Source organism: Pongo abelii, chromosome 6 (genome assembly GCF_028885655.2).
Source record: "Pongo abelii isolate AG06213 chromosome 6, NHGRI_mPonAbe1-v2.0_pri, whole genome shotgun sequence".
NCBI classification, from domain to species: domain Eukaryota; kingdom Metazoa; phylum Chordata; class Mammalia; order Primates; family Hominidae; genus Pongo; species Pongo abelii.
The window spans coordinates 13,385,859-13,507,754 of record NC_071991.2 but is presented as its reverse complement, the minus strand read 5'-3'; the positions used below and the strand labels follow the sequence as shown (position 1 = coordinate 13,507,754).

Here is a 121,896-nt window from a genome sequence, read left to right as displayed (position 1 = left end):
GGATGCAGAAATGTTTAGGACATGAGCTGGCTGGTGATGGATAGCATGGGGCAGGCTGGTGGTGGTGAGGGGGTCCAGGGTCCAGCTGCCACTAGGAGGGTGGGTAGGTTTGGGCACAACCCCTTGTCTTTCTGATCCTTGTTCAGGTGAGATCCCCCTGCACAAATTTCACTTTTTTTTTTTTTTTTTCCTGAGCCATTTCAGACTGCCTCCTGGGGATGAGGTCTGCATAATTTTATTTATTTATTTATTTATTTATTTATTTATTTAGACAGAGTCTTGCTCTGTTACCCAGGTTGGAGTGCAGTGGTGCGATCTCAGCTCACTGCAACCTCCATCTCCCGGGTTCAAGCGATTCAGCCTCCTGAGTAGCTGGGATTACTGGCATGCGCCACCACATCTGGTTAATTTTTGTATTTTTAGTAGAGACGGGTTTCACCATGTTGGCCAGGCTGGTCTTGAACTCCTGGCCTCAAGTGATCCACCTGCCTCGGCCTCCCAAAGTGCTGGGATTATAGGCGTGAGCCTCTGTCTACAGAATCTTGTAGCCTACAAAATCTTTTGGCCTCTGTCTGCAGAATCTTGTCTCTACCCCGTGCTAGCCTCTCCTCTGACCCACTGGGAGTGTTAAGTCCATTCTTCTGGACTTTTGCTCCAGCTGTGATGAACACTATGCTTCTACCCCAGTCCTGAGCCTGGACCCAGCTGTGCAAGCCTGGCCAGACCCCTTTCCCAGGGCTGGACACCAATTTCATGTCTTCAGGTCCTACTGTAATCTAAACAGGCTATCCAGAAGAGAATCCTGCACCAGTCCAAGTGTGAGCAGGCCTGGAGACTCTGCTGCTGAACTGCACCCCCTGATGGCCAGCCTGGATGTCACCTCTATTCTGCTTGAGCCAGGCTCCGCGGATTCCTAGACCACCTCCACTCCAGACCAGACAATGGGGAAGCTGCTGGTCCCACACCATTTCTGAGTTTTCTCCTCTTTCCTTCTGCTTAAAGTTCCCTCCAAGGATTTAAGTGGAGGTAGGGGAGTAGAGATGCCAGATATGGACAGGAAGGCTGCCAAGAAAGGGGTGTTAGTCGGGCACAATGGCTCAGGTCTGTAAGCCCAGAACTTTGGGAGGCTGAGGCTGGAAGATTGCTTGAACCTAGGAGGACTGCTTGAGACCAGCCTGGGCAACATGGCGAAACCCTATCTCCACAAAAAAACCCCCACAAAAATTAGCTGGACATGGTGGTGTGCACCTGTAGTCCCAGCAGAGGGACTCTTGAGGCAGAGGTTGTAGTAAGCCTAGATCACACCATTGCACTCCAGCCAGAGAGAGAGAGAGAGAGGAAGGAAGGAAAGGCCAGGCACGGTGGCTCATGCCTGTAATCCCAGCACTTTGGGAAGCTGAGGTGGGTGGATCACTTGAGGTCAGGAGTTCAAGACCAGCCTGGCCAACATGGGGAAACCCCCTCTCTACTAAAAATATAAAATTAGCCGGGTGTGGTGGCACATGCCTGTAATCCCAGCTACTCAGGAGGCTGAGGCAGGAGGATCGCTTGAACCTGGGAGGCAGAGGTTGCAGTGAGCTGAGATCGCACCACTGCACTCTAGCTTGGGCGACAAGAGCAAAGCTCCATCTAAAAAAACACCAAAAGAATGAAAAAAGAAATGAGTGTTATCAAGGAAGTTACCAGTTACCAGTGTGGGGCAACTGAGCTTAAACCTGGTGGGGACCTCTGGGAGGCAGTACAGAATGTGGAAACCCATGGTTGTCCCACCTGTGTGCGGTCATGTGGCTAAGCTGTTTATACACCCATTGTCATCAGTCACTGGCTAAGAGCAGCCCTGGGGGAGGGGCCTTCATGCATTTGCTTCTGATCTGCCCTGGCAGGCTCAGAGACTCAGGCAAGAGCTACAGATGCTCATGACTGAATGTCCCACCTGGGCCCGGAATGGCAGCATCAAGCACCCTCTCAGCCTAGCCCAGAAGTCAGAGTTCCTATTTCATCAGTTGCAAAGCAGAGACAATGCCATCTGCCCGATAGAGCAAAAGGCAGGTGGGAGCAGGGTCCTCTGAGAGCTGGGGAGGGGCTGGAGTGGCCCTCGGTGCTGTGCACATGTGCCCTAGATACATGGGAATTGGACCTGGATCCCCCCTTCCCCCAAGCTCTGGCCACCAGCTCCTGCTGATGTGATGTTCTTGTTCTAAAAACAGATATGTCACACCTCAAGCAGATTTGCAGTCCCTTGACAGCAGCCTCGTCTGGCACATAAAGGACCTCTGCCTCTCTGCATGGCTTCCCAGGGCCCCGGAGAACAGTGAGGGCCAGTCCAAGTGGGCTGCTCCAGAGGGCAGCACAGCCCCGGACTCCACTCCCCAGCCCCTGTGGCAAGGGGAATATTCCTGGAATGGGAGCCCAGTTGGTCTTAGAGCTCTGCTAACAGACGGTTGGTACCTCCGAAGGCTGAACTGGGGAACCATTTTATTTTGCTGCCCAGCCTCTTTTTTTTTTTTTTTTTTTTTCAGATGGAGTCTCACTCTGTTGCCCGGGCTGGAGTGCAGTGGCGCTATCTCAGCTCACTGCAACCTCTGCCTCCCAGGTTCAAGCGATTCTCCTGCCTCAGCCTCCCGAGTAGCTGGGATTACAAGTGCCCACCACCGCACCCAGCTAATTTTTGTATTTTTAGTAGAGACGGGGTTTCACCATGTTAGCCAGGATGGTCTCAATCTCTTGACCTTGTGATCCGCCCGTCTTGGCCTCCCAAAGCTCTGAGGTTACAGGCATGAGCCACTGCACTGGGCCACCACCCAGCCACTTGGTTCCTCTGGGTGACAGGATTCAATATGTCCCTGAGGCTAGGGAATTTCTGTCCATAGCAGGGTGGCCCCATCATCAGAGAGGAGCCTCCCACTTCAGGAATCCTGAGGCCTGTGGACCCTGGGTACCCTCTCCACTCTTCTCCCAGAAGGTATTTGCCCCAGGCACTTTGCAGACCAACCAGTAAGCATGGCAGAAGGCCCGGAATGGCTGGGGGCTGGTGGGAAGGATCAGGCCTGGCCCAGGCATTGCTGCTCTAGGGTCTCAAGGGTTCCCTGTCACTTTGGCCATTCTTCTGTTGCTAGTGTTCCTGGGCCCTTGGCAGCTGGGATCACTGAGGCCTCCCCACTAGGGGTGCTGGGACCAGTCCTAGCTAGGGCAGAGAGTGGGTCAGCCATCTCAGCTCCTTGAGTGGTTGGTGCTGGTACTGGTCTCATGGTTTTAGACCTGGTACCCAGTCGGTATGGGGAGCCCTGGGCACCTGTGGGCCTACTTATGGAAGGCATCCTCTTCCCTTATCAGGTACTGCCAACCCTGTGGTGCAGCTGCTGCCTCAGTTTCCCCTCGTCCTCCAGGTCCCCACTGTGGCAGTTGCTCTTCCCTGAGATCCAGCCAGTGGAGCTGAGTCCCTGGTGTCTTGCTAACTTCCTGCCAGCCCCTGAACCCAGAACTCTCTCTTTCCCTTGGCCACTGGCTAGGAGCCTCTACCACTGAAAAAACTCAGTTTCCTAGCCAGGTGCAGTGGCTCACGCCTGTAACCTCAGCACTTTGGGAGGCTGAGGCAGGAGGATTGCTTGAGAACAGGAGTTTGAGACCAGCCTGGGCAACATAGTGAGCCTCCACCTCTAAAAAAAAAAAAAAAAAAAGCCAGGCATGGTGGTGCATGCCTGTAGTCCCAGCTACTTGGGGGAATTACTTGAGCCTGGGAGGTTGAGGCTGCAGTGAGCTATGAGGGGTGCCACTGTACTCCAGCCTGGGAGACAGAGTATGACCCTGTCTCAGTAACCAAAACCAAAACCAACCAACCAAACAAAAAAGGAAAAAACCCTCATTTTCCTTCTCTGTTAATATGGGCGATAATGTCCACCCTACAGAGTTGTTGGAAGGCATACTGATAGCATTTTTACACATTTGACACTCCCTGGTAGACAACAGGTGCTCAGTAAAAAGTGACAATGGGCTGGGCATGGTGGCTAACACCTGTAATCCCAGCACTTTGGGAGGCTGAGGCGGGCAGATCACCTGAGGTCAGGAGTTCGAGACCAGCCTGGCCAACATGGTGAAACCGCATCTCTACTAAAAATACAAAAATTAGCTGGGTGTGATTGTAGGCACCTGTAGCTACTCAGGAAGCTGAGGCAGGAGAAGAACTTGAACCCAGGAGGTGGAGGTTGCAGTGAGCCATTGCACTCCAGCCTGGGCAACAACAGTGAAACTCTGTTTCAAAAAAAGAAAAAAAAAGTGACAATGATCATTCCTGGTGTTAATAACAGACTTCCTTTTTTTTTTTTTTTTTGAGACAGAATCTCCCTCTGTTGCCCAGGCTGGAGTGCAGAGACACGATCTTGGCTCACTGCAAGCTCCGCCTCCTGGGTTCACGCCATTCTCCTGCCTCAGCCTCCTGAATAGCTGGGACTACAGGCGCCTGCCACCACGTCCAGCTAATTTTTTGTATTTTTAGTAGAGACAGGGTTTCACTGTGTTAGCCAGGATGGTCTCGATCTCCTGACCTGTGATCTGCCCGCCTTGGCCTCCCAGAGTGCTGGGATTATAGGTGTGAGCCACCGCGCCCGGCCAATAACAGACTTATCTTTCTGCCTCTCATCTGACTCTGAGAGACTTTTGCTGCCATGATCTCTACATCTGAACTCCTCCCGAGAGCAGAGCTGCCCAGAAGGACCATCTGTGGTGATGGAAATGTTCTATGAATGCACCATCCAATATGCTGGCCACTTGAACACATGTGGTCCTGGCCCTTGTGGGCACTGGAATTGTGAGCAGCGTAACTGAATATCTTAGTCTATTTGGGCTTCTGTTACAGAAAACCATAGGCTGGGTGGCTTAACAACACACATTTCTCTCTCACAATTCCAAGATTGAGGAACCAGCAGATTGGTGTCTGGTGAGGGCCCACTTCCTGGTTTGTGGATGGCTGTCTTCTCCCTGTATCCTCACATGATGGGGAGTGATATAGTTTGGCTCTGTGTCCCTCGCTTAAATCTCATGTCGAGACCGGGCGCAGTGGCTCACACCTGTAATCCCAGCACTTTGGGAGGCCGAGGTGGGCGGATCACCTGAGGCCAGGACTTTGAGATTAGCCTGGACCACATGGTGAAACCCCGTCTCCACTAAAAATAAAAAATTAGCCGGGTGTGGTGGTGGGCGCCTGTAATCCCAGTTACTCGGGAGGCTGAGGCAGGAGAATCGCTTGAACCTGGGAGGCAGAAGTTGCAGTGAGCCCAGATGGCGCCACTGCACTCCAACCTGGGCGACAGAGAGAAACTGTGTCTCAAAAAAAAAAAAAGAAAAAAAAAGAGGTCTCATGTCAAATTGTAATCCCCAGTGTTGGAGGTGGGGCCTGGTAGGAGGTGATTAAACCACGGGGCGGATTTCTCATGAATGGGTTGGCACCATCCCCTCCGTGCTGTTTTCATGGTAGAAGGTTATCATGAGCTCTGCTTGTTTAAAAGTGAGTAGCACCTCCCCACCTCTCTCTCATCCTCCTGTTCTGGCCATGTGAGATGTGCGTGCTTCCCCTTCACCTTCCGCTATGATTGTAAGTTTCCTAAGACCTCCCCAGAAGCTGAGCAGATGTCAGAATCATGCGTCCTATACAGCCCGTGGAACGTAAGCCAATTAAAACTCTTTTCTTGGCTGGGTGTGGTGGCTCGCACCTGTAATTCCAGCACTTTGGGAGGCCAAGGTGGGTGGATCACCTGAGGTCATGAGTTCGAGACCAGCCTGGGCAACATGGTGAAACCTCGTCTCTACTAAAAACACAAAAATTTGCTGGGCGTGGTGGCAGATGCCTGTAATCCAGCTACTCAGGAGGCTGAGGCAGGAGAATGGCTTGAACTCAGGAGGTGGAGGTGGCAGTGAGCCAAGATCATGCCATTGCACTCCTGCCTGGGTGATGACAGCAAAACTCCATCTCCAAAAACAAAACAAAACAAAACACCCCTCTTTTCTTTATAAATTACCCAGTCTCAGGTTTTTCTTTATAGCAGTGCCAGAATGGACCAAGACAGGGAGAGAAGAAGCAAGCTCTGTGATGACTCTTCTCGAAAGGCTGCTAATCCCATCAAATGAATTCCACTCTTATAACCTCATCTAAACGTGATCACCTCCCAAACTTCTCGCCTCCAAATACCATCACACTGGGAGTTAGGAGTTTGACATATGAATTTTGGAGAGTCCACAAACATTCTGCCTGTAACACTAGAAATGAAATTTTGATTTCATTTTATCTATTTGTTTGAGACAGAGTCTTGCTCTGTCGCCCAGGCTGCAGTGCAGTGGCATGATCTCGGTTCACTGCAACCTTCACCTCCCAGGTTCAAATGATTCCCCTGCCTCAGCCTCCTGAATAATTGGGACTATAGGCACCCACCACCATGCCTGGCTAATGTTTTTTGTATTTTTAGTAGAGACAAGGTTTCACCATGTTGGCCAGCCTGGTCTCAAACTCCTGACCTCAAGTGATCCGCCCACCTCAGCCTCCCAAAGTGCTGGGATTACAGGGTGAGCCAGCGAACTTGGCCTTCCTTTAATCAATTTAAATGTAAAGAGCCACATGTAGCTAGGAACTACTGAATTGGACAGCACAGCCTTAAGAGGGTGGAAATCAGCTGAATCCAGTTGAAACAGGAGTTAAACCAGTTGGAGCCAGCCAACATTGGATGACCTTGGCTGAAACCACCTGAAACTGGTTGAAAGGAGCCACAAACTGTTCACAACCAGCTGAAGCTGAATTAACCTGGCTGAAAATGGATTAAGTCATTTGAAACCAGCTGAAACTGGATCAAACCAGCTGGCAGTGGTTGAAACCAAATGAAATCATTTAAGTAGGGTTTGTCATATTATTTTGTTTCTTGATGAACTAGTCCTGGGTGTTTTTTTTTTGAGAGAGAGTCTTGCTGTGTCACTCAGGCTGGAGTGCAGTGGTGCGATTTCAGCTCACTGCAACCTTCTCCTCCTGGGTTAAAGTGATCTTCCTGCCTCAGCCTCCTGAGTAGCTGGGATTACAGGAGCGTACCACCACTCCCGACTAATTTTTGTATTTTTAGTAGAGACGGGGTTTCACCATGCTGGCCAGGTTGGTCTTGAACTCCTGACCTCAGGTGATCCACCCGTCTTGGCCTCCCAAAGTGCTGGTATTATAGGCATGAGCCCTGGTGCCCAGCAGCATACACATTTAGTTTTATTCTAACAAGGTAGCTTGTACATTTTAAGATATAAAACTGAACATCTTTTTTCCTCTCCGGAGAAACATAAGGAAAACCAAGGAACTTTTTACAACAAACATTTTTAAACATTTACAAAAGTAGACAGAAGAGTACAGTGAACCCCCATGGACCCACTGCCCAGCTTAAATAGTAATCAGGATTTTGCCAATGTGCTCCAAACTATCCTCCCCTTCCCCTTTTTCTTGGCTGGGATGTTTTAAAGCAAATCCTAGATATGTCGTAAAAAGAAAATGTAAAAATAAAACAGAACAAAAATTACAATGCAGAATACCATTTCCAAATAAGATCTGGCCAGGCGTGGTGGCTCATGCCTGTAATCCCAGTACTTTGGGAGGCTGAGCAGGGACAGATCACATGAGGTCAGGAGTTCAAGACCAGCCTGGCCAACATGGTGAAACCCCGTCTCTATTAAAAATACAAATATTGGGCTGGGCGCAGTGGCTCATGCCTGTAATCCCAGCACTTTGGGAGGCCGAGGCAGGCGGATCACGAGGTCAGGAGAGTGAGACCATCCTGGCTAACACGGCGAAACCCCGTCTCTACTAAAAATACAAAAAATTAGCCGGGTGTGGTGGCGGGTGCCTGTAGTCCCAGCTATTCGGGAGGCTGAGGCAGGAGAAAGGCGTGAACCCGGGAGGCAGAGCTTGCAGTGAGCCGAGATCGCACCACTGCACTCCAGCCTGGGCGACAGAGCGAGACTCCATCTCAAACAAAACAAAACAAAACAAAAAACAAAAATTAGTAAGGCATAGTGGCATGCACCTGTATTCTCAGCTACTCAGGAGGCCAAGGCACGAGAATCACTTGAACCTGGGAGGTGGAGGTTATAGTGAGCCAAGATTGCACCAGTGCACTCCAGCCTGAGCAACACAGCGAGACTCTGTCTCAAAAAAAAAAAAAAGATCTGTTAGGCTGAGGTTGGGTGCAGTGGCTCATGCCTGTAATTGCAGCACTTTGGGAGGCTGAAGTGGGAGAAACGCTTGAGCCCAGAAGCTTGAGATCAGCCTAGGCAACGTAGCAAGATCCCCCAACTATACAAAAGTATAGAAGCCAGGAGTAGTGGTACATGCCTGTGGTCCCAGCTACTTGGAAGGCTGAAGCAGGAGGATCATGTGAGCCCAGGAGCTTGAAACCAGCCTGGGCAGTATCAGAGACCCCGTCTCTACAAAAAATTTCAAAAATTAGTCTGGCATGGTGATGTGCACCTATGGTCCCAGCTACTTGGGAGGCTGAGACTGGAGGATGACTTGAGCCCAGGAGTTTAAGGCTGCAGTGAGCTAGATGGCACCACTCAACTCCAGCCTGGCTGAACAACAGAGTGAGACTCTGCCTCTAAAAAATAAATAAATAAATAAATAACAAAAACTAGGTGTAGTGTGTAGTGGGTCACGCCTATAATTCCAGCACTTTGGGAGGCTGAGGTGGGAGGCCAGATTGAGCCCAGGAATTTAAGACAAGCCTGGGCAACATGGCAAAACCCCGTCTCTAAAAAAAAATATAAAATTTAGTCAGGCATGGTAGCGCACACCTATGGTCCCAGTTACTTGGGAGGCTGAGGCAGGAGGATCATCTGAGCCCAGGAGGTCCAGGCTGCAGTGAGCTGTGATTGTGCCACCACACTCCAGACTGGGTGAAAGAGCGAAATTCTGCCTCAAAACAAACAAACATACAACAACAACAACAGCCCTCAAATAAGATCCTTTATGTTCTTCAGTTTCTCCATCAAGCAGCAGGGCCCTGGGTAGCATTAGAAGTGGATTTTTTCTTTTTTTTTTTTTGAGATGGAGTCTTGCTCTGTCACCCAGGCTGCAGTGCAGTGGCGCGATCTTGGCTCATTGCAAGCTCCGCCTCCCGGGTTCACGCCATTCTCCTGCCTCAGCATCCCGAGTAGCTGGGACTACAAGCGCCCGCCACTACGCCCGGCTAATTTTTTGTATTATTTTAGTAGAGCTGGGGTTTCACTGTGTTAGCCAGGATGGTCTCAATCTCCTGATCTCGATCTTATGATCTGCCCACCCCAGCCTCCCAAAGTGCTGGGATTACAGGCGTGAGCCACCACACCTGGCCAGGAGTGGATTTTATTTCTAAAGCTACAGTTTAAACCACAAGAGCGTCTGCTAAATACCACCCAAGGAGAAGCTAAGTTGTCAAAATGCCCATTCAACCCTCCGAAACATCTCAAACCCAGCTTTTTCTGATTTTCTCTACTCCAACATCTTTTGTTTTTGTTTTCTGTCTTACACCGGGAGAAGAGAGAGATTCGTGTTGACAACTCCTTGTTGTCCAGACTCACACGGATACAGCTGCGGGGAAGGAAGGAAGGCTGCAATGCTGCTGTTTCCATGAACATGCCTGGCACCCTCCAGGTGTCAGCAGGGCCAGCAGAGTGGAGAACTGGTCCCCCTCCCCGCTCCTCTATAGAACACAGTAGTGTGTGGATTCTGTACAGGTTTTGTTGAGAAAGAAAGGAGTAAAAAGGGACTTGGGACAGAAAATGTTTCCTCCTTTTCAAATAAATGGTACATCAGGATGTAAAGAGAGTGGAAGAGGGAGTTCAGAGGCACCAGGTGACCAAACGTAAGAGAAAAGAACAGTCCGGGTGTGGTGGCTCACGCCTGTAATCCCAGCACTTTAGGAGGCCGAGGTGGGTGGTTCACCTGAGGTCAGGAGTTCAAGACCAGCTTGGTCAACATGGTGAAACCCCATCTCTATAAAAATACAGAAATTAGCCGTGCGTGGGCACCTGTAGTCCCAGCTACTTGGGAGGCTGAGGCAGGGGAATCGCTTGAACCTGAGAGGCGGAGGTTGCAGTGAGCCCAGTGCACTCCAGCCTAGGTGACACAGCGAGACTCCGTCTCAAAAAAAAAAAAAAAAAAAAAAAAAAAAAATCAGATGACCCGCTGTGGAGCTGACTCTATTCCCAAATCAGGATTTTCATCAAGGTAAAAATCTAGGCTGGGCTGGGTGGCTCCAGCCTGTAACCCCAGCACTTTGGGAGGCTGAGGTGGGCAGATTGTTTGAGCTTGGGAGTTCAAGACCATCCTGGACAACAGGGTGAAACATCGTCTCTACCAAAAATACAAAAAATTAGACAGGCGTGGTGGCGTGCGCCTATAGTCCCAGATACTTGGGAGGCTGAGATTGGAGAATTGCTTGAACCCGGGAGGCGGAGGTTGCAGTGAGCCGAGATTATGCCACTGTACTCTAGCCTAGGTGACAGAGTGAGACTCTGTTTCCAAAAAAAAAAAAAAAAAAAAATTGGGCTTAAATCGGGAGAGTGACACGATCTGATTTACACTTGCAAAAAGATCAGTGTCATGAATACTTAGTGTTGGCAGACATTTGAAACAAAGAATTCTCTCATATGTGCTGGTGGGAATGGAAGTTGTACAAACACCAAGGAAACCCCAGCACCGGCAATGGACTCACCCACATCCCATGTCCCAGCAGCTCCACTCTTGGGTGAATGTTCTGGAGAGGTGTGTGTGTGCAGGAACGTTCATCACAACAATGTTCACAGTGGTGCTGGAAGGACCCAAGTGTCCACCAGCAGGAGAAATGAACAAATGCACTGTGGCATATTCTTTTTTTTTTCTTTTTCTTTTTTTTGAGACAGAGTCTCACTCTGTCACCCAGGCTGGAGTGCAGTGGCACGATCTCGGCTCACTGCAACCTCCACCTCCTGGATTTAAGCAATTCTCCCACCTCAGCCTCCCAAGTAGCTGGGACTACAGGTGCATACCACCACACCCAGCTATTTTTTTTTTTTTTTTTTTGAGACGGAGTGTCACTCTTGTAGCCCAGGCTAGAGTGCAAATGGCATGATCTTGGCTCACTGCAAGCTCCGCCTCCTGGGTTCACGCCATTCTCCTGCCTCAGCTTCCTGAGTAGCTGGGAATACAGGTGCCCGCAACCATGCCTGGCTAATTTTTTGTATTTTTAGCAGAGACGGGGTTTCACCGTGTTAACCAGGATGGTATCAATCTCCTGATCTCGTGATCCACCCTCCTTGGCCTCCCAAAGTGCTGGGATTACAGGTATGAGCCACGGCCCCCGGCCCCGTCTAATTTTTTGTATTTTTAGTAGAGACGGGGTTTCACCATGTTGGCCAGGCTGGTCTCAAACTCCTGACCTCAGGTGGATCTGCCCACCTGGGCCTCCCAAAGTGTTGGGATGACAGGCGTGAGCCACTGCGCCCAGCCATTGTAGCATATTCTTACAATGGAACAAGAAAGAAGACGCTGCTGCTTCATTCAACATGTATGAATCTTATTTTCAACATGTATGAACATAATGATGAGACCAAGGAGTAACACATGAAAGCATGTACAAAATATGATTCAATGCATACAAAGTCTTTTACTTTTATATATATATATATAAAATATATATGATATATCATGGCTCACTGTAGCCTCCACCTTCCAGGCTCAATTATATATATATTATATAATATATAATATGTATGACATATATAATATATATTGTATTTTATATATATATATTTTTTTAAGACGGAGTCTCGATCTGTCGCCCAGGCTGGAGTACAGTGGTGCAATCTCGGCTCACTGCAAGCTCCGCCTCCCGGGTTCAAGCGATTCTCCAGCTTCAGCCTCCTGAGTAGCTCGGATTACAAGGCGCATGCCACCATGCCCTGCTAATTTTTGTATTTTTAGTAGAGATGGGGTTTCACCATGTTGGCCAGGCTGACTTTAATATTTTTAAATTCTTATTTCAATAGCTTGCAACATTTTTATTTCTGAGATTTTAGTGCGCCTGTCACCCGAGTAGTGTATATTGTACCTGATGTGTTGTTTTTCATCCCTAGCACCCCTCCCCCCACCCATGCATGTCAAATTTAAGAACAGGCAAAACAGGTCAGGTGCAGTGACTCATGCCTGTAGTCTCAGCACTTTGGGAGGCCAAGGTGGGTGGATCCCTTGAGCCCAGGAGTTTGACACCAGCCTGGGCAACATGGTGAAACCATGTCGCTATCAAAAAATACAAAAAATTAGCTGGGCGTGGTGGCATGCACCTGTAATCCCAGCTACTCGGGAGGCTGAGGCAGGAGAATCACTTGAGCCCAGGAGGTTGAGGCTATAGTGAGCTACGATTGTGCTGCTGCACTCCAGCCTGGGTGACAGAGTGAGACCCTGTGTCAAAAAAAAAAAAAAAAAAAAAAAGGCCGGGTGCAGTGGCTCACGTCTATAATCCCAGCACTTTGGGAGGCTGAGGCAGTTGGATCACCTGAGGTCAGGAGATTGAGACCATCCTGGCTAACATGGTGAAACCCTGTCTCTACTAAAAATACAAAAAATTAGCCAGACGCGGTGGTGGGCACCTGTAGTCCCAGCTACTCGGGAGGCTGAGGCAGGAGAATGGCGTGAACCCAGGAGATGGAGCTAGCAGTGAGCCGAGATCGTGCCACTGCACTCCGGCCTGGGCGACAGAGCGAGACTTTGTGTCAAAAAAAAAAAAAAAAAAAGACCAGGCAAAACAATAGTATTCAAGAATACATATTTAGATGGGATAAATGATGAAATTACTTTATTTTATTATTTCTTTCTTGAAGACACCACTGCCACCTAGGCTGGAGTGCAGTGGTGCGATCATGGCTCACTGCAGCCTCCACCTTCCAGGCTCAAGTGCTCCTCCTGCCTCAGCCTCCTGAGTAGCTGGGACTACGAGGCACAGACCACCACACCCAGCTAATCTTTTTTATTGTTTGTGGACATGGGATCTTGCCATATTGCCCAAGCTAACAGATAGTGACCTTATTTTAAAGGAGCAAGAAAAAAATGTCCATCAGCGCATGAACGGATAAAGAAAATGTGATATATACATACAACGAAGTATTTAATTCAGCCTTAAAAATAAGGAGATCCTGTCATTTGCAACACCATGATTGAACTTGGGGATGTTATGCTAAGTGAAAGGCCAAGGTGGGCGGATCATATGAGGCCTGGAGTTCGAGACCAGCGTGGCCAACATGGCGAAACCCTGTCTTTACTAAAAATACAAAAATTAGCTAGTTGTGGTGGGGCACACCTATAGTCCCAGCTACTTGGGAGGCTGAGGCAGGAGAACTGCTTGAACCTGGGAAGCAGAGGTTGCAGTGAGCTGAGATTGTGCCACTGCACTCCAGCCTGGGAAATAGAGTGAGACTCTGTCTCAAAAAAAAAAAAAGAGTCAAACTCACAGAAGCAGAGAATAGGCTGGTGGTTGCCAGGGGCTGGGAGGAGGGGAAATGGAGAATTGTTCTTCAATGGGTGCAAAGTTTCTGTTATATAAGGTGAATAAATTCTAGAGATCTGCTGTCCAAAATAGTACCTATAATTCACAAGCCACCAAGCCAGACCAGGTCTCAGTCTGCAGTGAGCCTATGCCCCAGGGTTGTGCCTTTCACAGATTTCTCTCAGTTCCATCCCCACTGCCCTTTAGGCTACATAGGAAGGCTGGGGGAGCTGGAATAGGTATTTCTCTTATCCAGTTGTGGAAGGAGGTGGGTGAGGTTGGATATTTTCTTTTCTACAGGGCAATTAGGCTCTGGAAAAATAGTTTCAATAGAGGGCAGGCCTTGCTAAGAAGAACAGAATGTTCTAGGCATTTAAAAAATATATTTCATTTATTATGTATTCATGTATTTTTGAGATGGAGTCTGGCTCTCTTGCCCAGGTTGGAGTGCAGTGGCAAGATCTCGGCTCACTGCAACCTCTGCTTCATGGGCTCAAACCACCCTCCCACTTCAGCCTCCTGAGTAGCTGGGACTACAGGTGCCTTCCACCATCCCTGGCTAATTTTTGTTTTTTTGCAGAGATGAGGTTTCACCATGTTGCCTAGGCTGGTCTCTAACGCCTGGTCTCAAGTGATCCTCCTGCCTTGGCCTCCCAAAGTGCTGGGATTACTGGTGTACCCACCACACCTGGCCTCTAGGCAGATTTTAATGTTTTTATTTTTTATTTAATTTTTTTTTTTTTTTTGGTATCTAAAATACCAAAATACCAAAATACCACTCTGTCACCCAGGCTGGAGTGCAGTGGCATGATCTTGGCTTACCGCAATCTCTGCCTCTTGGGTTCAAGCAATTCTCCTGCCTCAGCCTCCCAAGTAGCTAGGACTAGGTATGCACTGCTGTACCTAGATAATTTTTGCATTTTTAGGAGAGACAGAGTTTCACCATGTTGGCCAGCCTGGTCTCAAACTCTTGACCTCAAGTGATCTGCCTGCCTCGGCCTCCCGAAGTGCAGGATTTACAGGCATGAGCCATTGCGCCCAGCCTAGGATTTCTTTGTCTTCTTCCAGTAAGTGTTAGTTCAAGTTCTCCTCTCCCTACTATTGTTTCTTAGTGAGTCCCTCAGCAATCCTCCAAAAACCATATTATAGATCTAAAATTGCTTTTCAATTCTGGAATTCAAAAAGGTCTGGAGGCTGGGCGAGGTGGCTCACTCTGGTAATCCCAGCAATTTGGGAGGCTGAGGCAGGAGGAGGGCTGGAAGTCAGGTGTTCAAGACCAGCCTGGGCAACATAGCAAGATCCTTGTCTCTACATCTCTACAAACAATTAAAAAATTAGCTGGGTGTGGTGGCATTCACATGTAGTTTCAGCTACTCAGGAGGCTGAGGCAGGAGGATTGTTTGAGCCCAGGAGTTCGAGGATGCAGTGAGCTATGATTGCACCACTGCACTCTAGCCTGGGTGACAGAGTCAGACTCTGTCTCTTAAAAAAAGAGGAGGCACGGGTGGGCACGGTGCTCACGCCTGTAATCCCAGCTCTTTGGGAGGCTGAGGTGGGCGGATCACTTGAGCTCAGGAGTTTGAGACCAGCCTGGCCAACATGGTGAAACCCAGTCTCTACTAAAAATACAAAAATTAGTTGGGGGATGGTGGCGCAAGTCTATAATCCCAGCTACTCGGGAGGCTGAGGCAGGAGAATTGCTTGAACCTGGGAGGCGGAGGTTGCAGTGAACTGATATTGTGCCATTGCACTCTGCACTCCAGCCTGGGTGGCAGAGTGAGACTCCATCTCAAAAAAAAAGAAGGGGAGATTGAGACATTCAGATAGAGACACCAGGGGTGTGTGCACAGGGGAAAGACCATGTGAGAAGCCAGCAAGAAGGCGGCCATCTGCAAGCCAAGGAGAGAGGCTTCAGGAGAAACCACCCCTGCCAACATCTTGATCTTGGACTTCCAGCCTCCAGAGCTGTGAGAAAAGAAATTTCTGTTGTTTAAGCCACCTGGTCTGTGGTATTTTGTTATAGCAGCCTGAGCAAACTAATACAGCATCTCAAAGATGCTTGTAACCCAACTCCATTCCCACCCGAAGAAAGAAACTGTGGAGAACCTGCAAGTTCAAGGGTATAATTTTGAGGTCACTACAGTAAGTCTGTCCTTTTAAATAGACCAGACCTGTGAATGTAAATGCCAGATCCCAGCCCCTCCCAGGAAGGCTGAGCCTCAGACCCAAAGAAAAAGGGAAAAAGCCAAGGACCCTCCCTGGCTCCCTCGTCCCCTCCTTCCCCTCCATGGGGCTGGCTGAATGGGAATCTCATGATCTCCTCGGTCCTTGGCAGGCTTCAGCCCCGTGGGACTCTCCTTTGTGGTCAGAGTCATAAATTTGCCTTCTGTCGCGGCACAGCCAGCAGGCCTGCCCTGTCCTCTTTCTAATCAGGTCTGCAGACCCCAGAGCCTGCCACTCACCTGCTACTATCCTGGCAGCATGCAGCCGCCTTCCCAACAGAGGCACTGATGATGAGCACACGGGTCAAAGACCGTGACCCTGCCATAGCTTTCTCCAGACCACGGCAGCGTGGAGGCTGCTCCAGTGTCTGGGCCCGAAAGCTGGGTTTCCCTATTGACCCTTCTCCCAGCCTCTTTCCTCATTAAAACAGCCATCCTTCATGGCATCGTGCATCCAGACTCGCCTTGCATTGATCAGCTCTATTAACCTATTTTTCATTCCAAAGCCACACAGCCATTCCCACCGTTTCTGTCCTGTGTAAATCCTCAAAGCACACTGCACGCCCTTTGTCTTCCTGCTACTTTTTGTTTGTTTGGTTTTCTACTCTTTTTTCCTAACAGTTTTTCTCTCTCCAAGGCACATGATCCCACAACCCATGTGATTTAAAAATTCTCTCTGGGGCCGGACATGGTGGCTCACATCTGTAATCCTGGTACTTTGGGAGGGCGAGGCAGGCGGATTGCTTGAGATCAGGGGTTCAGACCAGCCTGGCCACACGGTGAAACCCCATCTCTACAAAATACAAAAATTAGCAGGGGGTGGTTGCGCAGGTCTGTAATCCCAGCTACTCAGGAGGCTGAGGCAGGAGAATCGCTTGAACCTGGGAGGTGGAGGGTGCAGTGAGCTGAGACTGTGCCACTGCAGTCCAGCCTGGGTGACAGAGCAAGACTCCATCTCAAAAAAAAAAAAAATTCTCTTTGGAAGAGTGAAATTCTGTCATTTGCAGGAACACGGGTGAGCTTGGAGACCATTATTTAAGTGAAATAAGTCAGGCACAGCAAGACAAATGGGCTGGGTGTGGTGGCTCATGCCTGTAATCCCAGCACTTTGTGGAGGTGGGGGGATTGCTTGAGCCCAGGAGTTCGACACCAGCTTTGGTAACAGAACGAAACCCCATGCCTACACAAAATACAAATAAGAAATTAGCTAGGCGTGATGGTGTGCACCTATAGTTCTAGTTACCAGGAAGGCTGAGGCAGGAGGATCGCTTGAGCCCAGAAGGTCAAGGCTGCAGTGAGCTATGACTGCATCACTGCACTCCAGCCTGGGTGACAGAATGAGACCCTGTCTCAATGAAAAAAAAAGAAGACAAATGCCGCATGATTGTGTTAACACGTGGTAGCTAAAAAAGTTAATCTCATAGAATTAGAGAGGAGAGGCCAGGTTCCGTGGCTCACGCGTGTAATCTCAGCACTTTGGGAGGCCAAGGCAGGCGGATCACCTGAGGTCAGGAGTTCTAGACCAGCCTGGCCAACAGGGTGAAACCCTGTCTCCACCAAAAATACAAAAATTAGCTGGGAGTGGAGGCACGTGCCTGTAATCTCATCTACTCGGGAGGCTGAGGCAGGAGAATTGCTTGAACCTGGGAGGCAGAGGTTGCAGTGAGCCAAGATTGCACCACTGCACTCCAGCCTGGGCGACAGAGGGAGACTCTTTCTCAAAAAACAAAACAATTTATTTTCTATATTCAAATAGGTAGAAGAGCAGATTTTGAATGTTCCCAACACAAAGAAATGATAACTGAGGAAATGAATCTGCTAATCACCCTGATGTGATCATTACACATTGTATACATATATTGAAATATCACCCTGTATCCCGTAAATTATTATATAAATGTATATTATACATAAATTAAAAATAATAAAAGCAAGAAATAGTTCTTTTTGGCATTTTAAACCGGAATTCCCCCTCTTTTGCTTGTGAATTTGAGAGGCAGTGTTCGAATCACAGCTTGGTTAGTGTGTGACCTCAAGGAATGTTCTGTTATCTGGGGCTGCTCAGACAAACCATCCCACAACTTAGTAGCATTAAATGGATTGCCCCAAACTTAGTGCCTGTTGTGATTTCTTTGCACCAGCAATTCTGGAAGTACTTGGCTGTGCAATTCTGGCTGGAGGCAGGTGGAGGGGTGGAGGGAGTAAGGAGGTAGGCGGGGGTGAGAATGGGGAAGTGAAGCATGGGGTAGTGGAAGGCTGGCTGGGGATGTGTCTTCATGTCGTTTCAGGGCACATCCTAGGGTTAGCTTGGGCTTCCTTGCAGCATGGTGGCCTCAGGGCAGTGAGTCCATTTACACAACAGCTCAGGGCCACCGCATACATGTTTTGGACTGTAAATTGGAGGCTGAAAAATGTCATAACATCACTTTTGCCCTACTCAATGACTATCCTGTTACTAAGGTTGGGCCAAAATTAAAGGCGGGGGTCACAGGCCCCCACCTCTTTTTTTATTTTCAGACAGGGTCTCCCTCCGTTGCCCAGGCTGGAGTGCAGGGGCGCAATCATAGCTCAGTGCAGACTTGATCTCCCAGGCTTAAGCAATGCTCCTGCTTCAGCCTCCCAAGTAGCTGGGACACGGGCATGCACCATCACACCTGGCTAATTAAAAACATTTTTTTTTTTTTGAGACGGAGTCTCGCTCTGTTGTCCAGGCTGGAGTGGAGTGGCGTGATCTCGGCTCACTGCAACCTCTGCCTCCTGGGTTCAAGCAATTCTCCTGCCTCAGCCTCCTGAGTAGTGGGATTACAGGTGCCCAACACCACACCTGGCTAATTTTTTTGTATTTTAGTAGAGACAGGATTTCACCATGTTGCCCAGGCTGGTCTCAAACTCCTCAGCTCAGGCAACCCACCTGCCTTGGCCTCCCAAAGTGCTAGGATTACAGGCATGAGCAACCATGCCCAGCCTAAAAACTTTTTTTTTAAGGGATGGTATCTTGCTAGGCTGCCCAGGCTGGTCTTGAACTCCTGGCCTCAAGCAATCCGCCCACCTTGGTCTCCCAAAGTTTTGGGATTACAGGCGTGAGCCAACATGCCTGGCTGACCCTCACCTATTTTTTTGTTGTTGTTTGTTTGAGACAGGGTCTATCTCCATCTCCTCGGCTGGGGTGCAGTGGCTTGATCATGGCTCACTCCAGCCTCAACCTCCTGGGCTCAAGCAATGCTACCATTTCAGCCTCCCGAGTGGCTGAGACTACAGGTGTGCACCACCACACCCTGCTAATTTTTGTATTTTTTGTAGAGATGAGGTCTTGCTATGTTGCCCAGGCTGGTTTCAAACTCCTGGCCTCAGTCAATCCTCCCACCTTGGCCTCCCAAAGTGCTGGGATTCCAGGCGTGAGCCCCCACCTCTGGCCAGCTCCCACCTGTTGATCAAAGGAGCATCAAAGAATTTGCAGCCTCCAGAAGGAGGTCATTTCCTGCCTCTGAGTCTCAGTTTCCACATCTATGAAATAAAGTTAATGATTCTTCACTCCAGGGTTGTCGTGAAGGCTAAATTAAGTTGTATTTGGAAAAATATCTGGGGCACAGTAGGTGTGTTTCTCACACCCAGAGTCAAGAGTGTTTAGCAGAGGGTTAGTAGTTGCCTCCAGGGCATGAAGGGCTCTTCCTGACCCTAAGTGTGAGGAATGCTTTGGGTTAAAAGATTGTACTTTTCTGAGTTCAGCTGAAAGGTGGAGGGCTCAGTGAGGTGGCTCACATCTGTAATTCCAATGCTTTGGGAGGCCGAGGTGGGAGCATCATTTGAGCCCAGGAGTTTGAGAGCAGCTTAAACAACATAGTAAGACCTTGTTTCTACACACACACACACACAAAATTAGCCAGGCGTGGTGGCATGCGCCTGTAGTTCCAGCTACTTGGGAGGCTGAGGTGGGTGGATTGCTTGAGGCAAGGAGTTTGAGACAAGCCTGGTCAATATAGTGACACCCCATCATCCCTCAAAATCATTTTTCTTTGTTTTAAGGCAGAGCCTCACTCTATTGCCCAGGCTGGAGTGCAGTGGTGTGATCTCATCTCCTTGCAACCTCTGCCTCCCGGGTTCAAGCGATTCTTGTGTCTTAGCCTCCTGAGCAGCTGGGATTACAGGTGTGCACCACCATGCCTGGCTAATTTTTGTATTTTTAGCGGAGATGGGGTTTTGCCATGTTGGTCAGGCTGGTCTTGAACTCCTGGCCTCAAGTGATCCATCGGCCTTGGCTTCCCAAAGTGCTGGGATTACAGGAGTGAGCCACTGTGCCCAGCCACAATAAATCATTTTTTAAAGGTTAAGTTTAACCTCATTTAAGTAATACATATAACTCTCATTGAATAATTGAAGCCAGTTTGTGAGGTAAAGTCTATTATTATGTGCATTTTAATTCTTAGCATTTAATTAAAGCCTCATAAGTACAAATAAAAACAGGACTTGCTATTGTTGCCACCTATTTTCTTTAAAGATGACAAGCAGCATCTTATTTGTGTTAACACAAGTCATCCACATAACAAATATAGTTAAGAAAAGTGGTCAGGTGTGCTGGCTCATGCCTCTAATCCTAGTACTTTTGGAGGCCGAGGCAGACAGATACCTGAAGTCAGGAGTTCGAGACCAGCCTGGGCGACATGGTGAAACCCCATCTCTACCAAAAATACAAAAATTAGCCCGGTGTGGTGGTGGGCGCCTGTAATCCCAGCTACTTGGGAGGTTGAGGCAGGAGAATTGCTTGAACCTGGAAGGCAAAGTTTGCAGTGAGCCAAGATCATGCCACTGCACTCCAGCCTGGGTGACAGAGCGAGACTCTGTCTCAAAAAAAAAAAAGAAAAGTAAGGCACTTAGAGGGTAAGTTGCTTCACTCGGTACTAAGTAGGGGAGTGTGGATTTGAGCCAAGCTGTGGGTTCAAACCACATCAACACCTGCTATGCCTGAGTGCGTCTCCACGCTGCTGGGAAGGTTGACTGAATCTGCCACTACCTCCCTGGGGTGCATGTGCTTACCAAACCATTGCATTATTTAAGAGGCGGTGCTGCAGGTTTTTAATTTTTTAATTTTTATTTTTTTGAGATAGAGTCTCACTCTGTCACCCAGGTTGGAGTGTAGTGGCACGATCTCGGCTCACTGCAATCTCTGCCTGCTAGGTTCAAGCGATTCTCTTGCCTCAGCCTCCTGAGTAGCTGGGATTACAGGTGTGTGCCACCACGCCCAACTAATTTTTGTATTTTTGGTAGAGACAGCAGTTTTACCATGTTGGCCAGGCTGGTCTCGAACTCCTGATCTCAAGTGATCCTCCTGCCTCAGACTCCCAAATTGCTGGGATTACAGGCGTGAGCCACCGTGCCCTGCCGGTTTTTAATTTTTTATCATTTACTCCTTTCTCTCCCCAACATCTCACTGGTCACCATGACTCATTTGAACTCAGAAGGCCAAGAGTTTCATTCCTCTCACTTTAGGGGACACAGTGCCCCTGGTCAGCAAGAAGTCGATACAGAAGCATGACCTCCATCCCTAATCCCTCAAGAATGAGGAGTGGAAGGTGTCGGCAGGAGGGTGGGGGCAAGGTTTGTAAATCTACAACTGCATCAGACCAAATCCAGTTCAACTTTTTTTTTTTTTTTTTTGATGGAGTTTCACTCATCACCCAGGCTGGAGTGCAATGGCACGATCACAGCTCGCTGCAACCTCTGCCTCCTAGGTTCAAGCGATTTTCCTGACTCAGCCTCCAGAGTAGCTGGGATTATAAGGGTGCGCCACCGCACCTGGATAATATTTATATTTCTAGTAGAGACAGGGTTTCACCATTTTGGCCAGGCTGGTCTTGAACTCCTGACCTCCACCTGCCTTGGCCTCCCAAAGTGCTGGGATTAGAGGCGTGAGTCACCGCACCCGGCTCAGTTCAACTTTTATGTAATGAGGTTGTCGGCTGTTTTTCAAGTGCCATGGACCCGCAGGTTGAAGGTCATGTACCCTGCGCATGCCCAGGTTAACCAAGCGCCACCACGGAGTGGAACCATAGAGCTCGGCCTGAAGAGCTGGGAATGATTTAAGAACTGGACACCCCATGGCAGGAGCCAGGATCCAATCAGATTGAGTTTTGGTATCACCCCATGGCAGGATCTAGTCAGATCACACCTCCCAGCATTACTTTATTGCAAGATCCAATCAAATCACACCTCATTAGCCTATGCTTATAAAACCTGACATAGCCCCCAGCTGTGTAAGGGAGATTTGAGTATTTCTTCCTGTGTTCTTGCTAGCTGACTTACAAAAAAGCTTGAAAAAAAAGGCCAGGTGTGGTGGCTCATGCCTGTAATCCCAGCACTTTGGGAGGCTGAGGTGGGCGGATCACTTGAGGTCAGGGATGCAAGACCAGCCTGGCCAATATGGTGAAACCCTATCTCTACTAAAAATACAAAAATTAGCTGGGCGTGGTGATACATACCTATAATCCCAGCTACTTGGGAGACTGAGGCAGGAGAATCACTTGAACCCAGGAGGCAGAGGTTGCAGTGAGCCAAGATCACACCACTGCACTCCAGCCTGGGCGACAGAGTGAGAAGACTCCGTCTAAAAAAAGAACAGTTAAAATTAGCACCAAATGCTTTACAATTAAAAAATGTTTTTAGCTGCATATGTTTAAGTAACTTTTTAGATTGTAAAAAATACACACACAAAATGGAAAGGCACAAAGAAGAGAGCAAAAAGTGCATGAGATCTCACATCCAAGGATAACCGCTGAGAACATGAAGGTACTGACTCTTCCAGCCTTTATACTATACACATTTAGGCCATTGTTTTGTTTTTATAAAACTGTAATCATATAATACAGATAGTTTTATAATCTGCTTTTTAAACACAACAATTACATAACATTTAGCTGTTTCATTTGCATTCAGATTCATAAGGGTTCCAGTACTTCATTTATCAGAAAACCAAGAGAAATAGTCTCATTAAAATATAAGTACCTAAGGCCAGGCATGGTGGCTCACGCCTGTAATCCCAGCACTTTGAGAGGCTGAGGTGGGCGGATCACCTGAGGTGGGCGGATCACCTGAGGTCAGGAATTCGAGACCAGACTGGCCAGCTTGGACAACATGGTGAAACCTCGTCTCTGCTAAAAATACAAAAACGAGCCAGGCGTGGTGGTGTGCGCCTGTAATCCCAGCTATTCAGAAGGCTGAGGCAGGTGAATCGCTTGAACTCGGGAGGTGGAGGTTGCAGTGAATCGAGATCGCGCCACTGCACTCCAGCCAGGGCACCAAAGTGAGACTCCATCTCAAAAAAAAGATAAAAATAAAAAATAAAAATAAAATATATATATGTATATATATTTTTCCAGACAGGGTCTTACTCTGTCCCCCAGTCTGAAATACAGTGGCGCCATCATAGCTCACTGCAGCCTCAAGTTCCTGGGCTCAAGTGATCCTCCCACTTCAGCTTCCCAAGTAGCTGGAACTACAGGTGCATGCCACCATGCCCAGTCAATTTTTTTTTTTAATTTTTCATAGATACAGAGTTTCACTATGTTGCCCAGTCCTAATAAACACTATGTGATGAAAAGAAAAAAGTAAATCACCCTAAAGTTAAGTCTTTAATGTTAAGTCTTTAATGAGAAATGCAAATAAAGCATTTCTCAATAGATTATGGGAAGAGAATCAGCTGAAGAATAAACATCTTTAGTAAATCTTTTGCTTATGTGCATTAACCAATACTCTTGAAAACCAGGATTAATTTACTGTACCTTCTTAATATTCCTTTGAAATTCCTTATGGCGCACAGGTAGCGTAGAAAATAACTGCTTCATGCTGACTGTGGTCCCTCTGGGGTGGGGGTAGGGGGTTTTCTGGATGATTTTCCCATTGTGATCAAACACCAGTCGAGTCCCAACCTTCGCCGATGCATGGCAGGTAGAAATGGTGACATCGCTGTGAGAGAACACCAGGCATGGCGTGTTCAGTGAGAGACCTGTGATGTTGGGCACTGACTATGCTTTTCTTCACTTGCTTTTCTCTCAAAACTTTCTTAAAAAGCTGATGATTCCTCTGAGATAACTAAGATCTAAACGGTTGAGGAGTCATCATAAAATCTAAGGTTTGGCATCTAAAAGACAGTGAGACAGAGGGCACTAAACATGCTTTGCTTTGGTTAAAGCTTTGATTTCATTTTTCAGGTTGAACTGCAAAACCATAAATGATCTCAAGATTCATTTATTCACAAATAGAGATTTGTTTTGTTATTACTCTTCAAATAAAATTTTTTTAAAGAATTTTTTAAAGAATTTAAAAAAAAATTTTTAAATATTTAAAGAATCCAAAAGATATAATTAAAATGTATATGTAGGGCAGGGTGTGGTGGCTCATGCCTGTAATTCCAGCACTTTGGGAGGCCGAGGAGGGCAGATCACTTGAGGCCTGGAGTTCCAGACCAGCCTGGGCAACATGGCAAAACCCCATCTCTACTAAAAATACAAAAATCAGCCAGGAGTGGCGGTGCACGCTTAGTCCCAGCTCTTCAGGAGGCTGAGGCACGAGAATCACTTGAACCTGGGAGGCAGAGATTGCAGTGAGCTGAGACTGTGCCACTGCACTCCAGCCTGGGTGACAGAGTGAGACTCTGTCTAAAAATACATATACATATACACATATATATGTATATATATGTTTACATATAATTATAAAAATTTAGTATCTGTGCTATAATTAAATAGTGCTTTGGTGAAATGTTTCCCTAAAATTTGATGATGAAAACCAATGGTAACTATCATTTATTATCTATATGTTATGTTAAAATTGAGAAGTTACTGTTTTAATAAGGGTAACCATTTTTTTTTAACAATACTATTTGCTTCATTTCATTCATTTATTTCTCACATTTCAGAAGTACTAGGACTTAGATTGGCAGTGAGACAAAACAGAATTCAGAAGCTAGAAGTTGAGATACTGAGATAGAAAATTGTAAATAATAACGATTCCAATTAATTTTCAGAGAGGTTTTTCTAAGGGGTCAAATGAATGGATAAAAATATTGTATCACCTCAGTGCACACAGTGAGCTCAGAGCCTCCCCCTGAAAGCCGAAAGTTTCAACCTCAGTTAGGTCAGCAAACTTTTGAATCTTAGATGTGTGATGTTTCAGAGCTGAAAGAGACTGTAAAGTAAAGACTAAGATACCTCAAGTGCTATAACAACGGATATACATGATATCTAGTAACTGGCTTAAAAAACTGTTTTTGCGTTTCCCAAGACAGTGTTACTCAAAATTCTGAGACATGTGGCCCAATTATTTTATAATAGGATTAGAAAAAGTCAACTTACTTAAGCCTTCAAAGTTTTCTTCTTCTACCCCAAATCCATTGTCTGAAACTTCAATGAGATCCACTCCATAGTCCTTAACTTTAGATCTAGAAAGTTTAAATATTTACATTATTTATTAAAAATGGACCCATGCTAGAATGGCGTGAACCCGGGGGGCGGAGCTTGCAGTGAGCCGAGATCCTGCCACTGCACTCCAGCCTGGGAGGCAGTGAGATTCCATCTCAAAAAAAAACAAAAAACAAAAACAAAACAAAACAAAAAATGGACCCATGCTATAAGTTTTTATATTGATATTATTTATAACATATGCAAATTGAAGAGTCATAACTATACCTTTAGTTAAACGTACTAGTGTCATTTTGTATATTTCATTTTTATAAAGTCCTTTCTGGCCATTTACTAGCCCAGATTAAATAGTTTAGCTTTTTCTTCCTTTCCTCTTTTTTTTTGTCCCTAGGCTAGTCAAGTGAAGCAGTTGGAGTGGAGAAGGAACAAAAAAATCTGTAACTGGTTGTGATCAATTAGTGGTTAACACCGTTGCACTTTGACCAGACTTTTCTTTTGAAAGAAATAATTTTAACACACCCAGTAAGGAGAAAGGGGGCCAGGCGCGGTGGTTCATGCCTGTAATCCCAGCACTTTGGGAGGCCAAAGTGAGCGGATCACCTGAGGTCAGGAGTTCCAGACCAGCCTGACCAACGTGGAGAAACCCTGTCTCCACCAAAAATACAAAATTAGCCAGGTGTGGTGGTGCATGTCTGTAATCCCAGCTACTGGTAAGGCTGAGGCAGAATTGCTTGAACCCGGGAGGCGGAGGTTGCGGTGAGCCGAGATCGTGCCATTGCACTATAGCCTGGGCAACAAGAGCGAAACTCCATCTCAAAAAAAAAAAAAAAAAAAAAGACAACTGGTTTTGGAATCAGACTTCCTGGATCCTATTTTATTAGCTTTATAATCTCAAAAAAAGGAAATTTCCTGTTCCTTAATTTCCTCATCTATAAAATGGAGATAATAAGTTCTATCTCATAAAGTTACTTGGCTGATTCATAATTTTTTAGGTTTTCTTATTTTATTTTGTTATTTTCTTTTTCTTTTCTTTTTTTTTTTTGAGATGGAGTTTTGCTCTAGTCACCCAGGCTGGAGTGCAGTGGCACCATCTGAGCTTGGCTCACTACAACCTCCACGTCCCAGGTTCAAGAAATTCTCCTCCCTCAGCCTCCTGCACCACCACATCTGGCTAATTTTTGTATTTTTAGTAGAGACAGGGTTTTACCATGTTGGTTAGGCTGGTCTTGAACTCCTGACCTCAAATGATCAGCCCCGCTCTGCCTCCCAAAGTGCTGGGATTATAGATGTGAGCCACTACTCCAGGCCTATTTTATTTTATTTTATTGAGACGGAGTCTTGCTCTTTCCCCAGGCTGGTGTGCAGTGGCACCATCTCGGCTCACGGCAACCTCCGCCTCCCGGGTTCAAGCAATTCTCATGCCTCAGCCTCCCAAGTAGCTGGGATTACAGGCTTCTGCCACCAGGTCCGGCTAATTTTTATATTTTTAGTAGAGACAGAGTTTCACCAGTTTGGACAGGCTGGTCTCAAACTGCTGACCTTAGGTGTCCACCTGCCTTGGCCTCCCAAAGTGCTGGGATTACAGGTGTGAGCCACCACACCTGGCCTACTTTATTTTTTTAATAGAGACGAGGTCTTACCATGTTGGCCAGGTTGGTCTTGAACTCTTGGCCTCAAGGAATCCCCCCACCTCGGCCTCTCAAAGGGCTAGGATTACAGGCGTGAAACACCACGCCCAGCTATTCTGCAAATTAAATGAGATATTTCTGTGCAATTCTTAGCATAACACCTGCCTCGCACACCATAAGAACACAATAAAAGCTGTTATTATTATTACTACCTAGCTAAGTACTAGGCACATAATAGGTGCTAACTTTAACTTAAAAATAATCATTTATTACTACATCAACACTTGATAGTCTTATTTCAATAACAAATGTTTCTTGACTACAACAACATACACTGATCATTTCTTGTGGCTTAAAACTCTCCCAGACTTACCAATATTAGTGGCACCAGCATCCAGACTGTTTTCTACTAACTCCTTCACCGCAGTGCTTAGACTCAGTACCACCGGCCCAGAGCAAATCTGATGGACTGACTTCCGATCAATAGGTTTGATGGCCTTAGCAGGTTCTGTACTAAAGAAATGTTACAAGAAACAAAGCAAGTATTCAGCTATATATTTTCATCCTGATTTTAACTGTGGGAAATGACTCAACACTGTAAATAGTTTATGGGTCTAATCTATTCATTTATTATATTAACAAATACATTTATTATATCCAGAAATAGAAACACTGTTTTACAATCCTTAAACATGTACCCAAAATACTTCTGGATAGATACTTCAAATTCAACAGATCCTTACTATCTAATTATACTAGGATCCACATGGAGAAAACACACATTTTGTCTCTCAAATTACCAAAATCTTTGGCAACAATGGTGTCTTCTTTCTTGAAAACTGAAAGCATGGCCTGGTGGGGTGGCTCATGCCTGTAATCCCAGCACTTTGGGAGGCAGAGGCAGGCGGATCACTTGAGGTCAGGAGTTGGAGACCATCCTGGCCAGCATGGTCAAACCCTGTCTCTACTAAAAATACAAAAAATTAGGCAGGCATCATGGTGGGCACCTATAAACCCAGCTACTCGGGAGGCTGAGGCAGGAGCATCACTTAAACCCGGAAGGCGGAGGTTGCAGTGAGCTCAGATTGCAGCATTGCACCCCAGCCTGGGCAACGAGCAAAAAAAAAAAAAAAAAAGTGAAAGCAACATAATTTCCCACATAATTAGAAAAACCAACAGTATACTGGAAAATACACAATGTTTAAGTCAAAATCATCTCAGAAATTGGGTACCAGTTACATAACTATTCCTTATACACAGTTGCCTTTGATACCCTACTCCAAATTGAAGCTGCCAGCTGCTGTCTTAGCAAAGACCCTCAAAGTTCTTGCTGTACTAGCTTTAAGAGTTTTATAACGGTTTTATCTCCCCTTATTCCCTGCTCCAAGCCATCCTCCACTCTATCACCAGAGCTATTTTTGAAATCACAAATCTGGTCAAATAATTTTTCTGCTTAAAAGTTTACTAGTGCCCCACTTCCTACTATATGAAATTTAAAATCTAGTCATCACTGGGCCCAAAACTACCTTCTTTTCAGAATCTCTCTAATCCTTTCCCTTCATCAAGTCCCCTACAGCATCATCATTATTATTTATTATTATTATTATTATTTGAGAGTACTCACCCTGTCGCCCAGGCTAGCGTGCAATGGCATGATCTCACCTCACTGCAGCCTCCGCCTGCCAGGTTCAAGCGATTCTCCTGTCTCAGCCTCCCAAGTAGCTGGGATTACAGGCACCCACCATCACACCCGGCTAATTTTTGTGTTTTTAGTAGAGATGGGGTTTCACCATGTTGGGCAGGCTTGTCTTGAACTCCTGACCTCAGGTGATCTGCCCACCTCGGCCTCCCAAAGCGCTAGGATTACAGGTGTGAGCCACCGCAACTGGCCGTCCCCTATATTGCAGCACAGTGAACAATTGTTTCCTGAACATCACAAGCTCTTTTAGACACTCACTGTATAAGCAGGTCTCTGTCTAAACCGCTCTCCTCTTCCTCCTCTGCCCAAGCAATGTCTGCTCATCCAAGGAATGTATCCCGTGTGTTCATTAACTTAACAATTTCCAGTAAACAGTTTAATTGATAACTTGTTAAGAGAAGGCAGGAAACCTCCATGAAAGAGAAATCATTGGGTATTTCCTACAGCATTTAACACATCGTAGGCCTTCAATAAACCCTTGTGAAATAAACAAACCTCTTTACTCTTCATTCTACCTTGCTAAGAATCTCACCGAAGTCTGTCTACCACGTGAAACTGCAGATGACCTCACAGAAAATTGAAAGAGGTATCTCTAAAAATAAGTTTATTTGGCAACACACTATAGACTACAGTCCACTTCTGATTTTTTTTTTTTTTTTTTGAGACGGAGTCTTGCTGTGTCACCCAGGCCGGACTGCAGTGGCACGATCTCAGCTCACTGCAGCCTCCGCCTCCTGGGTTCCAGCGATTCTCCTGCCTCAGCCTCCCAAGTAGCTGGGATTACAGGCGCCCGCCACCATGCCCAGTTAATTTTTGTATTTTTAGTAGAAACAGGATTTCACCCTGTTGGCCAGGCTAGGCATGAACTCCTGACCTCATGATCCACCCGCCTTGGCCTCCCAAAGTGCTGGGATTATAGGTGTGAGCCATCGCACCCGGCCCACTTCAGATATTTATTTTCAGAAGGGAGCGCATTTAGATACAGAACGAAAATATGTTTAAATGTCTCAATACATTTAAATGTAGTTACTTAAATATATCTAATATATTTAAATGCAGAGAGCAAATCTGCGTTTACAAATCTCACACGGAATGCAACTGTGCTAGCCAAGATTCGGTGTAGCTTACCAGCCAGAAATCACAACAGGTAGAAATGCATTGCATTTTGTAAAACTGCGCAGCTATGCAAATTAGGATGTGTCTGGACGCTCTACCTTCCCCAAAATAACCTCCATTTTTTAAAAAGGCCAGGCACAGTGCATCACGCCTGTAATTCCAGCACCTTGGGGGGCCGAGGCGGGCGGATTGCTTGAGCTCAGGAGTTCGAGATCAGCCTGGGCAACATAGCGAAATCCCCGTCTCTACAAAAATAAAAAATAAAAAATTAAATAATATAAAAATAAAAATAAAATGGGAGAGAGAACAAGTAGAAAGGAAACGCATTCAGTCTATGGGGATTTCACGCTCCGGCTTCAAGTCCACTGCCCTGTGATGGGATGTGGGCAGGACCTGTCTGGGACAGGCCGAACCCAACTCCTTACAGGGCCGAATCCTTTGCCCGCAGCCCAGGACCCCGAAGGAGCTTGCCTCGGCCTCAAGGCGCACCCAAGGGGCACTGGATCGCTGGGGCGCTGAGGACGCCGCTCCGAGACCTCCACGCGGCGGCCTCGCCACGCCCCTAGGCCATGTTCCCCCCATTTCCAGGGAGGTTGGAACACCGTGGTTCTCAAGGAGGGCGCGCGAGAGGGGACACCGCGAGTCCAGCTCACCTCGAGCTGTCAGCTGGCTCCACGGTCTCAACACCCGATCCGCCTCCGGGCCTGGGAAACTTCCCCTTCCCAGACTCCCACAGGCGCCCCGCCTCCTGGGCTCCCATTGGCTGCTTTAGACGTTGTGCTCCACCCTTTCCGGGCGGGGTGAAAAAAAAACTTCCCTTCTCTCCTTTTCGCCTATTGGCTCTGTCGAAGGTCGAGTCCGTGACGTCAAAGAGCATGGGCCAATCAGAGCACACCGGACCGCGTTTTCGCCGAACCACCGCAGCAGGGTTAGAAGGGAGATGGCCGCCCTCAGTCGTGGCCTTTGACGGTTTCCGAGCATTGGTGTCTGGCACGCGCTACCCCCTCTTGCTTTGGTTCCGCCATGCCGATGTACCAGGTAAAGCCTTATCACGGGCGCGTCGCACTTCTCCATGTGGAACTTCCCACCTGCATGTACCGGCTCCCCAACGTGCAAGGCATGAGCGGCGGCCCAGCGCCCTGCGTTGTCCACGTGCAGGTAGGAGCGCGGGGCCCACCCGCACAGTGCGCACGCGCTGCGGCCCGCTGCTGGCCGGAGTCCCCCCGGCCGGAACGAGTGTGTCCCACCCAGTTCGCGGTCCCACCCAGGCATCTGTGCCCGCCGGCCAGGGACTCACCCAAACCTTTATGTTTTAAAAGATTTACTCAGGCTGGCGCCATGGCTCACACCTGTAATCCCAGCACTTTGGGAGGCACAAGCAGGCGGGTCACCTGAGGTCAGGAGTTGGAGACCAGCCTGGCTAACATGTTGAAACCTCGTCTCTATTAAAAATACAAAAATTAGCCGGGCGTGTGACGGGCACTTGTAATCACAGCCACTCGGGAGGCTGAGGCAGGAGAATCGTTTGAACCCTGGAGGCGGAGTTTGCAGTGAGCTGAGATCGAGCCATTGCACTGGAGCCTGGGAAACAAGAGTGAAACTGTGTCTCAAAAAACCAAAAATATTTTTTATATATGTAATATACAAAATATATATATCATATATATGATACTATATTATATATCATATATATGATACTATATTATATATCATATATATGATACTATATTATATATCATATATACTATATTATATATCATATATATGATACTATATTACATATCACATATATGATACTATATTACATATCACATATATGATACTATATTACATATCACATATATGATACTATATTACATATCACATATATGATACTATATTACATATCACATATATGATACTATATTACATATCACATATATGATACTATATTACATATCACATATATGATACTATATTACATATCACATATATGATACTATATTACATATCACATATATGATACTATATTACATATCACATATATGATACTATATTACATATCATATATATGATACTATATTACATATCATATATATGATACTATATTACATATCATATATATGATACTATATTACATATCATATATATGATACTATATTACATATCATATATATGATACTATATTACATGTCATATATATGATACTATATTACATGTCATATATATGATACTATATTACATGTCATATATATGATACTATATTACATGTCATATATATGATACTATATTACATGTCATATATATGATACTATATTACATGTCATATATATGATACTATATTACATGTCATATATATGATCTATATTACATGTCATATATATGATACTATATTACATGTCATATATATGATACTATATTACATGTCATATATATGATACATATTACATGTCATATATATGATTTATATTACATATCATATATGATATTATATTACATATATATTATATCATATATAATATATGTTACATGATATATATTATATGTTACATGATATATAATATCAGATGTTACATGATATATATTATATAATATGTTACATGATATATATTATATAATATTATATGTTACATGATATATATTATATAATATCATATGTTATATATATATACACACATCTTTCCTGGTCGGGCGCGGTGGTTCACGTCTGGAATCTTAGCGCTTTGGGAGACCGAGGCGGGAGGATTGCTTGAATTGCTTGAGCCCTGAGAGTTTGAGACCAGCCTGAGCAACATAGTAAGACCCTTGTCTCTATTTTTTTTTTTTTTTTTTTTTTTGAGTTGGAGTCTAGCTCTGTCGCCCAGGCTGGAATGCAGTGGCCTGATCTCGGCTCACTGCAAGCTCCGCCTCCCGGGTTCATGCCATTCTCCTGCCTCAGCCTCCCGAGTAGCTGGGACTACAGGTGCCCGCCACCACGCCCTGCTAATTTTTTTTTTTGTATTTTTAGTAGAGACAGGGTTTCACCGTGTTAGCCATGTTGGGCTCGCTCTCCTGACCTTGTGAGCCGCCCGCCTCGGCCTCCCAAAGTGCTGGGATTACAGGCCTGAGCCAATGCGTCCGGTCGCCTTGTCTCTATTTTTTAAATATTTTAATTAAAATAAAAATCTATCCATATATATATATTTTTTTGCATATGGCTGCTTAAACGTGTTACTTCAGAGATTGTACCCTCTGAAAAGTGAATAGCACATAAATGCTCATTTTGAGGAATTACAAAGTGAACCCTAGGGTTACCACCTCCCAGGTTGACACACAATGTCACTGCTCCATTCTTTCCACTTAAACCTTCCCCCGCAACCCCCCCCAGGTCCTGATTTTTATGATAATTATGTCCTGTTTGTGTCTATTATTTTGTTAACACAGTATCCCTAAACAATACAGTGTGGGTTTTTGTTTGGTTTTTTTTTGTTTTTTTCAGACATAGTCTCACTCTGTCATCCAGGCTGGAGTGCAGTGGCGTGACCTCGGCTCCCTGCAACCTCTGCCTCCCGGGTTCAAGCAGTTCTCCCGCCTCAGCCTCCTGAGTAGCTGAGATTACAGGTGCCGTCCACTGCACCCGGCTTAATGTTTTTATTTTTAGTAGAGACGGGGTTTCACCATGTTGGCCAGGCTGGTCTCAAACTCCTGACCTCAAGCGATCTGCCGGCCTGGACCTCCCAAAGTGCTGGGATTACAAATATGAGCCACTGGTGCCCAGCCCTGGCTTCTTTTTTGTAGACATTATTTTAGAAGTCATTTTATTGTGAGTAACAACAGAGGTATTCATTTTCTCTGTAGTATGCTGTTCCATTGCATAACTCTCCCGCATATATTTATCCATCCTACTTGCTCAGGGACACTGGATTGTTTTCCATTTTAACCTGCTATGAACAATTCTGCAGTGAATATTCTTTTTTTTTTTTTTTGGAGACGGAGTCTCGCTCTGTTGCCCAGTTTGGAGTACAGTGGCGCGATCTCGGCTCACTGCAACCTCCACTTCCTGGGTTCACGCCATTCTCCTGCCTCAGCCTCCTGAGTAGCTGGGACTGCAGGTACCCGCCACCATGCCCGGCTAACTTTTTGTATTTGTGGTAGAGATGGGGTTTCACTGTGTCAGTCAGGATGGTCTCGATCCCCTAACCTCGTGATCCGCCCACCTCGGCCTCCCAAAGTGCTGGGATTACAGGCGTGAGCCACCGTGCCCGGTCTCTGCAGTGAATACTCTTATACAGAGGAGCAGGCATGGGGTATGTACTAACGAATGGGACTGCTGGCTCAGTGGCTCGCCTGGCTTTCCACTCTAGTAAATTGTTTTCCAAGGTTGTTAGACTGGTTGGTGCACTCTCTTCCCACTCCCCAGCGAGGTAGAATTCCTGATGTTTGCATCCTGCCTAAAGCTGGTGGGTGTAGCCTGGTATCCTAGGGTAGTGTTAGTTTGGATTTCTCCAGACTTCTCTAAGTTGAGGACCTTTTCGTATTCACTGGCCGCTGTGATTGCTCTTTTGTAATGTACCTGCTCAAGTCTTTCACTCTTTTCTCATTGCAGACGTACATCCTGGGTTTCCAGCAGGAGAAACAGGCTTGTCGATTCTGACACAAGATGGGTGAATCGGTAACTTTTCTGGTCTATTTTCCCACTGCTTGTTATCCTTCTGTTTTCTTTAATGGCTTTCTGCCTGGATCCAGAGGGATGGACTTTCTTTTGAAACCCAGTAACACCACTGTTATTTCAGTCCAGAGCTAAGACAGAAATAGCAGACATGGTTCAATGGTCCCTGCACCTAGAGAGTGCCGTGGAAACAGGGCCCAGTCACCCTCCAACTGCACAGTCCCATGAAACCAGAAAGACAACCCAGGTTGGAGGATGTCACCTTTCATTTAAGACCAAGTTTTGCAGGGTCTTTTTAATTCGTTTTTAAGTGTGCTGCCTAACTTCCTTTGGGCTTTTACTTGTGAACTTATAACTTAGAGGACACGTAATCTCACTCTTCTAGCAATTTCTCTGGGAGATGATAACAATGTGGACAGATGAATAATTAGCAATAAAACATCTTGGCCAGGCATGGTGGCTCCCGTCTGTAATCCCAGCACTTTGGGAGACCAAGGCAGGAGGACCACTTGAACCTAGGAGTTCAAAACCAATCTGGGCAACATGGTGAAACCCCATTTTTACAAAAAGTACAAAACTTAGCCAGGTGTTGTAGCATGTGCCTGTAGTCCCAGCTATTCAGGAGGCTGAGGTGGGAGCATCACTTGAGCCCCGAAGGTCAGGGCTGCATTGAGCTGTGATTGTGCCACTGCACTCCAGCATGGGCAACAGAGTGAAACCCTGTCTCAAAAAAAAAAAAAAAAAAGGCAATCAGGCATCTCCAGGGTAAATGAGAGCAACATGAAGAATAAGCTGCTTATAAATACATATAAATTAAAACAAATTGACAAAAACAATACACCACATCATAATCTAATCTCAGCAAGGAAAACAACAGGCCAACATTAGAAGGCACCAATGACATAAAACAGATCTTGAACATTTTGGTATTACTCAGATCATGAAGGACTAGCTCAAGTTGCACTCAGGCTTAAAAATCACAAGCCACATTACACATACAGTACTTCAGACATTCTTTATTCCTGACTGAGTTGTTTTTGTTTTTGAGACGGAGTCTCGCTCTGTCGACCAGGCTGGAGTGCAGTGTCATGATCTCGGCTCACTGCAGCCGCCTTCTCCCGGGTTCAAGCAATTCTCCTGCCTCAGCCTCCCCAGTAGCTGGGATTACAGGTGCCCACCACCACGGCCAGCCAATTTTTTGTATTTAATAGAGACGGGGTTTCACCATGTTGGCCAGGCTGGTCTCGAACTCCTGACCTCAAGTCATCTGCCCGCCTTGGCCTCCCAAAGTGCTGAGATTACAGGCGTGACCCACTGCGCCTGGCCCTTACTGAGCTTTGAATCCAGTAGGTGCATTTTTGGCCCTATTGGAGCGGACAACCTGCTGCCATTTGTGGAAAATAGCAAGCTTGTACACAAACACTGTACAAATACAGGCTGGTTAAGAGAGGTTGGAAATATGACTCAGGACTAATCATTAAGTAACAGAATATTACACAGGTTGTAGCCTTCCCTGTCACATACCTTGCTTTCAAATTTATTTTCAGTCAGCACCTAATTTTTTTTTTTTTTTTTTTTTTTTTTTTTGAGATGGAGTCACCCTGTCGTTCAGGCTAGAGTACAGTGGTGCGATCTCGGCTCACTGCACCCTCCGCCTCCTGGGTCCAAGTGATTCTCCTGCCTCAGCCTCCTAAGTAGCTGGGATTACAGGTGCCCACCACCAAGCCCAGCTAATTTTTGTGTTTCAATAGAGATGGAGCTTCATCGTGTTGTCGTCTCGAACTCCTGACCTCAAGTGGTCCACCCGCCTTGCCCTTCCAAAGTGTTGGGATTACAGGTGTGAGCCACCGTGCCCAGCCAGCACCCAATAATTTAATTGGTATACTGAACCCTGTTCCACCCGGAAGTCAGTGGACTTCACATTTCTCTGCTATTTGATTTCAAATAAGAGCAACAGACTAGGAGAGGTGAGAAAGTGCTGATTAAGCCTGGGGGTAAACAGGAGTTAAGCAAACAAGAGAAGAGGGAAGAGTGATTCGGATAGAGGGAACAGCACATGTGAAGATCCTGTGTTTGGAGCCAGCGTGGTGTTTTAGGAACTCCTAGGACAGTGTAGCTAGAGTACAGAGCAAAGGAGGAAATTGGGTGAGGTAATGTACCTGGGGGCCAAATGATACAAGATGTCTGTGAAGCCATGTTAAATGTTTGACGTTTTATCCTAAGCACCTAGGAGGTTAGCAAGGGGGAGACAGTGACAATATCTGATTTTATTTTTTTGAGATGGAGTCTCGCTCTTGTCGCCCAGGCTGGAGTGCAGTGGCATGATCTCTGCTCACTGCAACCTCCGCCTCCCAAGTTCAAGCGATTCTCCTGGCTCAGCCTCCCGAGTAGCTGGGATTATAGGCACTCACACCACACGTGGATAATTTTTGTACTTTTAGTAGAGATGGGGTTTCACCATGTTGGCCAGGCTGGTCTCAAACTCCTGACCTCAAGTGATTCACCTCCCTGGGCCTCCCAAAGTGCTGGGATTACAGGCGTGAGCCACTGCGCCCGGCCTTGTTTTAAGCATTTGGGGCTCAATTGCAGGGACCTATTGGACTATGGGGAAAATGAGATGGTTCTACTCCTATATTTTAAAGTCGTCTTTTTCCTTTCGGTTTCTTTAGTTTGTAGTTAAGGCTTTGCAGACTTGCATCCCATAATGTCTTCTTTTATTTTTTTTTTAATTTTTATTTTTTTGAGACAGAGTCTTACTCTGTCACCCAGGCTGGAGTACAGTGGTGCGATCATAGCTCACTGCAGCCTTGAACTCCTGGACTCAAGCAGTCCTTCCACCTCAGCCTCCTGAATAGCTGAATACAGGCCTGCGCTACCACACCTGGCTAATTATTATTTTTTTTTGTAGAAATGGGGTCTTGCTGTATAGCCCAGGCTGGTCTTGAACTCCTGGGCTCAAGCCATCCTCCTGCCCTGGCCTCCCAAAATGCTGGGATTATAGGCATGAGCCACGGTGCCCAGCCTTTGTCTTAGTTTTTGGTCCCCCTCACCTGATCCCAGAGTTCTGGAACCATCCCCTTGGAAAGAAAGGGACTGGTCAGGGCTGGGGATGGAGAAGTGCTGTGGTAGGAGCCCTTTCTTCTCTTTCTTTCCCCAGCTCGATCACCATACCTACCCTGCAGTCCTCGTCTTCCTGGCCCCATAGCTCCTCCTCTCCAAGCATGTCTTCCCCACTGCAGAGAGCTGCGGGAGATACCAAGAGGGCCTTGTCTGCATCTTCTAGTTCCTCTGCCGGTCTACCCTTCGATGACAGGGACTCAAACCATACCTCAGAGGGGTAAGTAGATGTTGCATTGTACGGCCACTTCCTGTGTCCCTGGCAGCCTTCCCCCTCTCGTTTTCCCACATTGATGATAATATGCGTGGGACTGTGTGAAAACACCAGAAGTGCTGTACTCGTTCAGCACAGTGACACCCTCCCTCCAGCTCCAGGTGTTTTTTTTTTGGCGGTCCTAGATGTTGTAGACATCAAAATAGTAGTACATCCTGTTTTTTGGTTGTTTGTTTGTTTTTTTGAGATGGAGTCTCACCCTGTCGCCCAGGCTGGAGTGCAGTGGCGTGATCTTGGCTCACTGCAACCTCCGCCTTCCGGGTTCAAGCACATCCTGTTTTGAATCCATCATCCATCGTGTCTAAACCTCTCTTAAACACATTTCTGTGTTCAGCATGTACAACCCCTGGTGGGGGCTGGGAGGTGGCAGACGGGGGAGTAAAGAGTTCTTTATTTGTTGCCTGGTAAATTGTATATACTTTTTAGCTGGTATCCCCTAGTTTTCCTACTTGGGGATTTTGTAAACAGGTCTGTGTATCCTTATTTATTACCACATATGAGTTTATTGTGTGTAGGTTATAATAATATATCTTGGTTTTTTATCTTTCCAGAAGGAAAAAAGCTAATGTCATACAGATCTGCTTTGTCCCCTGGCTGTTTTAATTGGCTTTCTCTGAATCATTTCTGTTTCTGTCAGTGCTGCTGTGGGGGACCTGATTATATCAATGTTATAAACTTGAATTGATAAGACATGTGGTTGATGTTTCACGGGGGTGAAATTTAACTCTAGGTCCATATTTCTCTCCCGTTTATGGATGAGTGATGGATGACTTCCTGAGCCATGATTATTTTTCTCTACAAAGAGCAGTGATCTCTCTACCCGCTAAGTGAGTAGCATTTGATTCTCTTCTTCAGAGAGAATACTGGGAAGGGTTGTCCTTCCCCTGCCTCATTTCCTCATTCTTCGTCTCCATTGCTTTCATGTGAAAGTTTTCCTTTAAGACCTTGTCCCAGCCGCTTGTGGTGGCTCACGCCTGTAATCCCAACACTTTGGGAGGCTGAGGCGGGTGGATCACCTGAGGTCAGGAGTTTGAGACCAGCCTGGCCAACACAGTGGAACACCTGTAATCCCAGCTACTCAGGAGACTGAGGCAGGAGAATCACTTGAACCTGGGAGGCAGAGGTTGTAGTGAGCCGAGATCACACCATTGCTCTCCAGCCTGGGTGATGAGAGCGAAACTCTGTCTCAAAAAAAAAAAGACTTTGTCCCAACTTCCTACTAAAACTAAACTCATTTTTTCTTAAAATCTGAATATGTTTTTCTCATGGAGATGGGGTGCGATGAGAGAATAGGGAGGGAATAGGGTGGTTATATGTAAAGAGAACGGTACTTTCTCACAGGAATACTGACTCTTTGTTAGCTGATGAAGGCAGTGACTTTGAAGATAGCTTCAATCGCAATGTGAAGAAGAAAGCAAAAGGACCACCGAAAACAACGCCGGTGAGTCAGCCAGTTTTCTTTTGTTTTTGAGTCTTGTGGGGGAAGCAGCCCAGCTACTTAAGAGGCTGAGGCAGGACAGTGGCGTGAACCCCGGGGGCGGAGCTTGTAGTGAGCTGAGATCGCGCCACTGCACTCCAGCCTGGGTGACAGAGCGAGACTCTGTCTCAAAAAAAAAAAAGAAAAAAAGAAAACTTAAAAGAGGTTCAGGTGATATGGTTCATAAAACGACAAGATTTACAAAGTATTAAGGGACGGAAATCGGAAGAAGATAAATTTTGAAGAGAAAAGGACTTTAGGATATAGAGATACAGGAAGGGGACTCAAGGACTTTTTTTTTAAGGGAAAAAAGTTAATAAACTTCATAACAGTATAAAAATCAATTATTTCAGGACTGAGTCTAACTCAGACTCTGCTGTGGAATTGGCAGCATAAGCCTACTTGTGTGATAATGATGAGACCAAGTGTTAATGTCACTGTTATCGTTTTTTCATATTTCTGATCTTTTTATACATATTAGGTGGCAAACATCCAAAGAAAGGTCCCGAGTGGCACATCGTCATAGCCAGAAACAGTCAGAGCCACCAGCCAATGATCTTTTCAATGCTGTGAAAGCCACCAAAAGTGACATGAAGGTAAAGCAGTGTCTTACCTCTGTTGATACCATCTCACTTTGGTAAGGTGGTAAGGACAAGTGTCTACAAACTTGATTTGATGTGAACATTTTAGTGAGTGTAACATATCAAGAAAGATAAGATTATGGGGTGAATCCTTGGAGTGATAGAAGGGTAACCTCGAATGAGAGAGCATGTTCTTTTTTTTTTTTTTTTTGAGCCAGAGTCGCTTTCTTCGCCCAGGCTGGAGTGCAGTGGTACAGTCTTAGCTCACTGCAGCCTCTGCCTCCTGGGTTCAAGCGATTCTCGTGCCTCAGCCTCCCAAGTAGCTGGGATTACAGGCACGTGCCACCACGCCCAGCTAATTTTTGTATTTTTAGTAGAGATGGGCTTTCGCTGGTCTCCAACTTCTGACCTCAGGTGATCTGCCCGCCTCGGCCTCCCAAAGTGCTGGGATTATAGGTGTGAGCCACTGCACCTGGCTTCGAGAGAGCGTGTTCTTTTCTTAAAGCGTGTTCTTTTCTTAAAGGTATCACAGGAGTGATTATGCCTTTATTGATTGATGGAGCAGGTGAGGAGAGGCATTGCATGACATGAGAAGGAAGCTTGGATTTGGGTGTGAGCTTGTTCACCCATGTTATTTTTTAGCTCCATCTTGACAATTGTACTTAATGATTTTTTCCCTTTGTTTCTTGTTTTTATAATTTTATTGAAGTTTTAATACCCAAAAGTGTACAAAGCTTCTATGTAGTTTAAAAAATAAAAATGATTACCCAGATCTCTAGCTCCAGCTCAAGAAGTGAAACATGAATAGTGCTGTAGAGATCCTTTGTGTACCTTCTTTCTACCCTACCTCACAGTCCCCTTATTGCCCACAGGTAAACACTAGGGTGAATTTTGTGTTAATCTTTGTCATCTTTCATTACAGTGTTACCACGATGAATGTGTTCTTCAATTATGTAAATGAATCCATTATTCAGGCTTCTGTGGTTTAATTATTTCAGTTAACATTGTTTGAGATTTATCCACATTAATGTGTAATTTTATAGTTTCTGGGAAAATATTTAAAATTTTCAAACATACAGAATTTTGCTAGTTATATTTTCGTTATTTGATTTCTAACTTTGTTGTGTTGTATTCAGGGAATGTGGTGTTTGAAATTTATGTAGGGTCTGGGCACAGTGGCTCACACCTTTGATCCCAGCACTTGGGGAGGCTGAGGCAGGCAGATCACTTGAGGCCAGGAGTTCGAGACCAGCCTGGCCAACATGGTGAAACCCCATGTCTACTAAAAATACAAAAATTAGCTGCATGTGGTGGCGTTTGTCTGTAATCCCAGCCACTTGGGAGGCTGAGGTGTGAGAATTGCTTGAACCCGGGAGGCGGAGGTTGCAGTGAGCTGAGATTGTGCCATGGCACTCTAGCCTGGGTGACAGAGTGAGACTCTGTCTGAAAAAAAAAAAAAGAAAGAAATTTATGGAGACTTAGCCTTATGGCCTAGTATTGAGTTGGTACATTCGTTTTATCTTTTCTGTTTCTTTTTCTCCCTTTGCTTGCTTTCCTTTGGATTTCTTGTCTTCTACAAGGACCTGAGCACATTTTAATTCCAGTTGTCTTTTCCACCTTACATGCAGTTGTACAGTGTGTTAGTTTTTTTTTTTTTTTGAGACGGAGTCTTACTCTGTCACCCAGGCTGGAGTGCAGTGACACAATCTTGGCTCACTGCAACCTCTGCCTCCCGGGTTCACGTGATTCTCCTGCCTCAGCCTCCCGAGTAGCTTGGATTACAGGTGCACGCCACTACACCCAACTAATTTTTGTATTTTTAGCAGAGACGGGGTTTCACCATTTTGGCCAGGATGGTCTTGATCTCTTGACCTCATGATCCGCCCTCCTCGGCCTTCCAAAGTGCTGGGATTACAGGTGCGAGCCACCGTGCCCGGCCTTTTATTTCTTTTTTTGAGCCCATTCTCTCCCTCTTTTAGTTTTAAAATTTTATTAAACATAGTCATTTTATAATCTATGGTAGATGATTATCTAAAGTCTTTGTGAATATAATTCTGCCAGTGCCTTGTTTCTTTATATGTTTTACTAGGTTTACTGTGAGCCACTCATTTTCCCTGGAGTTCTTATGTGCTGGAATTCTTTGGGGCCTAGGTGAAAGGTGGGTTTTTTTTTTTTTTGAGACGGAGTCTCGCTCTGTCACCCAGGCTGGAGTGCAGTGGCGTGATCTCTGCTCACTGCAAGCTCCGCCTCCTGGGTTCAGGCCATTCTCCTGTCTCAGCCTCCCGAATAGCTGGGACTACAGGCGCCTGCAACCACGCCGGCTAAATTTTTGTATTTTTAGTAGAGACGGGGTTTCACCATGTTAGCCAGGATGGTCTCGATCTCCTGACCTCGTGATCCGCCCACCTCGGCCTCCCAAAGTGCTGGGATTGCAGGTGTGAATCACCGCGCCCGGCCCCAAAGGTGGGTTTTTAAGAGAGGAACCTGCTGTTGCTTTGACAGTTGCCTGGGGACACTCCAGAATCACTTTTTTTTTTTTTTTTTTTTTTTGAGACAGGGTCTCATTCTTTCTAGGCTGGAGTGCAGTGGTGCTCTCACGGCTCCCTGCTGGTTTGACCTCCCTCAGTGGCGAGGGGGTGACCCTCCCACCTCAGCCTCTCGCATAGCTGGGACTATAGGCATGTGCCACCATGCCTAATTATTCTGTTTCTGGTAGAGCAGCCTGGGCAACATGAGTTTCACTTTACTTGGGTTACTGCTCCCAGCCTGAATCACTTTTAATTATCTGAATGATTATTCTGGGCTGGGTGTGGTGGCTTGTGCCTATAATCCCAGCACTTTGGGAGGCTAAGGTGGGCCTCACTTGAGGTCAGGAGTTCGAGACCAGCCTGGCCAATATGGTGAAACCCTGTCTCTACTAAAAATACAAAAATTAGCCATTAGCCAGGCGCGGTGGCGCACACCTGTAATCCCAGCTACTCGGGAGGCTGAAGCAGGAGAATGCTTGAACCTGGGAGGTGGAGGTTGTAGTGAGCTGAGATCTCGCCAATGCGCTTCAGCTTGGGCTACAGAATGAGACTTTCTCAAAAAAAAAAAAAACAAAAGGAAAAGATAAAAAAGATTATTCTGATAATGTATGTGGTGTGAATCTTGACTGCAAATCCAGATCTGAGGGCTCACTATGGTTGTGGATTCTCAAGGAGGAGTTATTTTTTTTTCCCTCCACTGCACCCTCAGGTCATAACAAGCTGGTTTTCTTGCTGTCGCCGTCTGCCCTGTAGGTTTAGTGTTCAATCTCACTTCCTTGAGGATGTGACTCTTTGCAGGACCCAGCTTTATTTAGGTGCCTCCTCTTGGACTACTCGTCTTGGAAGAAGCTTAGACTCTACCTCCTGTGCTCTGCACTCCATGCAGCCATCTGGATACAAAGTCAGGGTCCCCAGGGATTCATGAAACCTTTAGGGCAAAAGTCAGTTTGCTTACCTCCCAGGGTTGCTACTTATACCTCATTTTTGGCCTATATGAAATTTTACCTTTCATTCTAGTTCACCAGTACATTGTGAAAGATGTTTTAAATGTTTTACAGAAGTTTAGATGGTTCAACTGGGAAGATCATATAGGATTTCTGTTCTGTCATATTGCCAGAAGTAGAAGTCATCTACATTTTTTTTCCTAGTCTTTGGTAGATGAGTGGCTGGATAGCTACAAGCAAGACCAGGATGCAGGATTTCTGGAGCTTGTTAACTTTTTCATCTGATCTTGTGGATGTAAAGGTGAGGAAACTGCTCCCCCTTTCTAATTCCCAGCCTTTTGTTCCTATGTTATGAAATTCTTTCTCCATTTAGATAAGTAGGATTAGACATTTCCTAAATAAAGGAAGATAGTAAAGCATTGGAAAAATTTTACTTATTTAGGCCGGGCACTGTGACTCACACCTGTAATCCCAGCACTTTGGGAAGCTGAGGCAGGTGGATCACTTGAGGTCAGGAGTTGAAGACTAGCCTGGGCAACATGGTGAAACCCCTACTAAAATACAAAAAATTATCTGGGTATGGTGGCTCATGCCTGTAGAATTGCTTGAACCCAGGAGGTGGAGGTTATAGTGAGCCGGGATAGCGCCACTGCACTCCAACCAGGGCGACAGAGCCAGACTGTCTTCAAAAAAACAAAAAAACAAAAAAAACCGAAAAGTTTCACTTCTTTAACTAAATTTTTTGTTGATAAATACGGGAAGTGATCCAGTAGGTAACCATGTTGGTTTAGAGGCAAGACACTTTGGGGAAAAAGAAGTAATCATGCTTATGTTATGGCACAGATTTGAAGACACCCTTTAGTCTTTCTAGATGGAATAATCTGTTATTTTCTTACTCTATATTTCTCAGCTACTTTGCCCATATTTGTCCTCTGTAGCTGTGGTACCCCCAGAACTCTTACTGCCATGGCTTAATTTATTAAGATGGTCTCAGTCAGGTTGTATTATATAAGAAATCAGCGTCTGGCTTAGTTTTATTACTCTCTTTTGTTTTGTTTTGTTTTGTTTTGTTTTTGTTTTTGAGACAGAGTCTCACTCTATTGTCCAGGCTGGAGTACAGTGGCACGATCTGGGCTCACTGCAACCTCTACATCCTGGGTTTAAGTGATTCTCGTGCCTCAGCCTCCAAAGTGACTGAGATTACAAGCATGTGCCACCATATGTGGCGAAAATTTTTTTTTTTTTTCTTTGAGATGGAGTCTGGCTCTGTTGCCCAGGCTGGAGTCCAGTGGCACAATCTTGGCTCGCCGCAACATCCGCATCCCAGGTCCAAGTGATTCTTCTGCCTCAGCCTCCTGAGTAGCTGGGACTACAGATGCGCGCACCAACATGCCTAGCTAATTTTTGTATTTTTAGTAGAGACAGGGTTTCACCATATTGGCCAGGCTGGTCTTGAACTCCTGACCTCGTGATCCGCCCATCTCACCCTCCCAAAGTGCTGGGATTACAGGCGTGAGCCACTGCGCCCGGCCTATGTGGCTAATTTTTGTATTTTTAGTAGAGATGGGGTTTCGCCAGGCTGGTCTTGTACTCCTGACCTCAGGTGATTCACCTGCCTCGGCCTCCCAAGTGTTGGGATTACAGGCGTGAGCCATTGCGCCTGGCCTTTTTTTGTTGTTGTTGTTGTTGTTGTTTTGTTGTTCTTGTTGTTTATTTTTGGGCACAGTTTTTCACTGCTTGATTCCTTTTTTTTTTTTTTAAACATATCCTGCCTCAGGTTTATTTGTACAAATAGTGCAGGGGACACCAGTCCTTCTGTCCTCATGTTGGCAGACAGAGATCTCTACTCTGAAGCCTTTGTATAGGCCTGGGCACCTTTGGGAGCCTGAGCCGGAACTGAAGCTGGAGCTGCAGCCTGGGCCTTCATTTGATCCTTGGCCTTTGGCTGGCACGGCCTGAGCCCCTTGGCATTGTGGGCACAAGCATGCTTCTCAAGCTTGGGGCGGGCAGCGTAGGCAAGTGGGCTTAACCTCCTTGGGCTTTACGAGGGGCTCGATGGCCTCGGCATGTACACCCATGGCCCTGGCATTGTTGCCCTGCATCTTCTTTTTTTTTTTTTTTTTTTTTTTTTTTTGAGACAGAGTCTCACTTGTTGCCCAGGCTGGAGTGCAGTAGTGTGATCTCAGCTCAGTGCAACCTCCGCCTCCCGGGTTCAAGCAATTCTCCTGCCTCAGCCTCCCGAGTAGCTGGGATTACAGGCACCTGCCACTACGCCCAGCTCATTTTTTCCATTTTTAGTAGAGAACTGGGTTTCATCATGTTGGCCAGGCTGGTCTCGAATTCCTGACCTTGTGATTCGCCTGCCTTGGCCTCCCAAAGTGCTGGGATTACAGGCGTGACCGACTGTGCCCGGCCATCCTGCATCTTCTTTAGGCCCTTCTTGTGCTTCTTGGCAAAGCACATACTCCTCAGGAACTTGGGGTCCATCCCCTTAAGAGATTTGTATCTTCGTGATTAGGGTTTCTTGATGCCATTTCTGTGTAATTTTCAGCCTGGTTGTGTGAGGTGTGGTTCTTGGATTTGGCCATGTCTGCACCATAACCTGTGGCTCCCTTCCTTTGGGTTTTTAGAGAGATTGCCGTATAGCAGATACACAGTTGGATGCTGGCAGACTGTTGACCAGGGGGTCTTCTGATTCCTCACCTAAGCTCTTTGCAGAATGTTTCCTTGCTCATCTTCAGGTATATCTGTAAATGATCACAGCATCCTGTTATTTTCCTTGTAAGCACCTCATATCCTTCATTCTTTAGGCACTGTGAGCCCTGAGGTGTTCAAGAAGATGTCCAACTCAGAGATCATCCAGCACCTGACACAGCGTTTAATGAGGTGGAAGAAGACGACCAGGATCTTCTTACCCCTCTTATTTCAAAACACAATGTCTATTATCCCCTTCTTTTTGATTCTGTGAAATAAGGTAGCTTTTAGAAGGTGGAGTTCAGTCTCTTGGGGGTAAAAAGAGATCTGAATATGCCTCTCAAACTGGGGAGACTACCAGGAAATGAAGTATATCAGAGATATTTTTACTAGACTGTTGGGTTTTGACATCCAAGCCCCTATGACTTCATGGACCTGGTCATAACTTTCCCATCCTTTTCATACATCCTTTTGTAGGACTCGGGGGACTATCCTCTGACAGCTCCAAGTCCATCCTGGAAGAAGTTCCAGGGCAGCTTCTGTGAGTTTGTGGGGACATTGGTCTGTCGGTGCCAGTACAGCCTCCTCCATGCTGGCTGCCCTGTGGACAGCCTCATCTCCCTGCTCACTGGCCTCTCAGACTCACAAGTCCGCGCCTTCCGTCACACTAGCACCCTGGCTGGTGAGCATTCATTTTCACTCTGGACATTCTCCTGGGGGTTTGTAGGACTTTCCTCTGTTCTCTGATTCAGGGTCTTCTTTCCTACCTGCATCTTGGCTCTTCACTTCAAAGCCATGCCTCTTTTATCCTAAACTTCAATCCAGTTTCTCACTAGTGGAGTTTTGAGAAGGGGTAGATGACAGCAACAATTTCCAGGCTTAATATTTTTGTCAGAGCTCACCACTAGGGGTATGCTGATGGTTAAAAGAAGACCACAAGAGTTAGAGGGAGACAGTCCACTCCAGGAGAGGGAGTCTTAGGATTTTAGGGTCACCCAGCTCTGGCTTCTCATTTTCATTGCCCTTCTTTCCTTCTATTTTTTTCCTTCTACTCATCCTCTCTCCTCTGACCTAAATAATGATTTCTTCATCTCTTTTTCCTTACTCAAAGCTGTGAAACTGATGACCTCCCTGGTAAGGGTTGCCCTCCAGCTGAGTCTGCACCAAGATAACAATGAGCATCAGTATGAGGCTGAAAGAAACAAGGGGCCAGGGCAGAGGGCACCTGAGTGGCTGGAGAGCCTGTTGGAGAAACACAGAGGTAAGGAGTGTTCCCTGCTTCTTCCTTCCCTTTTTCCCAACTTGCACCCACTTCTGCCACAGACCCCCTTATCAGGCCCTGGGTAGTCTTTCAAGATCATGAATAATGGAGTCTGGCAATAGTTTCATAGACCCATCCTGTAAGGGGTTGTTGCATGCTCATCTTGTTTCTGGGTTGTGGCTCAATAAATAATGTGTAATTTAGAGTTCTCTCGAATTCCACTTTTGCTCAGGTTTTCTTTGTCAGCACCCATTGTCAGAAGTGTTTAAGTGCTATACCTGCCTGTCATACAAGGAATTAAGTTTTGACCTACTTGTCAAGTGTGCAGTGTGCGCGTGACTGCAGGAGTACTAAAAGCCAACTGTTGACAAGGGAGGCCAAATTTTCCAGGAATGGAAAGAGCACAGGCCTTCCAGTGAACTGCTGGCTTTAAATTCTGTTCCATTTAGTCACTAGCTCCATGGCCTTATGTAACCTCTCTTCAGTTTTCTTTTCTTTAGAAAAAGGGATAATCTCACCTTTTTGTGAAGAATAAATGAGATGATGAGTAAATTGACCACTGGAAGGCATAAGCCGTAGCAAAATCTTTGACACTGATGAAATCTTTAATCAGCTGGGTCTGTCGTAAGAGTAACACTACTGATGTTTTCTCCTCACTTTCTGTTAGTGTCTAAGACCCCTCCTATGAGGTTGGCAGCACTCAGCATGACTGACCATATCATTTGGCTGTTTCTCTAGCCCTCACAAAAGATCTCTTCCATTCTAAATCACTAGAGAAGGAAACTTTTACTTCCCTCATTCTCTTTTGTTATTTTTCATTGTCAGGTTGATCTTAAAAGCTTATGTGTATTAATCTATCCTGGAGTTTAAATTATGTACACTGGCACGAATCTCTTTTTCTTTTTCCTTTTTTTTTTTTTTTGGCTTCTCTGGGCTCTTGCTTAGTCAATTATCATTATAATTCCCCCATTTTATCCTTAATTTCTTCCTCCCCACTGTTTTCTTCTCTCCACTTATAAATGTGTGTAGGCTCTTGAATCTTTATTTCACTCTGCTCCTCTGTGAGTTACTCTTTTTTCCATCCTTCCTTTTAGGGTAGTATTTCCTTACTTCCTTAATGTCCAACTAACTGAATCCTTTTTGCTACCTAGCTTATTTCCCCATTTTTCTTTGAAACTGTTCTTTCCAAACCAATGACTTCCTAATTCGTAAAGCCAGTAGCCTTTTCTCAGTCTCCCTTTCCCATATATTTTACATATTTGCCTCGCCTGTTTTTGCCATGTTACTGTAAATTATGGAAATATAGGTACTTCAGCCGTAAAGACTCAAGTATGTCCTGTCGAAAATGATATGTTGTTCTTACGTAATTGAAGAGGTGGGGTCTGTTGTCTTAAAGGATGTTCCCTTTCTCCTTATAATTCTGGTTCTTTGGTATCTATTGTTCATGTGATCCAGGATTTTTCAACAATGGCACTATGGACACTGGGGGCCTGTCCTGCTATGGTAGGATGTTTAGCAGCATCTCTGGCCTTTATCTACTAGATAGATGCCGGTAGTACCCTGCTCCCCCACCAAGTTGTGGCAGCCAAAAAAATGTTTAGACGCTGCTAAATCTCCCCTGGGGAACAAACTTAGCCTCAGTCGAGAACCACTGATCTAGTTCCTTCTCATTTTTGCTAGTTCCACTTCTATTAAATAAACTGCACTTACTAAAAATTTGTTTTCCAAATTGTTAGAAACATATACGGGCATCACACCTGGAAGATCTTGCAGGTTCAATTCTAGAGCACCACAGTAAACTGAATATTGAAGTACAGTGAGTCACACAGTCAAAAAATCAAAATTTTTATTTCTCTGCATGTGAAAGTTATGTTTACACTGTAGTCTGTTAAGTGTGCAAGACTATTGTCTAAAAAACAGTGTATGTACCTTAATTTAAAAATATTGTATTGCTAAAAAATGCTAATGGCAATCTGAACCTTCAGCGAGTTCTATCTTTTTGTTGGTGGAGGGTCTTGCTTCCATGTTGATGGCTGCTGACTAGTCAGGGTAGTGGTTGCTGAAGGTTAGGGTGGCTGGAGCAATTTCTTAAAGTAAGACAACAGTGAAGTTTGCTGCATCTGTTGACTCTTCCTTTTACAAAAGATTTCTCGGTATCATGAAATGCTGTTTGATGACATTTTACCCACAGTAGAAATTCTTTCAAAACAAGAGTCAGTTCTCTCAAGTCCTGGTGCTGCTTTATCAGCTGAGTTTAGGTCATAGTCTGAATTATTTGTTGTCATTTCAACAATATTCACAACCTCTTCACCAGGAATAGATTGCATTTGAGGAAACCACTTTCCTTGCTCATCCATAAGAAGCAATTCCTTATCTGTTCAAGGTCATGAAATTGCAGCAATTCAGCCACATCTTCAGTCTCTACTTCTAGTTCTCTTGCTATTTCCACCGCATCTGTAGTTACTTTCTCTACTGAAGTCTTAAACCTCTCAAAGTCATCCGTGAGGGTTAGCATCAACTTAAGTCTTGTTAATGTTGATATTTCGACCTCCTCCCATGAAACACAAATGTTCATTGTGGCATTTAAAATGGTGAATCCCGGCCAGGCACAGTGGCTCACACCTGTAATCTCAGCACTTTGGGAGGCCGAGGCAGGTGGATCAGGTGAGGTCAGGAGTTTGAGACCAGCCTGGCCAACGTGGCAAAAACCCATCTCTACTAAAAATACAAAAATTAGCTGGGTGTGGTGGTGCATGCTTGTAATCCCAGCTACTTGGGAGGCTGAAGCAGGAGAATTGCTTGAACCCAGGAGGCAGAGATTGCAGTGAGCCGAGATCGCACCACTGCAGTGTAGCCTGCGCTACGGAGTAAGACTCTTGTCTCAAAAATAAATGAAATGAAATGAAATAATGAAATGAATGAAAGAAATGGAATAACTGAAATGAAAGGAAATGAAATGAAATAAATGAAATGGTGAATCCTTCCCAATTGGGGGATTGGGTTTTTCTGGATTTTGTTTTTTGTGTTGAAGACAGGGTCTCGTTCTTTTGCCTAGACTGGAATGCACTGGTGCAGTCATGGCTCACTTCAGCCTCAACCTCCTGTGCTCAAGTGATGTTCCTGCCTTATCCTCCCAAGCATCTGGGACTACAGATTGCATATCACACCTGGCTAGTTTTTGTTTTGTTTCTGTAGAGACGGGGTCTCACTGTGTTGCTCAGGCTAGTCTTGAACTCCTGGGCTTAATCAGTCCTCCCACCTCAGCCTCCCAAAAAGTTGGGGTTGTAGGCATGAGCCACCATGCCTAACCCCAGGATGTTTTAAATGAACTTTGCCCAAATCATCAGAGAAATCACTGTGGCAGCTATAGCCTTATGAGATGTATTTCTGAAATAATAAGACTTGAAAGTTGAAATTACTTCTTGTTCCATGGGCTGCAAAATGGATGTTGTGTTAGTGGGCATGAAAAAAGCAATATGGATTTCCTTGTACATCCTCACCAGAGCTCTTGGGCGACCAGGTGCATTGTCACTGAGCAGTAATATTTTGAAAGGAATCTTGTTTTCTGAGCAGTAGGTCTCACCCATGTGCTTGAAATATTCAGGAAACCATGCTGTGAGCAGATGTGATATCAGTTAGGCTTTGCTGTTTCATTTATAGAGCATAGGCAGAGTAGATTTAGCATAATTCTTATGAGCCTTAGGATTTTTAAAATGGTAAATGAGTATTGGCTTCAACGTAAAGTCACCAACTGCATTAGCCCCTAACAAGGAGTCAGGCTGTCCTTTGATGCTTTGAAGCCAGGCATTGACTTCTCCTCAATAGCTGTGAAAGTCCTAGATGGCGTTTTCCAATATAAGGCAGTTTAGGCCACATTGAAAATTCATAGTTTAGTGTAGCCACCTTCATCAATGATCTTAGCTAGATTTTCTTGATAACTTGTTGCTTCTCTATCAGTACTTGCTGCTTCACCTTGTACTTTTATGTTATGGAGAGAGCTTCTTTCCTTAAACCTCATGAACTAACTTCTAGCTTCAAACTTTTCTTCTGTGGCTTCCTTACTTTGCCCAGCCTTCATAGAATGGAAGACAGCTAGGACATTGATCTGGATTGGGCTTTGGCTGAAGGGAATGTTGTGGCTGGTTTGATCTTCTGCTCCGACTACTAAAACTGTCTCTGTATCAGCAATAAGACTGTTTAACTTTCTTACCCTTTGTGTGTTCACTGGAGTAGTGTTTTTACTTTCTTTCAAGAATTGTTCTTTTGCATTCACAACTTGGCTGTTTGGCACAAGAGGCCTAGCTATTGATTGGCCTGTCTTGGCTTTCGACTAAGCTTAATTATTTCTTTTTTTTTTTTTTCTTTTTGAGACAGAGTCTTGCTTTGTTGCCCAGGCTAGAGTGCAATGGCGTGATCTCGGCTCACTGCGACCTCTGCCTCCCGGGTTCAAGCGATTCTCCTGCCTCAGCCTCCTGAGTAGCTCGGATTATAGGCGCCCGCCACTGCGCCTGGCTGATTTTCTATTTTTAGTAGAGACGGGGTTTCGCCATGTTGGCCAGGCTGGTCTCGAACTGACCTCAAGTGCCCACCTCGGCCACCCAAAGTGCTGGGATTATAGGTGTGAGCCACCACACCTGGCCTCTAAGCTTAATCATTTCTAGCTTTTGATTTAAAATGAGAAACATGTGACTGTTCCTTTCATTTGGATACTTAAGAGGGTTATTAATTGACCTAATTACAATATTTTTGTGTCTCAAGGAATGAATAGGGAGGCCTGAGGAGAGAGACAGAGAGACAGGGAAACTCTTGTTGGTAGAGTAGTCAGAACACAGACAACATTTGTTAAGTTTGCCAGCTTATATGGGCACGGCTCGCGGTACCCCAAAACAGTTATAGTAGTAACATCAGGCTGGGTGTGATGGCCCATGCCTGTAATCCCAGCACTTTGGGAGGCCAAGGCGGGTGGAGCCCTTTGAGGTCAGGACTTCAAGACCAGGCTGGGCAACATGGCAAAACCTCTTCTCTACAAAAAAAATCCAAAAATTACCTGGGCATGGTGATGCACGCCTGTAGTTGCAGCTACTTGGGAGGCTGAGGTGGGGGGATCACTTGAGCCCAGGAGGTTGAGGCTGCAGTGAGCCATGTTTGCACCATTGCATTCCAGCCTGGGTGACAGAGTGAGAACCTGCCTCTGACAAAAAAAAAGTTATTTTTCTCCACTAAGACTTGGAATGGTTTGTTGGGTAGCAATGGATATAGCCGACACATCCCCACAGCCCTCACCTTTTCTCACTATGTGGGTGTACCCAGTCTCTGGCTTCTAATGTCAAGGGCCTCCAGCTTGACACTTCCAGCTCAGAGTATGTTCTTAAGGCCCTGCCTCACTTATAGAACTTCCTAGTGGTTAGCTATGATGCATGGCAAACACACCTGGAAACAGTAACATCAGCATACCTTGAAAATGACCCCATGGTCTAAGAAGAGTATGTGTTGAAAGTTCTAAGCTAAGGAATCCAGGAGTGGCCAACCCGGAGATTCATTTCTTATCTATGAGGAACATCTGAACCCCTGGACCATCTTGGGGATGATGGCCTTTGTTTGGGGTTCAGTGAAGGTTGCCAGAGGGAAGGTGCTAGGGGCAGGGTGCTAAGTGGAAATGGTCTATGAACTGCATGCTTTTTTTTTTTTTTTTTGAGACAGAATCTTGCTCTGTCGCCCAGGCTGGAGTGCAGTGGCACAATCTTGGCTCACTGCAAGCTCTGCCTCCCGGGTTCATGCCATTCTCCTGCCTCAGCCTCTGGAGTAGCTGGGACTACAGGCACCCGCCACGACGCCTGGCTAATTTTTTGTATTTTTAGTAGAGACGGGGTTTCACCGTGTTAGCCAGGATGATCTCGATCTGACCTTGCGATCCGTGCACCTTGGCCTCCCAAAGTGCTAGGATTACAGGTGTGAGCCACCGCGCCCTGCCCAACTGCATGCTTATTGTAAGCAGGTGTGGTTCTCCTGTTCCGCCTGCCATGTCTGGACTACCCTCTAAGTCCCCTGAATAAACCCTATGTCTTGCCTGCTGGCCAGGCATGATGGCTCATGCCTGTAATCCAAGCACTTTGGGAGGCCAAGACAGGCAGATCACTTGAGGTCAGGAGCTTGAGAACAGTCTGGCCAACATGGTGAAAACTCCATCTCTACTAAAAATACAAAAAAAAAAAAAAAATTAGCTGGGTGTTGTGGCATGCACCTGTAATCCTAGCTACTTAGGGGGGCTGAGGCAGAAGAATCTCTTGAAGCGGGAAAGCAGAGGTTGCAGTGAGCTGAGATCACGGCATTGCACCCCAGCCTCAGCAGCTAGACTCTGTCTCAGAAGACAAACAAAAACAGGGCAGGCACAGTGGCTCATGCCTGTAATCACAGCACTTCGGGAGGCAGAGGCAGGTGGATCGATCACCTGAGGTCAGAAGTTTGAGACCAGCCTGGTCAACGTGGTGAAACCCTGTCTGTACTAAAAATACAAAGATTAGCAGGGCATGGTGGTGAGCGACTGTAATCTCAGCTACTTGGGAGGCTGAGGCAGAAGAATTGCTTGAACCCGGGAGTCAGAGGCTGCAGTGAGCTGAGATTGCACCACTGACTCCAGCCTGGGCAGTAGAGTGAGACTCCATCTCAAAAAAACAAAACAAACACAACAGAAACGAGAAAACAAAACCCGGCCAGGTGCAGTGGCTCACGCCTGTAATCCCAGCACTTTGGAAGGCCGAGGTGGGTGGATCATGAGGTCAGGAGTTTGAGACCAGCCTGATCAACATGGTGAAACCCTAGCTCTACTAAAAATAAAAAAATTAGCTGGGCATGGTGGCAGGCGCCTGTAATCCCAGCTACTCAGGAAGCTGAGGCAGGAGAATCGCTTGAACCTGGGAGGCAGAGCTTGCAGTGAGCTGAGATTGCACCACTGCACTCCAGCCTGGGCGACGGAGCAAGACTCCGTTTCAAAAAAAAAAAGAAGAACAGAATGTTGTAGGCATTTTAAAAATACATTTTATTTATTTTAATATGTATTCATTTATTTTTGAGATGAAGTCTGGCTGTCTTGCCCAGGTTGGAGTGCAGTGGTGAGATCTCGGCTCACTGCAACCTCTGCTTCCTGGTCTCAAAGCACCGTCCAACTTCAGCCTCCTGAGTAGCTGGGACTACAGGTGCCTGCCACCATGCCTGGCTAACTTCTGTATTTTTTGTAGAGATGAGGTTTCGCAGTGTTGCCTAGGCTGCTCTCCAACTCCTGGGCTCAAATGATTCTCCTGCCTTGGCCTCCCCAAATGCTGGGATTACCGGCTTACCCAGCACACCTGGCCTCTGGGCAGATTTTTATGTTTTTATTTTTAATTTTTATTTTTTTGGTATCTAAAATACCAAAATACCACTCTGTCACCCAGGCTGGAGTGCAGTGGCACGATCTTGGCTCACTGCAACCTCCGCCTCTTCGTTTCAAGCAATTCTCCTGCCTCAGCCTCCCAATTACAGATACATGCCACTGTACCTGGATAATTTTGTATTTTTAAGAGAGATGGAGTTTCACCATGTTGGCCAGGCTGGTCTCAAACTCTTGACCTCAAGTGATCTGCCTGCCTCGGCCTCCCAAATTGCAGGGTTTACAGGCGTGAGCCACTGTGCTCGGCCTAGGATTTCTTTGTCTTCTTCCAGTAAGTGTTAGTTCAAGTTCTCCTCTCCCCACTGTTGTTTCTTATCAAGGCCCTCACCAATCTTCTAAAAACCATATTATAGATCTAAAATTGCTTTTCAATTCTGGGATTCAAAAAGGACTGGAGGCTGGGCGAGGTGGCTCACTCTGGTAATCCCAGCAATTTGGGAGGCTGAGGCAGGAGGAGGGCTGGAAGTCAGGTGTTCAAGACCAGCCTGAGCAACATAGCAAGATCCTTGTCTCTACATCTCTACAAACAAAAAATTTGCTGGGTGTGGTGACATTCACATGTAGTTTCAGCTACGCAGGAGGCTGAGGCAGGAGGATTGTTTGAGCCCAGGAGTTCAAGGATGCAGTGAGCTATGATTGCACCACTGCACTCTAGCCTGGGTGACAGAGTCAGACTCTGTCTCTTAAAAAAAAAGAGGAGGCACGGGTGGGCACGGTGCTCACGCCTGTAATCCCAGCTCTTTGGGAGGCCGAGGTGGGCGGATCACTTGAGCTCAGGAGTTTGAGACCAGCCTGGCCAACATGGTGAAACCCCGTCTCTACTAAAAATACAAAAATTAGCTGGGGGTGGTGGCACAAGTCTATAATCCCAGCTACTCGGGAGGCTGAGGCAGGAGAATTGCTTGAACCTGGGAGGCAGAGGTTGCAGTGAACTGAGATTGTGCCATTGCACTCTGCACTCCAGCCTGGGTGGCAGAGTGAGACTCCATCTCAAAAAAAAAGAAGGGGAGATTGAGACATTCAGATAGAGACACCAGGGGTGTGTGCACAGGGGAAAGACCATGTGAGAAGCCAGCAAGAAGGCGGCCATCTGCAAGCCAAGGAGAGAGGCTTCAGGAGAAACCACCCCTGCCAACATCTTGATCTTGGACTTCCAGCCTCCAGAGCTGTGAGAAAAGAAATTTCTGTTGTTTAAGCTACCTGGTCTGTGGTATTTTGTTATAGCAGCCTGAGCAAACTAATACAGCATCTCAAAGATGCCTGTAACCCAACTCCATTCCCACCCTAAGTCAGAGTGTTTAGCAGAGGGTTAGTAGTTGCCTTCAGAGCATGAAGGGCTCTTCCTGACTCTTAACTGTGAGGAATGCTTTGGGTTAAAAGATTGTACTTTTCTGAGTTCAGCTGAAAGGTGGAGGGCTCAGTGAAGTGGCTCACATCTGTAATTCCAACACTTTGGGAGGCCGAGGTGGGAGCATCACTTGAGCCCAGGAGGTTGAGAGCAGCTTAAGCAACATAGTAAGACCCTGTTTCAAAACACACACATGCACGCACGCACGCACGCACGCGTGCGCAGGTGTGGGGGCATGTGCCTGCAGTTCCAGCTACTTGGGAGGCTGAGGTGGGTGGATTGCTTGAGGCAAGGAGTTTGAGACAAGCCTGGTCAACATAGTGACACCCCATCATCCCCCAAAATCATTTTTCTTTGTTTTGAGACACAGTCTCACTCTATTGCCCAGGCTGCAGTGCAGTGGTGTGATCTCACCTCCCTGCAACCTCCGCCTTCACGGACGGTGAATGTCAGTAAACATTCGGCAGAAAAGCTCTGCCAAATTGAGTGCTCTGATGTGACTTTTTTGTCAAGTCAGTGTTCCTGGGATCTCTTGTACATGATAATCTCACTCTTGTACATGATAATCTCACTCCTGTAACGTTTCCTAGTTTCTGCTTGCCCTAGTTTTCTTTCCCATCCTGATCCCTCTCCCACCAGACTGGACTCTGAAATGGGCATGTACAGAGAAGAGGAGACCCCAACATGCTTCAGGCTTTGAGTGGAGAGGACACAGCCTCTGCTGGGACAGGGAACAGAGGGATGCGGAGACCCCGAAGATGCTTTTGGACAATGGTCTGAGGTTGAGACAGTGGCAGGAGATACCATTCATTCACTCAGGATCTCCAGAACAAGAGATCAGCCTGGCAGTTACATGTGTTTTTCTTCAAACTGGTTGCCAGGTTGGAATGACCGATGACATCAGAGATTCCGACCTTCCTGATTGGAAGAACCGGACTCTGTCGGCGCCTGGAAGTTCAGGTGGACAACAGCATCTTCTCAGAGCTGTTTTCCACTCCTGACTTCTCCAAGCCTCGAGAATTGATAACACACTCTTTTGGATCCTAGCAGTGCCCACAAGAAGGCCATGGACAGAACAGAGACTAGTTTCCATGAGAGGGGACAGATTATGGGAAAGATCACGGCCAGCCGTCAACCGCACCCCCAGGATGAGCAGAGCCCCCAGCGGAGCACCTCGGGGTACCCCCTCCAGGAGGTGGTGGATGATGAAGTGTCGGGACCATCAGGTGAGGGGACTGGAGGAAGAAGAGGTGGGATAGGATTGACTAAGACGAAGGAAGGGGGCCGGGCGCAGTGGCTCACACCTGTAACCCCAACACTTTGGGAGGCCGAGGTGGGCCGATCACCTGAGGTCAGGAGTTCAAGACCAGCCTGGCCAATATGGTGAAACCCCATCACTACTAAAAGTACAAAAATTAGCCAGGCAGTAGTGGTGCGTGCCCGTAATCACAGCTAATCAGGAGGCTAAGACAGGAGAATCGCTTGAGCCTGGGAGGAAGAGGTTGCAGTGAGCTGAGATCGTGCTACTGCATTCCAGTCTGGGTGAGAGACTGAGACGCTGTCTTAAAAAAAAAAAAAAAAAAAAAGGGTCGGAGGACAGGAAGGAGAACCTGAGGAGGGTGTGTGGGAAGAATGGAGAAATTCAGGCCGGGTGCAGTGGCTCTCCCCTATAATCCCAGCACTTTGGGAAGCCAAGGCAGGCAGATCACTTGAGGCCAGGAGTTTGAGACCAGCCTGGCCAACATGGTGAAACCCCGTCTCTACTAAAAGTACAAAATGGATCTGGGCATTATGGCAGGCACCTGTAATCCCAGCTACCTGAAAGGCTGAGGCAGGAGAATAACTGGAATCCGGGAGATGGATGTTGCAGTGAGCTGAGATTGCACCACTACACACTAGCCTGGGCGACAAAGCAAGATTCTGTCTCGAAACAAAAAAAAAAAAAAAAAGAGGGACTGAGAGAGCCAGGGACCAGGGAAAGACATGAGGCAGTGTTCTGAGGACAGAAAGACGGAAGAATGGGGAGGGGAAGGAGCGGCACGTGGGGTTGAGCAGAGGAGAAAGTCAGAAAGATGGCTTGGAGAAGCCAGCAGTCTGCGAGTCTGGGGAGGATGGAGAGTGGTTTGGGGTTTGGGGTCAGGCTCTAAGGTGATCAGTTGCAGAAGCATTACATGGTGGCCTGGTTTCTTTACTCAGCCCCTGGGGTAGATCACAGCCCCCCAGGTAGGTCCTTTCGCTGGAAAAGGAAGAGGGAGTGGTCAGACGAATCTGAGGAGTCATTGGAGGAGGAGCCAAAGAAGGAGCTCGTCCCTGAGCCTGAGGAGACCTGGGTGGCGGAGACACTGTGTGGCCTCAAGATGAAGCCGAAGAGACGGCGAGTGTCACTCGTGCTCCCTGAGCACCACGAGGCCTTCAACAGGCTGCTTGGTAGGAGGACACCCCAGAGAGCACCTCCAACCCTGTTCTTTCTAAAAAGAGGAAACTTCCAATAACCACACTTTTCCAATGGGAAAAATATGCCCCAGTGGGTGAGCTCTCCATGCGGGAGGACTCAGAAGTGATCACTCGTGAGGGACACTTAGGAGATGATACAGGATTAGGTAGACTTGATAAAGGTCAGCGCTTGGGATAAGAAAGCTTGGTTTCAGCCAGGTGCGGTGGCTCCCACCTGAGATCCCAGCACACTGGGAGGCTGAGGCAAGAGGATTGCTTGAACTCAGGACTTTGAGGCTGCAGTGAGCTATGACTGCACCACTGCACTCCAGCCTGGGTGACAGAGCAAAACCCTGTCTCAAAAGAAAAACCAAGGCTGGGCACAGTAGCTCATGCCTGTAGTCCCAGCTACTCGGGAGGCTGAGACAAGAGAATCGCTTAAACCCGGGAGGCAGAGGTTGCAGTGAGCTGAGATCGCACCACTGCATTCCAGCCTGGCCCACACAGCGAGACTCTGTCTCAAAATAAATTAATAAATAAAGAAAAATAAAAATCAAATAAAAACAAAATCAATAAAGTGGTTTCAGCTGTGCCCTCTGAAACTTAATGTCTCTTACTGACTTTTCTAAACCTAAGTGTCTCCATCCATAGTGGGGGATACCAAGGCCATGGTCACACCCTGATGTGACTGTCTCATGAGGAAATGATGGGAATTCCTTTATGACTCTGCAGTGGTTCCTCCGTGTCTGCTGGAGGGGGTCCTGGCTTATTCCCAGCTCTACCTCCTGTAGATTCTCACACCCAGGGCCTCCTTTGGTCTCTTCTCAGGGGAGTCTCAGAGCAGGAGCCTCTCTCCCTTGCCCAGTGAAAGTCATTCTCCCCCTCTCCCATCCACCTCACGTGTGGCCACAATCCTGAGACTTCCCCCCGGGAGGCACACTTCTCCTCGCTGCCCTGCTGCTCCCACAGAAACCCTGTCCTGCTTCTCACGCTGACATCTGCTCTCTAATCACAGAGGATCCTGTCGTTAAAAGATTCCTGGCCTGGGACAAAGATCTGAGGGTGTCAGACAAGGTAAGGTTGTTCTCCATGTAACTGTTCCTGTTCCAACGCATGGCTGGGGAGAGGGTTCGGCTTCCAAACCCACAGTTCTCCCTCCACCACCTCCCACCAGATGCTCCTACAGTCTTTTTTTTTTTTTTTTTTTTTTTTGGTGAGACAGAGTCTTGCTTGTTGACCAGGCTGGAGGGCAGTGTCTTGATCTTGACTCACTGCAGCCGACGCCTCCCAGGTTCAAGCGATTCTCCTACTTCAGCCTCCAAGCAGCTGGGATTAAAGACATGAACCACCACGCCTGGCTAATTTTTGTGTTTTTAGTAGAGACAGGGTTTTGCCATGTTGGCCAGGTTGGTCCTGAGCACCTGACCTCAGGGGATCCACCCGCCTTGGCCTCCCAAAGTGCTGAGATTATAGACATCAGCCACTGTGCCTGACCAGCTGCCACGGTCTTGAGTCTTGGACCCACAAATTTTTTTCTTCTGAGACAGAGTCTAGCTCTGCTCCCCAGGATGGAGTGCAGTGGCATGATCATAGCTCATTGCAGCCTCTAATTCCTGGGCTCAAGCAATCTTCTTTCCTCAGCCTCCTGAGGAGCTCGGACTAGGCACATGCCACCATGCTCAACTAATTTTTGAAATCTTTGTAGAAACAGGGTCTTGCTATGTTGCCCAGGTTGTTCTCCAACTGTCGGGCTCACGTGATCCTCCTATCTCCACCTCTCAAAGTACTGGGATCAGAGGCTTGAGCTGCCACTCCCGGCTATTCTTGGTCTTTTATGATTTGTCAGCATCTCCCTCAGGACTCTGCTGGTCTCTTGCAGAGTGAATGAATGGCCCCTGCCTCTCCTATGGGTCCTTTGGGATCTGAGCTCTGGGCCACAGTCTGGCTGCAGCCCTGAAACGCCTGGCCCCTCTACTCTCAGCTCTTTGGGACAGTTCTCTGCCTGGCACACAAAAGGCCCTCCTGACACCAGCCGACCTAGACACACCCCCTCCAAAGATCCCATCGGAGCCCACCATCCCGGGAGCATCACCCAAAACCCTTCCTCAGGCTTCTCGGATTTGCATCCGACCTTCGAATACCCCTCCACCCCGCAATTTCCAAATGAGTACAGTCACCCCAATACTGAGGTCCCTTCTCTCACGGGCAGCCCCTCCCCAGACCCTCATCTCCCCTCTCCACAATCTTCCTCTTCCAAGATGTGACCTCTCCCTCTCTGTGTCCCTTTCTCTCCATCAGTATCTCCTGGCTATGGTCATAGCGTATTTTAGCCGGGCCGGCCTCCTCTCCGGGCAATACCAACGCATCCATTTCTTCCTGGCTCTGTGAGTGGTTTGCTGCCTCCTAGCCGTCAACACCCAATGCCCTGGGACAGCGGGGGAAGTGGGATTCCAGCCTTTCCTTTATTCTTTCACCTGTTTGTCCTCTTTACTCTGTGTACAGAAAAGACAGGATTATACTATCTTAGACTGTTGTTTCTAAAAAGAAACTCAGGCTGGGCATGCTGGCTCACGACTGTAATCCCAGCACTTTGGGAGGCCGAGGCAAGCGGATCACCTGTGGTCAGGAGTTCGAGACCAGCCTGGCCAACGTGGCCAAACCCCGTCTCTACTAAAAATAGAAAAATTAGCTGGGCGTGGTGGTGTGCACCTGTAATCCCAGCTACTCGGGAGGCTGAGGCAAGAGAACCCTTTGAACCCAGGAGGTGGAGGCTGCAGTAAGCTAAGGTTGAGCCACTGCACTCCAGCCTGGGCGACACAGCAAGACTCCATCTCAAAAAAAAAAAAAAGCCAAAAAAACAAACTTCAATGCCAGTGTACAAATAAAAGAATAAAACAAAAGGAACAATAAACTGCTCCTGAGGGGAAAAGAAAAGGAGTGGAGGAGCGGACATGACGCTTCCTCCAGCAAGCAGACGTTTCTGGTTCCTTTCTCTCTCTCATTCCCACATCAACCGCAAATGCCATCGACCTCCTCTGGGTTCCCATGACAGAGGCCACAGTTCAGGTCCCCCTCGCATCACTCGAATCCACTGTCAAATCCTCCCTGCTGGGGTCTCCTGGAGTCTCTCCCCAAGCCAGGGGGCTTCCTAGTGCAGCCTGAGCATCTTTCCAAAGCACGACAACCTCACTGTCCACCTGAACAACTTCCTTAGCTGATGTCTTTCTCTATCGAGGCCAGGGTCCACAGTGCCAATTCCACCCTCTCTACAATCTCTACAAGCACACTGGCTCACCATCTTGGTGTTTCCTGGTGTGGCTTCACTGCTCCTTCCAAATGCCCTCCACTCGACTTTGCGTTTGTGTTTTCTGTCTGGGTGTCTCGCACACGTGTGGTTCTGAAGGGAAGGACTCATTCCTTGAAGTCAATTCACCCCACAGCCTCTGTGATGCCTTCCATCATCTTCCAACTTCTGCATGCCCATAGCTCTCCAGTTACATCCTGGACACTGGGATTAGGTCATCTGCCTTGATTACTCCCAGTCCCATTAGACTAGATGCCTGTAGAAGGCAGGGTCCTGGCAAAATATCAATGTATTCAATTTCTTTTATTTTTTTGAGACAGACTTGCCCTGTCCCGCAAGCTGGAGTGCAGTGGTGAGATCATAGCTCACTGCAGCCTCCATATCCTGGGCTCAAGTGATCCTCCCACCTCAGCTTCTTGATTAGCTCTGACTACAGGGCTGTGCCACCACACATGGACAGTTTGTTTCTTTGTTTATTTATTGAGACAGAGTCTTGCTCTGCCTCTCAGGCTGGAATGGAGTGGCCCAATCTCGACTCACTGCAACCTCCGCCTCCTGGGTTCACACAATTCTTATGCTTCAGCCTCCTGAGTAGCTAGGACTAACGGGTATGCCAGCGCACCAGGCTGATTTTTGTATTTTTAGTATAGATGGGGTTTCTACGTGTTGACCAGGCTGGTCTCCAACTCCTGGTCGCAAGCGATCCACCTGCTTCAGCCTTCTAAAGTGCTGGGATTACAGGCATGAGCCACCGCGTCTGGCATATTTCTTATATTGTTAATAGAGACGAGGGTCTTGCTATGTTGCCCAGGCCCATCTCAAACTCCTGGCCTCAAGTGATCCTCCTGCTTCGGCCTCCCAATGTGCTGGGATTCCAGGCGTAAGCCACCACACTCAGCCACCAGTTGGGTTTTTGTCTCCATCCTGAAGGGGTGGGAGACGCCCTTGATCAGGTCTCTGTTCAGCAGAGCCCTCCTGAGGAAGGTGTGGCTCTCTGCAGGGTGGGTGCCACTCCTGAGCTAGGGAGGGTCCCTTATCTTCCTCTCTGGGAAGCTGACCTCAGCCGGAGGTCTCTCCTGGTGGTGCCCCTGAGCAGCAACCTGATTTCTGTCCTCAGCTATCTGGCCAATGACATGGAGGAGGACGACGAGGCCCCCAAAGAAAACATCTTTTACTTCCTGTACGGGAAGACCCGCTCTCACATACCCTTGCTCCGTAAGCGTCGGTTCCGGTTATGCCGTTCCATGAACTGGAGGGCCAGGAAGAACCGCTCTCCGATAGCCTTGTTCCAGAAGCTTCGGTTCCAGTTCTTCTGTTCCATGCGCTGCAGGGCTTGGGTTTCCCCGGAGGAGTTGGAGGAGGTGGGTGGGGCCTGGGGAGGTGGAGGAGGTGGGGAGGAATTGTGTGGGCTGGAGGCTGGATAAGGGGAGAGAGGGGTATCCTGGGGAGTCCCCGTCTTCTCAAAGGGCATTTGTTTTTCCAGATCCAGGCTTATGACCCAGAGCACTGGGTATGGGCGCGAGATCGCGCCCGCCTTTCCTAGAGCTCCAGGGACCGTGGAGGCCTGAGGTCATCGGCCTGAGAGAAGGTACATCTGCATCCTCCGGGGTAAAGGCAGATTATTGGGGTCTATTTCGGAAATCCAAGGAACCCAATTGCTTGATCCGGCTTCAAGCCTGGGCAACGTGGCGAGATCCCCTCTCCACAAAAATACAAAAATTAGCCAGGCGATGTGGGAAGCATCTCTACTCCCAACTACTCAGGAGGCTGAGGCGGGAGGATGGCTGGAGCCTGGGAGGTCAGGGCTGCACGGAGCCCTGATCCTGCCACTGCACTCCAGCCCAGGAGACAGAGTGAGACCCTGCCTCAAAAATAATCATAAATACTGAGTTCGAGGAGGTTCATTATGATTGATGCACTTGAGTTCCGATTTGGGTTGAGGGTTCAGTGAAGCTTTGGTTTACATCTTGTGCAGCTAACCACGTTGAGCACAGAGCATGAGACTTCATCATGGGGAGGCAGGATTAGGGATTAGGCTTCTGGACTCGTGGTTTGTGATGTTGTCACATTAGAAACACATCTAGCATGGTTACAAGTTTAGATCTTAAGTGACACAAAAGGCCCCAGCTGTGATGAAGTCCAAAGCCACATTCTCTGAGGGCGCCCTACTCCCTGGGCAGACCCACCCAAAGTCCTCGCTGTGAAGCAGATCACTGGGGCTGACCTTGGGAGTATTAAGTGAGTTTTGGAGTCATGGTCACCGAAGTGCGAGTATCACAGTTGAACACGATGGTTCAGAAGCAGGGTACAGAATGAAAGGCAGGAGATAAAATTGCTCTGAACTCTAGTTAGACTTCACATGGGACGTGAATAACCTTCCTGTCCAGAGAGCTGCCTCCTTGAAGTGTGACAGCGTCTCTCTCACTTCCAGAACACCGGGCCCAGGGGAGATGTGGATTTTCCGCAGGAACTTTATTCCAATGCTCATGGCAGACACCAGGAAGGAGGAGAGGAGCCGTTTGTGCAGATCATCTGGAAGAACCTGGACCGTTCTTGATGGAGCTGAATACAGTGATCACGTTGTCCTCCTAGGAGCAGGGGTGGAGGGTGGGGGGTGGGGTACTTCTAGGAGTCCTTGGAGAAAAGTAAGAAACCAGGAGTGTTTCCAGTTCCACCCTTTCCTGCGGCACCACCTCCCTTTTTATGTTGCTGAATTCCAACCTCCCTGGAGGTCCTGTTTCTTAGGGACTTGGTTGCCACAGTCCAGGAGGATTTGAACACACAATGCAGGGACTCAGATTGGCACAGAATTCTTCATGAAATATGAGTGCCACAGACTGTAACGGATAGCTTCGTGCACACTATGCATTTTATTGGTTTGTCTGGAAAATGTTGGCCATTGAATTATTAATAGCTTTATTTCAAATAGTTTGGAAATTGTTGTACTTTTGAAAACATGCTGTTCCTGTAGTTTTTTCATAAGAGTTATAGCTGTTATATATATATAAAGATAATTTTCTTTTCATTTTTAAGAGAGAATTCTTTTTATTCTAAACCTTTTATTATCTTTTAAATTTTTTTCTGTATTATTATATGTGCTCCTGAAGCGAGCACTCTTTTTATCTATGATACTTCCATAATAATCTCTTCTATTTATAGCTAGGTAGTTCCCCTAAATTCTGGTCATAGAAATTTTTATTTGCTGTTTAGGTTTGTGACTGAATTGTGAGAATTCAGTTGTGATTTTTAACATGTCTCAGATATATATACTAACATGTCTAATGTATACTATCTATTTTATTGGTTTATTTTGAAAAACATGGGCATGGAATTATTTAAATATTATTTTATTTATTTCAATATGTATTAAATATATTTATTAAAGATATTTATTTAAATATTCTTATTACTTTAAATATTATTTTAAATATTTTGGAAATACTGGTAGTTTTGAATAGACGCTGTTTCTATAAAGTTGTGTGATGGGTGTTATAACTGTTATATACACATACAGATAATTTTGTTTTCCTTTTTAAGAGAGGATTCTTTTTATCCGAAATCTTTTACCTTTCAATCTTTGTATCTATTATTACACGTGCTGCTGAAGGGAGCATGCTTTTTATCTATGATACTTAGTTAACATATATATTACATTTAGAGCTATGTAGTAGTTCACCTAAATTCTTGTAAAAATAAATTTTTATTTGATATTTAGCGTATGTTTGAAATATGAGAATGCAGATGTAATTTTTTAGCTTGTATTGGCATGTTTGTATGTTACTTTAAAGAGGATGTGTGTTCTAAAGGAGGGCATGAGCTGTGTGTTTTCAAGAGAACAGTGCAGTGCATCTCTTGGGGAAACGTAATAAAGATGAACTTTTCTCACCTTCACAGCGATTGTGATCATATTGGTCTGGATTGATTATTTGCTGCCAAGTGATATTTTTCCTTAATGGGGTTGTGGTTATTTGAACATATTTATTAGCTCTGGAAGATAATCCTGTGTTGTTTTTTATGTAGAAAAAAACATAAGGCTGAGTGCAGTGCTCACACCTACAATCCCAGCAGTTTTGGAGGTCATGGCGGGAGGATCACTTGAGGCCAGGAGTTTGAGGCCAGCCTCGGCAACATAGCATCTACATCTATTTTTAATTTTTCTTTCTTAAAGAAAAACAATAGAAGAGAAAGCTGATCTCAAGCTACCGGGTTTTTTTGTTTGTTTGTTTGTTTTGGAGACAGAGCAAGACTGTCTCCCAGGCTGGAGTGCAGTGGTACAGCCTTGGCTCCCTGTAACTTTCACCTCCGGGTTCAAGCGAATTCTCCTGCCTCAGCCTCCCAAGTAGCCGGGACTACAGGCACCCATCTGTATGTACGACTAACTTTTGTAAAAATAGTAGAGACAAGGTTTCACCATGTTGGCCAGGCTGGTCTCGAACTCCTGACTTCAAGTGATCCACCCACCTCGGCCTCCCAAAGTGCTGGGATTACAGGCATGAGCTACTGCGCCCAGATGCCAAGCTAGAGTTTTAAGGCAGGAAATGAGAGAAAGATACTGAGAGAGGAAAACCAGGTGGTAAGAAAACTCTAAAGGTAGCCAGGCGTGGTGGCTCACGCCCATGATCCCAGCAGGAGTTTGAGACCAGCCTGGCCAACATGGTGAAACCCTGTCTCTACTAAAAATACAAAAATTAGGCAGGCGTGGTGGTGCACGCCTATAATCCCAGCTATTTGGGAGGCCGAGGCAGGAGAATCACTAGCAGAGATTGTGTCTCCCTACCCCGTTTCAAAAAAAAAAAAAAAAAAAAAAAGTTCCTGCAGCAGTTAAAGCTGTGAAAGACAGGCACTCTGCCATGCAATTCTTTTTGATTTTTCTCTTTTATTTTTGGAGTTGGGGTCTTCCGCTGTCACGCAGACTGGGGTGCAGTGGTGTGGTCATAGCTCACTGCGGCCTCAGACTCAAGCTCAAGCGATCCTCTTACCTTGCCTTTCAAATTGCTGGGATTATAAGCATGAGCCACTGCATCTGGCCTTTGTGACACAATTCTGTTTTTGTTTTGTTTTGTTTTTGAGATGGAGTCTTGCTCTGTCACCCAGGCTGGAGTGCGGTGGCGTGATCTCGGCTCACTGCAAGCTCTGCCTCCTGGGTTCACGCCATTCTCCTGCCTCAGCCTCCCGAGTAGCTGGGACTACAGGCGCCCACCACCATGCCCGGCTAATTTTTTGTATTTTTAGTAGAGACGGGGTTTCACTGTGTTAGCCAGCATGGTCTTGGTCTCCTGACCTCGTGATCTGCCCGCCTCGGCCTCCCAAAGTGCTAGGATTACAGGCGTGAGCCACCGTGCCCGGCCTGTGTGATGCAATTCTGATGTCAACTCCCTGATGTTACCTCAAACGCCGCAGGTTAAGGCCACCAGCCCCGACTAGGCTGCCCTCGCTTTAGACACAGCTGCAGGCTTGGGTGTCCTCAGACCACATGTACTTCTCACCAACTGGCTGCAAATTTGGAGGTTCCCACCATGCCCTCAAGTTTGATAATTCACTAAAACAACTCACAGAACTCAGAAAAGCATGATACTTTCTTTCTCTCTCTTTTTCTTTTTTTTTTTTGAGACGGAGTCTTGCTCTGTTGCCCAGGCTGGAGGACAGTGGCCACCACACTTGGCTAACTTTAGTATTTGTATTAGAGATGGGGTTTCGCCATGTTGGCCAGGCTGGTCTTGAACTCCTGACCTCAGGTGATCCGCCCACCTTGGCATCCCAAAGTGCTGGGATTATAGGCATAGCCACCATGCCCGGTTGACTTCTAGAGTTTCAATAACAGAGATGTGGTTCAAGAAGAAAAGGGAGACATGATTTGTAGATGGCAGGAGCTTCATGAAAAGAAGCCAATGAAGCGCAAGGATGTGTAGCGGTCTACCTACGGGAAACCAGCCAGGAGCCTCCCCGCAGGGACTTCAGCACAGACGGCCGGGAAAATCTGCATTAACCTGAGCTCTGGACCTAAGAGAGGACAAGGCCTTGACTGTTTCTACAGACTCACAAGACGCAATCTCTGCGGTCCATGCCCGTGGTGTGATCTGGGAAACAGGGGGCCTTCTAATGCCAACAACAAGGAAATCAAATGTGCAACAAACAGAAATACTGGCATTGATGTGGGCCATGGAGAGGCCTAAACAGATGACTGCAGTCCACTGCCAAGGTCATCAAAGGGGTGACTCTGAAATAATAAATTTCAGACGCCATGGCCCAAAAGCTGCACGAGGTGGGGAAGTCCTCCACATGCCTCTGCTTCCTTCAGTACCTCTTTATGAAATAAGCTGAGGTACTTCCCTGGGGAATTTCCTTTTTCTTTCTTTCGAGACGGAGTCTTGCTCTGTCACCCAGGCTAGAGTGCAGTGGCGCGATCTTGGCTCACTGCAACCTCTCCCTCCTGGGTTTTAGCAATTCTCCTGCATCAGACTTCTGAGTAGCTGAGATTACAGGTGCATGCCACCATGCCCAGCTAATATTTGTATTTTTAGTAGAGACAGGGTTTCACCATCTAGGCCAGGCTGGTCTTGAACTCCTGACCTCGTGATCCACCCATCTTGGCCTCCCAAAGTGCTGGGATTACAGGTGTGAGCCATCACGCCCGGACTTCTTTTTTTATTTTTTGAGATAACGTTTCGCTCTTGTTGCCCACACTGGAGTGCAATGGCACGATCTCAGCTCACTGACACCTCCTCCTCCCAGGTTCAAGCGATTATCCTGCCTCAGCCTCTCGAGTAGCTGGGATTACAGGCACCCAACACCAAGCCCAGCTAACTTATTGTATTTTTAGTAGAGATGGGATGTCACCATGTTGGCCAGGATGGTCTTGAACCCCTGACCTCTAATGATCCACCTGAATTGTTCTCCCAAAATGTTGGGATTACAGGCATGAGCCACTGGGCCCAGCCCCTCCCATACCTCTTTTGGCCAACGCAGTACAATTCAGAAGAATCTTGCCAGGGAAGACTGGTAAATGGACGTCAACGTGATGCCTATGGCTCCTGGTGGATTTAGATACCTCCTGGTGCTTACTGATTCCTTTACCAGTTACACGGGGGCTTTGCCATGCCAGACTGAAAATGCAGGAGATCAATGATCAACCTTCAACTATTTACTAGCAGAACACTGAGGGGACTGTGCGGTCACCGATACCTCCTATTGCACTTGGATAAACACCTCCCGGGAAATAGAGATGAATAGAAAGGACATAGTCAAACAGGCAGAATGGCTGCATTCCTTCAACCAGAAGGGTCCATTAGTCTGTTTTCATACTGCTATAAAGAACTACCAGAAACTGGGTAATTTATGAGGAAAAGAGGTTTAATTGACTCACAGTTCTGCAGGCTGTACAGGAAGCATGGCTGGGGAGGCCTCAGGAAACTGACAATCATGGCAGAAGGTGAAGGGGAAGCAGGCACGTCTGGCCATGTTGGAGCAGGAGAGACAGAGAGAGTGAAGTGGGAGGTGCTGCACGCTTTTAAATAACCAGATCCCACGAGCGCTCACTCACTATCACAGGAACAACAAGGGGGAAGTCGGCCCCCATGAGCCAATCACCTCCCACCAGGTCCCTCCCACAACACTGGAAATTGCAATTTGACATGAGATTTGGGTGCGGATACAGAGCTGAACCATGCCAAGGGTAGTTCAACCACTGAGATTCATTGATTGACTGAGATGGAGTCCGCTCTGTTACCTACGCTGCAGTGCAGTGGCACAATCTCGGCTCACTGCAACCTCTGCCTCCTGAGTTCGAGCGATTCTCCTGCCTCAGCCTCCCAAGTAGCTGGGACTACAGCACATGCCACCATACCTAACTAATTTTTGTATTTTTAGTAGAGACAGGGCTTCACCATGTTTGCCAGGCTGGTCTTGAACTCCTGACCTCGTGATCACCCTGCCTCGGCTTTTCTTTTGCTGGAATTACAGGTGTGAGCCACCACACCCGGCCAACCACTGAGATTTAGAAGGCAGTCAAGTCCACTATACCACACCTCACCGGTTTCTTCCTCTGTTGGGGCCCCTCGTGGCCACTGTTCTGTTACTTTTTGGTCCTATTTATTTAAATGGATGGTGAGCTGTTTGTCCTCCAGGCTCCAACACTGCCACCTTCAGCTTGTGTTACAACAATACCAGCCTTTCAAGCTACTGTGGGTGACCCCAGAAATCATTTGAACTCAGAAGCCCAAGAGTTTCATTCCTCTCATTTCAGGGGACTCAGTGCCCCTGGTCAGCATGAAGTCGATGCAGAAGCATGACCTCCATCCCTAATCCCTCAAGAATGAGGAGTAGAAGGTGTTGGCAGGAGGGTGGGGGCACGGTTTGTAGATCTGTAACTGCATCAGACCAAATCTAGTTCAACTTTTTTTTTGACGGAGTTTCGCTCTTGTCACCCAGGCTGGAGTGCAATGGCACGAGCTCAGCTCATTGCAACCTCCACCTCCTAGGTTCAAGTGATTCTGCTGCCTCAACCTCCAGATAGCTGGGATTACAAGGGTGCACCGCCACACGTGGCTCATATTTATATTTTTAGTAGAGACGGGGTTTCACCATTTTGGCCAGGCTGGTCTTGAACTCCTGACCTCCACCTGCCTTGGCCTCCCAAAGTGCTGGGATTAGAGGCGTGAGTCACCGCACCCGGCTCAGTTCAACTTTTATGTAATGAGGTTGTCAGTTGTTTTTCAAGTGCCATGGACCCACAGGTTGAAGGTCATGTACCCTGCGCATGCCCAGGTTAACCAAGCGCCACCACGGACTGGAACCATAGAGCTCGGCCTGAAGAGCTGGGAATGATTTAAGAACCGGACACCCCAAGGCAGGAGCCAGGATCCAATCAGATTGAGTTTTGGTGTCACCCCATGGCAGGATCCAGTCAGATCACACCTCCCAGCATTACTTTATTGCAAGATCCAATCAAATCACACCTCATTAGCCTATGCTTATAAAACCTGACATAGCCCCCAGCTGTGTAAGGGAGATCTGAGTATTTCTTCCTGTGTTCTTGCTAGCTGACTTACAAAAAAGCTTGAAAAAAAAGACCAGGCGTGGTGGCTCACGCCTGTAATCCCAGCACTTTGGGAGGCTGAGGTGGGTAGATCACTTGAGGTCAGGGGTGCAAGCCCAGCCTGGCCAACATGGTGAAACCCTACCTCTACTAAAAATACAAAAATTAGCTGAGTGTGGTGATACATACCTATAGTCCCAGCTACTTGGGAGACTGAGGCAGGAGAATCACTTGAACCCAGGAGGCGGAGGTTGCAGTGAGCCAAGATCACACCACTGCACTCCAGCCTGGGCGACAGAGTGAGAAGACTCCGTCTAAAAAAAGAACAGTTAAAATTAGCACCGAATGCTGTACAATTAAAAAAATGTTTTTAGCTGCATATATTTAAGTAACTTTTTAGATTGTAAAAAATACACATACAAAATGGAAAGGCACAAAGAAGAGAGCAAAAAGTGCATGAGATCTCACATCCAAGGATAACCGCTGAGAACATGAAGGTACTGACTCTTCCAGCCTTTATACTATACACATTTAGGCCGTTGTTTTGTTTTTATAAAACTGTAATCGTATAATACAGATAGTTTTATAATCTGCTTTTTAAACACAACAATTACATAACATTTAGCTGTTTCATTTGCATTCAGATTCATAAGGGTTCCAGTACTTCATTTATCAGAAAACCAAGAGAAATAGTCTCATTAAAATATAAGTACATAAGGCCAGGCATGGTGGCTCACGCCTGTAATCCCAGCACTTTGAGAGGCTGAGGTGGGCGGATCACCTGAGGTCAGGAATTTGAGACCAGCCTGGCCAGCCTGGACAACATGGTGAAACCCCGTCTCTGCTAAAAATACAAAAATGAGCCGGGCGTGGTGGTGAGCGCCTGTAATCCCAGCTATTCAGAAGGCTGAGGCAGGTGAATCACTTGAACTCGGGAGGTGGAGGTTGCAGTGAATCGAGATTGCGCCACTGCACTCCAGCCAGGGTGCCAAAGTGAGACTCCATCTCAAAAAAAAGATAAAAATAAAAAAAAATAAAAAATATATATGTATATATATTTTTCCAGACAGGGTCTTACTCTGTCTCCCAGTCTGAAATACAGTGGCGCCATCATAGCTCACTGCAGCCTCAAGTTCCCGGGCTCAAGTGATCCTCCCACTTCAGCTTCCCAAGTAGCTGGAACTACAGGTGCATGCCACCATGCCCAGTCAATTTTTTTTTTTAATTTTTCATAGATACAGAGTTTCACTATGTTGCCCAGTCCTAATAAACACTATGTGATGAAAAGAAAAAAGTAAATCACCCTAAAGTTAAGTCTTTAATGTTAAGTCTTTAATGAGAAATGCAAATAAAGCATTTCTCAATAGATTATGGGAAGAGAATCAGCTGAAGAATAAACATCTTTAGTAAATCTTTTGCTCATGTGCATTAACCAATACTCTTGAAAACCAGGATTAATTTACTGTACCTTCTTAATATTCCTTTGAAATTCCTTATGGCGCACAGGTAGCGTAGAAAATAACTGCTTCATGCTGACTGTGGTCCCTCTGGGGTGGGGATAGGGGGTTTTCTGGATGATTTTCCCATTGTGATCAAACACCTGTCGAGTCCCAACCTTCGCCGATGCATGGCAGGTAGAAATGGTGACATCGCTGTGAGAGAACACCAGGCATGGCGTGTTCAGTGAGAGACCTGCGATGTTGGGCACTGACTATGCTTTTCTTCACTTGCTTTTCTCTCAAAACTTTCTTAAAAAGCTGATGATTCCTTTGAGATAACCAAGATCTAAACGGTTGAGGAGTCATCATAAAATCTAAGGTTTGGCATCTAAAAGACAGTGAGACAGAGGGCACTAAACATGCTTTGCTTTGGTTAAAGCTTTGATTTGATTTTTCAGGTTGAACTGCAAAACCATAAATGATCTCAAGATTCATTTATTCACAAATAGAGATTTGTTTTGTTATTACTCTTCAAATAAAATTTTTTTAAAGAATTTTTTAAAGAATTTAAAAATATATTTTTTAAATATTTAAAGAATCCAAAAGATATAATTAAAATGTATATGTAGGGCAGGGTGTGGTGGCTCATGCCTGTAATTCCAGCACTTTGGGAGGCCGAGGAGGGCAGATCACTTGAGGCCTGGAGTTCCAGACCAGCCTGGGCAACATGGCAAAACCCCATCTCTACTAAAATTCAAAAATTAGCCAGGAGTGGTGGTGCACGCTTAGTCCCAGCTCTTCAGGAGGCTGAGGCACGAGAATCACTTGAACCTGGGAGGCAGAGATTGCAGTGAGCTGAGACTGTGCCACTGCACTCCAGCCTGGGTGACAGAGTGAGACTCTGTCTAAAAATACATATACATATACACATATATATGTATATATATATTTCCATATAATTATAAAAATTTAGTATCTGTGCTATAATTAAATAGTGCTTTGGTGAAATGTTTCCCTAAAATTTGATGATGAAAACCAATGGTAACTATCATTTATTATCTATATGTTATGTTAAAATTGAGAAGTTACTGTTTTAATAAGGGTAACCATTTTTTTTAACAATACTATTTGCTTCATTTCATTCATTTATTTCTCACATTTCAGAAGTACTAGGACTTAGATTGGCAGTGAGACAAAACAGAATTCAGAAGCTATAAGTTGAGATACTGAGATAGAAAATTGTAAATAATAACGATTCCAATTAATTTTCAGAGAGGTTTTTCTAAGGGGTCAAATGAATGGATAAAAATATTGTATCACCTCAGTGCACACAGCGAGCTCAGAGCCTCCCCCTGAAAGCCGAAAGTTTCAACCTCAGTTAGGTCAGCAAACTCTTGAATCTTAGATGTGTGATGTTTCAGAGCTGAAAGAGACTGTAAAGTAAAGACTAAGATACCTCAAGTGCTATAACAACGGATATACATGATATCTAGTAACTGGCTTAAAAAACTGTTTTTGCGTTTCCCAAGACAGTGTTACTCAAAATTCTGGGACATGTGGCCCAATTATTTTATAATAGGATTAGAAAAAGTCAACTTACTTAAGCCTTCAAAGTTTTCGTCTTCTACCCCAAATCCATTGTCTGAAACTTCAATGAGATCCACTCCATAGTCCTTAACTTTAGATCTAGAAAGTTTAAATATTTACATTATTTATTAAAAATGGACCCATGCTAGAATGGGGTGAACCCGGGGGGCGGAGCTTGCAGTGAGCCGAGATCGCACCACTGCACTCCAGCCTGGGAGACAGTGAGACTCCATCTCAAAAAAAAAAAAAAAAAAAAAAAAAAAAAAAAAAAAAAAGGACCCATGCTATAAGTTTTTATATTGATATTATTTATAACATTTGCAAATTGAACAGTCATAACTACACCTTTAGTTAAACGTACTAGTGTCATTTTGTATATTTCATTTTTATAAAGTCCTTTCTGGCCATTTACTAGCCCAGATTAAATAGTTTAGCTTTTTCTTCCTTTCCTCTTTTTTTTTTGTCCCTAGGCTAGTCAAGTGAAGCAGTTGGAGTGGAGAAGGAACAAAAAAATCTGTAACTGGTTGTGATCAATTAGTGGTTAACACCGTTGCACTTTGACCAGACTTTTCTTTTGAAAGAAATAATTTTAACACACCCAGTAAGGAGAAAGGGGGCCAGGCGCGGTGGTTCATGCCTGTAATCCCAGCACTTTGGGAGGCCAAAGTGAGCGGATCACCTGAGGTCAGGAGTTCCAGACCAGCCTGACCAACGTGGAGAAACCCTGTCTCCACCAAAAATACAAAATTAGCCAGGTGTGGTGGTGCATGTCTGTAATCCCAGCTACTGGTAAGGCTGAGGCAGAATTGCTTGAACCCGGGAGGCGGAGGTTGCGGTGAACCGAGATCGTGCCATTGCACTATAGCCTGGGCAACAAGAGCGAAACTCCATCTCAAAAAAAAAAAAAAAAAAAGACAACTGGTTCTGGAATCAGACTTCCTGGATCCTATTTTATTAGCTTTATAATCTCAAAAAAAGGAAATTTCCTGTTCCTTAATTTCCTCATCTATAAAATGGAAATAATAAGTTCTATCTCATAAAGTTACTTGGCTGATTCATAATCTTTTAGGTTTTCTTATTTTGTTATTTTCTTTTTCTTTTCTTTTTTTTTTTTTTGAGATGGAGTTTTGCTCTTGTCACCCAGGCTGGAATGCAGTGACATCATCTGATCTTGGCTCGCTACAACCTCCACGTCCCAAGTTCAAGAAATTCTCCTCCCTCAGCCTCCTGAGGAGCTGAGATTACAGCCATGCACCACCACATCTGGCTAATTTTTGTATTTTTAGTAGAGACAGGGTTTTTACCATGTTGGTTAGGCTGGTCTTGAACTCCTGACCTCAAATGATCAGCCCCGCTCTGCCTCCCAAAGTGCTGGGATTATAGATGTGAGCCACTACTCCAGGCCTATTTTATTTTATTTTATTGAGACGGAGTCTTGCTCTGTCCCCAGGCTGGTGTGCAGTGGCACCATCTCGGCTCACGGCAACCTCCGCCTCCGGGGTTCAAGCAATTCTCATGCCTCAGCCTCCCAAGTAGCTGGGATTACAGGCTTCTGCCACCAGGTCCGGCTAATTTTTATATTTTTAGTAGAGACAGAGTTTCACCAGTTTGGACAGGCTGGTCTCAAACTGCTGACCTTAGGTGTCCACCTGCCTTGGCCTCCCAAAGTGCTGGGATTACAGGTGTGAGCCACCACACCCGGCCTACTTTATTTTTTTAATAGAGACGAGGTCTTACCATGTTGGCCAGGTTGGTCTTGAACTCTTGGCCTCAAGCAATCCCCCCACCTCGGCCTCTCAAAGGGCTAGGATTACAGGCGTGAAACACCACGCCCAGCTATTCTGCAAATTAAATGAGATATTTCTGTGCAATTCTTAGCATAACACCTGCCTCGCACACCATAAGAACACAATAAAAGCTGTTACTATTACTACCTAGCTAAGTACTAGGCACATAATAGGTGCTAACTTTAACTTAAAAATAATCATTTATTACTACATCAACACTTGATAGTCTTATTTCAATAACAAATGTTTCTTGACTACAACAACATACACTGATCATTTCTTGTGGCTTAAAACTCTCCCAGACTTACCAATATTAGTGGCACCAGCATCCAGACTGTTTTCTACTAACTCCTTCACCGCAGTGCTTAGACTCAGTACCACCGGCCCAGAGCAAATCTGATGGACTGACTTCCGATCAATAGGTTTGATGGCCTTAGCAGGTTCTGTACTAAAGAAATGTTACAAGAAACAAAGCAAGTATTCAGCTATATATTTTCATCCTGATTTTAACTGTGGGAAATGACTCAACACTGTAAATAGTTTATGGGTCTAATCTATTCATTTATTATATTAACAAATACATTTATTATATCCAGAAATAGAAACACTGTTTTACAATCCTTAAACATGTACCCAAAATACTTCTGGATAGATACTTCAAATTCAACAGATCCTTACTATCTAATTATACTAGGATCCACATGGAGAAAACACACATTTTGTCTCTCAAATTACCAAAATCTTTGGCAACAATGGTGTCTTCTTTCTTGAAAACTGAAAGCATGGCCTGGTGGGGTGGCTCATGCCTGTAATCCCAGCACTTTGGGAGGCAGAGGCAGGCGGATCACTTGAGGTCAGGAGTTGGAGACCATCCTGGCCAACATGGTCAAACCCTGTCTCTACTAAAAATACAAAAAATTAGGCAGGCATCATGGTGGGCACCTATAAACCCAGCTACTCGGGAGGCTGAGGCAGGAGCATCACTTAAACCCGGAAGGCGGAGGTTGCAGTGAGCTCAGATTGCAGCATTGCACCCCAGCCTGGGCAACGAGCAAAAAAAAAAAAAAGTGAAAGCAACATAATTTCCCACATAATTAGAAAAACCAACAGTATACTGGAAAATACACAATGTTTAAGTCAAAATCATCTCAGAAATTGGGTACCAGTTACATAACTATTCCTTATACACAGTTGCCTTTGATACCCTACTCCAAATTGAAGCTGCCAGCTGCTGTCTTAGCAAAGACCCTCAAAGTTCTTGCTGTACTAGCTTTAAGAGTTTTATAACGGTTTTATCTCCCCTTATTCCCTGCTCCAAGCCATCCTCCACTCTATCACCAGAGCTATTTTTGAAATCACAAATCTGGTCAAATAATTTTTCTGCTTAAAAGTTTACTAGTGCCCCACTTCCTACTGTATGAAATTTAAAATCTAGTCATCACTGGGCCCAAAACTACCTTCTTTTCAGAATCTCTCTAATCCTTTCCCTTCATCAAGTCCCCTACAGCATCATCATTATTATTTATTATGATTATTATTATTTGAGAGTACTCACCCTGTCACCCAGGCTAGCGTGCAATGGCATGATCTCACCTCACTGCAGCCTCCGCCTCCCAGGTTCAAGCGATTCTCCTGTCTCAGCCTCCCAAGTAGCTGGGATTACAGGCACCCACCATCACACCCGGCTAATTTTTGTGTTTTTAGTAGAGATGGGGTTTCACCATGTTGGGCAGGCTTGTCTTGAACTCCTGACCTCAGGTGATCTGCCCACCTTGGCCTCCCAAAGCGCTAGGATTACAGGTGTGAGCCACCGCAACCGGCCGTCCCCTATATTGCAGCACAGTGAACAATTGTTTCCTGAACATCACAAGCTCTTTTAGACACTACACTGTATAAGCAGGTCTCTGTCTAAACCGCTCTCCTCTTCCTCCTCTGCCCAAGCAATGTCTGCTCATCCAAAGAATGTATCCCGTGTGTTCATTAACTTAGCAATTTCCAGTAAACAGTTTAATTGATAACTTGTTAAGAGAAGGCAGGAAACCTCCATGAAAGAGAAATCATTGGGTATTTCCTACAGCATTTAACACATCGTAGGCCTTCAATAAACCCTTGTGAAATAAACAAACCTCTTTACTCTTCATTCTACCTTGCTAAGAATCTCACCGAAGTCTGTCTACCACGTGAAACTGCAGATGACCTCACAGAAAATTGAAAGAAGTATCTCTAAAAATAAGTTTATTTGGCAACACACTATAGACTACAGTCCACTTCTGATTTTTTTTTTTTTTTTTTGAGACGGAGTCTTGCTGTGTCACCCAGGCCGGACTGCAGTGGCACGATCTCAGCTCACTGCAGCCTCCGCCTCCTGGGTTCCAGCGATTCTCCTGCCTCAGCCTCCCAAGTAGCTGGGATTACAGGCGCCCGCCACCATGCCCAGTTAATTTTTGTATTTTTAGTAGAAACAGGATTTCACCCTGTTGGCCAGGCTAGGCATGAACTCCTGACCTCATGATCCACCCGCCTTGGCCTCCCAAAGTGCTGGGATTATAGGTGTGAGCCATCGCACCCGGCCCACTTCAGATATTTATTTTCAGAAGGGAGCGCATTTAGATACAGAACGAAAATATGTTTAAATGTCTCAATACATTTAAATGTAGTTACTTAAATATATCTAATATATTTAAATGCAGAGAGCAAATCTGCGTTTACAAATCTCACACGGAATGCAACTGTGCTAGCCAAGATTCGGTGTAGCTTACCAGCCAGAAATCACAACAGGTAGAAATGCATTGCATTTTGTAAAACTGCGCAGCTATGCAAATTAGGATGTGTCTGGACGCTCTACCTTCCCCAAAATAACCTCCATTTTTTAAAAAGGCCAGGCACAGTGCATCACGCCTGTAATTCCAGCACCTTGGGGGGCCGAGGCGGGCGGATTGCTTGAGCTCAGGAGTTCGAGATCAGCCTGGGCAACATAGCGAAATCCCCGTCTCTACAAAAATAAAAAATAAAAAATTAAATAATATAAAAATAAAAATAAAATGGGAGAGAGAACAAGTAGAAAGGAAACGCATTCAGTCTATGGGGATTTCACGCTCCGGCTTCAAGTCCACTGCCCTGTGATGGGATGTGGGCAGGACCTGTCTGGGACAGGCCGAACCCAACTCCTTACAGGGCCGAATCCTTTGCCCGCAGCCCAGGACCCCGAAGGAGCTTGCCTCGGCCTCAAGGCGCACCCAAGGGGCACTGGATCGCTGGGGCGCTGAGGACGCCGCTCCGGGACCTCCACGGGGCGGCCTCGCCACGCCCCTAGGCCATGTTCCCCCCATTTCCAGGGAGGTTGGAACGCCGTGGTTCTCAAGCAGGGCGCGTGAGAGGGGACACCGCGAGTTCAGCTTACCTCGAGCTGTCAGCTAGCTCCACGGTCTCAACACCCGATCCGCCTCCGGGCCTGGGAAACTTCCCCTTCCCAGACTCCCACAGGCGCCCCGCCTCCTGGGCTCCCATTGGCTGCTTTAGACGTTGTGCTCCACCCTTTCCGGACGGGGTGACAAAAATACTTCCCTACTCTCCTTTTCACCTATTGGCTCTGTCGAAGGTCGAGTCCGTGACGTCAAAGAGTATGGGCCAATCAGAGCACACCGGGCCGCGTTCTCGCCGAACCACCGCAGCAGGGTTAGAAGGGAGATGGCCGCCCTCAGTCGTGGCCTTTGACGGTTTCCGAGCGTTGGTATCTGGCATGCGCTACCCCCTCTTGCTTTGGTTCCGCCATGCCGATGTACCAGGTAAAGCGTTATCACGGGCGCGTCGCGCTTCTCCGTGTGGAACTTCTCACCTGCATGTACCGGCTCCCCAACGTGCAAGGCAGGAGCGGCCGCCCAGCGCCCTGCGTTGGCCACGTGCAGGTAGGAGCGCGGGCCCCCCCCCCCCCCCTGCCCAGTGCGCACGCGGCGCGACCGGCTGCTGGCCCGAGTCCCCCCGGCCGGAACGAGTGTGTCCCACGCAGTTCGCGGTCCCACCCAGGCATCTGTGCCCGCCGGCCAGGGACTCACCCAAACCTTTATGTTTTAAAAGATTTACTCAGGCTCGCGCCATGGCTCACACCTGCAATCCCAGCACTTTGGGAGGCCCAAGCAGGCGGGTCACCTGAGGTCAGGAGTTGGAGACCAGCCTGGCCAACATGTTGAAACCTCGTCTCTATTAAAAATACAAAAATTAGCCGGGCGTGTGGCGGGCGCCTGTAATCACAGCCACTCGGGAGGCTGAGGCAGGAGAATCGTTTGAACCCTGGAGGCGGAGTTTGCAGTGAGCTGAGATTGAGCTATTGCACTGGAGCTTGGGAAACAAGAGTGAAATTGTGTCTGAAAAAACCAAAAATATTTTTTTATATATGTAATATACAAAATATATAATATATGTCACATGTTATATATAATATATGATATCATATTATATATAATATATGATATATAATATATAATATCATATTATATATAATATGATATATGTATAATATATGATATATACCATATATTATATATTATATAATGTATATTATATAATATATAATATGATATTACATTATATATGATATAATATCATATGTTACATAATTTATATGATATAATATATGTTACATAATTTATATTATATAATATATGTTGCATAATATATATTATATAATATTATATGTTACATTATATATTATATAATATCATATGTTACATAATATATATTATATTTTATATTGTATATATATACACATCTTTCCTGGTCAGGCGCGGTGGTTCACGTCTGGAATCTTAGCGCTTTGGGAGACCGAGGCAGGAGGATTGCTTGAATTGCTTCAGCCCTGAGAATTTGAGACCAGCCTGAGCAACATAGTGAGACCCTTGTCTGTATTTTTTTTTTTTTTTTTTTTTTGAGTTGGAGTCTAGCTCTGTCGCCCAGGCTGGAATGCAGTGGCCTGATCTCGGCTCACTGCAAGCTCCGCCTCCCGGGTTCACGCCATTCTCCTGCCTCAGCCTCCCGAGTAGCTAGGACTACAGGTGCCCGCCACCACGCCCGGCTAATTTTTTTTTTGTATTTTTAGTAGAGACAGGGTTTCACCGTGTTAGCCATGTTGGGCTCGCTCTCCTGACCTTGTGAGCTGCCCACCTCGGCCTCCCAAAGTGCTGGGATTACAGGCCTGAGCCACTGCCTCTGGTCGCCTTGTCTCTATTTTTGAAATATTTTAATTAAAATAAAAATCTATCCATATTCTTTTTTTTTTTTTTTTTGCATATGGCTGCTTAAACATGTTAGTTCAGGGATTGTACCCTCTGAAAAGTGAATAGCACATAAATGCTCATTTTGAGGAATTACAAAGTGAACCCTAGGGTCACCACCTCCCAGGTTGACACACAATGTCACTGCTCCATTCTTTCCACTTAAACCTTCCCCGCCAACCCCCCCCAGGTCCTGATTTTTGTGATAATTATGTCCTGCTTGTGTCTATTATTTTGTTAACACAGTATCCCTAAACAATACAGTGTGGGTTTTTGTTTGTTTTTTTCAGACAGAGTCTCACTCTGTCATCCCGGCTGGAGTGCAGTGGCGTGACCTCAGCTCCCTGCAACCTCTGCCTCCCAGGTTCAAGCAGTTCTCCCGCCTCAGCCTCCTGAGTAGCTGAGATTACGGGCGCCGTCCACTGCACCTGGCTAATGTTTTTATTTTTAGTAGAGACGGGGTTTCACCATGTTGGCCAGGCTGGTCTCAAACTCCTGACCTCAAACGATCTGCCCGCCTGGACCTCCCAAAGTGCTCGGATTACAAACATGAGCCACTGCTGCCCAGCCCTGGATTCTTTTTTGTAGACACTATTTTAGAAGTCATTTTATTGTGAGTAACAACAGAGGTATTCATTTTCTCTGTAGCATACGGTTCCATTGCATAACTCTCCCGCATATATTTATCCATCCTACTTGCTCAGGGACGCTGGATTGTTTTCCATTTTAACCTGCTATGAACAATTCTGCAGTGAATATTCTTTTTTTTTTTTGGGAGACGGAGTCTCGCTCTGTTGCCCAGTTTGGGAGTACAGTGGCGCGATCTCGGCTCACTGCAACCTCCACTTCCTGGGTTCACGCCATTCTCCTGCCTCAGCCTCCTGAGTAGCTGGGACTGCAGGTACCCGCCACCATGCCCAGCTAACTTTTTGTATTTGTAGTAGAAACGGGGTTTCACCATGTTAGCCAGGATGGTCTCGATCTCCTAACCTCGTGATCCGCCCACCTCGGCCTCCCAAAGTGCTGGGATTACAGGCGTGAGCCACCGTGCCCGGTCTCTGCAGTGAATACTCTTATACAGAGGAGCAGGCATGGGGTATGTACTAATAAATGGGGGGCTGTCCTGCCATGGTAGGATGTTTAGCAGCATCTCTGGCCTTTATCTACTAGATAGATGCCGGTAGTACCCTGCTGCCCCACCAAGTTGTGGCAGCCAAAAAAATGTTTAGACGCTGCTAAATCTCCCCTGGGGAACAAACTTAGCCTCAGTCGAGAACCACTGATGTAGTTCCTTCTCATTTTTGCTAGTTCCACTTCTATTAAACAAACTGCACTTACTAAAAATTTGTTTTCCAAATTGTTAGAAACATATACGGGCATCATATCTTCCAGGTTCAATTCTAGACCACCACAATAAAGTGAATATTGAAGTACAGTGAGTCACACAGTCAAAAAATCAAAACTTTTATTTCTCTGCACATGAAAGTTATGTTTACACTGTAGTCTGTTAAGTGTGCAAGACTATTGTCTAAAAAACAGTGTATGTACCTTAATTTAAAAATATTGTATTGCTAAAAAATGCTAATGGCAATCTGAACCTTTAGCGAGTTCTATCTTTTTGTTGGTGGAGGGTCTTGCTTCCATGTTGATGGCTGCTGACTAATCAGGGTAGTGGTTGCTGAAGGGTAGGGCGGCTGGAGCAATTTCTTAAAGTAAGAAAACAGTGAAGTTTGCTGCATCTGTTGACTCTTCCTTTTACAAAAGATTTCTCGGTATCATGAAATGCTGTTTGATGACATTTTACCCACAGTAGAAATTCTTTCAAAACAAGAGTCAGTTCTCTCAAGTCCTGGTGCTGCTTTATCAGCTGAGTTTAGGTCATAGTCTGAATCATTCGTTGTCATTTCAACAACATTCTCAACCTCTTCACCAGGAATAGATTCCTTTTCAGGAAACCACTTTCCTTGCTCATCCATAAGAAGCAATTCCTGGCCGGGCGCAGTGGCTCACGCCTGTAATCCCAGCACTTTGGGAGGCTGAGGCAGGCGGATCCCGAGGTCAGGAGATGGAGACCATTCTGGCTAACATGGTGAAACCCCGTCTCTACTAAAATACAAAAAATTAGCCAGGCGTGGTGGCAGGCACCTGTAGTCCCAGCTACTCAGGAGGCTGAGGCAGGAGAATGGTGTGAACCTGGGAGGCAGAGCTTGCAGTGAGCCAAGATCACACCACTACACTCCAGCCTGGGCGACAGAGCAAGACTCCATCTCAAAAAAAAAAAAGAAGCAATTGCTTATTTGTTCAAGGTCATGAAATTGCAGCAATTCAGCCACATCTTCAGTCTCTACTTCTAGTTCTCTTGCTATTTCCACAGCATCTGTAGTTACTTTCTCTATTTCAGTCTTAAACCTCTCAAAGTCATCCACGAGGGTTAGAATCAACTTAACTCTTGTTAATGTTGATATTTTGACCTCCTCCCATGAACCATGGGATTTAAAATGGTGAATCCCAGCCAGGCACAGTGGCTCACACCTGTAATCCCAGCACTTTGGGAGGCCGAGGCAGGTGGATCACATGAGGTCAGGAGTTTGAGACCAGCCTGACCAACATGGCAAAAACCCATCTCTACTAAAAATACAAAAATTAGCCAGGTGTGGTGGTGCATGCTTGTAATCCCAGCTACTTGGGAGGCTGAAGCAGGAGAATTGCTTGAACCCAGGAGGCAGAGGTTGCAGTGAGCCAAGATCGCACCACTGCACTCTAGCCTGCACTACAGAGCAAGACTCTGTCTCAAAAATAATAAAATAAAATAAAATAAAATAAAATAAAATAAAATAAAATAAAATAAAATAAAATAAAAATAAATAAAATAAATAAAATAAAATAAAATAAAATGGTGAATCCTTCCCAGACGAGGGGTTGGGTTTTTCTCGTTTTTGTTTTTTGTTTTGAAGACAGGGTCTTGCTCTGTTGCCTAGACCAGAATGCACTAGTGCAGTCATGGCTCACTTCAGCCTCAACCTCCTGTGCTCAAGTGATGTTCCTGCCTTATCCTCCCAAGCATCTGGGACTACAGATTGCATACCACACCTGGCTAGTTTTTGTTCTGTTTCTGTAGAGACGAGGTCTCACTATGTTGCTCAGGCTAGTCTTGAACTCCTGGGCTTAATCAGTCCTCCCACCTCAGCTTCCCAAAAAGTTGGGATTGTAGGCATGAGCCACCATGCCTAACCCCAGGAGGTTTTAAATGAACTTTGCCCAAATCATCAGAGGAATCACTGTGGCAGCTATAGCCTTATGAGATGTATTTCTGAAATAATAAGACTTGAAAGTTGAAATTACTGCTTGTTCCATGGGCTGCAAAATGGATGTTGTGTTAGTGGGCATGAAAAAAGCAACATGGATTTCCTTGTACATCCTCACCAGAGCTCTTGGGCGACCAGGTGCATTGTCACTGAGTAGTAATATTTTTAAAGGAATCTTGTTTTCTGTGCAGTAGGTCTCACCCATGTGCTTAAAATATTCAGGAAACCATGCTGTGAACAGATGTGATATCAGGTAGGCTTTGCTGTTTCATTTATAGAGCATAGGCAGAGTAGATTTAGCATAATTCTTAAGGGCCTTAGGATTTTTAAAATGGTAAATGAGTATTGGCTTCAACTTAAATCACCAACTGCATTAGCTCCTAACAAGGAGTCAGGCTCTCCTTTGACGCTTTGAAGCCGGGCATTGACTTCTCCTCAATAGCTGTGAAAGTCCTAGATGGCATTTTCCAATATAAGGCAGTTTAGTCCACACTGAAAATTCATTGTTTAGTGTAGCCACCTTCATCAATGATCTTAGCTAGATTTTCTTGATAACTTGTTGTTTCTCTATCAGTACTTGCTGCTTCACCTTGTACTTTTATGTTATGGAGAGAGCTTCTTTCCTTAAACCTCATGAACTAACTTCTAGCTTCAGACTTTTCTTCTGTGGCTTCCTTACTTTGCTCAGCCTTCATAGAATGGAAGACAGCTAGGACATTGATCTGGATTGGGCTTTGGCCGAAGGGAATGTTGTGGCTGGTTTGATCTTCTGTTCCGACTACTAAAACTGTCTCTATATCAGCAATAAGACTGTTTAACTTTCTTACCCTTTGTGTGTTCACTAGAGTAGCGTTTTTACTTTCTTTCAATAATTTTTCTTTTGCATTCACAACTTGGCGGTTTGGCACAAGAGGCCTAGCTATTGATTGGCCTGTCTTGGCTTCCAACTAAACTTAATCATTTCATTTTTTTTTGTCTTTTTGAGACAGAGTCTCGCTTTGTTGCCCAGGCTGGAGTGCAATGGTGTGATCTCGGCTCACCGCAACCTCCACCTCCCGGGTTCAAGTGATTCTCCTGCCTCAGCCACCGCGCCCGGCTAATTTTCTATTTTTAGTAGAGATGGGATTTCGCCATGTTGGTCAGGCTGGTCTCGAACTGACCTCAAGTGATTTGCCCACCTCAGCCACCCAAAGTGCTGGGATTATAGGTGTGAGCCACTACGCCTGGCCTCTAAGCTTAATCATTTCTTGCTTTTGATTTAAAGTGAGAAACATGTGACTCTTCCTTTCATTTGGACACTTAAGAGGGTTATTAATTGACCTAATTACAATATTTCTGTGTCTCAAAGAATGAATAGGGAGGCCTGAGGAGAGAGAGAGAGACAGGGAAACTCTTGTTGGTAGAATAGTCAGAACACAGACATTTGTTAAGTTTGCCATCTTATATGGGCACAGTTTGTGGTACCCCAAAACAGTTACAGTAGTAACATCAGGCTGGGTGTGATGGCCCATACCTGTAATCCCAGCACTTTGGGAGGCTGAGGTGGAAGGATTGCTTGAGCCCAGGAGTTCAAGACCAGCCTGGGCAAACATAGGGAGACCCTGTCTCTACAAAAAAAAATATTTTTTAACTAGCTGGGTGTAGCGGCATGCACCTGTACTCCCAGCTACTCGGGAGGCTGAGGCAGGAAGATCTCTCAAGTCCAGGAGGTGGAGGGTGCCATAAGCCATGGTCGCACCACTGTACTCCAGCCTGGGTGCCAGAGTGAGACCCTGTCTCATAAAAAAAAATGTAACATTAAAGATTACTGATCACAGATAACCATAACAGATACCATAATGAAAAAGTTTGAAATATTGTGAGAATTACCAAAATGTACCACAGGAACACAAAGTGAGGATATGCTATTAGAAAAATGGCACTGATAGGTATGCTCAATGCTGGGTTGTCACACACCTTTAGTTTGTTAAAAAACAACAACAACAGCAACAACAACAACAAAATCCACAATGTCTGCAAATCAATAAAGTAAAGTGCAATAAAGTGAGATACGCCCGTAGAATGCCAGCTAGGGCTTCTGAATAGTCAGAATAACCACAGGCAGAGGGGATATTATTTTTACTAAACACAAACCTCTGAAGCATTAGTTGACTATACAGCTTCTTCTAGAATTAGAAGGTTTAAAAGATAGCATAGAATTACGGGGGTTCACACTATCCTGTAATAAACAGGAAGTAGGTGGAAGTTGTACTTTTTTTGTATCTTCAGGGCCTTATGCTTGTTAGGGTACAAGAGAGATTAACCCGTTTCTCCCTGTCCTCCAGCTCCAAGAGCATCAAGAGGAGATTGAGGGGATGATGAATACCCTCTTCAGGGGTGTCTTTGTTTATCGGTGCAGGTGAGCTAATGGGCTTCTCTCATTGAAGCAGCTGGCCTTTGGTTATGGAATCTGAGGAAGTGAACAAGGTTTCCCCCCTCCAACCCTTAGTCATTGGGTTAGTCCCAGAATTAATGAGGCTGGAGCAAAAACTCTTAACAACAAATGTTTCAAATGGGTAAGGTTTACTTTATCACCACCTACAAAGGATCTTGTAAGTGCTTCTGGGAGAAAATAAGAGAATAAAGCATTGCTGAGTATTTTCCTGCTCCGGCTTTGCCCCACATCTGCCCCAACTCCTCATCTTTCTGGGCTTGGAGACTTGAGGATAAGAGCAGAGAACAGAAAGGCGGGGCTTTTCTGAGGGATGCTGCAGCCTGGTGAGCCTTCTCCTGGCCCAGCCTGCTGTCTCACTGTGCAAAGGGCAGGGGAGTTTTATACTGTTTAATGACCTGATCAAGTTAAGTTAAAAAGAGTATCTGTAGGCTGGGCACGGTGGCTCATGGCTGTAATCCCAGCACTTTGGGAGGCCAAGGCAGGTGGATCACCTGAGGTCAGGAGTTCGCAACCAGCCTGACCAACATGGAGAAATCCCATCTCTACTAAAAATACAAAATAAGCCGGATATGGTGGCACATCCCTGTAATCCCAGCTACTCGGGAGACTGAGGCAGGAGAATCGCTTGAACCCGGGAGGTGGAGGTTGCAGTGAGCTGAGATCATGCCATTGCACTTCAGCCTGGGCAACAGGAGCAAAACTCCGTCTCAAAAAAAAAAAAAAAAAAAAAAAAAAATACAGTGACTGTAGATGTTTCTCACTCTTACCTAGGTTTCACTTCTGCCTTTCCAGAACCTTTCATCTGATTTAACCTTTTCTTAATATGGGATTAAAATACACTCACGGCCGGGCACGGTGACTCACACCTGTAATCCCAGCACTTTGGGAGGCCAAGGCAGGCGGATCACAAGGTCAGGAGATCGAGACCATGGTGAAATCCTGTTTCTACTAAAAATACAAAAAAATTAGCTGGGCGTGGTGGCGAGTGCCTGTAGTCCCAGCTACTCTGGAGGCTGAGGAAGGGGAACGGCGTGCACCTGGGAGGCCGTGCTTGCAGTGAGCTGAGATCATGCCACTGCACTCCAGCCTGGGTGACAGAGCGAGACTCCATCTCAAAAAAAACCAAAAAAAAAAAAAACCTCACACACTTTGGCCAACAGCTGAATGAACTTTTTTTTTTTTTTTTTTTGGGGGGATGGAGTCTCATTCTGTCACGCAGGCTGGAGTGCAGTGGCGCGATCTCGACTCACCGCAACCTCCACCCCCGGGTTCAGGTGATTCTCCTGCCTCAGCCTCCCAAGTAGCTGGGACTACAGGCACCCACCACCATGCTTGGCTAATTTTTGGCCACCATGCCCAGCCTGAATGAACTTTCAAAACTGGTTTTTAAAAGAGGTATGGAGGCCAGGTGCAGTGGCTCACACCTGTAACCCCAGCACTTTGGGAGGCCAAGACGATCAGATCACTTGAGGTCAGGAGTTCAAGACCAGCCTGGCCAAACATGGCAAAACCCCGTCTCTACTAAAAACACAAAAAGGTAGCTGGGCGTGGTGGTGCACCTGTAATCCCAGCTACTTGGGAGGCTGAGGCAGGAGAATCACTTGAACCTGAGAGGTAGTGGTTGCAGTGAGCCGAGATTGTGCTGCTGCACTCCAGCCTGGGCAACAGGTGGAGTGGAGAATTAGGCTGTACAAGGCTAGTGTTTAACTATTTTATGGGTTGGTAACAGAAAGAAAATATTTACTAACTGGGTACGGCACATTTTTGTAGTTCTAGCTACTTGAGAGGCCAAAGTGGGAACATGATTTGAACCCAGGAGTTCAAGGTCAGCTTTGGCAACATAGCAAGAAACTCCATCCCTTTATATATATATATATATTTACATGTATTTTACTGTATATGTAGTATTTACATCGGCAGGAAGAAATGAAAGGCATGGGGTACGTGGCATTTCAAGAAAATAAATTCTTCCATGAGAGGGAGTTATCTGGTAGGATGGAAAGTGAGTTTGGAGAGAGGGTGGCTATAAGAGTCAACTTATCTGTCTGTGTCTAGGGATGTCCTTCCTGAGATCCGTGCTATCTGCATCGAGGAAATTGGTTGTTGGATGCAAAGCTACAGCATTTCTTTCCTCACCGACAGCTATTTAAAATATATTGGTTGGACTCTGCATGATAAGGTGGGATTCGAGTCAGTTTCCCTTTCCGTTTCCTTGATCTTTTTCCTGTCCTAGGACACTTCACCTTTTCCTGGGCCTGCCACTGAGATATTTTACCTAGTGAGCAATGATTAACCCATCAAGGCGCTGAACCTTGAAGCTCCCCTAGCACTGGGGAGGGTAGGATAAGGTAGAGAGAGACATATCCAGGAGATGAAATGACTCAAAACATGAGGTACAGGGAGAGAGACTTCCCCATGGAAGAGAGTTATTGATGGTTGGTAATGCAGGTGCTAAGGGGCAGCCAAAGGATCCTTATCATGAGTACTGCTGTGATCCTTTTGTTTTTTAAGTATGAAGACAGCTGTTCATTGTTTCTGACATCTCAGAGCCCTCAGTATAGGGGACATCCAAGCTAGAATGAGGGATCGGAGAGGGGAGTCTGGAGGCTCAGTGGGGGCGAGTAGAGTGTGGTTAGTCTTATTTCCATTCTCCTGGTTTTCCTTCCTCACCAGCACCGAGAAGTCCTCCTGAAGTGCATGAAGGCTCTGAAAGGGCTGTACGGCAATCGGGACCTGACCGCACGCCTGGAGCTCTTCACCAGCTGTTTCAAGGTAAAATGGGTGGTGCTCCTTGGCTTGGCTCTTTGTCGTGGTTCCCATTTCCCCACCTTGTATCTTTCTACCCCTCATGCTCTAAGATGTCTTGGCTATCCCAGCATCTGCCTCTATGTAGGCGCTCTCTTTAGGAATCTCTGATTCTAAGAGAACAGAATGTTGGAATGGGTGTAATGAGATATTGAGTGACTTTCTCCTTTCTGCAGGACTGGATGGTTTCCGTGGTCATGGACAGAGAGTATGATGTGGCAGTGGAGGCCATCAGATTACTGATACTTATCCTTAAGTGAGTCCTGGGAAGAGGGGAGGCCAGTGTCTCAGACCTTTGCCCTTCCGGGGTCCTCTCCCTCCACCTGTCATAGCTGACTCTTCCATCTGTGCAGGTTGACTGAGGTCATTCCTGAGTTGCAGTGTCTCGAGGAGGGAGTATTGCTGTCTTCTCTAACTCCCCATATTCCTTTGTCTTCCACTCTCCATTTAGGAGTTCTTTGTGAGTTATGTCCTTGTTGCTTTTGCCTCTTTTTGTTTCTAGCCTTGATTGTGCCAGAAGACAATGTCCCTATTCACACACTCTTTCTGCTTTTCTGTGGGCAGGAACATGGAAGGGGTGCTCACAGACGCAGACTGTGAGAGCATCTACCCCGTTGTGCATGCCTCTAATCGAGGCCTGGCCGCTGCTGCGGGCGAATTTCTGTACTGGAAGTGAGTGGCGCTCCTTTTATGTTTCTTTAACACCACCCTCTCGGTTTCTCTCCCGCATCTGCTGCTGCCCTACCTAAGGCCTCCCCATCTCTGTGGAAGTCTCTCTGGTGTCTCTTTTCCTCTCTCAGCTCCTCGGGGCTTTCCTTAGCTCTGCACCTCCTTTTCCTTTATCATCTCCTTGGGCCATCTCCTCCCTCTGTGGTCATCATTACACCTCCTTGTTTCCTCCTGTGCTAAGCCCTTTCCTTGTGTCTATTCCACCAGACTCTTCTACCCTGAGTGCAAGATAAGAACGATGGGTGCAAGAGAGCAACGCCAGAGCCCAGGCGCCTAGAGGACTTTCTTCCAGCTTCTGCTGTCCTTCTTTGTGGAGAGCGAGGTGACATACACAGAGAGAAGTCTGGCTGTTGTGCATAGGACCTACAAGTGGGCTGGGCTTGGTGGCTCATGCCTGTAAGTCCAGCACTTTGGGAAGCTGAGGTGGGAGGATCCTTTGAGCCCAGGAGTTTGAGACCAGCTTGGGCAACATAGTGAGACCCTGTCTCTACCAAAAAAAAAAAAAAAAACAAAAGACAAATGGAGAAGGATGGGGGTGGACACTGTAGGAAGGAGAGCGATATTTAATCAGTAACCACTTCCTAGGGTATTTTAACATGCCATCACTAAATCCCCATGCACCTCCTTCCCCAGCTCCACGACCACGCTGCTTACTTAGTAGACAGCCTGTGGGACTGTGCAGGGACTCAGCTGAAGGACCGGAAGAGTCCGACAAGCCTGCTGCTGGAGAAGGACCAGAGCACGTGCCACATGGAGCCAGGGACAGGGACCTTCCACCTCCTAGGGTGAAACCAGGAGAGATTGCTTGCCTGACTTGTACAAGGCAGGAACGGTGGCATGGGGTGGGGGGAACTTGGAGTTGGAAGGTGGCTAATCTTTGATTCTATGTTTTTGATCCTCCTGGCACTCCAGACCTGGGTGATGTGCAGGAGAGCACACTGATAGAAATCCTTGTGTCCAGTGCCCAGCAACTCCTGCCTCAGCCTCCTGAGCAGCTGGGACTACAGGAGCCCGCCACCATGCCCGGCTAATTTTTTTGTATTTTTAGTAGAGACAGGTTTTCACCGTGTTAGCCAGGATGGTCTTGATCTCTTGACCTTGTGATCCGCCTGCCTCATCCTCCCAAAGTGCTGGAATTATAGGCGTGAGCCACCGTGCCTGGCTGCCTAAGGTTTTTTCTTTGCTTTTTAAAAAACAGCTTCATATTAAGTAACACTGTAGTAACCATTATTTCATATGCAAGTATGTGTTTTCTAGTGTACATTTTTAAATGGGACTTTACGTGACAGCTTTATTGAGATACAACTTACATATCATAAAAATCACCCCCCTTTTTTTTTTGAGACAGAGTCTCGCTCTGTCACCCAGGCTGAAGTGCAGTGGCGTGATCTTGACTCACTGCAACCTCTGCCTCCCAGGTTCAAGTGATTCTCCTGCCTCAGTCTCCTGAGTTGCTGGGACTGCAGGTGCCCACCACCACGCCCGGCCAGTTTTTGTATTTCTAGTAGAGACAGGGTTTCACCATGTTGGCCAGGCTGGTCTTGAACTCCTGACCTTGTGATCTGCCCACCTCGGCCTCCCAAAGTGCTCCCAAAGTGCTGGTGAGCCACCGCGCCCAGCCAAAAATCACCCTTTTAAAGTGTACACTTAGCATATTCACTGAATTGTACAACCTTCACCACTATCTAATTTTAGAACATTTTCATTATTCCAAAAGAAACCACATACCCATTCGCAGTCTCTGCCCATCTTCCCAGCCTTAGGTAGTATCACTAATAGAATTCCTATCTCTTGATTTGCCTGTTCCGGACCTTTCGTATAAATGGAATCGTATAATATGTGGCCTTTTATGTCCAGCTTCTTTCACTTAGCACAGTGTTTTCAACGTTCATCCATACTTTGACATATATCAGTATCTCATACCTTTTTATGACCAAAACAATATGCCATTGTGTGGATATGCCACATTCTACTTATCTACTTGTCAGTTGATTGACATTTGGGCTGTTTTATGCATAATGCTGCTAAACGTGCATGTACCCATTTTTGGGTGGATGCATCTTTTCAGTTATCTTGAGATATACCTGGGAGTGGAATTGCTGGGTCCTGTGGCAATTCTATATTTAAGTTTTTGAGGAACTACCACACTCTTTTCCAAAGTACCTACACCATTTTACAATCCTGCCAGCAATGTATGGGGGCCCTGGTTTCTCCATGTTGTCACCGGTACTTATTATTGTCTTTTTAAATTTTATCCATCTCCTGGTAACTGTGAGGTGTGGTATCTCATTGTGGTTTAAATTTGCATTTCCCTAATGACCAATGGTATTGAGCATTTTTTCATGTGCTTATTGACGATTTGTTTATCTTCTTTGGAGAAATGTCTGTTCTGATCCTTTACTATTTTAAAATAGGGTTGTCTTTTTATTGTTGAGTTGTAAGTATTCTTTATATATTCTAGACACGAGATTCCTTATGCTATGCAAACATTTTCTCCCATTTTTTGGGTTGTCTTTTCGTGTTATTGGTGGTGTCCTTTGAAACATAAAAGTTCTTGAATTTGGTAAAATCGAACTTTTTCCTTTTGTTGCTTGTGCTTTTGGTGCCATATCTTGAGAAATTGTTGGCTAATTCAAGGTCACAAAGATTTACTCCTGTGTTTTCTTCTAAGAGTTACAGTTTTAGCCAGGCACAGTGGCTCACACCTGTAATCCCAGCACTTTGGGAGGCCGAGGTGGGTGGATCACGAGATCAGGAGATCGAGACCATCCTGGCTAACACGGTGAAACCCCCTCTCTACTAAAAATACAAAAAATTAGCCGGGCGTGGTGGTGGGCGCCTGTAGTCTCAGCTACTCAGGAGGCTGAGGCAGGAGAATGGCGTGAACCCGGGAGGCGGAGCTTGCAGTCAGCCGAGATTGTACTACTGCACTCCAGCCTGGGCAAAAGAGTGAGACACTGTCTCAGAAAAAAAAAAAAAAAAGAGTTATAGTTTTAGCTCTTAATTTAGATTTGTGACCCAGTTTGAGTTAATTTTTGTATATAGTGTGAGATGGGGTGTGATTTCTTTTTGTTGTCTTCTGTGTACCACCTAAAATTGTATCTTATACCACCAGGAAACACTGCTTTAATCAATTAACTAATACATATTTGTTAAGGACCTACTATATGCAAGATAGTATGTTCAGTGTTTTAGGGGCCATGAAGAATCCTCCAGCAGCTTATTATCTAATAGGAAAGGGGGAAATTTTAATTATGGAGAACCCAAATTATGAACAATTGCCAATAAATAACTGCCTGAGGGCTTGTACAAGTGAATGCTGTAGAATTCAGAGAATGAGGAGGGCTTTACCAAGAAGATGGAATTGCTGGAGCTTAAAAAATAAGTAAGTTTTGTATAAGCTGAACAGAGGAAGGAGGAGCATCATGGGCTGGCAGAATAGCACAAGCAAAGTGTAGAAGGCTGTGTGCTGGGTGAAGCATGGAGGCACATAGATCGCTCTGCCTAAAGCATAGGGTTTGTGAAGGCAAGATAAAACTGAAGAGATTGGGGCTGGGCGCGGTGGCTCACGCCTGTAATCCCAGCACTTTGGGAGGCCGAGGCGGGTGGATCATGAGGTCAGGAGTTCGAGACCAGCCTGGCCAAGATGGTGAAACCCCATCTCTACTAAAAATACAAAAAATTAGCCAGGTATGGTGGCGCATGCCTGTAGTCCCAGCTACTTGGGAGGCTGAGGCAGGAGAATCGCTTGAACCCGGGAGACGGAGGTTTCAGCGAGCCGAGATTGTGCCATTGCACTTCAGCCTGGGTGACAGGAGCGAAACTCCATCTAAAAAAAAAAAAAACTGAAGAGATTGGTTTTATTCATTCAATAGATACTGAGCACTGTGTGCTGGGAATACAGCAGTGAACAAAAAAGCCAAAAATCTCTTTCTTCAGAGAGTGTCAGATAGTAGTAAATGCTATGGCAAAAAAGCAGGGAGGAGCGTGAGGAATGCTGGAGGGGTGAGGATTGCAGTCTTACAAAGACTGATTAAGGGAAGACTCAAGAACACAAATGTTGGGCAAAAAGCCTAAAAAATAAGTTAAAAGATACACCTAGGCGCATTACAATTTTAACAGGTTTATTTGAGCATTCAGCAATTTTATCAGTCAGGCAGTGGCAGACCGCCAGCAGTTCAGGGCGCCACCACCGAGGAAACCAGAGGGGACAATTACAAGGTGTCTCTGGGAGCAAGACAAAGAAACTATTTGATTGGTTAGAGTGGAAAGTTCATATTTAGAGGTTAACTGACCATAAATCTCTTGTTAGAGGTTAGTCGGTAGTTTCTGACTGGTTAAGCTGAAGTTTCCTGCTCCTAGGTTACACACAACACTTTCACACTGAGTTGAGTTTCAGTTTGCTGACTTAGGAACCCAAAGTGCAGGAGCCATTTCAGCCTATTGGCCTCCCAGTGAATTTTTTTAACAGGTGAGGGAGGGTGCTTAGTGTGTATCAGAATAGCATACCAAAGGAAGCAGCCAGTCCTGAGGCCACGAGGGGATGGGGAGAGTGTTCCTGGAATGTTCAAGGAACAGCAGAGAAGACCATTATGGCCAGAATGCAGATTGTAGGATATGAGACCAAAGAGGGTGCAGGATCCCAGAGCATCTAAGGCAGAGACTGGCTTTTACTCTGAGTGCAGTAGGAAAACCATTGGAGGATTTTGAGGAACGACAGGATCAACCTCTGTTTTTAAAGGATCCTTCTGGCTGCTGTGTCGAAAACGACAGGAGATGGAGGAAGGCTAGAAGCTGGGAGACCAGCAGGGAGGCTGTGGCCATTGTAGTAATCCAGCCCAAGATTCAAGATAAGAGAGCTTCTTAGTCCGGGGGCAATGGTGGAGGTGCCGAGAAATGGCCAGATTCTGGGTGCATTTTCAAGGTATCTCTAATAGGCTTTTCTGACAAACTGGTTGTGGAATGTAAGACAAAAAGAGCAGTTGAGGATGGCTCCAAGGATTTTGGCCTGACAGAAGGATGGAGTTGACAGTAGCTGAGATGGGGAAGGCAGAGAGTGAAGATAACTGTGGGGGAAGGTTGGGACGTTGTTGTTGGCCACGGGATTACAGGTGGAGATGTTGAACAAACCGTGGGGGCTGTTAAGATGGAGTTCAGGGGAGAGCTGAAGGCTTGAGATCCATTTGGGATATGGCAGAGTATAGGTGATATTTAAGGACGTGAACCCGAGTGGCTGGGGAAGCCAGTGAAGATGGAGAAGAGGAGAGACTCAAGGGCCCAGCCCTCGGGCATCACACCTTTAATAGCTCAGGGAGATCAGGAGGACACACCTGGGGCCCCAAGGTTTCCTCTCTGGGAATCCAAGCCCAGGGGTATGGCTCTTCCCTGTTTTCTGTAGCCCTCTGCTTAAACCCATAGCCGCTCACTTTGGGATTATTGTTTTCAGTGGATGAACATGGCCATGGAGAGGGAGGGTAACGGGAGTGTGACTGTTTACAGTTAACAGATGTTAATGTCAATTTGATTGATGCTTTAAAATAGTATTGCCTGGGTTTTCTCAGGCAGTGAGAATCTTTGGATTCTTTCTCCTCCTCTACCTTCTCTGATCTCTGCAGGAGATAAGTCCCCCTTCATATCGTATCAGTTATACTGGCATCGATTGCAATCACTTATTTTTTTCTAGCTTTTAGAAAATCCTGTCTCCCATTTTCCAGTTCCTCCCTGGCCCTCCTGTGTCCACTCTAGCCTCTGGTACCAAAACTCTATTGCCATTTTAAGCTTTTTCTGACCACAGAAATCTTGGATAGGATCTCAGATGTCTTCATTGGCTAACTCAGACCTCTCAATCTTAGACTCTAACCCTCCCTCATATTTGTGTTCACCTGTTCACCTGTTACAGTTTATCTGTGAAATGTATATTTATATATCTTTCCATCTTGTTTTCTAGGCTGTGTAGCAAGTTCTTCTTGGACAAGGCCTAGCTACAATTCTCTATGTACTAAATACACAGAGCTGTGTATTTAGTACATAGGGCTATGCCCATTTGAGGGCAACAGAATGAAGCTGTATAGGTTTTCCATTCTCTTCTTGCTTGACTTTCCCTTACTAAATCCTGGGCAGGTCTTGGAAAGAGAGCACGCCTGTCGCAGGCCCTGGGCTGTGGTTAATGTGTGCGTCTGCTTGGCAGGGCCTGCCAAGCCTAACAGAGAGGACGTCTCCTCGTCCCAGGAAGAAAGTCTGCAGCTGAACAGCATCCTGCCCATGCCCACCCTCACCTCCACAGCCGTGAAGAGCAGGCAGCCCTTGTGGGGGTTGAAAGAGATGGAGGAAGAAGATGGCTCAGAGTTGGCTTTTGCCCAGGGCTGAGGCCATGGAGGGAATCTGGGTGTCTGAGTTCCCAGTTTGGTGTCTGGCTGCCTCCATCTTGCTGTTTCTGTTTCGTGGTTCCCTGCTGTAGCACTCCCTCATTGTTGGGTTCTTCTCTTACCCTTTTTCATTGTTTAGCTTTAAAATGCATCTCTCCCAACATGGAGCTTTTCTCCCCGTTAACACCAGCTGCCTTACATCCGCTTCTTACCTTTGATCTTTATCCCATCGTTGATCCTGCTTCATTCCCAGCAGTCAGCCCCTCGCAGGCACCCGGAGGTCAAGATTCTCGGGTCCACAGTATTTCCGGACTCCACGCAACCCTTCAGGTCCTGGTCTGGGCAACCAGCTGATGCAGTCAGCTTTTCTCATCATCTCCTGTCTTCACTTCAGATCTGTCGCCCACTGTGAGGGGATTCCTGTCTCACCCATTGCCTCTCTGTGGGTACTTTCTGGACTTGTTTTAGCCACAGACCACTATCTGGAAACCTACTATGCTGTACTTACTGCTCCCCACTTCCTCCACCCCGGCTGTCTGAGAAACTCTCAGGGGTCCTCAAAGAACAGTTTGAAAAGCCCGAGTCTTTGCCCCTACATCAGACTCAGCCTTATAGAAGAGGACGAGGAGGAAGAGTTAGAAATTCAGGATGAGTCAAGTGAAGAACGGCAGGATACAGACATGGTGAGTGGACCACCCTGCCCTTCTCTCTCAAGAACTAGGGACTGATGTGCTAAAGAGAAGCCAGGGTGCTTCCCCTCTCTCCACTCGGTGATGCCTGGTCTCTGAAAGCTGAATGAGTCTAGAGTAAAGGAGGACAGGTTATACATCGGTTTGGACTTTGCTTGGACTCTACTTTTATTAAAGAATAAGGAAAAGAAATTACAAATACCAAAGAAGGTTGGAATAGCACTCTCGCTCCCAATCCCTAAGTAAATATTGTTGCCTCCAAACCTCCTAGGAATTGGAAGGAGTCCTAATGCTGGAGGTGGGAGGTCATTCAGTCCAGGTGGCAGCCCCTTCAGTGTCTCTCCTCCCAACACGTGACCCCCTGTCCTCCCTCTCCCTACTAGAAGGCTTCCCCTGCCTGTCCCTTCCTTCACTCCCCTTCTAACCTAGCCTGTCTCCCCAGGAGGAAATGCTGCTGGTGTAGTGGGAAAAGCCTGGCATTTGGAGTGAGGTGACAAGAGTGCTAGTCCTCTCAACTCTATGTCAAGTTAGCGCTTTACCCCTCCTCAGCCTCCATTTTCTCATCTTTATTTTTGAATTATTTTTATTTTTTGAGGTAGAATCTCTCTCTGTCGCCTAGGCTGGAGTGCAGTGGCACAGTCTCGGCTCACTGCAACCTCTGCCTCCTGGACTCAAGCAATTCTCCTGCCTCAGACTCCCAAGTGGCTGGGATTACAGGCGCACGCCGTCACACCTGGCTAATTTTTTTTTTTTTTTTTTTGGTATTTTTAGTAGAGACGGGGTTTTGCCATGTTGGCCAGGCTAGTCTGGAACACCTGACTTCAGGTGGATCCACCTGCCTCAGCCTCCCTAAGTGCTGGGATTACAGGCATGAGCCACTGCATGCGGCCCATTTTCTCATCTTTAAAACAGAGCTGTTAGCCTGTAGTTCCAGCAACTCAGGAGGTGGAGACAGGAGGATCAATAGTCCAGGAGTTGGAGTCCAGCCTGGGTAACAGTAAACTCCTGTCTCTTAAAAAAAAAAAAAAATCAACAATTCAAAAATAAATAAAATGGACTTTTTACATAAAATATGAGGTATTTATATTATTTATATATTTCCATTTATATTATTATAAATGGAAAAGGGCTATGTCTGAGTTCAGGCTACTGTAACGGAATTCCATAGACTGGTGTCTTGCAAACAGCAGAAATGTATTTCTCACAGTTCTGGAGGCTGATGTCCAAGGGTTGGGTTCTGGTGAGGGCCTTCTTCCAGCCTGCAGACTGCTGGCTTCTAGTTGTATCCTCACCTGGAGGAGAAACAGCAAGCTAGCCCTCTGGCCTGGGCTTAGAAGGGCATTCATCCATCCATGAGGGCTGCACCCCTATGACCCAATCACCTCCCAAAGGCCCCACTTCTAAACAGCATCACATTGGGGGAAGGATTTCAACATGCAGGTTTAGGGGGACACAGATATTCAGTCCATTACAGGCTGTATATCTTCTGCTGTTATTCTTCTGTTCTGTTCTCTGCAGGGAGGGAAAAAGAACAGAATAGAACAGAACAGGGGAGTCTTGTGCTCACAAGGAGAAACCAAACAATGATACTTTCAGACCAGACACTAGAGAGCAAGGCCTCTGTTGAGATATTATTTCCTAACATCTCAGGAAAAATCCATTTTCTGGTTTCCAAACCAAAGGCATTTAAGGGGCTCAGTCAGCAGGCCAAGAAGCGCTCTGCAGTCAGGCCTGATCCTCGTGCCCACACTAACTTCCCTCCCAGGAGGTGCCATAGGGGCCTGCTGTGCCCATATTTGTTCTTATGAGGTTGGGAAAGGAACTAGTTTTTTTATTTGTGAAGTGACAGGAGTGTGGAAAGGCCTTTTTGACTTTTAACCTCATTCTCTCTAGCAAGCAAGTAGCTACTCTTCCCCCAGTGAGCGCAGGCTGGACCTCTTAGATTCTACAGAGCTGGATATTGAGGTGAGTGTCCCCAGAGCAGGAGGAGTTATGTGTCCTTGGGAAATGCTGGCAGGAAACCCATGTACTCATCAAATTGACAGAAGGGCCACAGCCTGGGGGTGGCCCTCTGAGCTGTCTCTGGGGCTTTGAGGGTAACCCAGGGGAGGACGGTCTGCCCATTGGCCCGTTGCTGTGTCCTGTGTATTCCTTTCGTCTTTCTCATTATAGGATTTCTGACATGACTCTGGGCCCCTCCCCAGCTCCACTCCCTACCTCAAGAATGTGCCCATTTGGAAAAGGCAAAGAGAAAAGGAGCAAAATGAAGCATTCCCCCAGGCTTTAGCCCTGGGCTCTGAGGGGAAGGAGTTGGGCATTGTTTTTCTAACCTAACCTTTCCCTCTGGTGATGTTGGGGTAGAGAAGCTGAGACCCTGTCCTCCCTGATGCACTGTGGCCCAGTCCCCCTGCCTTTTTCCTGTTCTGTTTGGAGTGAAGAGGGGGCAGCGCCTGTCTGTGTTTAATGGAAAGAGCCCATAGTTTCCTGGATTTTTGGAACATCTTTCTCAGCCTATTTTGTGTCCTAATGATTCGCTCAATAAACATGTTTGAATCTACACGTTCCCAAGGTGTGGCTTGAGATCGTTAAACTGATGGAGGTCAGGTTCTTCATCTGCCTTGTCCCATGGCCCAGTGTACAGGTGTCCCCACACCCTGCAGGTGCTTTGTCTACAGACTCTCCAGGAAGTATTGCTTAGTAACTGAGAGGCGGGGTGAGGCAGTGGAGATAGGGAGAGATTGACTGCCTGTGAGTAGTTTATCTAGTGGCCTCAGCCTCTGCAGCAGTGAAAGTGGTGCTGACAGGTGGCAGAGTGGAGCAGGACCTTGTGAAACTGCCTATCTCACCCACGCGGGCCAGGCCAGGCCATGTGTCCTGGCAGCCTTCAACCAGGGGTTCTTTCCAAAGGAAATTTTATCCTCTCGTCCCAAAGATACCTGTCATAATTTAGAATTTGAACAAATCACAGTATCTGAGAGTTAAAAGGAAACTAAGGAGTTACTCTAAATGTCCAACCCTAAAATCCAAGTGACAGATGTCACCTTCACTCTTGCCTTCTCCAGCTAGTTCTTCACCAAGTTCTGTCAAGACTTGGTGAAGAAAATTCTCTGGCCTGTGTCCTCCACGCATTGTCACCATCATCTCTCACCTAGACTGCCGCAGTGCAGCCTCAGGGCCAGCCTCTTGAAACTCAGACAGACTTGTTTGCTCTTGTTTTGCCTTGTGGAGCAGCACAGTACCTCTGTTCCCTTTTGTCCCTCTGACAAGCAGTTATTTGAAGACAGCTATTGTCATTTTGTACTTTCACTGTTTTCTTCTGTGGTTTAAGGAATACTTCAGCCTCTCTCTTTAGATATAATTTCCAGTTCTTGCCATCATGGGCACCTGCTTTAGTGACAGGTTCTCACTGTGGTCTCCTAGGCCAGACACGGCCATCCAGCTAGTGATCTGTGCAGAAAGAGCCGTGACTTCCTGCGATCAGGTCACTCAGCCAAGACCGCCTCACCCCTTTCATTCTCCCTCCCTGCCCCCACCTGCCCCTCCCAGATGAAAGCTAGAAGAAATTGGGTTGTGAGTCTCCTTTTGGAAAGGTAGCCCTGGGGGAGTCAGAGCTGGGGTGTAGGGGAGGGCTAACTCATTGAGCGATCTTTCGCCTGTATTCAGGTAGAATAGCTCTGGGGAGAGGAGTCTGTTTTGTGGGATGAGGGAACAGAGTGGGAGAACTGAGGAGGAGATGTGGAGGTCTCTAAGAATCCAGGAGGGGAAAGATTCCTGAGTTATTTAAATACCAACCAAGCTAAGGGTGCTTCACAAGAGGATAAGAGCAGCTTGGGGGTTTTGCATCAATATGGACACCTGTGTACAGCCAGGCAGCCCAGTGCACTGGGTTGAGTCACAGCCTTAGAATCTGGGAGCTTGACACCATGCTCCCTAAAGCCTTTGACACTGTTTATTTGAGAGGCTGGGTCTAGGTTGTCTCCTCTTGAATATGGGCTCTGTGATGCTTGACTAATAGAGGATGGTGGAAATGATGCCATGCTAGTTAGTGGGCCCAGATTTTAAGGAAACTGGCAGTTTCCATTTCCTGTCTCTTCCTGTACCTGGGTTCACACTTGGAACCCGGTCACCATTCTGTGAGCAAGGCCAGCAGCCGAAGGAAAAGGCCGTGTGGAGGTGTTCCTGCCAGCAGTCCTCACCGAGGTCCCAGCCAACATCCATGATGGCTGCCAGACCCAGTCCAGATGGGAGTCAGATGATTCCAACCTTCCCTGTTTTTCAGTTTTCCCAGCTGAGGTCCAGGCATCAGGGAGCAGAGACAGCCCATCTTTTCTGTGCACTTTCCAAATTCCTGACCGTGGAGCCCATGAGCATAAGATGGTGGTTGACACCACTCAGTCTGGAGGGGTTTGTTATGTAGCCATAGCAACTGGAACAGGGCCTTAGAGTCATAAGACTCCCAACGTTTGGACATTTATATCAGTTTTTTAAAAAATTGTGAGTTATATAAACATATACTAATTCTATATTATACACATTTAAAATGTAAAGATGAGTTGATGAAATAAGTGTTTTAAAATATTTCAAAATACCTTTTTGTTCTTTTTTTTCTTTTTTTTCAAGATGGAGTCTCAGCCTGTCTCCCAGGCTGGAGTGCAGTGGCACGATCTTGGCTCACTGCAATCTCTGCCTCCTGGTTTCACACCATTCTCCTGCCTCAGCCTCCCGAGTAGTTGGGACTACAGGCACCCTCCACCACGCCCGGCTAATTTTTTGAATTTTTAGTAGAGACGGGGTTTCACCGTGTTAGCCAGGATGGTCTCGATCTCCTGACCTCGTGATCCACCCGCCTCGGCCTCCCAAAGTGCTGAGATTATAGGCATGAGCCACCGCGCCCGGCCACCCTTTACTCTCAAAAAAGGGTTTAGTGAGAGCAAAGTGAGAAACATTTTTTTAAATCATGGTTCAACATTTTCTGAAGTTCAGTTGAAAGTTCAGTTTAGTGCTGGGTGCGGTGGCTCAGGCCTGTAATCCCAGCACTTTGGGAGGCCAAGGTGGGCAGATCACAAGGTCAAGAGATTGAGACCATCCTGGCCAACATGGTGAAACCCCATCTCTACTAAAAATACAACAAAATTAGCTGGGTGTGGTGGCTTGCGCCTGTAGTCCCAGCTACTCAGGAGGCTCAGACAGGAGAATCGCTTGAACCCGGGAGACGGAGGTTGCAGTGAACCGAGATTGCACCACTGCACTCCAGCCTGGCAACTGGACGAGACTCCATTTCAAAAAAAAAAAAAAAAAAAAGTTCAGTTTATTCTGATACTTAATGACCTTCATAACTGCCAGGAGTACCTCTCAAAAACAGGCAAATCCAAGTGGATTAGGTGCCTCTTTGTGGTTACCGCTTTTTAAATAGATCCAAACCCGCTGAAAATCTTCATCTAGAAGACTTGTGAACAGGTCAGAGTTTGATTTCCCAGCACAGACAACAGTGCTCCTGTGAGGATAGGCATTGTCTGGGAGCACAAAACCTGAAGTGTGTGAGCTGCAGTGTGTGGTGATGGGCTGGGGGTTTGTATCTCTTCCCTCAGGATACTGATCATTTTCCAGGGGAATCATGACTTACGTTTTTATCTACACTTGATCTTGGCCAAAAGGCCAAGAAGCGATACCGTCTTTTTGTCTTAAAAGGTTAGAATGTTTATTTCTGCTGCACAACATCTGTGGATATTTTTTTGTGCACGCCCCCACCCTGACAGGCTCAGCTGTGAAGGGTTCATGCCAGCGAGCCTCCTGCCAGCCATCCAAGACAGCCCAGGGCTCCAGCTTCTCAGCAGCACCTCCCACTGGCCAGGCCCAGGCCAGGCTGGACGAGCTGAGGCCAGCTCAGGTAGCAGGCACGGAGGCCTCTGCCCAGCCTGATAAGTGATGCAGAGCAGTGCTTTTCAGGGGCTGGCACTGTAGGGTCCAGCCCTGCTGGGTCTGTGGGTTTTTCTCCTCGTGTGCGGGGACGAGAGATCGTAGAAATGAAGACACAAGACAAAGCGATAGAAGAAAAGACAGCTGGGCCCGGGGGACCACTACCACCTAGACGTGGAGACCGGTAGTGGCCCTGAATGCCTGACCGCGCTGCTATTTATTGTGTACAAGGCAAAAGGGGCAGGGTAAGGAGTGTGAGTCATCTCCATTGATTGATAAGGTCACATGAGTCATGTGTTCACCAGACAGGGGGCCTTTCCCTTTTAGGTAGCCGAGGCAGAGAGAGAGAGGACAGCTTACGTCATTATTTCTTCTGTGCTCTTCTCAGAAAGATCAAAGACTTTAATACTTTCACTAATTCTGCTACTGCCATCTAGAAGGTGGAGCCAGGTGTACAGAGCGGAACATGAAAGTGAAACAGGAGCGTGACCGCTGAAACACAGCATCACAGGGAGACGGTTAGGCCTCCCGACGGCTGTGGGCGGGCCTGACTGATGTCAGGCCTTCCACAAGAGGTGGTGGAGCAGCGTCTTCTCTAACTCCCCCGGGGAAAGGGAGACTCCCTTTCCCAGTCTGGCAAGTAACGCATGCCTTCCCAGGCACTGGCGCTACCGCTAGACCAAGGTCTGCTAAGTAACGGGTGCCTTCCCAGGCACTGGCATTACCACTGGACCAGGGAGCCCTCTAGTGGCCCTGTCCAGCGTGACAGAGGGCTCACACTCTTGCCTTCTGGTCACTTCTCACCGTGTCCCTTCAGCTCCTATCTCTGTATGGCCTGGTTTTTCCTAGGTTATAATCGTAGAACAAAGATTATTATAATATTGGAATAAAGAGTAATGCTATAAACTAATGATTAGTAATGTTAATATATAATCATATCTATAATCTATTTCTAGTATAACTATTCTTATTCCATGTATTTTCTTTATTATACTGGAACAGCTTGTGCCCTCGGTCTCTTGCCTTGGCAGCTGGGTGGCTTGCCTGCCACATGGCACTGCTGGGCGTTGTCTGTTAATATTGAATAATTGTTTTAAGATTATTTTCAATAAGGCTTTACCTTTTTTAACTTGCACTGTGGCCATGAGCTCTGCCAGAAGTGACTTGTTGGTGTTATCTCCTGAGTTACAAAGTGAAGAGATTTTTTTTTTTTTTCAGATTACTGAGAGTCTTCAGTTACTAGGCAAGTTGCCCCATCCTTATAACTCCAGGTGACACTGACCGGGGTTTATGGGATGAAAGAGGAGTGTGTGCTTGGATGATGGGGTGTGATAGTGAAGGGGTGAAAGGTTTCTTCTCACACATAGACATCATGAGGTCTTCCTTGAGCTCTTTAGAGCCTTCCCTTGGGATAGGATGAAATACTGAGATCCTAGAAAGAATTCACAAGACGAGTCACTCATCAGTGCAGATTCACCGATTCACCCCTAGATGTGTGTGGGATTTGGATGGCAGAGAGAAACAGGCACTGAAGATTTTTGGTCAGGACAGGGCAGAGAAATAAGGAGAAGAGTTGAAAATTCACCAAAGGATAGATAAACCCGGGGCATTTAGAGAAAACCTGTAGTGTGCAAAGGAGCCCAGAATCCTGGGGAAACTTGGAGGGAAATATACTTAATTTGATTCAGTAAGTTAGGCCCAGTGAAGGGATTGGGTGGCATAGGTAGAAGCCAAAAAATAAAGGATCTTGTATTGCTGGAGTAGCTTCTGTTTCTGAGGTCACATCCGAACTTAGAGAGGCAACTTAACCTGGTGAGAGACACGGGTTCAACTCCTGGCTTCTGCACTGCCAGGGCAGAGGACTGCCGTTTGCTGACACAATCTTGGTGCGTTGGAAGTGAAAGGGAAGAGGCACTGGTGGCTGTGCTTTGGGCCCGAGCAGCCAGAAGCCAGTTGCCATCACCTATGATGAGGGGACAGCGCCTGGGGCAGAGCCGAGTATGGGATGCGTTCAGGGTAGATCAGGAGGTATGAGTGGGTAGTGGGCGAGCCAGGATGGGGGTTGTGGGGGAGGCCTGGGTTGCAGGTGTAAACGTGGGACCCACGTCAGATTGGTGGCGGGTCATGTATGCTGGACTGGCTCTCAGGTCCTCCCTGCTGGCTTCCTACTCCCAGGGGCTTTCTCCTCCCAGATTTCTTCACCCAGCTGGGTGAGGGGCGGGACAGAGCCCTTTCCTAGGGAAGCCCAGCACCCCTTGCTGTCCAGGGAAGGGGAGTCCTTCTAGCCCCTGGCAGCTTCTCTGCCCCTCCCCTGGCCTAGCCAGGGCTGGGTTCTCACCCACCTTTGCCACCCTGCCTTGTTACCTGGAAGCACAGCCTTGGGGACTAAGTGGGCCTTCACTGTCACTTTAAGAAGGGAATAAGCCACTTTGTGTTCACCACCTCTGGGGAAGGTGTGAGAGGAGAGAAGGAAGTGGCTGTTTGGCTGCTGACAACATGAAGACTTCCTGCGATGAGAACAGAGGCACAGGTGCCAGCCCTGCAGCCCCCAGAACCCGGACTGGAGGGGGCCATGGGGCGCCGGACCCTGGCCCTGCCCTGCGTGCTGCTGACCTTGTGTGTCACTGCGGGTGAGTGCCGGCATCAGAGGGGGACAGGGGCTGCAGGGAGGGTGATGTAGGACAACAGCCCACTGACCTTGCTGCTGTTCCACAGGGACCCCGGAGGTGTGGGTGCAAGTTCGGATGGAGGCCACCGAGCTCTCGTCCTTCACCATCCGTTGTGGGTTCCTGGGGTCTGGCTCCATCTCCCTGGTGACCGTGAGCTGGGGGGGCCCAGATGGTGCCGGGGGGACCAAGCTGGCTGTGTTGCACCCAGAACATGGCATCCGGCAATGGGCCCCTGCTCGCCAGGCCCGCTGGGAAACCCGGAGCAGCGTCTCTCTCGTCCTGGAAGGCTCTGGGGCCAGCAGCCCCTGCGTCAACACCACCTTCTGCTGCAAGTTTGCGTCCTTCCCTGAGGGCTCCCGGGAGGCCTGTGGAAGCCTCCCGCCCAGCTCAGACCCAGGTGGGGCCGGGGCAAGGGGCCCAGGAGGGCAGGGAGGGGCTCGGGAACTGGCCACCCATCTGATTCTTGCCTCCATGCCCAGGGCTCTCTGCCCCGCCGACTCCTGCCCCCATTCTGCGGGCAGACCTGGCCGGGATCTTGGGGGTCTCAGGAGTCCTCCTCTTTGGCTGTGGCTACCTCCTTCATCTGCTGTGCCGACAGAAGCACCGGTGAGACCTGGGCCCTGTCCACGTCCCCCTGACACTGAGCTGGCCACATGCCCTGCAGAGCTCTGACCATCCTCACTCTCTCCCAGCCCTGCCCCTAGGCTCCAGCTGTCCCACACCAGCTCCCAGGCACCGAGAGCACAAGCATGGGTGAGGAGGGGGGCTGCTTTGGGGACGAGGTGACAGGGGCAGGGGCAGGGGGGCCAGGGCTGGGCCCAAGCTGTGCAGACTCACTTGATCCTCCTTTCCCCGCGCAGGCACCCAGCCAGGCCTCCCAGGCTGCTCTCCACGTCCCTTATGCCACTATCAACACCAGCTGCCGCCCAGCTACTTTGGACACAGCTCACCCCCACGGGGGGCCGTCCTGGTGGGCGTCACTCCCCACCCACGCCGCACACCGGCCCCAGGGCCCTGCCGCCTGGGCCTCCACACCCGTCCCTGCACGTGGCAGCTTTGTCTCTGTTGAGAATGGACTCTACGCTCAGGCTGGGGAGAGGCCTCCCCGCACTGGTCCCGGCCTCACTCTTTTCCTGGACCCTCAGGGGCCCAGGGCCATGGAAGGACGCTTAGGAGTTCGATGAGAGAGACCATGAGGCCACTGGGCTTTCCCACTCCCAGGCCTCCTGGGTGCCACCCCCTTACTTAATTCTTGGGCCTCCAATAAGTGTCCCACAGGTGCCTGGCCAGGCTCACCTGCTGCGGATGTGGTCTGTGTGTGTGCATGTGTGGGTGTGTGTGGGCACAGGTGTGAGTGTGTGAGTGACAGTTACCCCATTCCAGTCATTTCCTGCTGCGACTAAGCAACACAGTTTCTCTGACGTGGGCCTCGGCTGTGCTGCTTCTTTGGGGGTGAAGAGAGTGGGGAGGCAGAAGCCAGGTGAGAACAAGAGTGGGTTGGGGCCTCCTTGCAGGGCTGGGGTTGGCCCAGGGAGAGGGCAGTGTCCCAATCTCAGAGATCTGTCCTGGCTTCTCAGGGTGGTGGGGGGTTGGGGGAGCTTCCTGAGGGACACCTGTGGCTGCCTAGATAGGATTGGGGGATCCCAGCGGGATGGTCCCTGCTCCAATCCCACCATGTCCTAGGACAGCAGCAAGGGTTCCTGGGGCTTCAGCCTGAGAAAAGTCCCTGTGATTTGACCTGGCGTCCCTCTGCCGGGCTCCCTGCTGTGGCCTGGGCTGGGGTCCTGATGCCCTCCTTCCATAGCTGGCATCAGGCAGGGGGTGGAGAGTTGGGGGACTCGCCTGAAATCTTCCCTCAGTCACTTCCCCCACCTCCTCTCGGGGCAGGCAGAGGCCTTCACAGACATGGGGGCCTCCCCACAAAATGTTCCATCCAGAGCCAACCCTTCTGCTTGTGGGCCTCACAGCCTGGGCCTGATGGGGCCTTTGCCACATGAGACAGTGTGAGTGAGAGGACTCTGGGCTTCGAGACTCCCCAGGAACGTGGCAGGCCCTAGGTGGCAGGGCAGTGTTGTTCCGGAGCCAGGCTGAGGCTGCTCCCCCAGCTGGGGTGAGTACTCCTGGGGAGGAAGGGCACCTGCCCCTCAGCCCCTCCCTGGGTCTGCATGGGGGACATCCCAGGAAGTGCCAGCTGCCAATCAGGAACCACGCCCTACATCCGTCTCAGGGGCGGCCTGCCCGGAGGCTGCGTCCACCTGCACCACCCTTCACAGCCCAGCGCACTGCCCCAGGCAGGCCCTGATGTGGCCTTGCCAGGACCCAGCTCCATCCAGCCCCCAGCTCTGCACTGGGAAGAAGGTGGTTGCAGGTGGTCAGGCCTGCCTTCCTCAGCTGGTGGTCATCCTCCTCCTCCCAGAAGCCCTCAGCACTGGCCTAGGCAGCTCAGCAGTTCCTCCAGGGCTGGGGGCTCAAGGAACAGAGGAAGGGGTGCTGCAGAGGTCCCCAAGGAGGGTCAGGAAGGCAGCACCGGGAGGAAGATGACAGGGAGGGAAGGAGGAGAGCAAGAGCACCCTGGACCTCGGACAGGGGTGTGAACGGTGGGGCTTGTAAGGTCTCAGGGGAAGCCTGAAGGGGATCTCCAGAAAGCTGGGTTTCTCTAAGAAGCAGACAAAGGAGGAGCAAAACAAAATTGACCAGCTGATTTAATAAGTTGATGTAAAAATTTTACAGTCGGCTAACCCTGGGAGGAGGAGTCTCTCCCTAGTCAGTGAGGCACCAGATGCCAGAGCATTGGCAATGTACAAGGGGCTCAGCCCTGTGGCTCATGTCTGTAATCCCAGCACACTGGGAGGATGCCTTGAGCCTGGAAGATTGAGGTCAGCCTGGGTAACATAGTGACACCAAGTCTCTGCAAAAAAGAAGAAAATTAGAGGGGAACTGTGGTGCATGCCTATAGTCCCACCTACTGGCAGAGTGAGACCATGTCCCCCACTAAAAAAATGCCAAGAATGCAGGAAATGTAGATAATATGGGCCCTGTGATGGGTGGAGGCCAAATAGATCAATACAGAATTGAAGAAGACACAGAGCACTTGTATTTCCCTTCGGGCATAGCACGCTGGCTAGGACTCCAGTACCGTGAAGGGAGGCAGTGAGCAGACATCTGTGCCTCATGCCTGATCTCAGGGGGATAGCAGGAACAGGGTGGGTGCCAAGGAGGGGCAAGGGGCCGGGGCAGGGATAGATGTGGCCGGTGAGAGAAGGAGGATAGTTGTTGGGGGAAGGTGGGGACATACAAGCAGCGGTTCTCAAAACGTGGTACAAGGTCCTGGCCCCTCCCTGCCCCTGCTCCTGAACACACTGCATCCCGTGCCTCTCCCATGGCCACCTGCTGGGCTAACGGGCTGGATTTAGGCTCTGCCCATGTTGGAATCATGCCCTCCTCCAGGGCCACCTCCTCCCACAGGTCCCCTGTGTAAGAGAGCCACAGCCCCAGGCTTAGCCCCAGGCCCTGTCACTGCTGTTGGGGGAGGGAGGATGAACCACCCCGGGAGACCTCACACCATCCCGGAGCAGAAATCTTGACACAAAAGGAATCTCCCATGGGGGTTCAGCTGGGTCCAGGGCCCGGAAAGTGACATAAACATGCACCTTGAATCTAAGGAGAACGCACATGGCGGTACTGGGCCTGAGGCCCCTGGGGAGTATGTACCCTTCAGAGCTACCCAGAGGCTGTTGGCTAAAAGTTCTATGTGGCCCCCTCCTCGGGCAGCCTGGTAAGCAGGTGACCTTCCAGCTGGGTCCCACGGCTCGTGGGGCAAGGCAGGAATGGAACCAAGAGTCAGTCCTCAGTGGCTGGGCGTTGTATCCCATGCCTGTAATCCCAGCACTTTGGGAGGCTGAGGTGGGCAGATCACTTGAGGCCAGGGGTTCGAGACCAGCCTGGCCAACATGGTGAAACCCCGTCTCTACTAAAAATACAAAAATTAGCTAGCTGGGTGTGGTGGCATGCACCTGTAATTCCCAGCTACTTGGAAGGCTGAGGCAGGAGAATTACTTGAACCCAGGAGGCAGAGGTTACTGTGAGCCAAGATCGCACTACCGCACTCCAGCCTGGGCAACACAGTGAGAATCCATCTCAAAAAAAAAAAAAAAGTCCTCAGGCAGGGCAGGCCACCCTCTTGAGGCCCTGCCCAGACAGCCAGGGGATCCCTTGTCCTCTCTTCAGCCTACCTTTGCAGGTGGGACCAGTTCAGTCCAAAGCCCCTGTGCCTCAGTTTCCCTGTGGGGTGAACGAGGAGAATGAGGTGTTTAGGGCCTGGCTCAGACGGAGGGGTTTCCTGAGCACGGGGAACCTATTTCCTCAGACCTGTGAAGGGAGGGAGGGCAGGGTGGCCTGGCTGGCCCTGGGAAGCACAGAGGAGCCTACTGGGACCAGGGAAGAGACTGAGAAGAGAAGGGAGGCCTGTCCTGCCTGCTTCTGTCTCAAGAAGGCTGATGCCACTACCCCAGAGAGGGTGGGCAGAGCCTCCTACGGAGGGAGCCCTGTGGGCCACCAGAGCTCCCCACTCCAGTGACCACCCTTGGGCAGAGGCCGGCAGATCCCCCTGTTAGAGATGGGCCCAGGACTGTGTGCGGGATGCTCACTGTTGCTCTGAGCCTTCACTTCCTTCAGTGTCCAAGGAACCTTCTGGTTCAGCCAGAGGCTCAAGTGTGTGGAGGGAATGACCTGAGGGGCTGTATGAGGGAGCAACCTCCTGGGACTCCCCCACCCCTGAGTTCCTGCACTCAGAAATTGAGGCCCAGAGATCCAGGTAGAGGGGGCTCCAGTCCTGGACCCGCCATTGCAAGTCACGTGGCCTGGGACAGGGCTTCTCTGAGTTCTGTCCCCTCCTTTGTAGGGCGAGGAGGTCAGAGGGGAGCCTGCAGATCCAGTCTCACCCCTTGATCTGGGGGTCAAGGAGTGGCCTCCAGAAGGACCAGTCTCTGTGTAGGGGACCGTCAGCCCCCTCACCGCTTGAGCAAGATTGTGGTCCCTGCACCAGGGGAGTGGGCCTGGGACGGGAAGAGGCCAGCTGGGCCATGGTGGTGCCAGGGGACTGCATGGGGGCCCCTGCCAGGCAGGGAGAGGGACAGAGGACAAGCTGGGGGCTCTAGTGCTTGGGCTGGGGGCTGAGCGCCTGTGACCTCCACCGGCTCCCTCCTCCTCTCTGAGGACTGAATCTGGGGTGCAGCAGGGCAGAGATTCAGGCCTGCCTTTCCTCTCTCTGAAAGAGCCTGCGCTGGCCCTGGGCAGAGAGAAGGATGAGAAGTGAGGCTGAATGAGGTGGGGGCTGCAGGGATCCAGGTGGGAGGGGCCCAGCCACCAAGGTCAGGCCCGGCCCCTCAGCAGGAGGATGGGGACTGCGGCCCTTGGGCAGGGCTGACTTGACACTGACCACAAGGGAGGCTCTTTTGCAATAAGGGAAAAGAAGCTAGATGGATAAAGGAAGTGCTGGTCACCCTGGAGGCGCATGGGTTTGGGGAAGGCCCCCGGCCCCCACAGCCCTCTGTGGAGCCTGAGCCCAGCTCTCCCCACTCACCTCAACCCCCAGGCGGCCCCTCCACAGGGCCCCTCTCCTGCCTGGACCACTGTGCTGGTCTCCCCGTCCCCTGGAGGAGAGCAAGGCCATGGGTTGGCCCCTGCTGCTGCCGCCAGCATTTCTGCAGGCTGGTGAGTGCCCAGGACTGCCCAGATGTGGGCTCTGCCCAAACCACAGGAGGGGCCAACCTGAGACAAAAGGGGAGGGCCCAGGCTCCCACCCCCAGCAAACAAGGGCGGGTCCCACAGTGGCGGGTGCCCCCATCCTCTCCCCCTCCTCCCTCCCCCATGCCTGAAGAGTGGGAGACCCAGGCCAGAGGTCAGTCCAGCCACCTGTCACACGACTGCCTGTGGGTGAAGGTGCGGGAGGGTCTGGGGTCACCCTCTTTGTGTCTTGCGGTGGCTTCAAGGTCTTTCCCCGACTCCCTCCCTCCCTCCTCTAGGTGGCTCCACAGGATATGGTCCAAGCTACCCTTATGGGATCACTCAACCGAAACACCTGTCAGCCCCCATGGGTGGCTCCGTGGAAATCCCCTTCTCCTTCTATCACCCCTGGGAGTTAGCCACAGCTCCTGACGTGAGAATATCCTAGAGACGGGGCCATTTCCACGGGCAGTTCTTCTACAGCACAAGACCGCCTTCCATTCACAAGGATTACTTGAACCGGCTCTTTCTGAACTGGACAGAGGGTCAGAAGAGCGGCTTCCTCAGGATCTCGAACCTGTGGAGGAAGGACCAGTCTGGGTATTTCTGCCGAGTTGAGCTGGACACACGGAGATCAGACAGGCAGCAGTGGCAGTCCATCGAGGGGACCAAACTCTCCATCACCCAGGGTGAGTCCAGCTGCCCTGGCACCTGCTTTGCCCACTGCAGTGAGGCTTTTATGATCACTGGCGACGCCATCCCCATCATCTCAGACCCCACTTCTGACGACCTCTAAGTTCTCTCTTTGGCCCCTAACACTTCCTCAGGCCTTTGCCACCTCTCCCCTTTTCTCTTCCCCTCAATTGTCTCCACATCTGATCTGCTTTCTCTGACAATCCCCTCACTGTCCCCTCCAGATCCAGCCCCGCCCCCACTCCTCAGGCCTCAGCATCTGACAGACCCTCCAATTGTCCTTCTGCTGAGACCAGTTCGGTCGGGGAGACCCTAGAGGGCACTAGAGGAATTAAAGACACACACACACACAGAAATATAGAGGTGTGAAGTGGGAAATCGGGTCTCACAGCCTTCAGAGCTGAGAGCCTCGAACAGAGATTTACCCACGTATTTATTAACAGCAAACCAATCATTAGCATTGTTTCTATAGATATTAAATTAACTAAAAGTATCCCTTATGGGAAACAAAGGGATGGGCCAAATTAATTGCAGCAGGAACACGCTCTTAAGACACAAATCGCTCATGCTTTTGTTTGTGGCTTAAGAACGCCTTTAAGCAGTTTTCCGCCCTGGGTGGGCCAGGTGTTCCTTGCCCTCATTCCCATAAACCCACAACCTTCCAGCTTGGGCATTAGGGCCATTATGGACGTGTCACAGTGCTGCAGAGATTTTGTTTATGGCCAGTTGTGGGGCCAGTTTATGGCCGGATTTTGGGGGGCTTGCTCCCAATATGTCTCCCTTCTTTGATTTGCAAAGAGATAAAAGCAAGGGGAGCTTTGTCACAGTGAGCCACTGCTCACAGGAGTCGGAATCCGCATCTGCAGACTATACAAAGACAAACAACATAGATTAAAAGCACAGTCATCATTGAAATCACAGAGCTTCCAAGTGTTTTTATCCGTTTTAATGGGTCACTAGCTGCTAATTTGTCTGCAGCTCCTTCAAGCACTCCACTTCCTGGCATTAAGGTCAGGTGTGCCTGGGATGCTTTAAATATTTGTTCTTTTAATTTTACTATAACCAAAAACAAGTTTGTAGAGTGTCCTTCTAGATGCTGTTTTATTCTTTTCCAAATTTTGGTCTTAAAGAGAGCATTTAATAGTTTCTACAAATCCTTATGTTTAGCTCCTAGAGCGGGCCATATCATTGAGGTTGGGGTGCCACTATACTGCTATGGTTCCAGATAATAGGAACTTTTGCCATACTTACTATTTCTACCATGTGACCGTTTTGTTGAGATCATCTGAACATAGTGTGACTGTGGCACGCAGACTGAGAGGTGCAATTTAAGCTAAACATCCCCTTAGGGGACCAATTAGTAATGATTCCATAGGAACAGTCGTGCAGCACCTCTGCCTGTTCTGCAAAGCAATCTTCCTAAACAAGTACGTTCATTTTTTCTAACTGGGTCCAGTCCTGTTTACAAATAGGTTTTTGAGGGCGATATGCCTCAATTATAGGAGCAGGTTTATTATGGTAAATATTGAGATCAGAAAGCATGTGTAACTCTGTCAGAGTGATTGCTTCCAGGCATTATTACCAGCCCTTATTGAAGGAACACTCACGGCAGTGGTGATAACCACTATCATAGCTACCATTAAATTATTCATTGTGACTGGTTGTCCCGCTTTCCTCAGGTTTTCTTCTGCCATCTGTGACAGCTTCTTGATTTGTCCCCAGGTGGGTGGCTGTGTTCAACGAGTGTTGCTCGTGACAGTTGGGGTCCTCCTCAGCATCAGCCTCGACATGGCTGCAACTGGGGGGTCCTCGGGATCTTCCCGGAGTCTCTTCCTTGGCATTTGGCTCATGATAAGATTTCAGGTGTCTTGATGGTGTCCAAATCGGCTGTTGATTTTTTCCTGGAGACATACAAGCATAACCTCTACCCCAAGTTATTATTTTACCTATTTCCCAACTTTCTGTTATCGGATCTTTTTACCACATAATGCTAGATTTAATTGTGGATGGGCTGTCCTGTAATCCCTATTTTTCTTCCTTTTTTGTTTTTGTCATCAGTTGTTCATCTGTATGAAATCGTAACTGAGCATTTTCAATTAACTGTGTGGAGTGAACCATGTATGGAGACTCAGAAATCACATTAATAGGCATATCAAAAGCAGTCCATACCTCAATTACAGCTACAAGCTCCGCTTTTTGAGCTGAAGTATAGGACATCTGGAAAACTTTACTTTTTGATCCAGAATAAGAAGCTTTACTATTACTAGATCCATCTGTAAAAACATTCTCAGCACCTTCAATTGGTTTAAATTTAGTTATTTTAGGGAGAATCCAATTAGTTAATTTCAAAAACTGAAACAGCTTTGTTTTAGGAAAATGATTATCGAGAATACCCACAAAGTCAGCTAAATGGGTTTGCCAAGTAAGACTATAAAAGCTTGCTATATTTGTGCCTTCATGAGAGGGACAATAATTTCTCCAGGATCATATCCATGTCATTTAACAATCCGAGTTCTAGGCCGGACACGGTGGCTCACGCCTGTAATCCCATCACTTTGGGAGGCCAAGGCGGGCAGATCACAAGGTCATGAGATCGAGACCATGCTGGCCAACATGGTGAAACCCCGTCTCTACTAAAAATACAAAAATTAGCTGGGCATGGTGGCGCATGCCTGTAGTCCCAGCTATTCGGAAGGCTGAGGCAGGAGAATCACTTGAACCTGGGAGGCAGAGGTTGCAGTGAGCCAAGACTGCGCCACTGCACTCCAGCCTGGGTGACAGAGCGAGACTCCGTCTCAAAAAAAAAAAAAAAAAAAAAAAAAAAAAATCCGAGTTCTCCCAATCCCTATCATAGTAGCGATTTGATCTAAAAAAGGAGTTAGAGTCCGTGAATTAGTATGTGGAAGAAAAAGCCACTCTACTAAGTCCTGTTCTTGGACAATAACACCAATAGGTGAATGCTGAGTTGAAAAAATTAGCAAATCTAGAGTCTTCTCTGGATCTATTCTATTTATTTGAGCTTTATGGACTTGCTTCTCAATCAGTTGTTTAACTCTGCCTCAGCCTCTTTTGTTAATTGTCAAGGGCTAGTGAGACTAGGATTTCCTCTAAGGATAGAAAACAGATTACTCATGGCATAGGTAGGAATGCCTAGAGCAGGTCGTATCCAATTAATATCCCGTAGTAATTTTTGAAAGTCATTTAATGTTTTTAGTTGATCCTTACATATGGTTACTTTCTGTGGCACAATGGTAGTGTCATTTACTAAGGTCCCCAAGTAGGAGTAAGGAGTAGTAGTCTGAATTTTCTCAGGAGCTATAATTAAACCAGCATGAGAAATCGTATTTTGTAAGTGATCATAACATTGGAGTAATATTTCTTGAGTGGCAACAGCACAAAGTATATCATCCATATAGTGAATAATGTAACACTGAAAATTTTTTACGAGTAGGTTCAATTGCTTGCCCCACATATGTCTGACAAATTGTGGGACTGTTTAACATGCCCTGTGGCAACACTTTCCAATGATAATGCTTAGCAGGCTGCAGGTTGTTTACTGCAGGAATTGTAAATGCAAACTGTTCACAGTCTTGCTCAGCTAACGGGATAGTAAACAAACAGTCTTTTAAATCTATGACTATTAAAGGCCAATTCTTTGCAATTATAGCAGGAGAAGGCAGTCCTGGCTGTAATGCTGTCATAGGTTGTATAACTGAATTGATGGCTCTTAAGTCAGTTAACATTCTCCATTTACCTGATTTTTTCTTAATTATGAAAACTGGAGAATTCCAAGTGGAAAATGTTGGAGCTATGTGCCCATTTCTAATTGTTCAGTAACTAATTTCTCTAAAGCCTCCAGTTTCTCTTTACTTAGTGGCTGTTGTTCTATCCAAATTGGCTTATCTGTTAACCATTTTAAAGGTATAGGTTCTGGAGGCTTAACAATGGCCGCCATCAAAAATGATTTTGTAATCTTTGGCGGGAACTTTTTAAAACTTGCAAATTTTTTTCTAGTCCCATACCAGTGACATACCCCATTTCATACATCATATGTTGACTTCGAGGGCTATATAATTGTTCTGGAATTAGAACTTGTGCTCCCCATTGTTGTAATAAATCTCTTTCCCATAAATTTATAGGTACAGAAGTTATAATTGGTTGAATAGTCCCAGGTTGTCCATCAGGCCCTTCACAATGCAAAATATAACTACTTTGATATACTTCAGGGGCTTTACCAACTCCAACTATGTTAAATTGAGCGGGTTGAATTGGCCACGCACACAGCCAGTGCTGTAGAGAAATTATTGAAATGTCCGCTCCTATATCTACCAAACCTTTAAATTTCTTTCCCTGAATAGTTATTTCACAGGTAGGATGTTTATCAGTAATTTGATTTACTCAATAAGCTGCTTTGCCTTGTTTATTTGTGCTTCCAAATCCTCCTGTTCGTTTAATTTCACTTTTTCCCATTCCCACATGTGGCACAATCAGGAGCTGTGCTATGCACTCTCCTGGATCTGCTTTCCAGGGAACAGAAGTAGATATAACAATTTGAATTTCCCCATTGTAATCTGAATCAATGACTCCTCTATGTATTTGTACCCCTTTTAAACCTAAACTAGACCTTCCTGTAAGTAATCCTATTGTCCCCGATGGCAAGGGCCCACAGACTCCTGTTGGGACCTTTTGTGGGGGTTCCCCAGGCAGAAGGCTCACAGCTTTTGTGCAGCATAAATCTACTGTGGCACTACTGGCTGTGGTGGGGAACAGACATTGTACGGTGGTGAGGGAATGGCCTGAGCTGGAAATGCCCCAGTTTAGAACGGGGCCCGGGACGGGTCCTTCATGGTGATAAAGATGGGAAATCAGGTTCCCATCTTTATCAAACTTAGAGTGACAATGACTAGCCCAATGTTTTCCTTTTTTACATTTCGGACATATTTCAGGCTCAACAGTTTTCTTTCTTCCCCTGTCTGGCAGCCTGACTCTCTGATTTTTTCTACATTCTTTTTTAGTATGACCATGCTTCCCACAGTTAAAACAAGCTCCAGGAAATGGAGTATTTTCTTTATCCACTGTCAGTCCTGCCATTGCCTGTGCCAACAAAGTAGCTTTATGCAGATTACCTCCGATACCATCACAGGCCTTGATATAATCAACTAAATGTGCTTTCCCTCTGATAGGTCACAGAACAGCCTGGCAATCGGGATTAGCATTGTCGAAAGCTAATAACTGCAACACTATATCCTGAGCAGATGAATCTGCAATCATCTTTTTAAGAGTCTCCTCTAACCGAGCTATAAAATCAATGTATGGTTCTCTTGGTCCCTGTTTTATAGCACTAAAGGAAGGGTATTGTTCTCTACCTGAAGTGATTTTTTCCCAAGCTCTAATGCACACTCCTCTAAGCTATTCTGTGGCATCATCCTGCATGACCAGTTGTGCATCTAAACCAGCCCAGCCACCAACCCCCAAAAGTTGGTCTGCAGTTATATTAATTTGAGGTTGGGGCTGGGCATTGCGAGCAGCCTGAGTGGAAGCTTCATCTGCCCACCGAGTTTTAAATTGTAAGAACTGAGCAGGAGTTAGACAAGCTCGAGTAAGAGCGTCCCAGTCAGTAGGAATCATCTGACTGGAAACAGCAACATCTTTAACAGTCCCATTACAAAAGGAGAACCTGGTCCATATTGATTAATAGCTTGTTTAAATTATTTGAGTAATTTAAAAGGAAAAGGCTCAAATGTAGATGTAATATTTCCCTGTTGATCTGGGGGGGGGGGTGTATTCTAACAGGGAACTGCCAAGCCTCTATATCACCCTCTCATCTAGCTTGCTGAATTCCTGCCTGAATAGAACTAAGAGCGGTCACTCAAGGTGCTGCTTGAACAGTCACTGGGGCAACTACTTTTCGCCCAGTGTCCTCCAGAAAAGAAGGATCTGGAGGGTCTTTTTCTTCAAAATAATAAGGAGAGGGTGCAGAAGGGTAGGAATGAACCTCTCCCTCCTTTGCTGCTTTAGCTTTAGCTGGCAAACAAACCTGCTCTGTAACCTCTTCTGTTACTTCGTTATACTCTCCTTCTTCCTCATCATCAGTGTGAAAAAGTTCCAAGGTGGAATGAACCACAGCCCACACTTGTCCCACTGTTAACCTGATGCTTCCGAGCTCCCCTTCTTACTCACTGCAGGGATTGTTTAAGAGTACTTGGGTGTCTTCCAGCTTAGTTCCACGTTCTCCAATCATTGCTCCAGCGACCTTTCGACCTGGATTCGAGCCCCCACATATGGGCACCACTTGCTGAGACCAGCTCGGTGGAGGAGACCCTAACTCAGCAGCGCTAGAGGAATTAAAGACGCACACAGAAATATAGAGGTATAAAGTGGGAAATCAGGGGTCTCACAGCCTTCAGAGCTGAGAGCCTCAAACAGAGATTTACCCACATACTTATTAACAGCAAGCCAGTCATTAGCATTGTTTCTATAGATCTTAGATTAACTAAAAGTATCCCTTAAGTAAAGGGATGGGTTGGGCTAGTTATCTGCAGCAGGAGCATGTCCTTAAGGCACAGATCACTCATGCTATCGTTTGTGGTTTAAGAACGCCTTTAAGTGGTTTTCCACCCTGGGTGGGCCAGGTGTTCCTTGCCCTCATTCCCATAAACCCACAACCTTCCAGTGTGGGCGTTATGGCCATCACGAACATGTCATAGTGCTGCAGAGATTTTGTTTATGGCCAGTTTTGGGGCCAATTTATGGCCAGATTTTGGGGGGCCTGTTCCCAACAGTGGGAGACTGGAGTTGTATTACTCAAATTGGTCTCCCCGAGCATTCAGGGAGCAGAGTTTTTAAGGACAGCCTGGTGGGTGGGGGGAAGCCAGTGAGCCAGGAGTGCTGATTGGTCAGGGATGAAATCATAGAGAGTTAGAGCTGTCTTCTTGTGCTGAGTCAGTTCCTGGGTGGGGGCTGCAACATTAGATGAGCCAGTTTATCAAACTGGATGGTACCAGCGGCTCCATCAAGTGCAGGGTCTGCAAAATATCTCAAGCACTGATCTTAGGAGCAGTTTAGAGAGGGGTCAGAATCTTGTAGCCTCCAGCTGCATGACTCCTAAACCATAATTTCTCATCTTGTAGCTAATGTTAGTCCTATAAAGGCAATCTAGTCCCTAGACAAGAAGGAGGTCTGCCTTGGGAAAGGGCTGTTATTGTCTTTGTTTTAAACTATAAACTATAAACTAAGTTTCTCCCAAAGTTAATTCAGCCTACACCCAGGAATGAACAAGGATAGCTTGGAGGTTAGAAGCAAGATGGAGTCAATTAAGTTAGATCTCTTCCACTGTCTCAGTCATAATTTTGCAAAGGCAGTTTCATGCCCAAGAGGTGAGGTCTCCCACCTTCCACCCAGCCCCCACTCTGCTGTGGGCATGGCACCACTGAGGTTACTGGGGTCCTCAACCTCTTTGTTCTGGCTTGTAAGACAGAAGTCCCTTGGCTGGGTGCGGTGGTTTGCACCTGTAATCTCAGCACTTTGGGAGGCCGAGGCGGGCGGATCACCTGAGGTCAGGAGTTCGAGACCAGCCTACTCAACATGGTGAAACCTCGTCTGTACTAAGAATAGAAAAATTAGGTGTGGTGGCGGGCACCTGTAGTCCCAGCTACTTGGAAGGCTGAGGCAGGAGAATCACTTGAACCCAGAAGGCAGAGGTTGCAGTGAGCCAAGATCGTGCCACTGCACTCTAGCCTGGGCGACAGAGCAAGACTTCATCTAAAAAAAAAACAAAAAACAGAGTTTCTATGGTGGGAGAAGCAAGCCAAAAAGACCTGAGGCTACTTCACCACTGAGTGCTCAGCCCCTAAATCAGGAGTGTCATTCAGAGAGAAGCATGGATTGTCCCATCCCCCAGCTATACAGCAATGGCACAGAGATTTTGCCCAGAAAGTGAGGCAGGCTGTGGCACAGAGATTTCCAAGTCCCTTCCCAAAGGAACTGACTTCATTGGCAACTGAATGTGGAAAGGTTGAAGCCTAAGGGTGCTCTCAAAAACAGTAGAGGTTGTGGTGAAAGATAATTGGAAAGAGATTGGCAGATTCATTAGAGATGTAGGCTAAACTTTAGGCTGGCTAGTTTTCTGGAAAGAGCCAGGGAAGGAGACCACTGAGAGGTGTCCTTCTGGGGTCAGAACAAATCTCAAACACTGACCTTGGGACCTATCTCTTTAAAAATTAGCCTGAATTTGATTGGATTAGTCTGACTGGGACAATTTATGCCACAGGGGAATGTTGAGAACAATAGAGCTCTATCAGGTATAGGTTTTATTAAAAAAGAGAGAGAGAGAGAGAACAACAGAGCAGTCAAGTAACAATTAGTAGAGCTTAACAACTGGGTGTGGTCAGGGAAAAACATGGTCAAATAGAGACCTTCCCAACCACTGTAATCTCAGGGTGACTTGGGCATATCCAAGGCTGCATCCCCTAAGAAGCAACATCAGAGGCCACATGCTTAGGAGAGGAAGAGGGTGGAATAGACTATGCTAAAATAATCCATCCAGGCCAGGTGTGGTTGTTCATGCCTGTAATCCCAGCACTTTGGGAGGCTGAGGCGGAGGATCTGCTTAAGTCCAGGAGTTTGAGATCAGCCTGGGCAACACAGACAGACCCTGCCTCTATAGAAAAAAAAAAAATGGAAAGAAAAAAGGTTAGCCAGGTGTGGTGGTGCATGCCTGTGGTTCCAACTACTTGGGAGGCTGATTTGGGAGGATCACTTGAGCCAGGGAGGTTGAGGCTGATGTGAGCTGTGATTGCACCAGTGCACTCAAGCCTGGGCAACAGAGTGAGACCCTGTCTCAAAAGGAAAAAAAATCCCTCCAGTTATTAAACAAATAAGCAAATAACAAAAATAACCCCTGTGAAGTGGATGATCAGTACTGTGTTGCTACACTAGATTATCTAAAGTGTTTAGTTTCCAACAAAAATATATGAGACATGCAAAGAAACAGGTGAGTATGACCCATACACCAGGAAAAAAGCAGGTAACAGAAACTGCCTGTGAGAGTGACCAGATGTCAGATTTAACAAAGACCTCAAAAAAGCTGTTAAAAATGTGTTAAAAGAACTGTTAGATATGAGTTCTAAATTTCTCTTCAAAGAATCAATATGTCAGTATGTTCAATTCTTTGCCTTCTACTTTTAAACTTAAATTCCTTGTAAAGCAACCTTTTCCGATTACCTGCTCCACCCTGACTCATTCTGATTACCTGCTCCACCCTGAATCATTCCGATTACCTGCTCATTCTCCACCCTGACTCATTCCGATTTCCTGCTCTGCCATAACAATTTTTCCCGTCAAACCACTCACCCTGTCACCCTCTTTAAATTAGCCAGTCGGAATTAGTTTAGTCTATGCAGTCTAACCCTAGCCAATAGGGGAATGACACAGCAGCAGGGGCCGCATGCATCAGAGGTAAGAACCCCTTCCCCTCCCTTGTCCAAGTGTGCGCTTACCATTGCTCCATCTGTAAGGGCTCACCCTTCTATAGAAGTACATTGCCTTGCTGAGAATTAAAAAGAACATTTTATATTTGAGTGCTATTTCTTTTGCAGCACCAAAACTTTATGTATAACAAGAACTAAAGAAAGCCATGATTAAAGAAGTAAGGGAAGGTATGATGACAAAGTTGTATCAAGTGCAGAGTATCAATAATGAGATAGAAATTATAAAAAAAAACAAATGGAGATACTAGAATTGGAAATACAACAACTAAACTGAAAAACACACTAGAAGTACAGCAGTAGATTTAAACTGGCAGAAGAAACAATTAGCAAACTTGAAGATAGATTAATAAAGATTATGCAGTCTG

General features: G+C 46.9%; 5 protein-coding genes and 2 pseudogenes across 14 annotated transcripts; 5 read left to right on the top strand and 2 right to left on the bottom strand.

Moving 5' to 3' along the window:
• Positions 1 to 22,338: 22,338 nt before the first annotated feature.
• On the bottom strand, positions 22,339 to 31,104 carry LOC103889327 (putative postmeiotic segregation increased 2-like protein 1; annotated as a pseudogene).
• LOC129060605 (putative STAG3-like protein 4) lies at positions 30,624 to 56,912 on the top strand. Of its 2 annotated transcripts, XM_054560367.2 has the most exons (10): positions 30,624 to 30,744; positions 34,151 to 34,216; positions 37,371 to 37,550; positions 38,946 to 39,045; positions 39,563 to 39,677; positions 43,339 to 43,435; positions 46,306 to 46,510; positions 46,940 to 47,089; positions 56,503 to 56,644; positions 56,745 to 56,823. In XM_054560367.2, the coding sequence occupies exons 6-10, from the start codon at positions 43,349 to 43,351 to the stop codon at positions 56,752 to 56,754; spliced, it is 594 nt and encodes a 197-aa protein (XP_054416342.1). In that variant the 5' UTR covers positions 30,624 to 30,744; positions 34,151 to 34,216; positions 37,371 to 37,550; positions 38,946 to 39,045; positions 39,563 to 39,677; positions 43,339 to 43,348; the 3' UTR covers positions 56,755 to 56,823. The 2 variants fall into 2 exon arrangements, with proteins under 2 accessions (XP_054416342.1, XP_054416341.1); XM_054560366.2 differs by having other exon boundaries at positions 56,503 to 56,912.
• Positions 56,913 to 56,929: 17 nt separating this feature from the next.
• On the top strand, positions 56,930 to 65,493 carry LOC100458671 (putative speedy protein E7). Its single transcript, XM_054560365.2, has 7 exons — positions 56,930 to 57,089; positions 58,060 to 58,290; positions 59,312 to 59,370; positions 60,595 to 60,680; positions 62,718 to 62,961; positions 63,084 to 63,188; positions 64,032 to 65,493. The coding sequence occupies exons 1-6, from the start codon at positions 56,930 to 56,932 to the stop codon at positions 63,141 to 63,143; spliced, it is 840 nt and encodes a 279-aa protein (XP_054416340.1). The 3' UTR covers positions 63,144 to 63,188; positions 64,032 to 65,493.
• LOC100442786 (putative postmeiotic segregation increased 2-like protein 2) lies at positions 64,150 to 79,103 on the bottom strand. Of its 2 annotated transcripts, none has more exons than XM_054560371.1 (5): positions 78,848 to 79,103; positions 75,756 to 75,895; positions 73,394 to 73,506; positions 72,103 to 72,286; positions 64,150 to 64,234 (listed from the first exon to the last, which is right to left on the bottom strand). In XM_054560371.1, exons 2-5 carry the CDS (start codon positions 75,774 to 75,776, stop codon positions 64,226 to 64,228), a joined length of 327 nt encoding a protein of 108 aa, XP_054416346.1. In that variant the 5' UTR covers positions 75,777 to 75,895; positions 78,848 to 79,103; the 3' UTR covers positions 64,150 to 64,225. The 2 variants fall into 2 exon arrangements, with proteins under 2 accessions (XP_054416346.1, XP_063581737.1); XM_063725667.1 differs by lacking the exon at positions 64,150 to 64,234 and adding an exon at positions 69,003 to 69,050.
• TRIM74 (tripartite motif containing 74) lies at positions 79,104 to 103,867 on the top strand. Of its 8 annotated transcripts, NM_001159815.1 has the most exon segments (10): positions 79,226 to 79,352; positions 88,509 to 88,632; positions 89,127 to 89,225; positions 89,435 to 89,514; positions 89,612 to 89,718; positions 89,823 to 89,930; positions 90,195 to 90,383; positions 96,175 to 97,035; positions 98,935 to 99,006; positions 99,214 to 99,600. In NM_001159815.1, coding segments are annotated over 5 exon segments (360 nt in total). In that variant the 5' UTR covers positions 79,226 to 79,352; positions 88,509 to 88,560; the 3' UTR covers positions 89,825 to 89,930; positions 90,195 to 90,383; positions 96,175 to 97,035; positions 98,935 to 99,006; positions 99,214 to 99,600.
• LOC100447808 (transmembrane protein PVRIG) lies at positions 90,223 to 107,052 on the top strand. The gene is made up of 6 exons (XM_009242621.4): positions 90,223 to 90,309; positions 105,411 to 105,587; positions 105,673 to 106,023; positions 106,106 to 106,232; positions 106,319 to 106,379; positions 106,487 to 107,052. The coding sequence occupies exons 2-6, from the start codon at positions 105,470 to 105,472 to the stop codon at positions 106,808 to 106,810; spliced, it is 981 nt and encodes a 326-aa protein (XP_009240896.2). The 5' UTR covers positions 90,223 to 90,309; positions 105,411 to 105,469; the 3' UTR covers positions 106,811 to 107,052.
• Positions 107,053 to 107,141: 89 nt separating this feature from the next.
• Positions 107,142 to 119,845, top strand: LOC100448185 (paired immunoglobulin-like type 2 receptor alpha; annotated as a pseudogene).
• Positions 119,846 to 121,896: the final 2,051 nt, after the last annotated feature.

Coding starts and splice junctions, on each gene's coding strand:
- LOC100442786 (XM_063725667.1), bottom strand. CDS start 75,776: ATGCTGGTGCCACTAATATTG. Junction 73,507..75,755: donor TGCTGGTGCCACTAATATTG/GTAAGTCTGGGA, acceptor TTTACTTTACAG/TCTCTTTCAGCTCTGAAACA. Junction 72,287..73,393: donor AGCTCGCTGTGTGCACTGAG/GTGATACAATAT, acceptor GTTCTCTCACAG/CGATGTCACCATTTCTACCT.
- LOC100447808 (XM_009242621.4), top strand. CDS start 105,470: ATGAGAACAGAGGCACAGGTGCCAGCCCTGCAGCCCCCAGAACCCGGA. Junction 105,588..105,672: donor GACCTTGTGTGTCACTGCGG/GTGAGTGCCGGC, acceptor GCTGTTCCACAG/GGACCCCGGAGGTGTGGGTG. Junction 106,024..106,105: donor CCCGCCCAGCTCAGACCCAG/GTGGGGCCGGGG, acceptor CTCCATGCCCAG/GGCTCTCTGCCCCGCCGACT.
- TRIM74 (XM_063725617.1), top strand. CDS start 79,218: ATGCCGATGTACCAGGTAAAGCGTTATCACGGGCGCGTCGCGCTTCTC. Junction 88,633..89,126: donor GTTGGACTCTGCATGATAAG/GTGGGATTCGAG, acceptor CTTCCTCACCAG/CACCGAGAAGTCCTCCTGAA. Junction 89,515..96,608: donor TTACTGATACTTATCCTTAA/GTGAGTCCTGGG, acceptor CATTCCCAGCAG/TCAGCCCCTCGCAGGCACCC.
- LOC129060605 (XM_054560366.2), top strand. CDS start 43,349: ATGAGTGGCTGGATAGCTACAAGCAAGACCAGGATGCAGGATTTCTGG. Junction 46,511..46,939: donor TCACACTAGCACCCTGGCTG/GTGAGCATTCAT, acceptor CCTTACTCAAAG/CTGTGAAACTGATGACCTCC. Junction 47,090..56,502: donor CCTGTTGGAGAAACACAGAG/GTAAGGAGTGTT, acceptor CTCTCCCACCAG/ACTGGACTCTGAAATGGGCA.
- LOC100458671 (XM_054560365.2), top strand. CDS start 56,930: ATGGACAGAACAGAGACTAGTTTCCATGAGAGGGGACAGATTATGGGA. Junction 60,681..62,717: donor ATCCATTTCTTCCTGGCTCT/GTGAGTGGTTTG, acceptor TTCTGTCCTCAG/CTATCTGGCCAATGACATGG. Junction 62,962..63,083: donor CCCCGGAGGAGTTGGAGGAG/GTGGGTGGGGCC, acceptor TTGTTTTTCCAG/ATCCAGGCTTATGACCCAGA.